General features: G+C 39.8%; 2 protein-coding genes and 1 long non-coding RNA gene across 3 annotated transcripts; 2 read left to right on the top strand and 1 right to left on the bottom strand.

Annotated features, from left to right (window-relative positions):
* Positions 1–11,358: 11,358 nt before the first annotated feature.
* Positions 11,359–12,116, bottom strand: LOC131241540 (uncharacterized). The gene is made up of 3 exons (XR_009169101.1): positions 11,984–12,116; positions 11,824–11,880; positions 11,359–11,740 (listed from the first exon to the last, which is right to left on the bottom strand). It is a non-coding gene; the product is annotated as an uncharacterized LOC131241540 (long non-coding RNA).
* An 11,556-nt stretch (positions 12,117–23,672) lies between these two features.
* Positions 23,673–110,334, top strand: LOC131239891 (uncharacterized). Its single transcript, XM_058237800.1, has 13 exons — positions 23,673–24,041; positions 24,172–24,300; positions 27,368–27,562; positions 46,389–46,436; positions 46,516–46,644; positions 59,267–59,391; positions 74,190–74,300; positions 74,532–74,640; positions 84,579–84,697; positions 86,204–86,357; positions 107,711–107,855; positions 107,937–108,078; positions 109,929–110,334. The coding sequence occupies exons 1-12, from the start codon at positions 23,892–23,894 to the stop codon at positions 107,993–107,995; spliced, it is 1,473 nt and encodes a 490-aa protein (XP_058093783.1). The 5' UTR covers positions 23,673–23,891; the 3' UTR covers positions 107,996–108,078; positions 109,929–110,334.
* A 477-nt stretch (positions 110,335–110,811) lies between these two features.
* LOC131239890 (uncharacterized) lies at positions 110,812–119,093 on the top strand. Its single transcript, XM_058237799.1, has 2 exons — positions 110,812–112,082; positions 116,798–119,093. Exons 1-2 carry the CDS (start codon positions 111,526–111,528, stop codon positions 116,874–116,876), a joined length of 636 nt encoding a protein of 211 aa, XP_058093782.1. The 5' UTR covers positions 110,812–111,525; the 3' UTR covers positions 116,877–119,093.
* Positions 119,094–144,179: the final 25,086 nt, after the last annotated feature.

Here is a 144,179-nt window from a genome sequence, read left to right as displayed (position 1 = left end):
TGTTCACACTCTGCAGACTTACAACAGTTTATACATTTTATATATCTATCACAGTCTTCCACTTGCATAATTTAAATGTCTCTGGAGTATGATATGCTGATTTAGTATAATCTCATTCATGTTTAATGCACTAATATGGATAACATTCAATCATCATTACCTATGTTGCATAAGTGATGCGTTGGAACTCGAGAGCAAAGCTTCTGCTTGACCCCTGATTTTCAAGGCGTTACATACACCGACGCCTCTCGTGTTGGTTTGGGTTGTGTTCTGATGCAAAGGACAGAGTGATTGCTTATGCCTCGCGACAGTTGAGGAAGCACGAGAAAAACTACCCTACGCATAACCTGAAGTTGGCAGCTGTCATCTTTGCATTAAAACTCTCGAGACATTACCTTTATGTGGAGGAGTTCGAGCTCTTTTATGACCACAAGAGCCTTAGGTACATATTCACGCAGAAAGACTTGAATATGAGGCAGCGACGATGGATGGAAACCTTGAAGGACTTCAAGTTTGAGGTTTCTTACCATCCAGGCAAGGCCAACTTTGTGGCAGACGCTTTGAACTGTAAGAAGACGATAGCATTTGCAGCTCCGCTGATGATTGATGAATGGAACATGGTAAAGTTTATGCGAGACTTTGAGTAGAAACTTATGGTAGCGGAACCGTTCGAGAGCATTGCACATGTTCGTGTGCAACCACTTATTGATTATCGGATCATTGTGGCTCAGAAGGAAGATGAAGGGTTAGCAGAGTTGAGGAAGCGAGCTAGTGACGATGAAGACTCGAAATAGAGAATTGGTTCGGATGGGGGTGTACATTATCATGGCCGCCTATGCATCCCAAATCTTCATGACTTGAGAAGGGAAGTTCTCGAAGCTGCTCACAATTCGAAGATGGCAATACATCCTGGTAGTATGAAGATGTATCGAGATATGAAGTGTTTGTACTGGTGGGACAACATGAAGGCCCACATAGCAGACTTTGTGTCCTGCTGTCTCACGTGCCAGCAGGTCAAGGCCGAACATCGCCGACCTCCTGGTTTACTTCAGCCCATGCCTATAGCTGAATGGAAATGGGATTTCATCTCTATGGATTTCATTTCGGGGTTACCGAAGACGAGGAAGGGACATGACTCCATTTGGGTGATTGTGGACCGATTGATGAAATCGGCTCATTTCCTCCCGATTAGAGTCTCAAACTCAGCAGACGATTTAGCCAGGTTGTACATCAAGGAGATAGTACATCTGCATGGAGTGCCTATGGAGATCATGTCGGATCGAGACACGCAATTCACATTTATCTTCTAGACCCGTATCCAGGAAGTAATGGGTGTGAAATTGAAGTTCAGCACCGCGTTCCACCCACAGACTGACGGGCAGACGGAACAGGTAAATCAGGTGTTAGAAGACATGTTGCGAGCATGTGTGCTTGATTTCAATGATAGTTGAGACGACTGCCTTCCCTCTTCTGAGTTCGCTTATAACAACAGCTTTCAAGTGAGCATTGGCATTGGCATAGCTCCCTACGAAGCACTGTATGGGCGTCCATGTTGGGCACCTCATTGTTAGGCAGAAGTTGGTGAGAAGAGTCTGATTGGCCCAGATTTAGTACAGGCAGCCACGGAGAAGCTCGACATGATCAGGCGTCGACTTCTTTCAGCACAGAGCAGACAGAAGAGTTACGCCGATACGAGGTGGTGACCGCTAGAGTTTGAGATTAGGGACCATGTATTCCTGAAGGTTTCCCCAACGAAGGGAGTCCTCCAGTTTAGAAAGAAAGGGAAACTCACGCCGAGATTCATCGGCCCATTCCAGATACTAGATCGAGTGAGTGTGGTTGCGTACCGCTTTGTTTTACCCACACCACTCGCCGGCATGCACAGCGTATTTCACGGATCGATGCTGAAAATATACGTTCCTGATCCTTCCCACATTATCAGATGGGAGTAGGTACAGTTGAGTGAAGATGTTACTTATATACTGCAACCCACATGTATCCTAGACAGGAAGGAATAGGTGTTGCACAGTAAGGTTATCCCCCTAGTGAAAGTACTGTGGACACACCACGCTGAGGAAGATGCTACGTGGGAAACAGAAGCAGAGGTCTGTAAGAACTACCCTTAGATTTCGTTAAGGGAGGTAAATTGTAACGTCTTGGAAAAATCCGTACAAAGACCCGAGTACCACCTCAGGCATGAATCTTTAATGAGCGAATCCTTTAGTAATCAGACAAAGATTAATTAAGTACTAAACTCAATAACCAGTGGAATTAGCTTAAACCACTTTCTATACGAACTACAAGACCCAAAACCATTAGGATCGCTAACCCAACATTACCTAGAAACCTAGGATCAGTCTCAAAACCCAGTTGCTCTCGAGAGCACCTTGAAACTTTGTATCAGACCTAGACCACGCATCGAAAGTCTGATTAATGCGAAACTATAAGGTTATGACCGTCATATTGGGCTTGACAACCATCGCGAAAATCGAGTCCAAATAATATCCAAAAATGCACAACGTGAGCCTGGAGCGAAGTGTGTGAGAAACACGAATATCTTTAGCAAATGAACTCAAACCTAAGTGAATTGGGTTGTTCTCTTGCAGACCAAATTTAAGGTTTCAGACCGTCAGATCCTGACCCAACTATACCCTTGGATCAGGGAAATTTCCCTGCACCCATTGGCATACCTGTGGCCTTGATTAAATAACGATGACCGTTGAACTAAAACGGGTCTTCCACGATCGATTCACTAATCTAATCAGGCCAAAACCCTAACTTAGCATAGATCCATTGTCGGGGAACTTTCTTCGGACTGTATGCAGTAATGGACCTCTAGATGGGCTCCGTTGGCCCGAAACAAATGACTTTTGGCTATAACCTAAGTATTCCATGGCCCTAGGGCCATTGACATCACTTCTAGGCCTATATAAGACCCTCAACTCACCCCTCTCTCATTCCACACGAATTTCCTCCAAACCCTAGGAGAGAGAAGAGAGAAAAGAAGAGAAAAGTGTGAGGAGAAGAGTGAAGGTTAAGGAGATCGAGGCGGTGGTTCTCTCATACAACTACACGCCCTAGATCGCCTCTTTGTTACACTACTCAACTCGTTTCGACTGTGATTTGGGTAAGGACTCTTAACCCTAATCTCATTTTAGGAATCTAAATAGAAGAATCTATGAAATAGCTAACCTATCTCAATGTATAGGTACCCGTTATTCCGTATTTGGGAACATAGGATTCAAACTGAGTTCGATACGAGTATACCAACGAAAGGTGCAGACTATTAACATTTATGTTATGGTTTTCAAGGCTTTCAATGTCAGTTAATGATTTATGACTAACTTGATTGCTGTCACATATGCTTAGATGCAATGTTTTCCGTGTATTACACATATATACGAACTATGTTGAATATAATGCATTCCATATGTTTGTTGAAATGTCTGAATGAATATGGAATTATGATTTGTGCTTGCCATGATTATTGATTGAGAATACATGATTGTTGTATGTGTGGCAACTCCCTTATGAAAGGATTTGCTATAATATAGGTTATGACTAATTTATTACATGTATGTTGATATGTGTAGTCTAGGTGTTTAATAAAATGCCTGATTTAGAAATTACAGGTTGAAATGTATTTAATAAGGGCATTGAGATAGGATTCTCAATTACCATATCCATAGTTATAGTTTCCTACATGTAATCTATCTTACTACTACATAATTCATGAATGAAGTACATATGTATGATAATATGCTTTATATTTTGTTAAAATGCCCAAATGAGATTTATGTTGGTATTGTTTGTTAAATGCTGTTATGAATATCACATGTATCCACATGCAGTATTTGAGTTGGTTTAGGACTACTACATAGTCCAGGCAATCGGTAATGGTTTTGATCAGTGGCCGAACTAGTTTTGCCACAACGGATATGTTCGATGAATCCGAGTCATACGGTGATTATCGACAGTAGTTAGGTCATGAGGAGTGCGTATGCGCTCCATGTCGATTAATTCAACGTGCGCTCATACCAGTCAAACTTGTCAAGTAACCCGATTGGCCTAATGTATGTTCACCATGTATGGACGCTACTACTTGAATCTAAGGTACCACTTAATAGTGAAAAGCCGTTTAACCTTGGTACCATGATCCGCTAAGACTCATGAGCCGGGCATGGTGGTATGAGACACCGTGGTCGAGCTGTCGACCTACGCTGGGGTGACGAGCCTCCCCGTAGTATCCATTGAGCAACCCAAACTTGTGAGCCGAATACGGTAGTATGAGACACTGTATTCAAGCTATCGGCTTACGCTAAGGTGACGAGTCTTTCCCATAGTGACCTCGAGTATAAACTAGGCTTACGCCGAGGTGACGAGCCTCCCGTAGCGACCTGAACTTGCATGTCCAATGTTTTTAAATCAGGGGTGACGTTGCCCTATAACTTGCCTATCGTATGTGATTAACTAGGATTGATGACCCTATATGGATCATCGTTTAGGTAAATGATATAAAGGGAGGTACCTTAGCTTCCCAAACCTGCTGTATGAATAAACCTAATTAAGTATTGGCTAAAACGATCATGCACCGCATTGCATGTGCTTTGGCGAGGAAGTGCACGTGTCCAGAGTGGTGTATGCTGCGATCGTGAGATGATGTCACTAAGGGAGTGCAAGCGAGGGCATGCATCATTATCGCATACCATCCTTGCATTAATAAGAGTACTTAGGATATGATTGCTGTATTGCCTTATCATTATTGCTTGACTGAATTGATAACATATTAACCTTTGCCTTATAGCTCCACTAAGTTGATCACTCACTCCCACTCTGGGACGGTGTTTTAAAACACCAATCAGACTTTGTTTTAGCTGTAGATGATGGCGATGCTTACTAAGGGAAGCCTGAATTCTTCGACGATGAGGAGGATTTCTCCTACATGCAACTATCTGACGGGTCTATGTAGACCTGGAGTTGCGTCGACGGGGCCACAAGGATACGAATTAGTTGGACATCACACTTGTCATTTGTATATTTTGGAACAAGCATGTATATATTCAGCCTGGTGACATGATCATACTCTGGGGATTTATACCCACCCATATACTTTATATATCTACCACAGTCTTCCGCTTGCTTAATTTAGTAATCTCTGGAGTATGATATGGTGATTTAGTGTAATCCTATTCATGTTTCTTGTGCTAATATGGACAACATTTAATCATCAATATTTATGTTACATAAGTGATATGTTGAAACTCGGGAGTTGAGCTTCTACTTGACCTGCGATTTTCGGGGCGCTACAAGGACATAGTCAAATATATCTTTCAGACAGGCATTGGCCTGACTGTGGAAAGAAGAAGAGGGTTGGTTAAGAGCTATATCTACAAATTAGAGGAATTTTAGATAGTATGTGGGTTTCAGTGAGTTACAAAATGGGCTCTATTGCTATTTATATAGGCGATTATGCCCCCCAGTTTGGTGCATTACGAGTAGTTATGGCATGCAATGACACTTTGTGTTTCTGAAAAGTAGGAACGTATAGCCATCATGGCAGTTATTTCAGCTAAGGCAGCGCACGACTCCTCATTTTTTGTGTGCCACATCATAAAGTTGGTTATAAATCACAAAAGTAAGAAAAACGCAAGTAAAAGATAAGAGAGGAAATAAAAGCAAAAGTGGCGCAGTGGCCAATTTCATTAATTGATAAGTGTACAGAAGGAAAGTTAAAATTCAAAAGACAGAAATCTAGTAATCGCGCCCCAAACTTCTCTCGCCTCTTCTTCTTCTTCTTAGCCAAGATAACTTGATGTCTTGAGGCTGCCTGTCTAACCCGTCGATTGCCTTTATTTAATTTTTGGCAAATATTGTCAGGTCCCTGATTACCTTCTTCCTTTGACAGTTATAAAGTTGGTTATAAATCACAAAAGTAAGAAAAACACAAGTAAAAGATGAGAGGAAATAAAAGCAAAAGTGGCGTAGTGGCCAATTTCATTAATTGATAAGTGTATAGAAGGAAAGTTAAAATTCAAAAGACAAAAATCTACTAATCGTGCCCCAAACTTCTCTCGCCTCTTCTTCTTCTTCTTGGCCAAAACAACTTGATGTCTTAAGGTCGCTTGTCTAACCTGGTCGATTGCCTTTATTTAATTTTTGGCAAATATTGTCAAGTCCGTGATTACCTTCTTCCTTTGATCATGCTCAGCTTTCTTCTCCTCAAAATTTATCTTCTACACCATCAATTGTGCTTCTAGACTAACGATTTGTATGCTCATATCCTCCAAGTCTGCCTCATATTTCTTCAGCTCTTCATGTTCGGTCAAGAGCCACTTAACAACGTTACTAACTATAGCTACTCGAAAAGTTTCATTCACTCACTCAGATTTAAGGTGTTCAATCATTTTGTGGAGCTCGTAATTCTCTTTTATCAAATCTAGAAAATCTTTGAGTGTTGGCAGTTTGACTGCAAGGCTCTTATCTGAACGAGAGAATACTTGGTACCGGTTGATCAAGTTGGTAAGCTTCTCAATTGACTCGATCGATGTAGCCTCTGGCACCCCCCGAGTGCACAAGCGCCTAGATTTCTTCTTTGATGTGTTATAGCTTAGTGGAGGGTGCGAGAGACTCGACCATGGGTATGTCACTACTAAAAGCTTGCTGGAGGGAGGAGAGAATGTCTTCAATCAAAAACACATCTTCAGTCATCATGGTAAATAATGAAGAATCATCAACTATCGACGTTAGATCATGAATCAATTTTGAATGAGGAACAGAAATGTCAATCACCTGAACTTCTATCATCGCTTGATTAGAGATGATGACTTCATGTGTGGTGCACGATTGAAGTGGTTCTTCATCATGGGAGGATCCCAAGATTGGAGATAGCTGCCGAGTAGATGTCGGAGTAGATCATGAGGAGAAAGCTCTCCAAGAGCTCTGTGGAGTGGCAGCTAGGGGATGAGTTTTTACTTCATCTTCATCTTCTCTATCTCCTTGGTTGATGATAATTGTAGGTGATTGAGGTTAATCGACTGTATAAACATTCTGTCTCATCGGTCGTTATTTCTTAAATAGGAGGAAGATGGAGACGTTGGTTGCTCACTATCCCTTTAGAGCCAGTGACATGCGCTGCTCTGTTGCTTTGATGACCTTGGCAGCTGGATCAATTTGTTAAAGTGTTGATTTTGGAACAGCTTGCCTTTCCACGACCGATAACTCTTGAGTTACTACGATTAAAGAAATTAAAATTAGAAATAAGCTAACAAAAAGAAAAAGAAATGTGAAAAAAATAGGAATAGATGTAACATCCACTTAATTCCAAATGAACTGCGACGATGGTGAATCGATCGCTTATTAACCGAGAATTTTTAATGATCATTGCCATCGGTCGAGTGGAAGTTGGAAATGGTGGTGGATTGGATTTATAAGGGGCAAGATATTCATTATTAAAAAGAAGATTCAGATCATTCAATTTCTCCCTAGCTTGCCACCATCTGATCTAACATTGATTATAATGTGTGTCTCTGTGATGTTTGAGGCCTTCCTCAAGTTCTATGGCGTAATCTTTAATGGCGAGCCCATACCAGCACTTGGTTTGGAAATATTTTTCAAAGAAAGTTATAGCATCGGCCAAAGAAGTACCTGATATTTGTAATGTCAGTGGGTTGCGCATCTTAGCTGATGATGGCTAACTTGTCGATGTAAGTCATGTGGTTGGATCATCTCAGACAAGAACCAAAATTAGTGCTTCAGGAGCTAGACCGAGAGAATATCCTAGGTCGGAAATCCTTGCGGGAGTAGGAGGGGATTGGAGGACTAAAGTTTGTTGATTAACATGCCCCTTTATCAAAACTTGTATGCGTTTCGGTTTAAGAGTTGTCTCGATTGTTAGAGTTGTTGTTGTTGTTGTTATTTGAGCTGATATATCTCTCGACTTAATTAACCGTTGGCCAGAAGTTGTAGCCGATTGGGGTGCAATTCTTCTCTTTCATTGTAAGTCCATTGAGGAATGAAGGTGATAATCACAACAGAGGTGGCAACTAACTATTTATAATGTCCCTCCCACCATTCAAAAAACGATTTGGAAACTTGGGCAGCTCCAAAGACATGCTTGTCAAATGGAAAGTAGAATGAAAGGAATGGTAGAGTTTGATTTGATCAATGATCGGCCGGGAATAAGGGGGTTGGTTATAAGTCTTTTGAGTGAAGGGGCAAGGAATACATTTGACTAAGATGAATTGCTAAGCAAGCGAATTCAGACAATATGGTTTGATTCCAGCCTTGGCGTTCTTGCTAGTCTCCATTGTGCTGTCATAGGGGAGGTCCCTACCGATGAGGTAACTCTCCCAAGCTTGAAGCATCAGAGAAGTCAACTGCTCATCAGTTTCTTCAAAATCGCCTGTGAACTAAGCTAGGCCGAACTCTTTTAGTAAAAAGGGGGGGAGGGGCGTGAATGTGAGGTAATGCTCGTTAGCATTAAGAGGGAAGAAAAGAGAGTTCATATACATGAAAAAAGTATGGACTTCTTAAGAAAAATGAATATTGTGGTGACCAGAAGAAGTATAAATGATGTGATCAGGGGGAGGATAAGGAACAAGAAATGAATAAAAATACTCATACAACCACATTTGGAGAAGCCATAACAGTCCTCCGTTGTGAAAAAAAACCTTTGGTGGTTAACCCATATATGCCTTTGTATATGTGGTTGAGCACAAATGGTGCACATGATAGTTTTATGCCTTATGCAAGCGCCTCGGTCAATTGAACACATTCGTTGGTGATCTATAGAGCACGTTTACACAGAGTAAATGTTGGCAAATTCATAGTAACAAGAAGGCCTTGTGTGTCTTCATACTTGATCAGGCCTTCATGTTTTCGATAGGCAAGCATGAAATGAGAGTAGGCCTTGTTGGCCTTATTACTAAAATGTCTCTATTCATTGTGGACAAAAAACTACTCCGCCAAAGGGAAGAAGTTGTGTAAGGGCACAGATGTCCAAGATTGTTGAACTCATATGGCCATAGCTGAAGAAGAAGGTGTTGATGGATGAATTCCAGAAGGTCGATGTTCTAGTGAGGAGAGGAAGATATGGTACATAATCATATAACAGTAGCTTGATACATCCGTAGATGCCAGTTTCTCTTTAAGAAACCTCATGCTATGCAGCAACATTGTCAAACCAATTGTGTCATCCTAATAAAGGTTTCACCCAATATCGTGAGGTCTTTAGGGCATTAGAAGGATAGGGGATCGATTGGAATTGAATTAACATATTTTTGTTGGGCAAATTGGGAAGAAGAGGTCCATGAAATGGATTTCATTAACCTCGATTTCAAAAAAGAAGGTTGGGCCAAGACAGTAATAATCACCAAGTGGCGATTTGAAGATTATCTTGTTGGTGAGTTTTTTAGAAAGACCTTCGAATGTATATATCAGATCATCTTGTCAGAAGGTTGGAGAGACAAAGGATGATGAAGTAGCCTTCGCAGGCATGAAAGAGAGTTAGGATTTTGAGAGTAAGGAAATAGGGAAGAAAGCTTGAGAAACGGGGAAATGTGTTGAAATGGGATGTATATCGGTTGAAATTGGGTGCATTAGCGTTATCACAGGAATGACTCTCTGTCCAACAAAGTAAAGCACAACTGTCATTCGGAATTGTCTCAGTCATGCGTGTTAAATGAGGCACGCTCTTACACGCATTGCCATGAGAATAACTCTATCCAAAAAAGGAAAGCACAACTGTCATTCTGAATTGTCTCGATCATTCGTGTTAAATAAGGCATCGCCTCGTGTCCTATAAAACAACCACATTTTTAAGGGGTCACATGTTGCTTTTACCTTTTACCAAAGGTGAAGCAGAGTGGGAGATAATGTTGTACCTTATTGTTTACCATTCCTTCGAGAGCCAATTAAAGATAGACATGTAATTTTATATGAGTTGCGTAGGGAATTTAAAATCTGTAGAGATACCTGAAGAAGATTTTATGGGTATGCAGTTGGCATCCATCGAGTGATGCCACATCATTCATAAGGTAATAATGGCCAAGTAGAACGTCGTTGAGTCAGCAAGGAAGCTTAAAGTGGTTATTTGTACAGGTAACAAGCTAAGAAGGAAAAGACTCTTGGGAGTTTAGTAGTGTTGAAGCGATTATAACAATGATCAAAATATGAGAAGTATCTATATAGTCAGGTTAAGGCTGTGAATAGTAAAGGAGATCAGCACAATAAGGGGTCTTATACCAACCAAGCCAAATTAAATATATCTTTTAATTATTTGTCATTTACATTCTTTAGGGTAATATTTAGAGGTGGGCAAAATGGACCCAATCCGGCGGATCCAACCCAATCCGGCCCGTTCCGGACAGAACCGACGGCCAAGATCAAACCTGATCGGGTCATGATTTTCCAGATCCGATTCTTTTCGGATCAGGTATGGATAGACCTATATCTGGACCGACTCGACCCGGATACCCGAACCGAATGGACCCGACCCGACCCGAACAGACCCGGACCGACGGCGGGCTGGTACTATAAAAAATCTTTTTTACTTTTTACCCTAACATTCCTTACCCTGTTTTTTCTTACTCGACTTTCCCTTTCCCCTCTTTTCTTACCCTAACCCTACCCGAACAACGAACGAGCGCTGCCCGACGTTCTGCTGCCGGTCCGACGGTGATGAACGATCTTCTTCCTCTCCAGTCTCCTCTTCTAGTCTTCTTCTTCAACACCCGTCCGGCCATTCTGTTGCCTGCCCGTCGCCCGACGCTAGTCTCCTCTCCTTCTTCGTGATTGAATCCGGTTTTGGTGAGGATTCTATTTTGAATCTTTGATAGTTTTTGCTTATAAATCCTCTTCTTATTTCTTCTTATTCTAATGAATCCCTGACTATGGAGTGAATCTGATGCATGTGATCTGCCTTATATCCATGTTGTTCATCTGTTTTGACAGATATCCACGTCGTTCATCTGTTTTGACAGCTCCCCTAAAATGAGGCATGTCCAAATCTCGGGTGGACCACACCACAGCAAACAATGGTGGTTCATTCATTTTTCCCTAACATGTTAGGGCTTGATATAAAAAATGAGGCGGATCTAAATCTCAAGTGGACCACACCATAAGGCCCACTGTAATGTTTATTTGAAATCCAACCTATTGATTAGGTCATACAAACATGGATGAAGGGGAAAAAAACAAATATCATCTCCATCCAAAACTTTTGCAGCCCTCACCCTCAGGAAGTTCCTAATGGTGGGTGTTCAATCAACATCGTTTTTTTGTTTTTTTTTTTTTGAAGAATTAAATGATGAATCCACACTCTCAGTAACTTCCTAAACAGTACATTGATACCAACTGAAGGGAAACTATACCTATACCTCTGGGTATAAAGCAAGACAGAGAGCATGCTAGGGGAAAGAAAAACCAATAAAGAAACTTCACTAACACAGAGTCTAGTTCCAGTTAACACTGAAATACTCCACTCTAAGTCACCCTTATATAAGGAAACACACTAAGGAGTGAAACTCCTAGAGAAAGGTTCTAACTTCAAATACTACTATTATAGATGTACTACATTAGTGGCTAAAATACATAGAGCACTCCTTCCTGCATATACAGATAGTTGTCTCTATCAACTCCACCTTAAAATAATCTTCTAGTAGCACTTACCTCACATAAGATCATGTATTCCTCCAGCGTCCACCCTCCTTTCTTGCAGTCTGAATTCAAATACGTGTACCATCTGTTATAATATCATGTTATTTACATTAGCACAAATAGAAAAAAATGGCAATGATATTCAAAACATCCATGTAGTATAGCTACCTTCTCCTGCACTGCCTGCCTGTTTTATCCTTGAATTGTGCTGCAATAGCTGTCCAGCTGCATGTGACAATATAACAGAACATATCAGTTCTTAATTTCTGATTTTCTTGAAAAGGAAAAGGAAATTCTTCTTCTATCTACCAAACAGGTATTATTCTACCTTTCAGTTCCATGGATGGTGATCTACTCTCTAAGCATATCATCCTCCTGCATTTTCAAAACCTCATTAGAAAGGCTTGAAGCAATTAACATCAAAACATTGAAAGAAGAAGAAGACGCTTTCTAGTCAGAGGAATTCTCTTTTGATTGTTGTACTTTTTCTTTCTTTTGTTTTTGTTTTTTTGGTACTATCTCAGCCATGGTAGCAACAGATCAATGGTATGGTTTACTAAACCATGGGCTCACTTGTGAGAACTGAAAAACCCAAGTGTTCAAAGCCTCCAATCAAGGGTCCTATAATGTAATTGAGATGAGATATGTATATCAAACAAGCTTCTCCCTTAAAAGTGTCTATCATAAACTAAACAAGTCATATGTGTTAGACCATATGGTGTTTGGAGGTTTGCTAGCCCTTGCATCCAAAAATGATGCTCAAGTTTGTAAGTTAAAAATTTAACTTTATATGGACTAATGTGTTTATATTTGTTTTGAGATCCAAAAAAATGATAGGGTGTTTGAAAAACTCAATTCTGAGTACTAATTCTTGATGGGTCATGTACAAAGTGAACCATACATGAAGCTTAATTTACTCTTATGTTACACATATATGCCTTGTGTTTTCATATAGAGTTGCATAACTTGCATGTCTAAAGGTGCTTGTAGGGCTAACAATTGTATAATTAACTAATTGTATTACATTGCTTCTTCGCTTTTCTCATTATATAGTTAGCTAAATATGTATTACATTTTTTTCTTCTTAAATTATTATTATGACTTGTTAGCTTATAGTTGTGACTTGTGATTGTTAGTTGTAAGTTAGATAATTAGTTACTCGTTTGAGGATTTCTATGTGGCCATACATATATATAGTGTGTTTTTTATGGCATAGAAATCGCTCAAATTGTCCCTTTTTGGACAGGTCAAGGTTAGATGAATAGTATGCTTTCATATAACCTATTTAAATGTTCATGCCTGATTCGCGGTCCATCTCCTCATTTCTCTCTGGATATATTTCTTTCGTTTCGTATCCAATGCCAAATATCTTTACATTGCTTTAGATATTAGGCATCGAAATGTAACATAAGATGAACTTATCTGGAGAGGCATGAGGAGATGCTGTCGGATTTTTGGCGTGAACGTTTAAATAGGAATATGAAAGTATTACAATCTATCCAACCTTGGATGAGTAACTAATTTAGGATTTAGTATAACTCTGTTAGTATTAGATTGCTAATGCTAATATGATTTAGTATATTTCAACTATCAGATGGAAAGCGAGGGTCTTTCCAATACCTTGTCCCCGACCCCTAGTGGTTGATTAATTACATCACCAATGATCTTTGAAGATGAAGGATTAAGTGTTGAACATGGAGAGGTGCCCGTCGACGTAATTAATACTAGTACCACATAGTCACATGTTGCGGAAAATACGAAAAAGAGGTCGGCAGTGTGGGAAGATTTTAAGGAAGTAACCCTGAAGAACAACCAAGTGAAGATACAATGCAAGCACTGCAAGAGTCAGTACACTAAGCAAGCAGATGGTTCGACCACAACATTAAAGAAACATCTAGCAAAGTGTCTTAAAAAAGTGAGAAGTGGGCTAAGGCAACAAACACTTTCATATTCGCAATCTGCAGGGGGTCCGTCAGTGTCCATCTATAAGTATGACAAAGAGTCGGTGAATGAGTGGACGGCCAGGTTAATTATTTCAAATGAAAGGTCATTTTAGATGGTAGAGAGTCCTGTTTTTGTTGGACTAGTCAAATGCCTTAACCCCATATACGAGAAGGTCTCTCGTACAATAATCAGGAGGGTGTGTATGAAGATGTATGAAGGCGAGAAGGTCAAGTTAAAAGGAGAGTTGGACATGATTTCCCGAATTAGCCTGACATCAGATTTGTGGATGGCATCCAATCAATGAAAGGGGTATATGTCCCTAACTGCTTACTACGTTGATGCTGAATGAAGGCTTTGCAAGAAAATAATAAACTTCCGTTATCTTATGTCGCCTCCTAGTGGTTTGATGATTTCAGACTGCACACACAGATGTCTAATGGAGTGGGGAATTGAGAAGAAGATCTTGACAATTACACTAGACAATGTCTCTGCAAATGATATCGTGATAATAAATTTGTGCAACCAGTTTAAGGCCACCGGTGACTTGTATTTTGGTGGAAAGATATTTCATGTTAGGTGTTGTGCCCACATCCTAAACTTGATTGTACAAGAAGGCCTTAAAACAATCAATCCCACGATCAAAAATATAAGAGAGAGTGTGAAGTACATACAAGGGTCACCTTCACGATTACATGTATGGAATGAGATCATGAAACGGTTGAATTTGTCAACTCAGAAAACGATGAAATTGGATGTCACGACACGTTGGAATTCAACTTTTGAAATGTTGGATTCAGCGATAGATTTGAGACCTGCCTTCTCTTACTATGTGGAGCGTGATAGTGCTTATATTTGGCTGCCTTCTGAAGATGATTGGTCAAGAGTTGAATCAGTTCGTAAGTTCCTTTCTATTTTTTACAACAGCACGAAGAAATTTTCAAGCTGCAAGTATCCAACAACAAATATATTTCTACCTGAACTTTGGAAGGTAAAAGATGCCTTATGCAAAAGCAGTATTGGTTTGAGTGTAGTCTGGTAATGGGTGTTGCGGTCGTTCTTGATCCCCGGTACAAGATGTTTATGGTTGGCTTCATATGTGATAAGTTATATGGTGTGATAGGTGTTGCGGAGGCCAAAAAGATTTCTGGTGCAGCCAGTGAATTGTACAATTTGTATGCGTGTGCCGCAAAAGAACAATCTCCTCATGTGGGTTCTAGTTCTGCTATTGATGAATTGCAAGATGACACCACAGATGATTTCATGTCTTACTATACATAGCTGAAAGAGACTCAAGTATAGATGCATAGATCAGAACTTGAAGAGTATCTCAAGGAGGATATTCTAGTTCTAAACAAAGGCGATGATTTTGACGTTTTGGAGTGGTGGAGGACGAGATCTGGTAAGTTGCAGTACCTTGTACTCTCGTTAATGGCACGCAACATATTATCAATTCCTATTTCAACTGTGGCTTTAGAATCCACTTTCAGTACAAGGAGTAGGGTTGTAAGCAAGTATAGAAGCTCATTTACATCAGAATCAGTTGAAGCACTCATTTGTATTCAGGATTGACTGCGTCCGATGTGGGGGAAAGAGACCTCTATTGATGAGGAGATCAATGAAGAAGAGAGTGACAAGATTGAAGAGACAATGCCTGCAACTACAATATGATTTTGATGCCTTCTAATTTTGTTATATCATGTTATTTGTAATTTTGTTAAAACAGTTACATTAAAGTTTTATGGTTATGTTTTATGGGTGGATGAATATTTCTCTTTTTTCATTACTACTATTCAATTAGTTAATTGCGTTCATTCATAACTTTTTTTTTATCCTAAGCTAACCAGATATACAGTAGATATGTCATCGGAAGATGATGCATCGGCGGATATTTGGGATTATGGAGTCCAAACCTACTCCCAGGATGGAAAGATAAAGTTAAAATATAAGTTGTGTGAAAAATAGTTTGTCAACAAAACAAATTGATTCAAATTACATTTGGCTTGTCGGGGAGGAGACGCCGCACCTTGTAGCAAAGCTTCTCAGGAGGTCCGATATTTATTTTGAGTCATTCTTGATTCTAATACAAAGACTTCCCACACTCCTCACCCTGCAACTACAACCAATACAATAACCAAAGAATATATAGAAGTAGGCCTATTATAAATGAAGAAGGGTTTAACAGAGGAACTGCAACTGCCTCTAGCTCTAGTTCCAGGCCTTCCCACAATTAGTAGAGAAGAAGAACAAGAGAGAATTTTAAGGGAGCAAGAAGAACGGGATTATAAAGAGGCCGTTAAAGAAAGTATGCAAATGACATACAAATCAAAAGTACCAGACAACAACATTCACCTCCAAGACAACATAATGTTGAAGCAGGCACAAGTAAACCATCAAAGTTTATTAAAAGTCTTGCAGCATTTTATTGGCTATGGGGAATCCCGTACAAATCGGGTCATAAAAAGCGTCTGAAAAAACTTCTTACATCTGGGAATGAGGACGATAGGAAGGGATCCCCACCATCCGATTCAGCAAAGGTGAACGACCATTTTTTTGACACATCTAGCTCGGAGTCGTCTAAGAGTTCTCATGTAATTGAATCAGTAAAAAGAGAACCGAAGGATGAATCTGGCGACGAAGGTGGAGGTGGAGGAGGGGGTTACTATTACGGACAAGGTTCATTTAGTTACATGCCACAAAGGCATTCATCAAAGAAAGAGTATTGAATGTATGAAAGTTTTACCTAATCTATATGTCAGTATGTTCATGTTAAGTTTTTTTACTTTTTATTTTGGACATGATGTTGAACATGGTTTATGTCAGTATGTGCATGTTACCTAATCTTTTTCTTTTTCTTTCTTTGGTTCTAGTTCTTTATTATTTTTTAAATTTTAGCTTAAAGTGTGTTTGATACCAAATTTCATGAAATTCTGTACCAAATTAGACTGATTAGTCATGAAATTTCATGGTATTTGCCGCAACCATAACAATTTTTTATCCATACTTCTTAACATCTTGGTTGCATTAAATATCATGTCTAATGTGGCACAAAATATCATGATATTTTCATGAAATAATGGTGCAATCTAACACATTATCTCAATAACTTTTGTTTTGTGGGCTATTGATGGTGATTTTCAAGGTAGCCACCATCAGCTTTCACCAATTTGGTAGATCTTACTGTTCATGACCTATAGATCTTACTGTCTCTGGTATAAAAACAATCAAAGCTTAAAATCATTTGATGGTTATGATTTGAATAAAGAGAGTTGCTTCCAATATTCCACATTACTAGATGGTTATGATCATTTGATGAGAGTCATCTTTAGGCTTTGTGCAATCTAGGATAGACCTTCCTATCAAAGGTTTCGTTTGTGAAGGTGGCCCACATTGGCACCATTAGGAATTCACACAGGAATGCCGTGAGAAGAATTCTTAATGGATTCTCTCCTTAACAAGAGATATCATGTCTTCTCTATCTTCCCCAGTGATATGAATAATCTCTCCTTAACAAGAGATATCATGTTATATCTATCTTCCTCGATGATTTGAGAAGTTAGTGGTATGGCTAGCTGACACGGATGAGGCAATTCTAACCATCCAATTGGTGGGCTACAAATGCACGAGTAAATAGAACAGGCCCTTTTTTTTTTAGCTGCCGTGAGAAGTTTTCATGGAAAGATTCATTTCTTTGAAATATGGTCTGTTTGCAAACACGGAAAAGGAAAGAAGAAAATGTAATAATTATCTAGTTGTCATTTCCAAGAGCATTATTGTGCTATTTTGATAGCAAAGAAAAAAGTGATTTCACCGAACAATCATTGTGCCTTTCTATAGATTATCTGGCATGAGGAGATGACCAACGTTGGGAAGAGGATTAGCCCATCAACCGTCATAACTCCTAGTCACATCAAAGCTTGCTAAGATTGGACCTATGAAGCTGTTTTCTTTCTATCTTTCCAAAAGCTCTTAATAGCTATTTGCCGAGTGCTATGTGTGGATGGAACTCCCAATAGCTATTTGCCCAGTGCTATGTATTTCTCTGCGTGGATCTAATAGTCTTTGCAATTTATGAATGTCTCTCTACTATACCATGCTGTTTCAATGCTCATTGCCTGATAATCTGTTGATAAAAAATGTTTATATATCTAATTGTGCAAAACAGGACCATACATCTCACAATGTGAAGCACCCGAGTTGGTTGGGATTCGGATCCTCAAATCCTTTTCACCAAACATCCTAATCAAAACACACTTTCTTTTGGGTAGATCTTACTGTTCATGATTCAAATCCTCCAATTCCCTCAGAAAATAATGATCATGGTTTTGGGCTAAACCACGACCTATAAATTTGGTTTTGTATTGTTTAATTTTTCAGACTTGCTAGAGTTAATTTGGGGGGCTTGAGATCCAAATGATATCTCACTTCAACTAAGCACTTGTGAGAAGTATTTTGTTTTGGGATTTTTTCCAAAACCCTCAAACCTACAAGAATCTCAGGATCTCCTTTATCAGTTGATGAGTTTCCTTTCCTCCTCCTGCTACATGTCTATAGGTAAATGGAGAGTTGTTTCAGCATACCATTTATACTTGAGTACATTATGAAACAAATGCTTCCCCACACCTGAATCTATTGTCGCTCGACCTCACACTTCATGCAACTATAATTGGACCCTGTGCATGGCTCATTGCATTGATTCAAGTTGAAAGAAGAGCTGCAATGTCCCTCTCTCTTCCTCAGATTCAACAAGAAAAAGCGATGACATATCAAGGTACAAAATCTCTCTCTCTCTCTCTCTCTCTCTCTCTCTCTCTCTCTCTCCCCGCTTTTTTATTTTCTTGTTATGGATCCGAACCTGGGCCAATCCGATCCGACTCGGTTTTCCTAACCGAGTCGGACTCGAATTGGTCCAGGGCAACATGGGTTAGGGTCGGATTGGGTCAGAGGGCTAGGACTCGGTCCCGGATCTGATTGAGTTCGGGTCAGGCCATGCAGGACTCGGACCTGGTCGAGTTGGGCCCAATCCGATTCGACTCGGTCCGATGCCCAGCTCTAGTAATATTTATCTTTATTTGTCATTTTACATTCTATAGTGTAATCCGTAATAATAATCAAATAATTGTTAACTTTAGTTGTAATTCGAGTTTACGCTCATACACTGGATTTAGTTCGAGTATTAAGACAAATTCTCTATCCAGAGAGACGTTTTGCAATTGTTCTCTATGACCAAGTATAAGAATTTCATTTTTGTTTTATCTGTATTGTAGAAAAAAAGTCATTTCATATGGAAGGCAGATGTGTAACTCATTTTCAAAAGATGAACCCTACTCTCTGACAATTGCTTGATTATCTTAAATAACGATGTGCAAGTGGTTGAATAGGCGACCATGATCTTATTAGATCTCGGTTATATACGGTTGATTTCCGACATATCTGCCTATGATAGTGCTTGGGGTCGTAGTTATTCAGTTTGAATTGAGCATCATACTCGCACTAATCACATGTCCGAAATTGAAATAATAATGGCAACAATTTAACGGTGAATAAACGTTGAAAATAACATCAACATTTTGATGGTGAATAAAGATTAAATTCCGCACAGGTAAGATTTTAATGGTAGGGTGGTCGCTATTTCCTGTTGTGTAATTCACTTGAGATGATCATTTTCTTGCAGTGTAATCCACTTGAGATTTGAATCTGCCTGATTTTTCGGAAAAATAGATGCACGGCGTGGATGAAACACATACATCACGGTGGTCCCACCCATCGAGTAGCCACCTTCCTTCTGGCAGTGACAGTACGCAATCCGCGTCCCCGCCCCGCCAGGAAACCTCTCTTCGGTTTTGTTTGCATGCCGCATGTTCAAGCCATCATGCGTGCGAGCTGTTCGGGGCCAACCGGCAATCTTTACATGGATTTTAAACCGTGGATTTGGTAATTCACGTCATGTTCACTGTACATCTTAATAATTATCCCGATTCAAAATCGAGGTGAGATACATCACAAGGAGTAATGCATAATCATGTCTAAAACCTATATAAAACCTGTATAGTCACATTTCTGTGGCCCACCTTAGCTTTATAATGGCCATGTTTTGAAGTGTCGTGTCATCCATTGGTTCTCACTTAATGAATTGGTTGAATAATAGATACAAAACAGGTGAACGTCATATTCCATTCTAAGTCCTCCACAGTTCAGCTTAGGGCCTGTTTGGCCAGGCGAATCCCATGGGATTAGGAGGGATGGGATGAATTTTAAGGTAATGATTGTGGTGTCAGTGGATTGGTTTGAGATCCATGGGATTGCTATATTCCGGGATAAGTTCACTGGGTCTGTTTGGCACGCCCCGGCATATCCCGGGATTTTACCTTCCAATCCGTCCAACCAAGGGATGGGATCAATTTTAAGGTAATGATGGTGGTGTCAGTGGATTGTTTTAAGATCCATGGGATTGCTTGTATACCAGGACAAGTTCACCGGGTCTGTTTGGCTTGTCATGTATATCCTGGGATATTGCAATCCTATCCCTCGTGATACCGTGGGATCGGTCCGGCCAAACAGGCCCTTAGTGTGGTCCTCCTGAGTGATCAATCAGCATGGATTCTGGTATCTTATCCTAACATCTCTGACTCACCAAAATCACGGGATTAATGTGTTCATCAAGGTGGGCCCCACACAGCTGGAATTCTAGGTAGCTTAAAGTGCCTTAAACACGTGTACAAAACCTCGTCCTCACGTCACGTATCTTCTGACGTGGATTAGAATACAATTGAGTTTTAAGTTTTTGCACTTGGGCCATGGTTCACTCATTCCAACTACTGTTGATGTGATGAGAAGAGGGAAAGATCTGGCCTTAGAATATTTAACCTTTTTTTTCTTCTTTTTTTTTTTTTCTTTTTTCTTTTTCCATTTGAATGTGAACGATGTTACAAACCATTTATTAGTTGGCTTGCCTATTGAAGGGATTAAGAGTTCTCATCCAGAAGATTTTGGTGGATGGGCTATCCAGTGTGAGGCCCATCCATAAATGGTTGGGATAACTGAAATACGGTTCTACTTGTATGAAAGGTAAAGCTCGATACTAATCAGTATCTTTGAAAACATTCAATATCACCACTATATAATTCCTTTCTTCACTGGACCACGTGGTGTTGCCTGGATCACCCTTGGAGGTCACGCGGTGATGTGTTAGGCGCTGTGAGGCTCACTGTGATATATGGGCTTTATATGGATGCCAGGCCGCACATTCATTTTGCCACCTTACTTTGGATTAGGAATCCAAAATTGAAACATATCCGAAGCTCAAGTGGACCACACTGCAGGAAACAGGGAGATAATAACACCCATTCTTGAAAGCTCCGAAGGCCACATTAATATTTATTTGCCATCTAACCTGTTGATAGGGGAACACGGACCTAGATGAAGGAAAAACCACAAATATCAGCATTATCCAAAATTTTTATGGTGTGTGTTCAATCACCGATATTTTTCAGTGGTGTGGTCCACTTGAGCTTCAAATCTGCTTATTTTTGGGTTCATGTCTTAAAGTGATATAGAAAAACGGCCCGCATATAAAACAAATATATCACAGTCAGCCCCATGTGGTAACACCAACGCTGGGGTGGTGTGGCAACACCCACACCACCTGATCCGCGTCTATGTACCTACCAGGTATGTATTGGAAAAAAAAAGAGGCATCATAAGTGCCTTACAACGGACCGAAAAATGTGTCATAACTGGCATGCTACGGGATGCGGACAGTGCGTTCGCAAGGACGCTCCTGATGGTACTCTTTAGGCCCACCTTGATATATATGTTTCATTAAACTCATTCATCCATTTTGGATCATTATTTCAGCACACGAACCCATGGAGGAAGCAGATCGAAATTTCATGTGAACCCACCACAGAAAAACAAGGATGATTAATTGCCCACCATTGAAATTTTCATAGGGCCCACTGTAATATTTATTTTCCATCCAACCTATTGATTAGTCCTTACGAAACTTCCATGAAGGCAATCATAAAGATCGGTTTGAGCTAAAACTTTTGTGGCTGTTTTTAATTGTAGGCCTTTAATCACCATTGTTTTATATGGTGTAATTCACTTAAGATATTTATATATCTTATTTTTGCGCTCCTTAGAATGAGCTGTAAAATTGGACGAAGGGCATGGATAAAATACATACATACATCATGGTGGGCCCACATAGCATAGTCAGCAGCGAGTAGCTAGTATGCAATCGCACCATATGCACGTACGCATCCGCAGCAAAGACGTGGCAGACATACCCATCGATATTAACACTGATAGGGTGATGTTAACCTTTGGATCTAAGTAACTTTGATTGGACGCTTCCAACTGCCAGACTATTGGGTCCTATTCATGGCTTATCGGTAGTCTTACAAGAGTCTTACATTTAAAGGGCTGTTTATTTTTCTAAATATACCATAAATAAGCTATAAATGAGTACTTGACTTTTAAGGCTCAGCCTTCAAAATCCTAGCCTAAATTGTTGTAATTGGATGGAAATTGGGTGGTAGAATTTAAGGATCCCATTATCATGCATGTGTCTGATCCACACCATCTATTTGCTGACTCATTTTATAGAATGAGTCAAAAAAAAAAAAAAAAAAAAAAAGGAAGGAAGGAAGAAATAAAAAAAAGGTAGATAAAAGGCTTAAGTAGACCACATCACTAGAAACATGTGGAATAAAATGCTTACAGTTAATAGTTGAAATGAGCCTAGGGCTCACATGAGTATATATCTGTCATCCAAACCATTCATAATGTCATACAAATAGAAATGAAGGGAAAACACAAAAAAAAAAAAAATAGTTTAATAAGAAACTTCTAATAACCCCATGGAAAAAATGAATTCCCTTGCTTCGGGTGGTGACAGATAATATGAGGGGGGAAAATAAATAGATGGAACAAATAATTACATACATGATAATGGGCCCACTGAAATACTCTCCTATCCTTTATTTCAATCCACTGTCAACATAAGTCACTCGTTAAGTGGTGGCTGTGCAACCTATGTTAAATAATAATTGCCTATTTATATTTCATTTATGATTAAAGATAGATGGTCTTGGTTAGGGCTATATTGGGATACATCATGTGTTTCATCCAAGCTGTCCATCCATTTTAAAAGATTAATTTAAGACTTGGGCTCAAAGACGAGGCAGATTGAAGGCCCAAGTAAACCGCACCACAGGAATCAGTGGAGAGATTGACCTCCATCATTGGAACCTGGCTAGGCCCACAGTGAAGTTTATTTTCCATCCAAACTGTTCATAAGGTCACGTAGAGCTGGATGGGAAAGCATAAATATCTGATTGATCGAAAACTTTTGTGGCCCCAAGAGGTCTTGGGCGGTCGGCATTCAATCTTCACTATTTCCTGTGGTGTGGTCTACTCCAGCTTTTTATCTGCTTCCTTCATGGGCTGTGGTGTGGTCCACTCCAGCCTTTTATCTGCTTCCTTCATGGGCTCATTCTCTAAAATGATATTTTCAAAATATATGGACGACTTAGATGAAACAAATATATCACGGTGGGCTCCCCAGAGCCCCTGACAGGACCATCCCCGTACAGCTGGCAATCAAATGCAAAAGGAAGAAAAATCATAAATGGCCCAGAATTCGAAGGCATGTGTGCATTGATTGGTCCGTCAAGATCATCCCGTCCATTTAAAATTAAAACCATTCAACATCAATAATTGGGTCCACAACTTTAAACGGTTAGGATGAATGCATGACTACAGATGAGTTCAAGCGGAGGATCCCACAAGTCTGGTGGATGAGTTAGTACATCATGCATAACTCTGCATGTTCCCCGTCGTCAATTGCAGAATGGGACCTACGAATAGATGATCAGAACCGTCCATCTTTTGCCTGATATGGTCAGTGGGCTATGGTTAGGAAGATACTCTGGTCGGAGACCCGAACATCAATTCGCGTCACTCAAATGGACGGTTTGAAACACAAGGATTAAACAGACAACACTCGAAGGAATATAAGGATATAATCCCATTAAAAAAGTCGAGTTCATCTCTTCGGGGAGATCATTTAACTGTTGGCCATTCGACGATAGTTCCAACAGCTTGACGGATCCGATCATGTGGGTACCACCCAGCGATTGCAGAAAAGGAATCAAACTGCGCGACTGGCTCTGGTAGTTCCTCCCCCTCTCCCTCTATTCCACATATTATACAATCCTCAAAACAGCGGAAGATGTGAATATCCATTGCAAAAGTAAAAAGAAAACAAAAAAAAAACAGAAGAGATTTGAATGCCATTCGACATTCAAACATCGGAGAAAATGCCATTCTTTCAATTCCAATTCCAAGACTTGAATGAGAAGCTCTCGACCACCTTCAGGCCTTGGCAACGGTCTTGCCAGTTTTGGCTTAGAGCAACTGATATATACGCTGGCTACAAGGTAGCTACCTCCTCTCTCTCTCTCTCTCTCTCTCTCTCTCTCTCTCCCTCTCTCTCTCTCTCTCTCTCTCTCTATATATATATATATATATAAATTGGGGAAAGCTGTGAATTTTTTTGGGTTGTGTTAGATATGTCAGGTTCGAGTTAAATTCGTGAAAGGAGGTGAAAAGCAGGAAGAAATGTGGGAGAAACAGCATGAATTAGCGGCTGAGAAGATATATTCCATGTGTTCTGAACTTGGTGGGTTCTTTCTCAAGGTATTGTAATAGCTTTTTCTTTTGGATGCTGGCTTTTGTTTCTCTATGTTCTTTGCTTTGAAGGTTTGGGGGAAAGAATGCAGTTTAGGGTGCTGGTTTTGTTTGCGTTGCTATTTGAATGGTCTTTTTCTCTGTGATTTGTGTTTTGGAATGAAAGCACCCACTTCTTCTATTCAGGGTGTCATTATTATTATTTTTAAAATTTTGTGTGGGTATTGAATTTCTTTAACTTGTTTTTTTAGGGTTTTTTTTTTTTAAAAAAAAAATGAGATTTTGATGTTTAGGAAGATGAATTCCAATTTTTTATTTTTTATTTTTCCTTTTTTCACGGCACTGCAGTGGCTTCCATTCAACAGTCGGTTATTATGTGATCCAAAATCATTATGACAATAAAATGGATTTCCTGCTGTGTTTAAAACATGGGTTCTTTTGTCTAGTAAACCAAAATGCTTTTCTTCCCTTGGTTTTCATCTTTCCGGTCTTATTTATTTATTTATTTTTTAAGGCAACTGAATTTTATTAAGAGAAAGTGCCGAGATGGCACACCAGCTACGAACAAGGGAAAAAATTTACATACTGAGGAGAAAAGAAAAATTACAAGCCTCTGTCGCCTGGAGACGCCCATTTCATTACAATAAAGCTTTGCATTGGTGAAAACCTCAATCGCTGAGCTAGTCGCATTCCGAAGACTTCTAGAATTTTTACATACTGAGGAGAAAAGAAAAATTACAAGCCTCTGTCGCCTAAAGACGCCCTAATGCAAACCCGAAAGGAAAAGAAAATAAATCAATAAGAAAATAAAGAGATTGTGGGAAAAGACCCAACAATCCTCTAGCCGAATGCTAAAGATCACAAATGCAAGACTGTGAGCAAGCTCAACAGTCCTCTAGTCTAGAACTAGAGACCACTCTCCCTTCCTTTAACAGCCACCGTGGAGAAAATAAGAAAATTTCATAAAGAGAATTTTAATCAGGTTGTCTTATTCCATGGGCCATAGGCTCCATTTATAATCAAACCTTATAATTTGTAATAAAAGCTATAAAATCTAAAAATCTACGAAAATAAGAAAGCACCTAAATAACAAAGCATTCTAATTAAGAAAATGCCAAAAATAAGAAAATACTTGATAAGAAATATCTAAAATTATTTCCCTGCCTAATATAAAGATATGAAAAAAAAGGAGAGAATTTCCTACTATAGAGATTTGAAAGAAAAGGAAAGTAGAGATGAGCTAAAAAAGGAAAGCGGGTATTTTCTTGTGCACACGTGTGGAGCGTGCTCGCGTGAGATGCGGGCATTTTCTTCAAATCTTGATCAATTGGCATGTGTGGCCATTTGGTTGCATCATGCCCATTTCAGTACAATAAAGCTTTGCATTGGTAAAAACCTCAATTGCTGAGCTAGTCGCATTCCGAAAGCTTTGCGTTGGTAGAAACCTCAAATCTAGCATTTCTTCCTCCCTCTCTCCAAAGCCCAAAAGGCTTGCTAGTAAGGCCAATCTCTAACACACTCTTCTTTCCTTCTCCAGCCCGACACCATGCCATGCTAAAAAGAGGTCCCCAATTGATCCTGACAACACCCAGGGAACGCTAAATAGGCTAAGGAAGCTCCTCCACACTTCCTGAGCAAAAGGGTAGTGTAGGAAGAGGTGGTTAACTGATTCTGCATCATCCATACACATCACACAAACGTTGGGAATCACCACAGGGCCAAACATAGGATGTATGGCTGCACTTCTCTCCCACCATCGAAGGCCGAAGCATCTTGTATAAGGATCAAACTGAGAAGCACCCCAACTTATCTACCTTCGACCCCATTATTTCTTGTTCCTCCAACATCAGAAGACGACTATGGAGAAGCCCCAGTAGCTTTGTGAAGTCCCTACTCCCTCATCGAGCATCTTCCTATGGCATAGAGGGGACCGGGTGACAACTCCACTAGTGAAAAAAACATTGGGAGAACGGAATATTTCTTTCAAACGACAATTTCGCCAAATGCAGAAACACTACCTAGAGTGACTTATTCCTTATCCACACATCCTCTCAAAACCAAGGTGTTCCATAATGGTAACGGTGGCTGTAACGGCCACCACCGCTACCTTTACGATACGGGGCATAACGGCCGTTACAGTCTCTCTTTTTTATTTTTTTATTTATTGAAAAAACCCTTGAAAAACCTATATCTGCTCTGTAATGTTGATTAAAAAATATGAAAAACCTATATATGTCCCGTAATAGACCATTATGTGACTATTATGGCCTTTATAGGGGATGTAACGTGCTGTTAACGGTTATTACAAGTAATTTTTTCCCATAACGGTTGTTACGGCCGTTACAACCCCGTAACGTGTAACGGTTGCCACCGTTACCTTTACGTAACGGCCTTTACGGCCCCGTAACGGCTTGTGCGGCACACCATGCTCAAAACCGAATCTTCTCCCCATTTCCAATGGCAAAACAAATCCCCTCGCTAAACTTGTTCTTCAAGTGGGAAACTAACTTCTAGATGCATGTTGCCCTACATCGTGAAGAACTCTTAACCGACTACCCTCCATCCTGGCATCCACGCTTGCATTGACTTTTCTCCACAGAGATTCTTCTTCTAACGCAAATCTCCAGTCATTTTCCCTCAAGATGTAGTTCATCATCTCCAAACCCCTAATGCTTGTTCCCCCGTCCCCATCATCATATGGTTTGCACACCTCTTCCCACCTCAGTCGGTGAAGTTTCTTGTTATCTTCCATACCCCTCCATGAAAAGTCATGCCTCGGTCTTTCCAACTTGTGTGAGATGACTTTGGGGCACTTGAATCGGGACACGAAGTACAATGGCATATCTGACATGGTTGTTTTGATTAGTGTCAACTAACCACCGAAAGACAGACCGTAATCATGAAAAAGAAATATATTTTTTTTCCCCCTTTCTTTCTAAGATAATGGTTTCTTGTTTTTTTCCCAAGATTTGATGGTTTAGGATGAGATTGGTTTTGATTTTATCAGAATGAGGGATTTCTTTCTTTTATTGTTCTTCCTTCTATTTATTTGGAATGATTTTGGCATTTGAATCAGGCTGCTCAGATACTAGGGAAGCCTGATTTGGCTCCAGCTGCATGGGTGAGAAGGCTTGTTACATTGTGTGATAGAGCCCCTGCAACTCCTTTTGAAGTGATACAGCTTGAACTAGAGAAGGATCTGGGTCGAAATATTGGTGAAATTTTTGAAAGATTTGACATTATTCCTGTTGGTTCTGCTTCAATTGCACAGGTACCTCTCCAAAATGCATCTTCCTACAACTTTACACTGCTTTTGCTGGCCAAAATTTGCTTCTTAAGGGTAGTGCCATACGAATTTTGTTATGATCATGTTGCTAATTTACAATGAAGGGCATAAGGTTTGCAATTTTGACTATTTATGCTAAAGCTTTAGTTTCAGACTCTTGGTTCTGAGTGTTAGAATGTATTATGTTGAAGCCATGTCAATTTTGTTTCTGTGGAGAAGGAACTGAGTCACCTCTGAAACATGTATGTTTAAGGATGGGTTGTTGTGTGATTGTTTTTGGTTGAAATGGGATGCAATAATCACAGTATTTCCCCGCTCTCTCCAACTACAGGTAACACATGCCACAAGGGAAGCAATACATGCTTTGACCAAAGAAAATAACTTCTTTTATTCGAGTGACTAGCGTGATTATTCATTAAAGAGTTTTCTTAATTATCAGAATTTCATAATTATTCATAATATAATCCTAACAATCCACTGCTCCTAATCATCTATTTCCATTGAGAACATAAAAAAACCAAAATATCCCTCAATCATGCATGCCTACCATAAAATAAGTGATAATTCGTTCAAATGATATTGAATCGTGTATCTTGCGCTTGTTTGAAAGCTATCTTAGTAGGGCTTTTAGATGATTTCATGTCATTCAAAAGTCGTTTGATACTTGGAAAGTGGCCCACCAATCAAGTAATGCACTAGACCAGTCAAGTAATACTTCGATTTCATGTCATTCAACTCATCTTGTTTCTTCTCTGAACCAGTTGGTTTCAATCCGTTGATTGGATGGTTTGAGCTCCAGTTGGGATCTCTCTGTTTTGGATCAGTGGGGTCCATTTGTGGCTGGCTGTGACCAGCGTCTGTGATCAGAGTGTGGACCAACATTGTTCGTGCGACGCATGTTGCAGTGTCTGTGATTTCCAGCAGCATCTGCAATCTAACAGCTGTGTGATCTGCAGCATGATCTCCAACAAAATTGACCTCTAACGTCACCTACGTCATGCGTGGGGTACGTGAAGAGATCGAGTTGTGATCCTGATCTGTGTTGGGCCCACGTCAGTTCAAATCCCTGCCCACCGTTGGATCTGTTTGATCGACTGCCCAAGAGTTGCTGATCACAGACATGCTGCTCATCTTCATGTGCTGCTTGAGAAGTGTGTTGCTGGCCAGTGAGCCCTGCTATTTGTCGCTGGGTTGGCCCATCATGACTATCATGAATGTGGTGCTGGACTGTCTTTCCAGGCCCTCCAATGGTGGACAAATGATCTGTGGCTTGGATCGTTGTTATGACGTTTTCTGCTGTGTTTTTCTTGCAAATCGTTGCGTGGTCAGCATATTTCTGATCACCCCTCTGTGGACCTTTGCCTCCATATTTTTTTGCCGTTTAAATCTGCTGCCGTTTTTGCTGTGTTGTGTGCTGAGGCCCACTTAGATTGGCATTGGCACTGTGCGTACTTTTAGATCCAGAGTGGGGCCACTTTAATCAGCATGAGGCCACCATATTGCTGGCTGTGATTGATGAAGGTGTGATTGTTGGAATTTTTCACCATTGGCTGGGGCTGTTGACGACACAAGGTTTGGTGTTCATGTGGTAGTTGTGTCACCATTGCTGTTTTTGATATGCTACTATTTAGATCTGCTAATTGTAGCCATTTGGATACCACTCGTGGCATCACGCCGTGTGCTGTAGTTCTCTTCAATCAGCGTCGTGCCTTGTTGTTGCTCATCGATTTACGCTATGTGTTGTGGCTTATTTTGATGAATGTTAGTGTATCATTGTTGGCTGATCTGTTAACATATTGGTCAGAGATAGGATGCTGAACCTATGCTGGACAGTTTCATTTGCTGATTGCATAATTGCTACTTTGTTCTTCTTACTTCAACGTGCTCATTGATTCAAGGTTGAGAACACAACCATATTCTGTGGTGATCTCTCGGTTCAATCTCATGTGACTTCTGAGTAGGAACACATAACAGACTCTTTTCTTTCCTCCTCAACCCTTCTAGCCAACTCAAGTAATGTGCTAGATGCATCCTCTGGTTTATCAGCTTAGGTGATGGACTTTGGGGCCACCAACCAAATGACAGGTAATAAGTCTCTGCTTTCTTCTGTTAACACCTCAATTACCTTCCCACCTGTCTCTCTTGTTGATGGATCTTTATCTCCTGTTCTTGCCTCTTGGTGAAGGAACTGTTTCACTTAGTATGGATATAGTGCTGCCCTCTGTGCTTTATGTACTAAAAATTTCCTCTTAGTCTCCTGTTTGCTGGCCAGTTAACCAAAACATTGAACTGCTCAATCACCTTTTATCTCTCACATTGTTTTTCAGGACCTCAAGACAGGGGCAATGATTAGTGGGGGGCATGAACTACTTGGTCTCTGTTACTTTGAACCAATGTTTTTCATATCGTTATCGTGTTGTGTATCGCACCCTTGGGGTACTGATACGTATCGGTTATCACATGGGATATATTGCTTGTGTCACATAATTTATCGATGTTTTTGGGAAACATTGGGAAATTGGTCAAATTTATCAATGAAACTTCAAGGATTGTTAAAAAAGACATTAATACGCACTTTTAAATCATAACATCATAAAAAACGAGTGCACATTATAGGTTTCCTTTGTATAGGGTCCTATGCTAGCGTTGTTTGACTAAGCTGATGCAACCATATTCAAAGTCAATTCATTTAATTCAAAATGTAAGAAGTCATTTATGGAAACACTAGCAATACATTCAAAAGTAAAAAAAGAAGTATACCTGTGAATGATGTGTGTGGCTATGGCTCAGACCCACATAGAGCTGCGCGGTGGCTTAAAATATCATCTCTATCTCAATGGGGTTGGGAATAGGACTCCTGCTTCACAAATCGATATTATTGTGCCTAGGTCATAGCTAGTAGGATGGTACCAGTGAAGATACTCTCTGACATAATGCTAGTACTTATCTTCTTCGAACCGAACTAGTCTGCCCATCCGTGGGTACTGCATAATTGTCACAGTTTGTTGTTGATATGGATTTAGGGTGAGCACATATGTAGCTCCTAAATATCTATACTACTGCCCATTTCTAGATTGCGGATATTGTTAAAGTCCCTTGATATACATTGATATGCCATCCTCTAATGGCTCGAGCTTTCAGAGAAAGTGGTGATTTGACATGGTATCAGAGTAGAAGGTCTTGTGTTCAAATCCTCGGAACATCAAATATGCCTCCCTAATATATTCTCCCACGGGGAGCTGTTTATGGTGTGAGTTGTGAGTGTCCCTCCACCCTTGCCTAGTATGCTCCCGTGCGGAGTTCCACCCTGCACGTGCGGGGGAGTGTTAAAGTCCCTTGATATACATTGATACACCATACTCTAATGGCTCGAGCTTTTAGAGAAAGTGGTGATTTGACAAATATCACCGGCCATATGCGGAAGTGAACTCCTAACCCTAGTAGAACAACGATGTGCAGTAACTACTAGAGTTGCTCGTCGCATATCCAACAGGTTTGTATCCATATTCATACTGTGGCATAGAACTCAAGCTACCTTATTGTGTCTGTGATCTATACCATACTGTGGCATAGAACTCGAGCTACCCCCTCTCGTATATGATCGAGAACTAGGGCCACCCCACTTCTCATTGATGCCTCAATAACTCCTTGAAATCTATTAGCTTCTGGGTCTGCTTCTTCAATAACTTCTTATGCTTGTATGCTTTATTAATGATAAGGTAGGGCTGATGTTCTTCTAGGCGAGAGCCATGGTCAGTGTCCTAGTTGGCATGATCAAATTCCCTCTCCCCAGTGAACGGGCTAAGAGGCCTTTGAGATTGACTCCTAGAATGAGTTTTGTTGTTGTCGCCACCATTTTTGTTGTCACATCACCATCTTCACTATCGTTGCCATTGTCATCATCACCATCACCATCACCATATCATTGTCATTATCATCACTAGATCCATCACCTGCATTGCTCTCCATCTCACTCTTGAGTGTCGGATCAGGTCTTGTCATCACGTGGCACGTGATAGTGATTGCCGCGGGCTGCCCTTTGGAGTTCTTATCAATGGGTCAAAAGCTTTTGGAGGAGATTTGACATGCTATACATGATCATCAACATCAATCCCATGTGATGCTGCCTGCTTCGCGACATGCAGCTCCGGCTGTCCATCTAAAGTGTGCGAGTCATTTGACTTAATCCACTCGTAAAGTGGGTCCTCTGTATCCTCTCAGCATATGTATGCTGACCGATCGTTATCAAGTCTAACATGTCCTGTTCTTATCTTCTTCCTTTCGCGCATAACAACCTCTCTTGTAGCTTCATGTTGTAGTGGCAATACACTAGCTTTAGAAGCCTCTTATAATCCAATTTGTTGCTCTTGTTCGTGTGAATGAGAAAGAAGGTGTTCCAATTTCTTTCATAGGGTGAGGAGGACATTGTCCATGCGAGCATACAGACAACCAGTTGCTACAAAGTTTTGCAATCACTCTTATACATGGCCAACCATTCGTCTGTGAAATAGATTGTTTTTTCCTTTGTTTCACATTTACTACTAAGATATGATGACTATTAAGTTCTAAGAGGTAACTAATGCAACAACTCACATGCCATCATCTAGTTCCTCGTCTTTCGCATGGCTTCACACACAAACATTCCAACAACATCGCGGAATTGAACAATTTGTTGATGTCATTTAGCAGTAAGTGCGAGTTTGGAGGTTTTGATGAAGTTAGAGAAAAGGTAAGTGCGGAACATGTTTACCTCATTACCAAAGTGGCCTTTCCTTGGACTGTAGGGAGATAGTTTCTCATATACCTCATGCACAACCCTCTTCAAGCTATTGTCTTCATACAGTCTACGACTGTAGGTACTTGGGATTTAAGAAGTATATTGAAACTCAACACGGTGTAAATATTCACATATCAGTACAATAAAAGATCCATACATGTTATTCAAAGAAATAATAAAGTATTGAAGCATATAAAAAACTAAAAATAATTGGGATAAGTACTTACCGGACAGATGAAGTTGCGAAAGGGTCATTTCCCAATGGTCATCGATTATTACATGCATCCATTTATATGCTTTGGGGGCTTTAGCTTGGATGAGTTCTTTTGTTAACTATATGGATGCATATAAGGATTCCATCGACGAATATGTCTCATTATCCAACATCCTCAACACTTATGTGGGCTCTAAAATACCCACTACACCGCACATGCATTCCTAGAATGTGATGCTCACTATAAGCTCCTCAATTCTCCAACCTACTCCCTTTTTACTCTTATTTCAATTTGCGTACTCCCTAGAGTTGAAAAGCTCTTGCAACCCCTTCTCGTGTTTTAGGAGGCTATTTACGGCGATGTAATTTGTGGCTAATTGCGACTCCTTGGGCTGCACTATATCCTTACCACACCTCTCACGCATCTCAGATAATAACTAGGTGTAGTTGTAGATTAAATTTATGATCAAGCATGCATCAATAATAACAGTCTTCACTGAAGGCCTATCCCCTTTCGCCTCAAACATTAGATCTATGCAATGGGCTGTGCAGGGGGTCCAATACGAACTGTACGATCTTCTTCCTCACGACGTCTTTTATGACATCACGCATCAGCCCATAGATGTAATGTGAGTTTTTTTTTTTTTTTTTGTTTGTTTGTTTGTTTTGTTTTGTTTTATTACTGGCATCTATAGAATTTAAAATTTAAGAACACCATCCTTTGTCAATAGTAGATCATAAAATTTATGACCGACATCCTCGTCGGTTCGGTCCGGCTGTCACACATCACAATGCAGGTGTACATCTCCCATGATTGACGAAATCCATCTACATAATGACGTGTGTTGGCTCACTCTTCATCAAATATTTGCCACTTATCTCACGTGGCATGGGTGGCAACACACCCTCATTCCCGCACAGCACTTCGCCGATTATATTCTTGAAGTGTGGGCTCACTACTGCATTCGCAAGAATGTGATCATAAATAAAAAACTTTGCAATGAACTTCCCCACCTTCCTCAAATCCCCTTCACTAAACATTTGCTTCAATTTCTTCCGCATTTCCCCCACTTATACATCCTCGGATTTGTAGGTAGATTCGGTACCCGCATGCTTGCTACTGTTGTGGCCCAAATCTCCTATCCCTCCCTTCCTACTCCTATAGTTGAGTTGGATGATTTTAGGGGAGAGAGAGAGAGAGAGAGAGAGAGAGAGAGAGAGAGAGAGAGAGTTTTGAAGAAAAATGTTTTAACACTCACTTTTTTTATAATGTTAGAGCATAAATGCATACTCCTCACTAGAACATAACATTGTGGACAAGCACACGCCAAAAAAAAAAATACATAAATACAAAATACTCACTCTCTATACTCCCCCTTAAGTTGGAGCATAGATGTTGATCATGCCTAACTTGCTAGTGATATGATGAAGAGCATCTCGACTGAGAGATTTTAGTGAGAACATCGGCTAACTGCTTGCCAGAGTGAACAAAAAAGGTTACAATCTCCTTGTTAGCAACTTTTCCTGAATTAAATAATAATCAATCTCAATGTGCTTCGTGCGCTCATGAAACACCGGATTGCTAGTAATGTGAATGACAACTTGGTTATCACAATGCAAGGGAATGGGACCTAAAGAATTATAGCCAAGTTCCTTAGAAGGGTGCGAAGCCAAACTAGTTCATGTGTTGCATGGGCCATTGCCCTATATTCAGCTTCAACAGAAGATCGTGCCATGACAAACTGCTTCTTACTCTTCCAGGTGACAACATTGCCACCCAGAAATGTACAATACCCTGATGTAGACTGTCTATCAAGTAAACTACCAACACAATTGGCATCAGAGTAACAAGAAAGACGAAGGTAACCATGTGGTTGAAACGGTAAACATTTACCTAGAGCTAAATCTGGGCATCGAGTTGAGTCGGACTGAGTTAGGGCTGAGTCGACCCGACCCGGACTCGACCCGACTTGTTATCGAGTCCAGCATGCCTGACCTGATCTGAGTCCAGGTCTGGCCTGGATTCACCTAGACTGAGTCCGACCTGGTCACAAGGACCGAGTCAGGTTGAGTTGAGCTTTTTTTCCCTGTCATTTTTTTCCTACTTGAGTTGAGTTGTTTAGAATAAATATTTTCAAAGACTCAAGAGTAATTTGTAAAAGAAAAAACGAACAAAATAAATAAACATTGTCAAAAATCAAAAGTATGTTCAGAATCTCAGATGGAGTTTCACATACAAACCACTAAACCATTTATTCATTTAATATCCTTTGTATGATGAATGCCTTTGTGGTGTATAAACTGAGTAACCTTGTTCATAATAGTAACCCCTTCCACCTTCGTCACCAAAATCATCATTTGGTTCTCTTTTTAAGGCTTGAACTGTAGGAGACCTTTGGGCTGAGTCCGAGCTGGAGGTGTCTAAAAGCTAGTTGTTTAATTCTTCTAAATCGGATGGTGGAGATGCATTTCCATCGTCCTCATTTATAGATTTAACAAGTTTTTTCAGCCTCTTTTTATGATCTAGTTTGTACAGGATTCCCAACCACCTATATAATGCCGCGAGACTTTTAAGAAACTTTGATGATTTATCGCCTGACTTATGTCCCGTACTCGTGCCTGCTTCGGCATCATGTTGTCTTGGAGGGGGTTGATGTTGTCTAGTCTTGGATGCTAATTCCAAGGTTTGTTTTACGGCTTCTTTATAATATCGTTCTTCTTGTTCCCTTAATAACCTGTCTTATTCTTCTTTACTAAGTGTGGGGGCTCTTCCTTTGCTTGACCCTTCTTCTGTGGCTGGTTGTAGTGTTTGAAATATCGGTCTTGCGTTACGTGTCGCACCCTTGGGATACGGATTCGTATTGGTTATCACATGGGAAATAACGGTTGTATCGCATAATGTATTGCTACTGTTGGAAACATTGGGAAATTGGTCCAATTTTTTAATGAAACTTCAATGATGGTTAAAAAAGACATCAATACACACTTATAAATCAAAAATTACAAAAAACAAGTGCACATAATAGGTTTTCTTTGTATGGGGTCCTAATTTATGCGTTGTATAACTGAATTGATGCAAATATATTCAAAGTTTATTCATATAATTTATAAATGTAAGAAGACATGTGGAAACACAAGCAATACATTCAAAAGCAAAAGAAGAATCACTAGATCAGGTTATATACGTGTTTGATTTTATATTTGGACACATATTGCAACCGATTTGCGAGAAATTGGGAAATTTTGATTGTTTTCAAATTTTCGCGACTCGGTCCATCTCCTCCAAATCTCGAAATTGAAGCTCCCAATCTATGATTTTTCATACAAAATATGAAAGAACATGGATTTGTAACAATTTGACAATGACTTAACATGATTTACAGAAAAAAAGGATCGAAAATAGAAAATGCTCACTAGATCAAAAATGTGGGATATATCCCACTACTTGTGCGTTTCGTATCACATAGGTAGGATACAAGATATATCGTGAGAGATATCGGCCGATATTGTCGATATTTAAAACACTGGCTGGTTGTATTGGCTGTAGGGTAAGGGGTGGTGGAAGCCTTTGTATTTGAGTCGAGAATAATGTCTCGAAATGAATCCCAGACTTCTGGAAGAGCTTTGCTACATGGGGCAACGTATCCTCCCCGTCAAGCCAAATGTAATTTGAAGCGATATATTTTGGTTACAAATTGTTTTCCACACAACTTGCATTGCAACTTTATTTTTCCATCCTGGGAGCAGACGTGGGCTTCATAACCCAAAATATCTGTAGATGGATCATCTTCGATGACATATCTATAAGTGTGAATTTTGAAAGAAAGAATGGTTAGACTGAGGCAACATAAATAATTAAGAAGTGAAGATAAACAAACGTAACCAACCAACCATATGAGATTTAAGCAACATCAAGTCATTTAAAAGCATAAACGTAAGGAAGAAAAATATAAAAAAGAAACATTAAAATACATAAGTTGATAAGTGATAAGCATAGAAAATATCTATTAATACATTAAATGTTACAATTCAAGTCCACAAATAATAACTATCAAATTGTCGTAAGCAAATGCAAGAGATATAGAAGTCGCTGTCTCATCCTACTTCATGCAATTGTTGCAAGTAATGTTTGAAATATCGATATCACGTAATGTATCGCAACCTTGGGATACAGATATGTATCGGTTATCGCATAGGATATATCGTTTGTATTGCGTAATTTATCGCACTTTTTGGGAAACATGGGGAAACATTGGCAAAATGGTTGAATATTTCTATGAAACTTTAGGGATTATTAAAAAAGACGTTAATACACACATTTTAAATCATAAAATCTCAAAAAGAAGTGCACATAATAAATTTCCTTTGTATAGGGTCCTAAGTTATGCACTATCTGATTGAACTAAGGTAACTATATTCAAATATGATGCATAACATATATAAATGTATAAAGATATGTATGAAAACATAACTAATGCATTCAAAAGCAAAAGATATAGTAGAAATTAGAAAACATACCTGTCAATGATATGATTGGCTATGGCCTAGACCCACAGAGTTATGCAGTGGCTCATAATCATGCTATAAAATGATATGAAAAAACGGATGTGCGGAGTGGATATAGAATACACACATCAAGTTGGGCCCCATGGTAGGGGTTGCACGGTCTTGGTGAGGCCGAGTTCTCACCTAATCCGCTCCCTACACCACACAACAAGTAACGGAATTTCTTGACATGTCAAATATTTGTGGGCCCCACTATGATGCATTTCTTAGATCTCAAAAGTCCATTAATTTTTTCATATCATCCTAGGATATGAGCTCAAAAGCAATGCAGATCCAAATCTGAAGTGGACCACACAAGTGAAAACAATAGGATTTGATGCTACTGTCAAGAACTTCTTGGGGCCGCAAATGGCTTTGATCAATTGATGCTACCATTGAAGACAGCAGGGCCCACCTCGATGCATGCACCGTGTATCTGCATCGTCCATCTGTATTGCAACCTGATTTTAGGGGTTGGCCTAAAAAAATGTGGCAGATACAAATTTCAGATAGATGTGGACCCCTCCACAGGAAATAGTGGTTATTGACCATTAAAAATTGTGGGCCACAAATTTTTGGATCAAGCTAATATTTGTTTTTCCTTTCATCCAAGTTTGTGTGAACTTATCAACAGGTTGGATGGTCTTAGTGGACCCTAGGAAGTTTTCAATGGTGCAGGATCAATGACCATTGTTTCTTGTAGTGTGGTCCACTTGAAACTCATATCTTTTTCATTTTTGGGACCATGCCATAAAATAAGCAGTCCAAACAGATGGATGGCATGGATATGCAATACATACATCAAGGTGGGCCCTAAAAGTTTACTCATGTACGTAATTTGTTTGGTCGAATCTAAGCATCCAATGACTTGGGTGGGACCCTGATTATGGGGCTACCTCGACATAAGATGGTGTATCAACGCTGTCAATTCATTTTAACAAATCATTTTAGGGCATGGACCGAAAAATAAGGTAGATCCAAATCTGAGGTGGACAACACACAAAACAGTGGTCATTAAATGACCACCATTAAACTTTTCTGGGGGCTACAAAAGTTTTAGATCAAGCTAATATTTATGTTTTACCATCCAGGTCTGTCAAACCTTATGAACGGATTGGATGGCAAATAAACATCATGGTGGGCCCTAAGAAGCTTCAATGGTGGACATCATTGCCACCACAGTTTCCTGTGGTTTGGTACACTTAAGCCTTCCATCTGCCTCCTTTTTGGGCTCATGCCCTAAAATGACCTATCGAAATGGATGCACTTTGTGGATTGGTTGGTGTACCACACACCGGTGACCTAGCTGGTGTGAGTACGTGTTGTGCAAAGATGAGCACTGACGCTCCTCGAGCTTGAGTTGTATGAACAGTTCAAAGGAGATTAAAGTTACATGGGCCCCACAATAATGTATTTATTATATCCACACCGTTCATCCATTTGGAGAGATCATATTAGATTATGAGCCCAAAAATGAGTCATATCCATAGCTCAAGTGGACCACGCCACAAATAGCAGTGGGGACAATGATTCTCACTCTTAAAACCTTCGTAGGGCCCACCATAACGTTTATTTTCCATGCAATCTGTTCATGATGTCACATAGGCTTGGATGAAGAGGAAAAACAAATATTACATTGATCCAAAACTTTTGTGACCCCCAAAAGGGTTTCAATGGTAGACGTTCAATATCCCATTGCTTTTTGCAGTGTGGTCCACTTGATGTTTGGATCTGTCTTATTTTTCGGCTCAAGCCTTACGACGAGCTCGCCAAATGGACGAATGGTTTGGATATAACACATCTCATGATGGGACCCACAAAACTTAGTGACGTTAACACAATAGCCAGGTCGGTGGTGTGCAGTACACCAGCCGAAAGCGGATTGCGTATTGAGTAACTCAGTACGCTAAGCGTATTGAGTAAACTTTGTGGGGCCCACCATGATTTATGTATTTTATCCACTCCCTACATCCATTTTAACAGATAATTTTAGGGCTTAAGCCCAAAAATGAAGCATATCCAAAGCTCAAGTGGGCCACACCATAGGAAACGATGTGAATTGAATGTCTACCATTGAAAAATTCTTGGGGTCCACAGAAGTTTTGGATCAATATGATATTTGTGTTTTCCCATCATCCATGTCTGTGTGATCTTATGAACAGGTTGGATGACAAATAAACATCATTGTGGGCCCTAACTAGGTTTTGTTGTAGGGGAAACATGCCGACCTACTATCGACAGGCCAGGTCTAGCGCTCCCACAAACGTTCAAGACCAACCTAGTGACCGAGCCCGATCTCTCAAGATAACCCAGCCCGATCTCTCAAGATAACCGAGCCCAACCTCTGAGGGTGATCGAGCCCGACCTCCAGAGGTGCGAAATCACGCCTTGCATGATCGAAGCTTAGCTAATCAACCGAAGAACCAGCCAGCGGCCATGGCCGAGCTCATGGCAATCGACACCAGTCTGAACAACAGGCCACAGCGAGAATCCCGTTGTCCACTTCTATTATGGGACTTCGCGGCATCAAAGATCTCGGAGGCGCCAAAGATCTCGCAATCCATCACCAGCACGACCTTGTTCGTAGCCAATCTAGAAGGTTCGGCCTTGCACACATCCGGAATCCTAAATAGGATTCCCTCCGCCAAATCAGGAACCCCGAGACCGCCTATCCCCACCTATAAAAGGACGAGCTCTGCAAAGAAAGAGGCATGCACAATCTCTAACTCCAACCTCTTGTAAGCTCACCAAAGCCCTCGTCCCTGAATCCCTCACCAAAGGGCCCCTGATACTAGAGCCAGGGGGGAGCCCAAGTCTTCCTGTCAAGAGCGTCCGGTTGAGTTCACGAGCCAAGGAGGAGAGCAACCAAATTTCTGCATCAATGGGTTTCAATGGTGAAAATTATTATTCCCACAGTTTCCTGTGGTATGGCCCATTTGAGCTTTGGATATGATTCAGTTTTGGTCTCAACCATTAAAATGAACTAGGTGTTCTACAGCCAAATTTCTCGAAAAAACAAATAAAATCCCGATAAAAGTGATAGTATCGTTGATATCGCACGATATTTAGTAATACTGAATGATATTTAGCGACATCAAATGATATTTGTCGATATTATGTGATGTTTATCAATAGAGAACTAAGAGATAAGAGATTAAGAGGAAAGTTGGGAATGTGTATAACTGCATGGTGGCAGAGAGATTGTTGCAACTGGCTCCAGATATTGGAGTTTGGTTTCCATATGCAAAGTGACAAAGTGAAACTGACTTGAAGGAAGATAAGAGCTGAACAAATGAGGCTTGTCAATCATATGCAAGGTAGCTTTAGAGTAAATGTCCCAGGAAGAAGAAGAGGACACATGGAGGACAATATCTGACTGGGCTGCAGTGACTTTGGAAGTATTATGAGCATTATGAACATGAAGTCGCATCAAGGCCTCATAGGCCTCACGCGAAAAGAGAACAAAGTCACCTGAAGAAGGCTTCTCAGGAGCAGTCATCTGTGAAGACTTCTCAAAATCACCTGAGGCACTACTAGCCCAGGACACAGCTGCCCAAGATGGACGTCCAATAAGGTCCTAGCATCGATGAACAGTTGATTTGTGCCCCCACAGTGTGCATAGGTGCGGGATCCGTCATGATCACGTCCTCTTCCAATTCGTCCACGACCTCCACTTCCACCATGCTCACTATCACGGCCCATGCCTTGATTATTGAGCCCAAAATCGTGACTATGTCCTTGTGCACCCCATATTAGAGCTCTAAATCCATGCAGGGGTGGTCCCCAACTGCATATGTAGATTGATTAGGAGGTACAAAAGTAGAAGTGGATGAGATAGTGACCCTTTGACACATCATAGATAACACCTAGAGAAGGGGATTCATAACTATAATATGTTCTCGAATACTATAATACTTAAGAGTTTTCAGTGTCTTCATGTTGCTTCTATTGCATTATCATAATCCCTTATACAAAAGGAGGGAAGGGGCTGATCGAAAACTAGTTCGTCCCACATACCCCGAAGAGCCGAAAAACACTCCTTCATGGATCTCGAATCTTGTTGAAACTTGCTAATATTAGAGATCAACTTAAAAACTGTGGATATATTCTGTGCTTCTGAATACATGTCATGAAAGGTGTCCCAGATCCTTTTGGAGAGTTTAGGAACATGACAGAGTTACTCACAGTAGAGTTCGATTTTTGTTGCAACTAACAAGTCATGCCCCTATACCAGTTGGATCTCAAGAACGCGTTCTTGAATGGAGACTTAACCAAAGGGTATAAGCAGTGTTCGAGTTGTCGGTGTCGCTACAAGTTTCGCTGGCCGGAGATAACGTTATAATATCGTTATCGCCGATAACCGGAAATGCAGGGAAAAAGGGGGAAACATGGAGAAATGGTGGAATTTTTCAGTGAAACTTCAGGACATGCCTAAATACACATATTTACATATTCAGGAATGAAAAAATTGTAAAAAAAATGCATTAAATAATAAATTTCTATTTAATGGGGGCCAAAAGGCATGCATTGTCGTAAGAAATCACTTAAATAGTAATCAAAATGAGTTTATATAATACAAATGCAAGCTTACAACAATTAAGACATGCAAAAGTAAATGAATTGAAAAAAATACACATTTCTGGCCATGTTTCATCCCCACATAGATTAACAGACTATAGGATTTTGGTGGACATTTATTGAACGGTTGAGAATAAAAAATATCAGGTACCCTATTCCAACCAACTAGTATATACAAATCAAAGGTTAGGATTCTTCGACCTATCTGATTTTGGCACTGAGAGGGTTCCAGAGTTTAGTTTATTTAATCTGGATTAATGTATGCGACGTTAACAATTTCTGAATGCCAGTGTATCAAATGTCACTACTGCAAGGCAGTAGCCAAATCACTACTGAAGTGACGTCACTATGCTCTGTGGACCCCGCCATGATGCGTGTGTTGTATCCATACCGTCCAACCATTTGTAAAGACGGCTTTATGGCATGATAAAAGGAATGAGATAGATCTAAAGTTCAAGTGGACCCACTGCAGAAAAAACTGTGGGATCAGTCACATCCACCGTTGTAACATTTATAAGGCCCACCATTATGTATTTTTTAGATCCAACCTCATCATAAGTTAACATAGAGATAGATGACGTGAAAACAAAAATATAAGCTTGATCGGAAACTTCTGTGGCCCCTAAGAAGTTTTGAACGGTGGATCACTGTCCCCACTTCTGGGGCCCACTGTGATGAACCGTATCTAAAGCTCAAGTGAACCCAGGAAGGTTTCAACGGTATGGATGGCATCTAAACGTCACTGTTGAACCCAGGAAGGTTTCAACGGTAGGAATTTCCCAAACCACATTTTCCTTTAGTACGGCTCACTTGAGCTTTGGATACCGTTCATTTTTTAAAACGAGTACTAAAATGAAATCACAAAACGGATGGACGGAGAGGATTTCTCACAACCATCACAGTGGGCCCCACCTGAGCTTGCAGCGCAGGAACAGTGGGAAAGGCTTCCGCAGTAAATCCGCGTCCCTGGTCCACGCGCTGTGGAAAGGGATTTGGCTACTCCCCTGCCGTGCTCTGTGGGCCCCACCATGAGGTATGTGTTTCATCCATGCCATCCATATATTTTTATAGATAATTTTATGATATGAGAAAAAAAAGAGGTATATCCCAATCTCAATTGGACCACATTACAAGAAACAGTGTTGAATGAATGTAGACCATTAAAAGCTTTTTGGGGACGATAAAAGTTTTGGATCAAGCTGATCTTTGTTTTTTCCCTTCATCTGAGTCTTTATAAGCTAATTAACAGGTTGGATGTCAAATAAACAGTACAGTGGGCCTTAGGAGGATTTAAATGGTGGATATCCAATCACTATTGTTTTCCCGTGGTGTGGTCCACCTGAGTTTTAGATCTAACTCATTTTTTGGATAAACATCTAAAATAATATTTCAAAATTAATGAATAGCATGGATACAACAAATGCATCATGGTGGGGCCCACGGAGCACTGACCTGCACCCGCCGTGGTGGGGTCTTTTGAACACTGTCAGAGTGAAAGTGAGCTGCACCGTCAAAGCTCACTTGTGGGGTCCACCGTGATTTATGTATTTTATCCACTCCGTCCATCTATTTTAACAGATAATTTGAGGTCTTGAGCCTAAAAACGAAGTATATCCAAACCTCAAGTAGACCACACCATAGGAAACAATATGAATTGGATATTTACCGTTGAAAATATCTTGGGGGCCACAGAAGTTTTGGATTAAACTTCTATTTGTTTTTTCCCTTCATCCATGTCTGTGTGATCTCATGAACAGGTTGGATGAGAAATAAACATCACTTTGGGCCCTAGAAAAGTTTTAACGGTGTAAGTCATTATTCAAACTGTTTCCAATGGTGTGGTCCACTTGATCGTTTGGTACGCTTAAATTTTGGTCTCAACCCCTAAAATAATATGGAAAAATGAATGGACCGCATGGATAGACCAGATACATTCTCTGTGGTCCCAACAGAGTGTACTCGTACGATAAGAGTGTACTGAGTAACCACGTACGCAATGCCATTCACGCCGCCTGATCCCCAAATTGCGATAAAACCCCAAAATCCCTCCCCCCTTTCAAAATTTTCAAAATTTTATCTCCTTTCCCACTGATTTCTCCGGATTTTCAACCCGAAAATCCCTCTCCCTTATCCCAAATAATAAAAAACCTCTAATTTCGACCAAGATCTCGGCCCGCTAGCGGAATCGAGACGTTGCAGAGGATTTTTGGACGAAAAAAAAAGGAAAATTTGGGGTCGAATCTTACTGGAAATGCTGATCTGCACTCAACAGCAGCTGAATTCGTGTCTTCCTCCAAATCCGGGATAAAAAACGAGTATTTCTTATGTTGTTTGTGATTCTCTTGCCGACAACCACCCCTTTTATCGATAAAAGGGGGTTGTTAGCTACAGTTCCCACTGGTGGTTGGTGGGAATAGCGAAATATCGGCGCCCTTTTGAAAATACCGATAATATCGGCGAGATTTGGAAGCGAAACGAAATAATGGGGTTTCGGTGTCGCTGCACTGGCGACACTGATATTATCGGCGATATTTCGATAATATCGCCGATAATTTGAACACTGGGTATACCTCCTGGGTTTGTTGCTCAGGGGGAGAAAGGGAAAGTGTGTAAGGTGCAGAAGGTTATTTATGGATTGAAGCAATCTCCTTGGGCGTGGTTCATGAAATTCAGTCGGGCTTTGGTGGAATTTGGCTTTCGCAGGTGCCAGGTGGATCAGATGGTTTTTCTAAAGAAAAACCCTAGAGGGATGGTGGTGTTGATCATCTACATTGATGACATAATCATCATCAAAAGCAATAAATTTGGCATTTTGGAAACTAAAAATCACGTCAAGAGTTGGTTCCAAACTAAGGATCTTGGTCATCTACGGTATTTATTAGGGTTTGAAGTGACTCAATCATATACTGGGATTAACCTATCCCAAACAAAATATGCTCTGGAATTGTTGGAAGAAATTGGACTAATGTGGTGTAAGCCATTTGATACTCCACTGGACCCAAATAGCAAATTGTTAGATGATAACGGAGAGCTTTTTGATAATCCAGAGAGATAAATGTCTTGTTGGTAAGTAGATTTATTTAACTGTTATGCGGCCCGATATATCATTTGCTGTTGGCATGATGAGTAGATTTATGCATCAATCGATGCTCCAACATTGGGATGCATTCTTACGCATTTTATGGTAGTTGAAAAATGCTCTAGGACAAGGTCTTGTCTACAAGTCTAATAGGCATCTCCGAATTGAATTAAATGTAGATGCGGATTGGGCTGGTTCAGAGACAAACATGTAAGTCCACTTTTGTTTATTATACGTTTGTTGGAGGCAACACGGCTACGTGGAAAAGTAACAAACAAACTGCCGCTTCTAGATCCGGTGTAGAAGCAGAATATAGGGTCATGAGCCATGCAGTCTCTGAACTCTTGTGGGTCCAGTCCCCCCATAAGAACTTTGATTATTTGATGGTGGACCAATGACTCTCTTCTGTGACCACCAAGTGGCATCAGCAAGCAATCCAGTTTCCATGAACACACAAAACACCTAGAGGTGGATTGCCACTTCATCAGGGAGAAGATTACCTCCAGAGAAGTAGTGATGGAGCATGTACCTTCCAAGTCCCAGTTAGCGGATATCTTCACCAAACTGTGTGTAAAAAGTTCCTTCATTAGCAGCAAGCTGGGCATGGTTGCTGTATATGCTCCAGCTTGAGATGCAGTGTTGAATGTAACGGTCAAATGTTGTAAGTAAGTTACTGGCCTTGGGTTTGGGTCTTATAGCCCACATGTTTTGTACATGCATTTTATATAATATGAAAGGAGAGGTTAGGGTTTTGGATATGCAAAACACTCTCTTCTCCAAGTTTCTCTCTCTCCCTCCTCTCTCTCATATATCTTTTCCCTCCTTTCCTTCTCCTCCCATCTCTTCTCCTCACTTTTCTTCTGCTGAACCTTCCCCACATCCAGCTTGTGTGTGCACTGCATGCTGCCCATGTGAAGCGCATACCGTTGATCAGCAAGGTGGGGCACTGATCTGGTTGGTGCTGCCATTTTCTAGACCCCTGTTATGTAGGTTGATGAAGTTAATGGAGTTGCATCTCATAATGGCCAAAAGCTATGCTTGTCTGAGCATCCATTGACAAACCAGGATGGTCTGCAATTGCCTAGACTACCTGACCTGATCCCTGGGTTAGCTAGTGGATGCCAACAAGGTAAAGATGAGTAAGCGGTGAGTTTTTTTGAATGACTGCTTCATTTATTCAGAGATAAAAGGTTAATAAAGGGCAGGTATTGCTCATCTAAAGGCAATAGTTTTGTGACGAGCATTCTCGTTTAGAGAATGCTTATCCCATGATTCCTTTTTGTTAGCTTTGATCTTTCGCATGCATTCATGTGAAAGTAATCTTTTTTCATGAGTAATGTGTAGAAATGAGAGTTCTCTTTAAACTAAGAACAATGGCAACAAATTTCCACCAGTGGTCTTCCATAATCTCCATCTTATTGTTGTTATCACTCTGCCACGTATCTTAACAGTTTCTTAATTAATGTTCGAGCACTCCTTATGAATATCTTGGTAGACCTCTTTTGTGAACAATTCCATGGATCTCTTCTTGAGATGGTCAGACTAGATTTTAAACTTCATGGAATGGTACTTTTATGATCTATATAGAAAATGATTCTTTACATTAATGCTGATGCAGGTACACCGAGCTAGAATGAGAGGTTCTAAGACTGATGTTGCTATCAAGGTAAGGAAAATTGTAAATGTTGATTAGTTTGATCTTGGCTGCATTTATGGCTTATTTACTTATACATGATGCTCTCTAGGTTCAACATCCTGGAGTTCAAGACTTGATGATGACAGATATCCGCAACTTGAAAGCCTTTGCTTTATATTTGCAAAACACTGATATCAAATTCGATCTTTTTTCTGTCACTAAAGAGATCGAGAAACAGGTATATATTATTTCTGTGTGTTTTGCTCCTTGATCTCATGGCCATCATCATTTTATATGTTTTGGCTTCTATATTGGATGTTCGTTAGCATTTGCCACTTCAATCTGACTATAATTTGACAAAGCTGGTGCCTGGTGGTTAGGTCTTTGATACTTTTGGTATGTCTGGAAATACTGCTATTTATGTTTGAGGAAATCGAGGTAGGATTGACATCTGAATTATGAAGAAGATAGAACCCACATTAATTGGGCTCATGTTTTTTGAATTCTTCTTTCCCAAATAACTAGTGAGATATGTGCAGGAAGGTTCTGGGCATATCTAATGCAACCAAATACCACACATGCTGGTAGATCAAAGATTTGACCAAGCCATCTGTTCAGATTGTCTTGATTGATGATCTGGACATGATTAATGGTCTGATGATAAATTTGACGAGATTGATGGTCAGCTTGCACTGTGAGGCCCATGGGATCAATCAAAGGGCCATCAAATTTATCGGTTTAATTATTTTAAGTCGTTTTTAGTGTTAGATTTAGTTATGAATAATTTAATACTTTTCCTTTGTATTTTCTTCAATTTTCTAGTGGGCCACTTTTTGGGCACCAACGATGGCGGAATGACAAGAAATTGGTTTTGTTCGATAGACTATTAGGTTAGCTTTAAGACGAGCCCCAGATATGTGATTCTGACCTGTTTGAGTGACTCATAGGCCTTTTACATAATGCCCATAGAGTTGTGACAAATTTTGGATTTATGTTGGTCTTTACTAATTTAAGGTTTCTTTTTATTATTTAGGCCTATATAAGGTTATATTATGGACATGTAAAGCATTACTATTGTTATTATTATTATGAGGAGAGAATTATTAGGAGAGGAAAGACATCGTTCAAAAAAAAATAAAAATAGAGGAAAGAGAAAAAGAGGGTATGGGCTGGATGTCCCCACCTCACTTGCTTTTATTCCTTAATTTGAAAGCCAAAAATAACCAAAATGCCCCTCACTTATTACAAATTGTATACGTGCCCCTCAGGACTTCCAAATATGATGAGGGACCACAATGCTTGAGAAAAGAGAAAAGATGGACCGTACAAGTGTATGGTCCAGACTACAGTCATCTAGGTGGGCTGTATTGTCATAAGGCTCACATGTTCGTAACCTCAAAACTATCCCTTAAGCTGGAGCATATATATAATTTATGCCCATCTTGGAAAGATATGTTACCTTATTCTCTACTCTTCTCATTCTCTTCTCTACAACACTTTTTCTTCTGTTTTTTCTTTTATATTAATTTACATGGTATCAAACCGTATTTACTTATGATCTAATCCTCATTCGTTCTTTTGTCTCACAAAGTCCTCTTTCTTTTCTTCTGATGGAGGTGAAGAATGATCTAAAATCTAGATTTTTAAATCTGATTCAGATTTAGGGGTCCATATAACCTTTATAACATTAAATGGAGCAAATTATCTCCAATGGTCTAAATCTATTCAAGTGTTTTTTATGGCCAAATACAATTGAAATATTTGACCATGGAGAAGCCAAATGAGAGTGATAGCATTGTATGATTAGTGGATCTAGGAGAATGCTTAAATTATGACATGGCATGAAAACATCTATTAGTGCTAATGTAATGTTTTTGGATACTGCAAAGGAGGATTGGGATGCATTACATGAGTTGTATTCGTTTGATAAAAATATATCTCATACGTATAAGTTGTTTGAAGATATTTTCTCATTCCAACAAAGATACAAGTCTCTTGGTGAATATTATTCAGAACTTGATGGGGGGAACTGAATGTGTATATCCAATGTTTTAAATATCAACGATACTGGTTGATAGATCCCATGATATATCTTGTATCCCACCCGTGCGATACGAAATGCACAGGTAGTATCACACAGGTAGTGCTGATATATCCCACATGTTTGATTCGGTGAGCATTTTCAATTTCTGATCCTTTTTTTGTTGAAATTATGTTAAATTAGTGCCAAATGGTTATAAATCCATTGGTTCTTCGTGTTTTGCGTGAAAATCATGGAGTTGGAGCTTTGATTTCAATATCCATCAGCGCTTCATGTTCTCCATTTTTTTTTTCTGCAAATCTCCTTCAACTAGTTGTCAATTGAGACTAATTTCAAAGTATTTAGGAGTACTTGATGAAATGATCATCACATACATTCTATTTTTGAAATTTGAGTGTAGGTGGCCTGTCCGATTTGGGGAAATTTGGGGAAATTTCGAAATTTCTCCAATTTCTCTTAAATTGTTTGCAATGTTGCACTCCAAATATGAAATCAGGCATGTATGAGGGTTGATCTATTGATTTGTTAAGTCCTTGTCAGTTTTTAAAAAATAAAAATAATATTTAATTAAAAATTAATAAAAATTTATTAAAAATTTATTTATTTATTTTTCGAAATTTACCCTCAACCAACTGCCAATTAGGACTAATTTTGAAGTATTTAGGAGTATTTGATGAAATGGTCGTCACATACACTGTAAATGTTATGCGTTCAATTTTAATATAGTTACAGTAGTTCAGTCAAACAACACAACTTAGGACCCTATACAAAAGAAACCTATTATGTGCACTTCTTTTTTGATATGTTATGTTTTAAAAGTGTCTATTAGGGTATTTTCTAACAATCTCTGAAGTTTCATTGAAAAATTCAACCATTTTCCCAATGTTTCCCCATGTATCCCAAAAATTGCGATATACCCGATACAAACGATATATCCCATGCGATAACCGATATGTATCTGTATCCCAAGGATGCGATAACACGATACTGATATTTTGAACACTGTGTGTATCAACCTCTCATTAGTGATATGGAAATGCAATGTCAACAATGTGAGGAGTTCTATGTGGCTAAAGTCCTATTTGGTTTAAAACTTTATATGGGCTAGTATGGGAACAAATCTTGTGTGGTAAGGATGTGTCATTTTTGAATGAAGTGTATGCTTGCCTCCAGCTTGTATCCCTTGGCTCTACGAGTAGAGTCAATGATAGCTCTGGTTTGGCATGTTTATTGGATGAAGAAGAGGTAATGGTTGCAGTGGCAGAGGTAATTAAGGTGGTTGTGTTGAGGTGCGAGGAGGTTGTAGACCTAGGAAGTGCATGCGTTGTGGGCTTACAAATCACTCCGTTGATAAGTGTTCAGATCTCCATGCGAAGCTAGCTTAGGCTAATCGAACATCTTATATTGAAGAGAGTAGTGGGTCTCATTCCGCGAGTTCTACCTTTATTGCTAAAAAAACACGTATGTTTGGAGAGGCAATTACGCTTACCAAAGATGAATATTCTAGTGGTTCGGACCCTTTCCTTAAAAGGCCAAATTTCCTTCATTTTGGTAGCCCTAGCATGTCAAGCTTCAAGGGTTGTAGTTGATTGGGCTGATCTAGTCTGGTTCAAGGGCAATATTCCTAGGCACTTTATCATTTCTTGGATGGTATTTTTGGGAGGCTTAAGACGGAAGACATGCTAATTAACCATAATATCATTAGCGATGGTAGTTGCCTTTTATGCACTTGTTAATTGGAAACCATTGATCACATCTTCTTAAATTGCCCCATGTCTGTTGGAAATCATTGATCACATCTTCTTTAATTGACCCTATGTCCGTTGGATTTGGGAAAGTATACATCAGAGGTTCTCTTGGCCTTCTATTCCCTCCTCCTCCATTGTTCATTCAGTTACTAGTCTTGTGGAAAATTGCATTGACCCTGTTTCCATCATGCTAGTGAGCTTTGCTTCCGGGCCCTCCCCTAGTATGCTTGGGGGGAATGAAACAATCATCAATTTAACTCCCCTTCCAAAAGACAGTTCTTAGGCGTATTCTTGAGGTTAGGTTCCATACCATTTTTTGTTATGGGGCCTTCCATTCCAATGATTGCTCCGGGTAATATCTCCATGGCTGTGAACTTGCCTTATGCTATTCACCATTCCCTCACTTTGTCCGCTTTTAGTAGATCTAATCCTTTGGTGACCTGGGCCTCGTTGGCCCATCGTCTGTGCTGAGATTAGCACCACTAAAGTTGGGCTTCTTTGCTTCACCCCCTCCTTCAAAATCGTCTGGGGAGTAATCTTTGAGGTTGATGGTCAGGAGCTTAGGGATAAGAGCCTTCCTGTTTTATTATTTATATTTCTCAGGCTGACTTTTGCTTTTGTTTCAGGTATTTTGATTGAAGTTCACAATGGGGGTTGTCATGTAGCTATAAAAAATCCTATGGACTCTTTTTGGAGTATGTGTCTTTATGCCCGTTCTTTACACTCGCAGCTTACCTCCTTTGGAGGAATGGTGGAGATTGTTGGTAGACATAAGAGAACTCTCATTTCTAGCATTGTGAGTACCCCTGCCAACAGTTTCCCTTGGATCATAGCTTCTTCTAAGATGACTTCTTTAATCCCTTTCGCCTTAATAGTCCTAGTCCCTTTAATCTAGAGGGATAGTTTGTTTTCTTCTCTTTTCCCTATTGCTACAGGTTTCACTGGCTGGGGATACGGAAACTGTTAAGGTCCCTTGATATACAATAATACACCATCCTCTAATGGCTCAAGCTTTTAGAGCCAAGTGGTTGTTTGAAATGGTATCAGAGTGCAAGGTTAAGTGTTCGAATCCCGGGAGTAGCAAATATGCCTTCGTAATATATCCTCCCGGGGGGGGGGGGGGGTTGTGAGTGCCCCTCCACCCTTGCCCAGTATGTGCTCGTGCGGAGTTCCACCTCGCACGTGTGGGGGAGTGTTCAAGTCCCTTGATATACATTGATAGACCATACTTTAATGGCTTGAGCTTTTAGAGAAAGTAGTTGTTTGACATGGTATCATAGTGGAAGGTCAAGTGTTCGAATCCTAAGAGTAGTAAATATCCTCCCTAATATATTCTCCCACGCGGGGGGCATTGTTTATGGTGTGAGTGATTGTCCCTCCATCCTTGCCCAATATGTTCCCGTGCGGAGTTCCACCCTGCATGTTTAGGGGAGTGTTAAAGTCCCTTGATATACATTGATACACCATCCTCTAATGGCTCGAGCTTTTAGAGAATGTGGTTGTTTGACATGGTTTTAGAGAGGAAGGTCTTGTGTTCATATCCTGTGAGCATTACATATGCCTCCTTGATATATTCTTGCAAGGGGGAGAGGGGGGTTGTTATGGTGTGAGTTGTGAGTGTCTGCCCTTGCCTAGTGTGTTCCTGTGCAAAGTTCCACTTCGCATGTGCGGGGGAGTGTTAAAGTCTTTTAATATACATTGATACACTATCCTCTAATGGCTCGAGCTTTTAGAGCAAGTGGTTGTTTGACATGGTATTAGAGCAGAAGGTCAAGTATGTGAATATCGAGACCAACAAATATGCGTCCATAATATATTCTCCCATGGGGGCCATTGTTTATGGTGTGAGTCAGTGTCCCTCCACCCTTGCCTAGTATGTTCTCATGCAGAGTTCCACCCCGCACGTGCGGGGAGTGTTAAGGTCCCTTGATATACATTGATATTGAGTTCAATGCTTTTTCCTCTATTAATATTTGCCACTTTGGTAGATGGTACTCAGTCCGAAGTGTGTGGAATGTTTATTGTTAATCTAAGTTCTTCTTCTTCATTATCATATGTTCTTTATGTCCCTTAATTTCCTTTTAGCCTTATGTCTGTTAGTGAACTCACCAAATATCTTAACCACTCTGTGATCTTCTATCCTTCACATTGTGTTTTCTAGGATCTAAAGACGAAGAAGAAAATTGGTGGAGAACATGAACATGATAGGTTGTACTATCTTGATTGTGAAGTAGTTGGCGCAGTGCACAAAAGAACATCTCTCCATTTCGGTCATCCATCCTTAAAGACTTTCAAAAGCATTATTTCTTCCTTCTTGTTGGTGTCAATTTTAGAGTGTGAAGTGTGTGACTTGAGTCAACATCATTGAATCACTTTACCATCATGTGTGGAAAAGCTCAGCTTAATTCCTTTTTCTTTGGTCCAATCTGATGTTTGGGGAGTTATTAGAGTATCCAGTAGGTCAGGGTATAACTATTTTATTACATTTGTTGATGATTGTTCAAGAATGACTTGGTTTTATTTAATGAAAGACATCTGAATTGTTCTATGTTTTTAAGACCTTTCATATGGAAGTACAAAATCGGTTTAATTCCAAAGCGTTTGTGTTTTGTTTAGATATGTTAAAGGAGTAGATATCCAAGTCTTTCAGCTTGTATTTGTTTGAGAACGTTATCTGATATCAAACATTGTTTGCGCACATTCCACAATAAAATGGTGTTGCAGAACTGAAAAATCATCACTTGCTTGTGACCTTTTTTGAGTCCACCCAGTTCTTCTCAAAAGCATGTAAATCTCTTGACTTGGAAGCTTCACCATTGGTGCTTGTGCTTGTTCCCGTTGAAGTAGACACTATCCAATAACCTCCTTCCACTTGGTTGTCAATTCTTGCTATGCCTCGTAAAGTCCACTTATGATGAAAATGCGAAGACAATATGGCCAATCATAATGTGCCATCTACCGTATCTTCTTTCGAGCATATTGATCCAGCGGATTCTACTTTATTTCTTGATTCATTTAATGTTACTATTGCTTTGAGATAAGGTAAGTGTGCATTTACTAACCATTCTATCTTCAAATATGTTTCCTTTTAGTGTCTGTCATCCACTTTTCGTAGATTAGTCCTCTTTTTTGTTATCTCATTCTGTTCCCAAGTCATATGAGGAAGCCTTATTACGTAAGGGGTGGAAATAGACGATGGAAGATGAAATGATTGCGCTTTATCGGAATAACACCTAGAAGCTAAATAGTCTTCCCATTGGTAAATGTATTGTTGGTTGCTAGTGCGCTTGTACCATTAAATTTCAGCCTGATGGTACAATTGAATGATTGAAGACTCGCTTGGTTTCAAAGGGATATACTCAGACAACTGTGTTGATTATACCAATACTCTCTCCAGTTGGCAAGCTAAATTCAATTTGTGTTATTCTTTTAGTGGTTGTCAATTATGTTGGCTCCTTTTCTAGCTCGACGTAAAAAAATGCCTTTCTTCATGGTAATCTTAAAGAGGAGGTTTATATGGAGCAACCACTCAAGTTCGTTGCTCAGGGGTAGTCATATACGATGTGTATACTGAGAAGGGCAAGTTATGGGCTGAAACAGTCACTGTGATGCATGGTTTGGTGAGTTCATTAAGGTTGTATTGAACTATGGTTTCGTTTGAAGTCATGTTGATCATTCCATCCTCTTGTGAAGAGGCGCCTAAGTTTGTTTGTGTTAGTTGATATGTTGTTGATATTGTGGTTATAGGGAGTGATAGTAGGGGGATTGGGGAACTTAAGAAGTATCTTTAAAGTTACTTTCTAATGAAAGATTTGGTCATCTTTGATACTTTCTTGTCATAGAAGTTGTTAGATCAAAGGAAATAACTAGTCTATCTCAACAAAAATATGTTTTAGATTTGCTCACAGAGACAAGCCTTCTTGGTACTAAGTCAGTTGATACCCCAATGGATTCAAATCATAAACTAGTTGGTGATCAAGGAACTGTGGTTGAAGACCAAGTATGTATAGAAGATTGGTCAAAAAGCTTATCTATCTATTAGACTATCACTAGGCTAGATATCATATGCTGTGAGCTTAGTGAGTCATTGATGAACTCTCCAAGAGTGCCTCACATGGATGCAGTTTTTAAGATTTTGCTGTATCTCAAGGGTGCTCTAGGCTAGGAAATTTTGTACACAAGGAACAATCATCTTCAAGTCATAGGGTATTCTGATGTAGATTAGGTAGGCTCTCTAACTGATAGGCGGTCTACTATCAGGTATTGCATGTTGTTTGGAGGAAATTTGGTTATTTGGAAGAGTAGAAAGTAGAGTATTGTAGCTCTATCAAGTGCTGAAGCAGAATATAGGGTGGTGGCTTATACCATGTGTGAGCTCATGTGGATCAAGAAGCTGTTGCAGGAAATGGGTTTTGTAGTGAACTCATTAATGCAATTATTTTACAATAATCAAGTGGCCTCCCATATTGCAAACAATCCAATCTTATCATGCGCAGTGTTCGTAGTATTGATATGTTACATTTATCCTTGGCCGGGGATATAGAAACATGTATCGATATCGCCAATGTTATCACTAATACTTAGAAATGTATCATTGACTATAAGGGAAATATTGGGGAAACATAAGGAAATGGACTTTCTTAATGAAAATTTAGGAGATGCTAAAATATACATATTTGCATATTTAGGAATCAAATAATTGCAAGAAACATGCATACATAATAAGTTTCTTATTAATGGGTGTCTAAAAGCATGTAACACTGACTTAGGGAAATGTTAGGGCTTGTTTGGCCGGACGGATCCCATGGGATTAGGAGGGATGGGATGGATTTTAAGGTAATGATGGTGGTGTCAGTGGATTGGTTTAAGATCCATGGGATTGCTATATCCCGGGACAAGTTCACCGAGTCTGTTTGGCACGCCCGGCATATCCCGGAATTTTACCTTCCAATCCCTTCCAATCCGTCCAACCAAACACGCCCCAAGCACGATTGAACGGGATTAGGAGGGATGGGATGGATTTTTAGGTAATGACAGTGATGTCAGTGGATTGTTTTAAGATCCATGGGTTTGCTATATCCCGGGACAAGTTCAGTGGGTCTATTTGACTCGTTTGGCATATCCCGGGATTTAACCATCCCATCCCTCCTAATCCCTCTTAATCCGCCCGGCCAAACAGGCCCCTAGAGAAACATGGGGAAATTGGTGGAATTTTTGAATGATACTTCAAGAGATGCTAAAATACACATTTTTGCATATTTAAGAATCAAATAGCGAAAAGATGCATATTTGCAGATTTAGGAATTAAATAATAAGTTTCCTGTTAATGGGGCCATAAAGCATGTATTGTTGACTCAAGAAACATGGGGAAAATGGTGGATCCATCCATCCATGTACATAGATCATTCAAACACGCATGCATGATCCATCCATCCACCCATCCACATGCACAAAAAAAAAAAAATCCCCAATATTATCCGTGTCTCTAGCTCAATGATATCGATAACAATAGTGTCAATGTTGCTATTCATCGCCCATGTATCGATATCTCCAATGTATCGCCAATATTTTCGATTGTGAAAATTCCAGGTGTCACTTGTATCGCCAATATTTTCGATTGTGAAAATTCCAGGTGTCACTTGTATCGCCAACGTATCGTTTTTGCCAAAATTTTCGACTGTGTAAATTCTAGTTGTTGCTTGTATCGCCCATGTATTTGCAATATTTCATTTCGATAATATCACCAATGTATCAATATTGCCAAAAAATTGTTTATTAAAAAAAATTCCATTTCAAAATTTTATGAGTACATTGTTACATGTAGTGTTCAAATTGTTGACAATAATATCGATCATATCGCGATATTATTGTTATCGCAACATCGGCGATATCGAGACCATAGTCTTTCCTTTCCTTTCCTGTTGGTGATTTCTCAGCGAAATATCACGTGTTGTTGATATTCGGAAATACAAATGGATGTTTGGATGGATAGATGGGATGGTTGGACTGGTTTCCTACAACAACACATGCTTCTAGCCCCCCATTAAATGGAAACTTATTATTTTGCAATTTTCTTTATTCCTAAATATGCAACTATGTGTATTTTAGCATCTCTTGAAGTTTCACTGAAATATTCCACCTTTTCCCTCATGTTTCCCCAAATTTCCCCCACATTTCTGGTTATCGGCGATTACTGTATTGTTTCCGTCTCCCTAGCCAACGAATCTTGTAGTAATATCAATACTTCAAACATTGCATACAACCATGTCCCCATTAAAAAAAATTGAAATGGATTTTTTTTTTTTTTCTAATAAACGGATTTTTGGCAATATTATCAAAATATTGCCAATACACTGGTGATACAAGCAACACTTGGAATTTTCATAGTCGAAAATATTGGTGATACAAGCGACACCTGGAATTTACATAGTCGAAAATATTGGTGATATCCAATATCCATACACCGGTGATACTCAGTCATCAATACTTTGAATTTCTGATACTACCAGTGTTTAACGGTATTATTGAGCTGGAGATGTGGATAATGTCAATGATATTATCGATATATTGGGGATACTCCGAACGATGATCATGAGCATGGTATGCCATTATGTAACGGTAACAGTGGCAACTGTTACTCATTTTGGGGTTGTAACCCGCCCACCCCGTTATGGCCATAACGGTCTGTTATGGGGGCCGATACCTTTTTTTTTTTTACCTAAATAATTTTATAGAAGGCTGCAAAGAAACATTACGGAAGCCATAATGGCCGTTACAATCTATATCGTAACAGTAATGGTGGTAGGTGTTCTGGCCACCGTTACCATTACGAAATACTGAACAATGACCGGGTCTTATAATATGTTGGCGTATTGGCTGTGGCCGATAAGGCATATGAAAACACCCTCTCTCTTTCTCTCTCAAAAATTTCCTCCTTTTCTCCATTCTTCTTTTGAAGCATGGAGGAACCTTTTGAAGCAATTGTCAATTAGATTTAGGTGAAAAGATATGGTGGAATGGAGGAACAAGATTCGTGTAGCTGACCCCAGGTGGTTGGGATAAGGCTTAGATGATAACAATGTTGATGATTTAGATGAAAAGATGGGATCAAAGCATGATGAGTGGGATTCTACAAATCGAAGCAAACTTGGCCATTTAGGAGAAAATTGAAAAAAGGGTAAACCATACCAAATTTCTTGGTTTTTTTGTTCTTTCTGTTACTTTTTTTTTTTTTTTTTTTGAATGGAAATGAAGATTTATTAAAACCAAAAAAAAAAAAGTACAAAAAAGCTGAAGGTGTGATGAGAAGTCAGCCCAACGACAGCCTAAGGAGTAAGGAGCAAGTGTGTTAACAATTCCCAATGAAAACCCATAATTTCTTACCAGCTACATCCATTGAAATGGTGAATCCGGGAAAGCCCATAAACATTTTCTTCCCTTTTTCTCTTAGAAAGACTCCATCAGCTTCCTCCTGTTTTGTTGTTGAACACCCTGTTGTTTCCTTCCTTCAAAATAGACCAAAGTACTGCTAAAGCATTGGGACACCAATTCCCTTTTGTTGATCGCTGATCTATACAGTCTTATATGGTCAAGACAGAGGTCTGTCATGCATCCAGGCGTCCTCCCAAAACCATGTCCTGGTTCCATCCCAACAGAAAACGCTACTACCATTTTAGAATCAGCTGCGCCACACATTCTTCCTTTCCAGATGCCTGAAGCCCCCATCTTGCGAGGAATTAGCCATGAACCACGTTCTTTTTCTTACATTTCAGCACAATAGGCCCTCATCTACCAAATCATGCTTGATTTGTGTATGATCAGGGCCTATTTTATTTATTATTATTATTATTATTTTTTCATTTTCAAGATGAATAGTAACCCAGAAATTCATCCGATTTTTCTTGTAGTTTCTTTGGGAAATGGATATTTCAGTGAAGATGGTAATTGCTAGATGATTAATCATATCATGAATCATGATGGTTCTTGCCTACTTGGAGGATACTCTATTGTCTCTAGTTCATACATGGAACCAATGAAGATGAATTTGTAAGAATCATTAACTATTTATTTAGAGGACAGAGACTTAGCAACTCAGCTTTCAATAGGTCAGCCTAACATACAGCACTCTTACCCAAGAATGGTCCAATAAACCATTGGATACATGAAACAAAATCATACATTCTGCTGTTTTAAACTTACACACAAAATTCCTGTCATTTTTAAACATTTTTTTGGGGGCAAAAGTAAAATATAGGCCCTTGTCGGCTGTATTAGAGTGCATACCCCTGGGAAACTGTTATTTAGAACCTTGGTATCAACAATAATTAAGAAAACCACGTCATTCACTGTCACAGGGTTTTGTTTAGGAAACCGTTATGGGAATGGTTTACCAAGATATCAATACAAATTGCAAAATGCGTATTGATAATCTCTGTCCCTTGACTAGTGTTTGTTTCTCCTCCTCTTAGAAGCAATTCGTCCTTCCAAAAAGATTTCAGGCTCTGAGAAATATGTTTTGTTTCTGACATTAACAGTCTCGATGGGTCGGGAAGATTTTAATACAATGGCTAGGATATACATCTCTGCTGAATCGTCACATCCCCCAACCTTCTTCCTTGGGCGTGTAAGATGTAACAAGCCCTTGACATCATGGCCCTTATATCAATCTCGCCATTGCCCTCCCTGCTACTGATGTTGTTACTTGTACCTTAATTGAAGCTGCTATAATGATAATCTTTCTACCTGGGTGATTGCAAGCGATTGGGACACTTGGAGGATACTGAATATAGAAAATGAAACCAAAATATTTTTGAACTCATTTAAACCCTCAGCTGCGATCGTGCTGATTTCCTGCAATGTTGCCTTCACTGATCAGCATTACTTTCTGAATTGATGGAAGATTCCTTTGGTGTGAGACCTGCTAGGTTGAAAGTGTGAAACTATCCATTTTCAGTTGTTTGTATGGATATTTTGTATGCAAGTCTTTTTGGGATGATTTACAACTTTCTTTTTTTTATTTTTTTAAAAAGAAATTTCATTGCTCTTTTATTTTTGTGTGTATGGATTTCTAGGTTGGATACGAATTTGACTTTTTGCGAGAGGCTGATGCTATGGAAAGGATTCGGCATTTCTTGCATGCTAACAACAAAAAGGTTCCTGTTTTGGTGCCACGTGTGATTCGTGACATGGTGACTAGGTAAGGTATGCAGGTAGCACAATTTATACAGTTGTAAGTTTTGTCAGACATTTTATATGTCATTGTATGCTAGTTTTACAAAGAATATGGTTTGGAGTTGTACAATAAGCTGTTGTAATGTTTAAACATTAAGCGGTCGACACTTCACCTTTCTGATTACTTTTGAGATGCCAATACCATATGGTTACATAAAAAATTGACTTTTGCCTGAAGAGCCACACGTATTTGGATTTATCAAATGCCTTTCTAATCATCTACACCAATGGATTACCCAGATATAGTAGATTAACAAGATTCTTTAAGTTTTAAGATTTCTTTTGTTCCAACATTTTGTCCATGTTACCTAGACGCTTCACGATGGGCCCCAATTAACTCTTTCAATTGGAAACTACTATTTTAAGCGCAATGCTGTACTTTTGAAATGCTTGTCTGGGCTACATATGCTAGGCATGCATGGGTACTATAGTTTACAAATTATGTTTTGGAATTTTTTCTTGCACAATGCACTTCGGAATGAAATGTAGAGGCCATGGTAGTACAAGGAGGGTGGCCAACGAATGTAACTAGGGATCCAGGACTCAGACATGTTGTTATATATTGTTACTTTGAGAAATAGCCAAAAATCATAAACAACTTCCTACTTTTCAGTTGCAGCAACATTATCAGCATCTTAGCCTTTCCCCCAGCAGTTCACGGTTGGCTTTTAATTGATAGATAAGCAGAACTTTTATAATGGACTTCGTGCCAGACATCAATCTTCCTCTTTTAGCTGGGCTCTTGGAATTGGTGATGGCAGATTCTCAAATTGACATGGTTCAAATTCCGTCACTATCCCACCCAATATCAACTCCCAGCCAAAATTTTACGTGCAATATTAAAGGGTGAGCATGCAAAGGAGGGTCATGGGGGCACAACTACCGTCATGGGGGCACAACTACCAGGAAAAGAGCTAAGCATGGAGAACGCAAACACATGAATGGTCATGCTTGAGTAGTTGGCTGTTCTAAGTTACCGCAAACATAATTACGAATAAGTCCCATGCCAACATGGTCAGGGCCCTGATTGTAAACTCACTGCAAATATTCTAGAGGCAACAAACGATAAAAATAATAGTTTCAAGTGCATGGGTATCATTTAGTGAAAGAAATAAAATATTCTCCATAATTTTCACTTGAAGATATTTTGATGGGGACATCAGAGGACCTACTCGGGTGTACTAGAGATGGATGCGACCACCTACATCAACGCATCTTTCTGTGGATGGGAGACGAGTTCTAAATGGGGCCCGCCGAGCCATTTTGAAGACCCCACATGAATTTAGACGTGCATCAGGAAGACACCACTTTGGGATGATGCATGTGGGCTTCTTAGAAGGCCATTTTAGTCATAGGTTTTTTTTTTTAATTTCGTGTCGATCTGACCGTTGGATCTTCTCGATCAGAGATGGGCCACCAGATCTTCCAAATCCGGGCCCCTTGGACTCTGATCTTGCTTCCTTTATGTTTTTTTTTTTTTTTTTTGTTGTTGTTGTTGTTATTTTTAGGATTTATTTGATGGATGAGATCGGTAATAAGTGTTTTAGTTTTCTTATTTTGGATGATGGGCCATTTCACTTAAGTGAGTGACATAGTTGTAATTATTTCGAATTTTTAATTATAAAATCACATGGGGGGTAGACGTCCAACATTAGTGGAGTTATTGAGAAGAAAAAAATAAAAAAGGGAGAAGTACACTTGTGTGAAGAAATTTTTCACCTTGTGTTTTAGGGTTTGTGAGAAACCTTTATTCCAATTGAATTGTGGAAGGGTAGAGGCTTGTTTGGTGGTGGATTCCTCAAGGTGCATTCTTCCCCTCTCTTCTTCAAAAGGTGTTATTATTTCTCTCTTATCTTCCTTATTCCATTACAACTTTCTAAACCCATCAAAACCCCACTCAATCCTCCCTCTGTTTCTTCCCCTTTACCTAGCCACGTGTGGACTCGCATGGGCACACGCATGTACGCACATGTGTCCGTATGGGCAGCCACGTTTGGGCACCCATTTGGGGTTTTCTCTCATTGGTTTCCCCACAAAACTCCCTAATCCCTAGATCCTTTGGATTCTCAAAAACCCCATTCCTAAATCTCCATCAATGAATACAAAACCCTAATGAAAATCTAAATTTTTTGTTAAACTTTCCTTAAACCAGAATTTTGCTTGCATCATTGTCTATTCACGTGGTTGTTGCACTACCCACACTAGATTGGAAGTCCCTACTTCCAAGTGGTCTACTCTTGAATTATTTTATATTTTCGTGCATCGCATATGTGATAACCTAGGATCTTTGTGTTATAAATTTGAATTTCCGAATCAATTATGTGGATATGCTTGATTTTACATGTTGATTGTTGAAATAATGTGTAATTGATCTTTTATCTTGCATCCTAGGATATTTTCCATCATACTACATCAAATTTGGTATCAGAGCCTAGGTTTAGCCTATGGTAGGTGTTTGACAAAATTCCTATACCCCATATTAGGGCATATAGGTTGCAAATAGCTTGTTGAATTTTTTGATTCGGCTTGGTGAATTTTTTGCTTGGGTATTTTCAAAGTCACATATTACTGGAATTTTCAGATTTAGTGACTTTAAGACACCTAGTTGCTGAATTTTCAGTTTTAGCCTTATTAGAATCATTCTAAGGTTGTTTATAGGGATTAAGGTACTAAGGGTCATCATATATAAAATACATGTGCATCATATATCATCACATTGAGCATCATCAAATTTGATTTTTGCACCACATTCATTATATAGTGTACATTCAAATATGTTGTCTCTCATTAGGGTCGTTTAGTGTACGCAAATGCGAACATGTCGTGATTTTGGTCTATTCCCTACCACGAACCCGAATCAGATTGCCAAGGCTCTCGAAAAGATTAACCACCATTTGACGTGAGACGCACAATAAGATCATTGCCGCGCAATTGACTGCCAGCAACCAGCGTATCATGTAGCTAGAGGCTACCCCTAACGGTACCCTCATCACCGGGGTAGACTACTAGTCTCAGGCAGGAGAGCCAGCGGGTGAGGACCCAGTTGAGCAGGGTCCAGTACAAGTAGAGCCCATTATGATTCGTAATAGGAACTTTGCTCAGGGAGTAGGTCATGTAGGACCGTGCGCATACAGGCCTCGTAGAGAGTCATTGGATCGTTACGACCCTGAGGAAAGGGTTATGAAGAGCGTCAAAGTCGATGCTCCAGTTTTGATGGTTGCTTGAACTCGAAGCATTTCCTTGACTGGCTAGCTGACATGGACCACTTCTTCGAGTGGCATGATATGTTAGATCGTCGTCGCGCGAGGTTCGTTAAGATGAAGTTGACGGGTGAAGCCAAGTTGTTGTGGACCAATATGGATCGGAAGGAAGAGCGATGTGGAGATGAACCCATTACATCATGGGTTGAGATGAAAGACCTTCTTAAAGAAAAATACGTCTTGCTCTCCTATCGTGATCGCCTTTTGGACCAGTGGCAGTCCTTGAGGCAAGGGTCAATGTATGTATCGGATTACATCGAGAGATTCGAGGAGTACATGATGCGATGTGATGTTGATGAGTCCCTTGCTGTGACCCTGTCTCATTTTAGGATGGGCCTGCGCCTTGTGAGTAGGCGTGAGCTCATCCCTCATGATGTTGGTACACTAGAGGACGCCTACCTTAGGGTAGAGGAACTTGAACGATACCTAGTGCAATCGACCAGGAAGCGGTTTGCGTCTCGTGATTCCATTGGCAGGGTTACTCCTCAGGGAGCCAAACCTAACCTTGGGAGCCAGACTCTCTTATCTATAACAGAGATGTTAAAGGTAAGGGTCTAGTCAACACTAGTTCGAAGGGAAGTGAGCACATGCAGTGTTTACGTTGCAATGATTATGGTCACCTTGCAAAGGAATGCCCAAACAAAGAAAGAGGTAAAGCTCTTATGATCAGTGTTTTTAGTAGCGTTGTAGCGTATGCATGTAGCGTAATTCCTTGGTAGCGTAAGCTACAAGGTCTGTAGCATAAGTTACACTGCATGTAGCGTAGTGTAGTGTGTAGCGTGGATAGCGTAAGCTACCTGAAATCTCAATTTTTTCAAGTGTTTTTTCTCTGTTAGTTAAACACCTATTTTAAAATGGTGATGACTTATACCTATGACATATGACACTACATTAAACTAATCTGGACCATCCAAATTGTGGTCCATATCGTAGATAGAGCACTTAGATCAATTCGGACCATCCAAATTGTGGTCTATATCATGAATTTGTGATGTTTCAATAAATAAAAAAGAAGTCATACTTAGAGATGTCTAAAGGCAAAAAGAGGGATTTTGCATGGAAATAAGTGGTTGATGATATGGATTCGTAATCAAGAACTCATAGAAATTATGCATTTTGTAAATTTTATCATATGTTCTATTATCTTAATTAAAAATATTAAGGATTGTGTAGCTTACACTACACGCTATAGAGGGCCAAACGCCACGTTATACGCTACACGCTATTTAAAAAATGTAATGCAGGGGCCCACTCGGGGTAGGCGGGGCCCACGGGGGAGGTCTCGTGTTCGAGACTCCTCACCAGGGGTGATTAATGCGCATTTCACACTGGGCTCGAGTGGGGTAGCTTGTGTGATGCAGGGACACACTTGGGGTGGGCGGCCCGTGTGAGGCAGCACCCATGTGATTTGGGGCCCATGAATGGGGTTCGGCCGAGGTCCTAACCGATGAGATGTGGGGCTTGGGCTATGAATTAATTCGCCATACTCTAACAGTTCGAGCTTTTAGAGCGAGTGGTTAATTGTCCTGCATCAAATTGGTATCAGAGCGGGAGGTCTCGTGTTCGAGACTCCTCACCAGGGGTGATTAATGTAGGGGCATTTTCACACCGGGCTCGAGTGGGGTCGCCTGTGGGATGCAGGGGCACACTCGGGGTGGGTGACCCATGTGATTTGGGGCCCATGACAGGGGTTCGGCCGAGGTCCTAACCCATGCAATGTGGGGTCTGGGCTATGAGATAAATGGATTAATTCGCCATACTCTAATAGTTCGAGCTTTTAGAGCAAGTGGTTAATTGTCCTGCATCACACTGCTTATGATAGATGAGGCAGGTGAGGATGACGAGGACATTTGTGACATAGAGGAACATGAGCCTAATATTGGTGCTACTGATGAGGAGTTTGATGTTTAGAAGACCCACACTCTTGCGGTAGTCAGATGCGCCTTTGCCTAAGCTAAAGAAAATGATGATTGACGTAGGAACACGATCTTTTGCACTTATACCAAGTGTGGAGAAAAGAATTGTAGAGCGATTGTGGACAGTTGTAGCCGTACCAATGTGGTCTCTACTAGCACCATGAGTCGACTGGGCTTGAAAGCCTCACCCTCAGCCCTACAGAGTGTTGTGGGTTGATGAGTCCTCCATTCTGGTGTCACAACGATGTTGTATCCCTATCTAGTTTGGGTCGTATAAGGATTCGCTGTGGTGCGATGTGCTTAATTGTCCTGCATCAAATTGGTATCAGAGCCGGAGGTCTCGTGTTTGAGACTCCTCACCAGGGGTGATTAATGCAGGGGCATTTTCACACCGGGCTCGAGTGGGGTCGCCTGTGGGATGCAGGGACACATGCGGGGTGGGTGACCCATGTGATTTGGGGCCCACGGGAGAGGTCTCATGTTCGAGACTCCTCACCGGGGGTGATTAATGTGCGTTTCACACCGGGCTCGAGTGGGGTAGCCTGTGGGATGCGGGGACAAACTCGGGGTGGGCGGTCCATGTGATTTGGGGCCCATGACAGGGGTTCGGCCGAGGTCCTAACCCATGCAATGTGGGGTCTGGGCTATGAGATAAATGGATTAATTCGCCCTACTCTAATAGTTCGAGCTTTTAGAGCAAGTGGTTAATTGTCCCGAGTCACACTGCTTATGATAGATGAGGCAGGTGAGGATGACGAGGATATTTGTGATGTAGAGGAACATGAGCCTAATATTGGTGCTACTGATGAGGAGTTTGATGTTCAGGAGACCCACACTCTCGCGGTAGTCAGATGCGCCTTTGCCTAAGCTAAAGAAAATGATGATTGACACAGGAACACGATCTTTTGCACTTATACCAAGTGTGGAGAAAAGAATTGTAGAGTGATCGTGGACAGTGGTAGCTGTACCAATGTGGTCTCTACCAGCACCATGAGTCGACTGGGCTTGAAAGCCTCACCCTCAGCCCTACAGAGTGTTGTGGGTTGATGAGTCCTCCATTCTGGTGTCACAACGATGTTGTATCCCTATCTAGTTTGGGTCGTATAAGGATTCGCTGTGGTGCGATGTGCTTAATTGTCCTGCATCAAATTGGTATCAGAGCCGGAGGTCTCGTGTTTGAGACTCCTCACCAGGGGTGATTAATGCAGGGGCATTTTCACACCGGGCTCGAGTGGGGTCGCCTGTGGGATGCAAGGACACATGCGGGGTGGGTGACCCATGTGATTTGGGGCCCACGGGAGAGGTCTCATGTTCGAGACTCCTCACCGGGGGTGATTAATGTGCGTTTCACACCGGGCTCGAGTGGGGTAGCCTGTGGGATGCGGGGACAAACTCGGGGTGGGCGGTCCATGTGATTTGGGGCCCATGACAGGGGTTCGGCCGAGGTCCTAACCCATGCAATGTGGGGTCTGGGCTATGAGATAAATGGATTAATTCGCCCTACTCTAATAGTTCGAGCTTTTAGAGCAAGTGGTTAATTGTCCCGAGTCACACTGCTTATGATAGATGAGGCAGGTGAGGATGACGAGGATATTTGTGATGTAGAGGAACATGAGCCTAATATTGGTGCTACTGATGAGGAGTTTGATGTTCAGGAGACCCACACTCTCGCGGTAGTCAGATGCGCCTTTGCCTAAGCTAAAGAAAATGATGATTGACACAGGAACACGATCTTTTGCACTTATACCAAGTGTGGAGAAAAGAATTGTAGAGTGATCGTGGACAGTGGTAGCTGTACCAATGTGGTCTCTACCAGCACCATGAGTCGACTGGGCTTGAAAGCCTCACCCTCAGCCCTACAGAGTGTTGTGGGTTGATGAGTCCTCCATTCTGGTGTCACAACGATGTTGTATCCCTATCTAGTTTGGGTCGTATAAGGATTCGCTGTGGTGCGATGTGGTTCCCATGGATGTCAGCCACATTATCTTGGGTAGGCTCTGCTTATTTGACTTGGACGTTACAATATTTAGTTGCTCAAATATTTGTACATTCATGTTTGAGGGCAAGAAAATTAGATTGAGTCCTCTTCCACCCAAGAGCATACCGGAAAAGAAAGAGACCACCAAGAAGGGTGATCTTGGAACTTCGAGGAAATCCAAACCTAACTCCCTTCATATCATTCATGCAAACGAATTTGAAAGAGAGACTCAGGATTTGGAGGTGTATGCCCTCGTGACAAGAGTGGCTACCCCCCAGATTGGTGTAGAGTTGCCTAGTGAGGTGATTTCGATGATGGATGAGTTCAGTGATGTCTTTACTGACGACCTCCCGGATGAGCTTCCACCTATGAGGGATATCCAACATGTCATTGATCTTGTCCCTGGGTTGACTCTCCCAAACCTTCCTCATTATAGAATGAACTCCACAGGGCATGTGAAACTCAAGAAGCAAGTTGATGAGCTAGGAAAGGGTTCATTTAAGAGAGCATGAGTCCATGTGCCGTGCCCGCCCTTCTAACGCCCAAGAAGGATGGCACGTGGCGTATGTGTGTGGATAGCAGGGCCATCAACAAGATTACTGTTAAGTACCGCTTTCCTATACTGCGTCTTGATGATATGTTGGACATGATGGCTAATGCCATAATTTTTTCTAAAATAGACCTCAAGAGTGGGTATCAGCTGATCCGTATTCGCCCAGGTGATGAGTGGAAAATGGCCTTGGCCAATGCCCCAAGCAATGTTCAAAATATTGGTATCGCGCTATGTATCGCACCCTTGGGATATAGATATGTATCGGTTATCGCACGAGATATGTTGTTTGTATTGGATAATTTATCGCACTTTTTGGGAAACATGGGGAAACATTAGGAAAATGGTTGAAATTTTCAATGAAACTTCAGGTGTTGTTAAAAAGACATTAATATACACTTTTAAATCATAATATCTCAAAAAAGAAATGCCCATATTAGGTTTCATTTGTATAGGGTCCTAAGCCATGCATTGTTTGACTGAACAATGCAACTATATTCAAATTGAATGCATAACATTTATAACTGTACCAAAACATGTATGATCTACACTAATGCACACTAATGCATGAGATCTGCATCGTTCGTAACAATAGGGTGAGCTCGGGAAGGTTTTCAATGGTAAGTATTCATTCCCACTGTCTTGCTGTAGTTGGGGCCACTTGAACTCTAGATCCACCTCACAAGTGGGCCCTGGCCCATGTCCACATCTAGCGGGCCTGATCAATGGTTGGATGTCAAACAGACACTATGGTGGGCCCCAAGAAGTTTTCAATGATAGGGTGTTTAGACACCACTTTTTTGGACCATGTTTCTTATAGTGTGGTCCACCTGAAGCCTCATTGGTGCACCATTGTTTGGGACTGTGCATATAAGGCTGCGTTTGGGACTATATAAAGCAACGTGCAAATAAACCTCATTGGTGGACCACTATTTCTTATAGTGTGGTCCGCTTGAAACTTGTATTTGCTTCATTTTTTTGGACCATGCCCTAAACTAATATATAAAAATAGATGGATGGCGTGGATATGCAATACATGGGGAAAACATAAATATCACCTTGATCCAAAACATTGATGGCCTGTAAAAATTTTTCAACACTAGTTGTTCGATTCACACTGTTTGTTGTGGTGTGGTCCACTTGAGCTTTGGATATGCTTCATCTTTGGGGCCATCGTCCAACTATTTTCAAATCACATTTTAGGGCATGATCCAAAAAATGAAGCATGCCCAAATCTTAAGTAGACGACACAAATATGATTCAAAGCTTTTGTGGTCCACAATAAGTTTTTAATGGTCAATTACTACTCTTTCCTGTGATATGGTCCGTTTGAGATTTGGATCTGCTTTATTTTTTAGATCATGCCCTAAAATATGTTTTCAATACAGATGAACGGTGCGGATGTAGTCACATACATCAAGGTGGACCCCACGGGTCTCACACACCTTAGATTCGGGGTCTCCCCAAATTAGCTCCCACTTGGTTAGTACCCAATCCATGCATGCACATGAAAGATCAGCAATGTGGGTGGGACCCTAACTATGGGCCCCAACATGATGTATGTGTTGTATCCACACCGTCCATCCATTTGGAGACATCTTTTTAGGGCATGAGCCAAAGAATGAGGCTGATCGAAAGCTTAAGCGGATCCACCACAGAAAATAGTAGGGACAATGACACCCACCGTTGAAACCTTCCTAAGGCCCACCATGACGTTTATTTGAGATCCAACATGTTCATAAGTTCACACAGATATGGACGAAGGGAAAAACCAAATATCAGCTTGATCAAAAACTTTCGTTGCCCCCTAGAATTTTTTAATGTTAGGCGTTCAGTCCCCACAGTTTTCTGTGGTGGGGTCCACTTGAACTTTGGATCGGCCTCAATTCTTTGGCTCATGCCCTAAAATGATCTCTCAAAATGGATGGACGACGTGGATGTAACACATACACCATGGTGGGGCCCACTAAAACATAGTTTGATTACTAGTTAGGGAGAGAATTAGGTGCGGCCCTGGTCTGACCCAAGACGGTGCGTCACTTGTGGTGGGCCCACCTTGGTATATTTATTGTATATCCAAGCCGTCCATATGTGTTTACCAATCATTTTAGGGCATGAGCCCAAAAATAAAGCATATTTAAATCTCAAGTGGACCATTTCGTAGGAAATAGTGGTGATGGCTCATTAAAACTTATGAATGGGTCACAAAGTTTTTGATCAACCTAATATTTGTTATTTTCCCTTCATCCACGTTTCTGTGACCTTTTTAACAGGTTGGATGACAAATAAACATTACAGTGGGCCTTAGCAAGTTTCTAATGGAGGTTCAAATATCATTCTTTCTTAGAGTATGGTCCATCTGAGAGTTGGATCTAATTCATTTTTTAGATCATGACATAGAATGATCCGACAAAATGTATGGACGACATGGATATATAATACATACATCGATGTGGGCCCCACCGTAAGGGCCGCATTGTATTTGGTGTAGTCGAGTCGCACCAAATACACTCCCTTAATAAAGGCAGAGAGCGAGAGAGTTCTTTGAAACTCTCCTCTTCTTCTCCGTTAAAGCAGCGAATGCGCAAGCCCTCTTGCCTCATCACGAGACGAATTTGTTAAAATCTCAAAAATCCCTCCCTAATTTCTTTTTTTTTTTTTTCCAAAATCCAACCCAAATCCCCATAAACCTTGGCGGAAATCTGGTTTCCTTTCGAAGCAATTCTCTTCGAAGAAAAAAAAGGGGTTTTAGCTTTTCTTACATGATCTGGCGCTGTCGATCGTTATTAGCACACCAAATCCACACAAATCTTGAGTAACAAGGTTAGAGATTTTTTCCCACATATATATTTTTATTTTCTTTGAATTTCGACAGATATCGACCGATCTCTGGATCATAGACAAAGAAAAATCCCTGATATCATGCGATATATCGCCGATATCACCGATAAAATGTGATATCTTCGATATATTGCGCAATATCAGGGATTTTCTTTTTTATGATCAGCCGATAGTATCGATACTATCGGCCGGTTGTATCGATATTGCGAACATTGCTCCTAGGTAGTTTCATATCGCTGGACCGCGATACCGATAATATCGGCCGATAGTATCGATATTGCGAACATTGGCCCGAAGTACATTTATATGAGTGATGATCCAGGTGTTGAGACCCTTCATGGGGAAGTTCCTAGTCATTTACTTTGATGACATCCTTATTTATAACATGACTAAAGAACAACACCTCCACCATCTGAGGCAAGTGTGTGGGATCCATAGGGTAGAGAAGTTATATGTCAACATCAAGAAGTGTTCGTTTTTGTCTAGTAGTGTCATCTTCTTAGATTTTATTGTGTCATCTGATGGCATGTTTGCGGATCTCAAGAAAGTCAAGGCTATAGTCAGTTAGCCTGAGCTACGTAATATTCATGAGGTGCGTAGCTTCCATGGCTTGGCCACCTTTTATGAATGGTTCATTAGAGGGTTTAGTTCCATCATGGCTCTCATTACCGATTGCATTAAAAAGGAGAGTTCTAATGGACTAAAACAACCTCTATGGCGTTCAAGGAGATTAAGGTCAAGATGACTAAAGCTCTTGTCATGCAACTTCTAGATTTTTCCAAGGCTTTTGAGGTCACTTGTGATGCGTTTGGTGTAGGTATAGGTGGAGTGCTTAGTTACGAAGGGAACCCTGTCGTTTTCTTTAGCAAAAAATTGAATGAAGCAAAACAAAAGTATTCTACCTATGACAAAGAATTCTACGCGGTAGTGTAGTCCTTGTGCCATTGGCAATATTATCTATTTTCGAAATAGTTCATCTTATTCTCTGACCAAGAGGTTTTGCGCTATCTCAACTCGCAAAAGTAGTTGAACCCGAGGCATGTAGGTGCGTCCAATTTCTCCAAGAGTACACTTTTGTGTTGAAGCACAAAGTTGTGGTTAAGAATAAACCTGCCAATGCATTGAGTCGTAGGGTTGTGTTACTCCGCTTCAGAGCATCGAAGTTACTAGGTTTGAGTGTTTGAAGGAAGATTATCCTAGTTGCCCAGATTTTGGAGAGGTGTACGTATCATTGTTAGATGGTCAGTCTAGGGGTAGTAGTGGGTTTGTCCTAGTTAGTGAGTTTTTGTTTAGAGGTGATAGATTGTATATACCTTGTACATCCCTCCGTGACTTTCTTGTCTGTGAGCTTCATGCTGGATGGATAGATGGTCATTTTGGGCATGACAAGACTATTGCCCTTGTAGAGGAGCGCTTTTATTGGCCAAGTCTCAAACGAGACGTTGTTAACATTAGGGCAATGCAAGACTTGTCAGCTGGCAAAGTAGAGGAAGAAGAATACCGGTTTATATACACCTTTGCTAGTCCCCCACGCCCCATGAGTTGATATTAGCATGGATTTCGTGCTTGGGCCCCCCAAGACTATTACAAAGCACGATTTCATTTTTGTAGTTGTGGACCATTTTTAAAAAATGGCTCACTTTCTCCCATATTCTAAAATGTTTAATGCCACTAACATTGCTAAGATATTCTTTGGGGAGGTAGTTCGTTTGTATGGTTTGCTGAAGACCATTATGTTAGGTTGAGATGTGTGGTTAATGAGTTATTTTTAGAAAACTCTATGGCACATGATGGGAACTAAGTTGTAGTTCTCTTCGGCATACCATCCTCAAACTGATGGTTACATAGAGGTTGTCAATTGAAGCTTAGAAAATCTGCTACGATGTCTGGTGGGATGCCATATTAGGATTAAGGATGCGGTTTTGCCCATATCCAAGTTTGCATACAACAATTCCATCAATAGGTTAACTGGAATGATTCCATTTGAGATAGTATTTGGGTACAAGCCTAGAACGCTTATAGATCTTATACCCATGTCTGTTTCACATAGGCCATTTGAGTCTGCAAATGCATTTGCACGACATATTCATGATTTGCATAGTGAGATCAAGAAGCGCATTAATGCTAGTAATTGCCATTATAAAATCTCTGCAAATTCATATCGTAGGTTTAAGGAGTTTTAGGTGGGTGACTACATTGTGGTCTGCATTAGGCCCGAACGATTCCCACAGGGAAACGTGGGGAAATTGAATGCTCACAGTGCAAGTCCATATAAAATTTTTACAAGAGTGGGCCCTAATGTGTATGTGGTGGATCTTCCATCTGACATGGGCATTAGTGCAACATTCAACGTGGAGGACCTTGTGCCTTGTGACGGACCCACACATTCTAACCCTCCTGCAAGCCTTTTTCATACCCCAAATGATGGTGTTCCTGACCCCGTCCCCAACCCATGCCCTTTACTAGACTTTACTTCCCACCCATTTCCTTCTCTTCCATCACTACCGGGTCGGAAAAAAAAGAACGAGGATGTTCTGGACCACCAAGTGGTCTCTACCCGCCATGGAGGATATCAGAAATATCTCGTGAAGTGGAAGAGCAGGTCGGAGTTAGACAATACTAGGATTACAGTAGCAAGTTCCAGTGCATTGACCCTGACTTCTTTGAGCGTTATCACAGCTTTATTTCGCCAGTGGCGAATTCTTCTCAGTTGGGGAGAATTGATGGGGACATCAGAGGATGTACTCGGGTGTACCAAAGACGGAGGCGACCTAGTGCAACTTTCTTTGTGGATAGGAGACGAGTTCCAGATGGGGCCTGCCAGACCATTTTAAAGACCCACATGCATTAGACGTGCATCAAGACGACCCCACTTTGGAATGATGTATGTGGGCTGCTTAGAAGACCATTTTAGTTATAGGTTTTTTTATTTAGTGTTAATCTGACCGTTGGTTCTTGTTAATCAGAGATGGGCCACCAGATTTTCTAGATCTGTGCCCCTTGGACTTTGATCTTGCTTTCTTTAATTTTAATTTTATTTTATTTTGTTATTTTTAGGATTTATTTGATGAATGAGATTGGTAATAAGTATTTTAGCTTTCTTATTTTGGATGATGGGCTATTTCACTTAAGTGAGTGGCATAGTTGTAATTATTCCAAAATTTTAATTATTAAAGCACATGGGGGGCGGGCGTCCAACATTAGTGGAGTTATTGAGAAGAAAAAATTAAAAGAGAGAAGTTCTCTTGTGTGAAGGAATTTTTCTCATTGTGTTTTAGGGTTTGTGAGAAACCCTTCATTCCGATTGAATTATGGAATGGTAGAGGCTTGTTTGGTGGTGGATTCCCCATGGTGCATCATTCCTCTTTCTCTTCATCAGAAAATATTATTCTTCTTCTCTTGTCTTCTTCCTTCTCCTTCCATTACAACCTTCTAAACTCATCAAAACCCCACTCAATCCTCCTCTTTCTTCCCCTTTACCTAGCCACATGTGGACTCGCACGGGCACATGCACGTACGCACGTGCGTCCGTACGGTAGCCACATGTGGGCCCCCATTTGGGGTTTTTCCTCTTTGATTTTCCTCCGAAACTCCATAATTCCTAGATCTTTTGAATCCCTAAAAACCCCATTCCTAAATCTCCATCCATGAATACAAAATCCTAATGAAAATCCGAATTTTTTGTGAAACTTTTTCCAAACCGGAATTTTGCTTGCATCATTGTTTGTTCACGTGGTTGTCGCACTACCCACGCTAGATTGCAAGTCCCAACTTCCAAGTAGGCCACTCTTAAATTATTTTATATTTTCGTGCACCGCGTATGTGATAACCTAGGATTTTCGTGTTATAAATCTGAATTTCCGAATCAATAATGTGGATATGCCTGATTTTACATGTTTATTGCTGAAATTAATGTGTAATTGATCTCTCATCTTGCATCCTAGGATAGTTTCCATCATGCTACATCATATTTCATTTAAATGTATTTCATTTAAATGTATACTGTATGAAGATTATATGAATTGTTTATAGTCATTTTTTGAAGGTACCTGTAACATCAACATATTATTCTAGTCCATTTGTAACATTTCCAAATCGGTTTCACATTTGGGGTTAACAGTTGAGTCAAGCATTATTGTTTATTCTATTCCAGAGTTTGAATTTGTATCTATGACCCAAGAACACACTTAATCACCAAGTGTTTCTCTGCCTGTTTAGGAAGGTTTTAGTAATGGAGTTTATAGAAGGGATCCCAATCCTAAATCTTGGCAACGAAATGGCTAAAAGAGGCATAAATCCCGGTGGTAAGATTGCAGCTGCAGCAAAGCAGTAAGCACCTACATTGTCCTAGAGAGTATGAAAATTTCCTTTCCCTTATTGTTTAGACTTTTGATAATTATAAGTTATTTCTTCCCTCAATGAATTCTTCTATATATGAAATAAGCTTAGTGAATTCCACTTTCTATATGATTTAGTTTGATGGTGAGTCCTTATGCTTCACTATAGGTTTCGTTAAAAGAAGATAGTAACCTTGTGCTTGGAAATTTTGTGCTGATGTAGGAATATTTTGAGAAGTTTGACACTGGCTTATGGTCAAATGATCTTGAAGAGTGGATTTTTCCATGCAGACCCACATCCTGGAAATATCTTGATTTGTAAGGACTCGGAGGCAAGTGAGCTACTAATGCTTAGTTTTAAAAAAAGCTTTTTCATTTCTTGTTCTTTTGATTTGTCTCATACATATTATATTATGTGCCTTGATTAGTTGGTTTTATTGCAGGAATAAGCTATATTTAATGTGAATTGGGATGTACTGAGCTGATTCTTTGAATCAAAACTGGTTTTGTTGTATGAAATAATAAAGGAGAGTCGAGATTCTAATATCTTGGTGCAAAGAATCTTTGAGCTAGTTGTTCCCAGGCTACCTGGCCCTGTGGAGAATATTGAGCTTTGTGCATATTAGAGGACTGAAGGGGTGCAACAGATTTGAGTGTAGAATTCAAACAGAAAATATGGATCCAAGAGAAACACTATTGCTCAACTGAGTAGGTGACTGTACAAGTGGGCTACGATAATTTTTCCATAGTGCGTAAATCCTTGGAGGGTGTACAAGATGCGACTCGTTGTAGGTCGATGAGAATACGAAGCAGAAGAGGATGCTGGAGGATGCAGGCTCAATCACAAAACTTTTAAGTAGAGAAAAAGAGTAGAAAATGTGTACATGGTGTATGATTGAGTAGAGAAAAAGAGGAGAAACAGGTAAATGAGTTTGTAGGCTCAATGGATTTTCAAAGTACTAAAGCTAAAGAAAATTGGTCAGTTGCTAGGAGGCTAGACTGCCTGAGGTTTGGAGTATGGATGCTAAGGGCCTGTTTGGTTCGTGGAATTGAATGGTATTAAATGGTATTAGATGGGATTAACATCATTATTGCTCAATGATTGCGTGTCTGGAAATACCATGGGATTGTAGCCATCCAATCCCATGTTTGGGATAAAATTTTTGCTATGGGAAAACACTGGATTAAGCAAAAGCATATTTGGTGGACCATGGAATCGTAATCAAAGGACCAAATTCACAACAAATGTCGCTCACTATTACACATATATTACCAAAATGTCACGTGTAAATGGTGTATATGAATGGACGGCATGTATAAACACATGCATCAATGTGGGGCCCACATGTGTAGTGGATTTCAAAATCCACGGAAATCCTGCATGGAACCAAATGCAATTCCACGGGACTAAACGTAATTCCATCCCACCTAATCCCATCCTCTCCAAATGTTGGATGGAATTGCACGGGACCAAATGCAATTCTATCCCTCCTAATCCCATCTAATACCATGCTCCAAACGCCCAGTAAATAAAAGTGGTTGGCTGCTGGGAGGCCATATTGTTCAAAGTTGATAAAGAAAAAAAAATGGTAGGCAGGGAGTTGGGAGATGCAAGGTAATAGAGCTTCGACTGAATGCAACAACTAAGACCCCTTTTTTCTTGGTTTTATATTGTTTACTGGTGACCAGTCTGTTCTTGATGCATGTTCCCTAGATGATTCACTAGAAGCCATGCTTGAGCTTCCTCTTGGATGTGAGTATTCTGGATGCCCCCTAGCGTTAATGATTGAAAACTGCCATAGGGGAGCTAGATCATAAGAGGTGAGATTCCCTGAGGAGTTTGCATTGATTGTTAGAGTTGGCCAAGGTTGGGGGTACCATCATAATGAACAATGCTTCTAGAAGTCGACATGCTCCTCCCTAGGCTGCAGACCTTAACAAGTCACAAAGTCCATGCTAGCTTCCTCAAATGACTGCCAATGCTTGGTGTCATGATTGGTTTGGAAAAGTGTCAAATATTGCTGCTGACAAAGGAAGTGAGATATGGTCCTTGACATGACATTAAGTTAGGGAGGTCATCATGTCAGGAGAGTAATGACCCACTTCCCTAGGGTTCCGGAGAAAATTGATATACCTGAGGTGGATAAATGGCCCAATGCAACTCTAGAGGTGACCACTTCCTTGTGAATGATGCATGGTATGAGAGAGAGAGATGCATGGTATGAGAGAGAGAGAGAGAGAGAGAGAGAGAGAGAGAGAGAGAGAGAGAGAGAGAGAGAGAGCATTAGCATGGTATTCATAGACTTATCAAATCTATGTGGGAAGATTCTCAAACATAGAGAGATACCAGAGATATGCTAAAGATGATCTAAAGGATTTACTAGAAATCTTTTTGAATTACCAATCACAAATATACCCTCATAGCACATCAAAATAATGTGATGGTCAACTTGCTCTTAAGCCACCAAAACTACTCCCTTAACAAAGCTTTGGTGATGATTCCAATAAGCTTTTGAGATGTCACAAAGAGGAACCAAACTTGGGGACAAAAATTTTCCACTCTACGAAGTTTTAGTTAATCTTTGTATTTGGTGCGTTAGATTATAGAATTCTATGATCATGCAGAGCACCATACTACTAGAGTACACAATTCTTTGTGTACATCTAGAGCACCATACTAAATGAACCTTATTGTGTATCTTTGATTTGATTGGATTTTATAGGAGTTAATTTGGGTTTATCACCTTGTATGTTGAGATTATTATAAATAATGGATCATTAGGTGGAGCATATATCAATTCTCTCCCCTTTGCTTCCAACTCTCAATATCACCCATGTTGCGATAACGATAACATCGCGATATTTATCAATATTATCGTCGACAAATTGAACACTACATACAACCATGCGCCCATAAAAAAAATTTAAAATGGATTATTTATTTATTTTTTAATAAAAAGATTTTTGGCGATATCAATACATTGGCAATATTATCGAAATATCACCAATACATTGGTGACACCTAGAATTTACACAATCGAAAATATTGGTCATACATTGGCGATACCGATGCATTGGCAATACAAGTGACACTTGGAATTTACATGGTCGAAAATATTAACGATACCGATACATTGACAATACATCGTCGATACCTGGAATTTCAGATACTACCAATGTTATTAGTATCGCTACCAGTGTTATCGGTATCGTTGAGCTAGAGATACAAATAATATTGGAGATATTTCGATAATCTTGGGGATTCTTTGGACAATGCCTGGGTTAACTGACGCAAGTCCTAATTTTTGTTCAACAATCTTTTGACGAAATGTGGTGACAGTATTGATGAGAGTAAGTCTTTGAAGGTGAATTGATAGCATCTCAGATAAGGTTAATACAACCCCTCTCAACCTCTTGGTGAATGAAGCAGGGGTGTGTTTAACAACACCTGGGTTCATCATTTCGAATTTCAACGGCCGCACGACCTTCATTGTTGTAGGAGTCTTGGTCGTCGTGTGTGTTCCGACCTTTATCAAAACATCCATCATTGATTAGGTCTTAGGTGTACAACAAACTTTAGCCTCTACACAAAGAAATCAACTTCTTTGTTGAATTGACTTCCTCATGGAATGTGCTTGCAGTCATTGTATCTAGTAGGTATGCTACTCCAAAGCTACTAGATGGGAGAAAGAAGGTGAAGGCTATAGATGATGCCATGTATTCTTGAGAATTTCACTATGACGAAGAACTGAGAATTCCTATTAAAAAAGATATTATTCTTAGTAGACAGAGAGACATGTACATGTCATTTCAAGTTGTTCTTTATAGATGAAAGGAGGGATTTTCCCATCGAAAGTCGCCTCTTTGGTGTCACATATGACACTGTAGGGCCTTTTAACTTGGAACGCTTTGAATACATCAACAATGCTTTAGAATGCCTTACAAGGGCGGCTTAGAAAGAAGCCCTATCACTACTTGGAGCATAATTAGAGATTCTGGGTTCGATCCCTAGTTGAGTCGCCTCTTTGTTTACATGTGTTTGTGAGTACTGTTGATATTATCAAAGACATTTATAAGCATTCCTCGATATATTTGAAAGAGAGAAGCATGCCAAATCGAAAGGCTTACATTATTTTTTTAAGTTCTATTTACATTCCTGGCTATGGTCTGGCACAAGTCATTAATTACAATCCTCGGGGAAATACCTTTGATTATAAAGTAACAACTTATAAATCTCATCTCATAGAATAGTAAAGAATTGACTAGCAATGAACATGACTTTAGCTATCATCTATCTAACAGTTGGTCAATATATCTTGTCTAGCATATGATTGTATGACTGAATGAAGGTCCAAATTTTAATTATTCGGAGTGGAACTAAGATGGGGAGCACATGGCTTTGTCTAGATACCGATCAACACAGAGCTATTGAGAATATTTCTCACGAATGAATTAGTTGCATGGGTAGTATCTGTATGGAGATGGGTATTGTTTTAGCCCTTTGATTCAGTCATTGATAGACCTAGATATACTGTTCAGGGCTAGGGAGACTAAAGCTCTTAACCATGCCATTTTGACCATAGAGGATGTCAATAATATAGTAATAATCCAACTCCTGATGGCCAGAGTAAGTTCAAAAGGTCATCAGTCTAGGCTAAGCTCCAAAGGATCGCCAATTGCTACAATTCTTGAAGGAGTGCTAGTGTCCCGGATTCCCAAAGGAGTGCAAGTCCTCAAAAGGAGTGTTGATTTCTTGTATTCTCAAACGAGTGCCAACCTTTGGTATTCTCAAAGGAGTATTGACCTACTGAACTCCCTTAAAGATCACCGACCTCTGGGCTTTGTAGAAGGAACATTTCTTCACAGACTCAAAGGGGCGCTAACAAAGTGCCAACCCACTATAAACTTTTTAAAATGCAGATCTCTACACTCCTTTAAGTGAGTGAGATCATTCTTAAGCTCTAAATGTTGTCAGTCAATGTTCTCAAAAGCAATCGCATAAGCGAGTATGCGATCGCATAAGCGAGTATGTGATCACATAATTGCATAATGCCATCCATATAGCATATGCCATATGGATGGTATGCAATTGCATATCTCATAAAGCGATCACATTATGGCGTATGCGATTGCATACTCTCCAATGGTTAGAAATCTGACCGTTGGAGCATTAATTTATTATTATTATTATTTTTTTAATTTTCGGAACTTTTGCCTATAAAAAGGCACTTCCTCCTCCATTTGCAACATAAACATCCTAAAACACTCTCTTGCTCTCATACATCATTCTAAAGCCCTCATTCTCTCTCTTAGTCTTAATCTTGTAGTCTTTTTCTCTACTATTCAAGATCAAGTCAAGGACTCAAGAACTAAGAAGTTAAAAGAATCAATGATTAAATCACTCTATGCTATTCACTCTATCTCTCTCTCTTATCTCTTCTATAATTCTATTATCTTATTATTCTATTTTTTAATCTCCATTCTAAGAATCTAATCTCATATTCTAAGTTTCTAACTTTTTTAATTTCTAATCTCTATTGTAAGTTTCTAACCTGTGTTTGTGTGATCCATTGTTCTTGATTTCTTTTTAGAATTATCATTTATTAAGATTCAGTAGTCAAGACTCAAGAGTAAGACTCAACTCAAGAAGAGACTCTCCAGTCTCAACAACTCAAGAGTCAACTCAATAGTCAGGTCTCAACTCTCAAGTGGCAATCACACACTCAAGTCTCCGAACAAAGTCTTCTAGTTTGTTTCATACTTTCATCGTAATTTGTTAACTTGTAGTTTCTTCTATCTACTTTGTTGTTTACAGTTTCTAGATTCTACACTTCTAGTTTTTTTCAACTTTCAACTTTCAAGTTTCTAGTTTATTTTAGGTTTGAAGTTTCTAGTTTAATTATTTCTAGTTTCTTGTTTTGTTTGTAGTTTGTAGTTTGTACTTTTTAGTTTATAGGATTCAAGACTCAAGAGTTTGATCATTTTCAACTTTGAAGAATCAAGAGTCAAGATTCACTTTCAAGACTTATCAAGATTCAACAACTTTCAACGTCCAATTTCCAAGGATTCAAGAGTCACAAGACTCTCTCTCTCTCTCTCTCTCTCTCTCTCTCTCTCTCTCTCTCTCTCTCTCTCTCTTACAATCGTATTTGTAACTCCACAACCATACAAGTGACACTCTCCCTCCCTCCTTGCCTCCCTTCCTCTCTCTCTCTCTCTCTCTCTCTCTCTCTCTCTCAGTATTTTAAACTATTTACTTTATTTAGTACTCAGTAGTATTTACTTACTACTTAGCAGTTAGCACTTGCCTATTACTACTTGCTAGTTACTACTAATTATTTAGTTTAGTACTTAGACTAATGGACTCTAGTCTAAATTCTAAATTTCTAATACACACTCATAGTCTCATACAGATACTATAGTCAACTACTTTTACCCTGCTAGGCTCTTCTACTTTGAAGTCGAAGTCAAATGACCCGGGTTGCAAGTACGGGTACTATCGAAGTGTCGGTGAAAAGTCCAAAGTAGTGTGTGACCTATGCAGATTCATATGTTCCGGTGGCATTGGCTGGCATAAACAACACCATGTGCATGCATCAAGAGCAAATGCAAGAGCATGTCCCAATGTTACTCTGGAGATCCATAGGAAAATCATGGAGTTCATGGATAAGCATGCTTGGAAAAGACATGACACAATGACTATGCAAGAGGAATTTATGGAGAGAGAAGCTTATGAGGATATCAGTGTAGTAGTTTTGTATGAATCTACACCACTTATATCCATGGGCGATCTAGACCGGCCGCAAAAGAGCCCATGGGCATGGGCCTATGGATAGGTGGTGGTCTGTAGACCACATCCAGAAGATGTGGTTGACCAAAGGAGTAAGAGACCTGCACAAACTACTTTAGAAAACTGGTATAAGAAGAAGGATAGAAAAACCACGATTCAGTACATTGCAAAATAGTTGTACCAAGCTAGTTTTGCTTTTAACACCGTGCAAATGAAGAGTTTTAAAGTTATGGTGGAAACTATAGGTCAATTTGGACCTGACTTGAAATCCCCTTCCTATCATGCAGTGAGGGAGAGTTTCCTAAAAAAGAGGTGGGGTTTACTAAAAGCTTTATTTCTGAATACAAAGAAAGTTAGAAAATATATGGTTGTTCGTTAATGACCGATGGATGTACCGATAGATCCAGTCGGACACTGATAAACTTGTAAATTGTTCAATTGGGACTGTTTTTAAAGTCTGTGGATGCATCAGCCCATTCCTACATAGTCAATTATTTATTTAAATTATTAGATAGTGTAGTTGAATATGTGGGAGAGGAATATGTTGTCCAAGTTATCACGGATAACACAATTGGTTATGTAGCTGCCGGTCGCCAACTTATGGAGAAGAGGCGACATTTATTTTGACACCATGCGCGACACATTGTGTCGATTTAATGCTAGAAGATATAGGTAGGTTATATCTTAAAGTAATTGCTAAGGTTAGGAGAATCACGATTTTTATATACAGATATGCCCTTATTCTCAATCACATGAGAAACCACCTTGGGTGCAACTTGCTTCATCCAGTCGTGACCCGATTCGCAACAACTTAATTAACACTACAAAGATTACATTTAAAGAAAGCTGAACTTAGGTCCTTTGTAGTGTCGGCCGATTGGAATAATTGACTATGATCAAAGGAGGCCGAAGGGAATTTAATCCAACAAACCATTCTTTCTGATCACTTTTAGACTCAAGTGGTAAAGGCCTTAAAATCATTTGAACCTTTTGTTTGTTGTGATTGATGGATGGTGATGAAAAGCCACCCATGGGTTATATCTATGATGTGATGGAGAGGGTTAGAAACAAAATAATGAAACACTTCAACTATAAAGAACGCGATTACCAACCTATCCTAAACATTATAGATGCTAGATGGGGCAACCAAATGACATCCCCTTTCTATTCGGCTGCCTACATCCTTAATTCGGCCGTATTCTGTGTCTGCCGATAGGGCTGCAATAGCCACATTTCATATGGTCGGATTTCTAGACACTTTAGAAAGAATGGTTCCAGACAAAGAAGAACATGATAAAATATCTCGAGAGTTGGACTTCTACTTGAAGAGTACAGGGTTTGGTCAAGAGAGATTTTTATCAGGTGTAGAAGTATGAAATTGCCAAGTAATTATGCAATTTATTCTATGAAATTCTACAACTTACAATGTAAGAAGTCTAAGTGAGAAAGTATCTAACTTAAAACGTATTTGCATAGCTAATTGGTGATCTATGAATGGAGTTGACCCGACTAGGAGGGATTCAGTACTACAGAAGCTAGCCATGAGAATTCTCGGCTTACATATTCTTCGAGCGGTTGTGAGCACAACTAGAGTGCATTTGAGTCAGTGAGTTTTAGAAATTACAACTTAAAGTTCTATAATTTACTTATAGTGTCAAATTTCAATGCTAAATTGCTAATATTACATATTCTAAGTGTTAATGGCATACAAATTTACAAAAAAAAAAAAAAAAAAGAAAGAAAAAAAAAAGAAAAAAGAAATCGGCTTGAACAAAAGAAACTCAATGACCTAATCTTCGTCTAGTATAACTAGAAGCTGCGAGAAAGATTCCAGACTAGGTGAGAAAAGCCTGGATTCTATGATCCTATCAGCCTAGATGATTTGAAGGCAGATAGTGAGTGGCTTGTGGAGATAGATGATCCAGTCTTTGCCGGAGAGTTCCTTACATGGGCCCAAGTCGAAGACGCTGCTTATGGATTGGCACTTGATGAAGGTTCTCAATCTCAACGGCGGAGAAGAGTAGCTAGAGGGGTGAGCAGTAGCACGAGGCCTAAGCCTAGCAGTCAAGGAGAAGACAATGATGATATTGAGATTGAAGAAGTACAAGAAGATGCTCGACCATTAGATGTGGATGGGCAACTTGTGCGGATAGATAACGAAGAAAGAGAAGAAGATGAAGTGTACGTTGAAGAAACAGATGACTCTGATGATGACGACCATGATGGTGATGGTGGTGATGTGCCATAATGGGAGAGGGAACAATATATATAGTTATTAGATTAGTAGTTTCTACCATGTAGATTTTGTTTATTAATAAAGGTATTAAGTTTTTACTTTTTATTAATAAGTAGTTGTTAATTTTTAGTTATTAATAGCTTGGATAGTATAGGTAATATACTTAATAATATTCATAAATTGGTTTGAAAATTGATTGGAGTAGTGAAATCTTTATGATAAAAAAAATAGATTTTCCCAAAATTTTCATTTTTTATGATTTTATTTTTTTTAAAAAAACTATGCGGTCACATAAGCGATCACACCGTGTTGATCGCATACAATCGCTTAAGCGATTTGACAACATTGGTGCCATCTAATATAGTTCCAAGGTTGGTCTAAAGCCGTGTTGGGCTCGTCAGGCAGAGCAGGTTGCCCGACCCATTGCCACCCTTTCAGATATGGTTGTGATAGGATTAAGAGATATTTTTATCATTTTCAATATTTTGTTGAAATATCTGGTTAGGACTAGAAGTTAAGATGTGGAAGGTGTAGATGGATTCGGTTTAAGGGTTAGTGTGATGCTTGCTTTGCATTGACAATAACTAACCATCATATGCTAGTTATTTGTATCAAGAGTATAATATGGATATTATGCTTCTCTTTTGAATTCAATTTATGATGTATTTGACGATATAGAATTGAAGAAAATGATGAGATAGGCCAACAAACTACCAATCATAAACTAGTTGTGGTACGAAGATACTAGTATGTACATCTTGGTGCTCTTTGGATGCATTTTTTTTTAATGTGTTATGTGATATTGAATTGAGAAGTGATTTTTTTATTTTTATTTTTTTGGTTGAAAACGTATAAGTGGGGTCCATCTTTTGGTACTCCAAGCCATACATTTGGTCGGCTCCATCATGGGATGGGCCATGCCCCAATATCTACTGATCAGATTATCCTAGCCATCAAATTTGTAGCTTGCAAATGGATTGCCATAACATTTTAATTGGATGGTGTTGGATGATTATGATCATGTGGTGGAAAGATTTTTTGAGGCATCTCTGATCCACGATGGGGCCACCAAGTAAATGGTTTGAATCAACAAAAGATTGTGCCCCTTGCACAATCTGTTGGGTTGAGATTATTTGATTGAACACTACATATTCCTTTTTTATATTCATTTTCTATTTTCAGAATTATGAACTTATTCATCTCCATAACTAGTGTCCAATTTATTTGTAACTGCTTTTTTCCAGGTTGCTTTGCTAGACTATGGACAAGTTAAGCATCTCCCAGATGACCTAAGGCTCGGATATGCCAACCTCATTATGGCAATTGCTGATAACGACCCCATGAGGACAGTACAGAGCTACAAGTACTAAATTTATCCTAGTCACTTGGGTGATTAGCTTTATAAAATGCTTAGTGGCCATTGAGACCATTGTTTTAAATAGCGTATGCTACGTAGCGCGTAACTTATATGCTACGTAGCATAGCTTAGCTTTCACGTTATGTAGCTCATGAAAATAGCTTAAATCACGCATAGCCTGTGTTACATGTTAATTAGCATACACTACACGATATGTAGCGTTTGTTAAACGCTATGTAGCCTACACTACAAATTATTTTTACCATTTGTTATCTGTTGATTTTGATGTTGTCTTGATCGATGAGTGGATCGGATTGATTTTTCGTAGGAGGAGATCATTATGGTGTGGCCCACCTTTTTGACTGATGTGATATTCTAGAAATCTGACATGTTGGGCGAAAAAACAATGGCTGTTATTTATGATGCAACTGCTGTATCTGATCTTTTCTACTTACGAGTTACGAATAAAGAGTTCAGAGTAGCAAAGTTACTTGATACTCTGTATAGCATGGCACTTGATATGCAGGCACTACAAAGTTGTATACGTGATTGGCATACATCAACTCAAATTAAACCGACTAGATTATGAAATCCGCTTTCACCAAGTCACATTTCCAAAATCAGATTGGTGGAACAATCCTAACCCTTGATTTGTAGACACTTTTTTTTTTTGGTTGAAATAGACCATTGGATATATTTCATTTTTAACTATCAAATAAAATTTTGCCAATCTTATGGTCAAATAATCAAGTATGCGTGAATTTTGGTTCATGATGGTTGAATTCGATTACATGTATGCCACTCAATTCTGCGGTGCCTATGTATCATCCATCACATGAGTGAAGTATTGAAGTTTTTCTCGTTCGAGCATTTAGAAGTTACCAAAGAAACTACTTGAAATTTTCTGTAAAATAAATTTTAAGTAAATTAGAAATTGAAAATTGTTTTAAGTAATTAGGAACCAGAATTCTAATCCAGATTACCGTACTCAAGTTCTAACTGGTAATTATAAAATTTCAATTATGTTTTTCAATTCTTTCTACTGAAATTAGATATTTTATTAAGTTAAAAAAAATGATAACCAATTATTCACAAACCAACAAGATCTCCCAAACCCACCCTGGTTGGACGGTTCAGCATTTGGATTGGAAAACTCGTACAATTTGGGCAGGGTGTACTCAAATACTAGGTTTTGCTTGGACCACCCCATTTTTTTGGGTGGTCTTCGTCCAAGCCAGTCCAACTGATCAGGTTGGTCTGGGTTTTAAGAAATTGACCCATGCAATAGTTTTATGTCATGCACAGGTCAAGATGTGCTACCAGGTTGGCACGTGAAACTGATTGATTAGGTGTTTGTCAAGCAGTTCTTTTTATTAACTTTTTAACCTTAGAACACATTGTATGGCTAGTTCCTCTCATAATATTTGAACTGTCCTTTGAATTCATCATAGAATGTGATGGCTGTGTGTTTTGAACTGTCATTAGACCTAACTGAATTAACTCCATTTGTAGGGACCTCGGCATACAAACCTCGAGCACATGTGCAGATGAGCAAAACGAAATGATGAAATTGGCCCAAACGATGTTTGATACAAAGCTTCCTCCAGGGGTAACGATGATGACACCATTTGCAGAAGAATCTTCGATTAAAAAAGTTGCTGTTCAGGTATGCAGTGATTTACCATAATCCATATCATTGTTCTCTCAGATTACGAAGTTCATTATGTTATTGTTCAAGGTGTGTTGATTTTATATGAGCTACTCATGTTTTGTGCTAATCATAGCCCCTTGTTTATGGTTGGTAAGCACTTCATTAGTTATGGTTAAAAGACTTGGCATCTCGGGTGGATTCATTTGGTCCTGAGTTGAGTTGGGATTCGCCCGAGTTGGAGCGGAATCAGTTCAACTCGCTCAAGTCAGGTGTGACTTGGGTGGTGGGAGGGGGGTGATTCGTGGAATTGAAGCAGCTCGGGTCGTAATACGTCCAAGTCAACTTGGACAAGTCACATCAGACTTGTCCTAGTCGTAAAACCACGACGTTAGGATATCAGTTTGTTCATGATATCTCGTAGAAGTGTTTGATTGTGGAAAGTAACCACTACAACGGCAACATATAACATTGCAGTGTATGAGTTAACTCACACAATTTATGAATGGGAGTGTGGCTTTATAACCATGGTTCAAAATATCGTCGGACTTGGTATCATCTGCTTTGTATTGGTTTGGTGGGAATTGATCTGAAATGGAACGCTGGTACAACATAAATGGGTGACTTGCACTTTGTTGTGTCATACTCGTTCTAACTCGGATGATGCACCGGCTCAACAAGAGTCAACTAGGTACAACCTAAATGGGATGAGTCACACAGTGCAACTCGTCTGACACTTACAAAAGCAAGGGTGGGGTTTTCAAAACCCAATTTCACCCATCTTTCCTTCGTTTCAAAGGTTGGTGGAGCAAAATTGTGATTTAGGAGATTTGTGATGGCCTTCGTTTCAAAGGAAACACATCCCAATCTCTAAAATCATGAACTTTAAGTTACGTAGTAAGAGCCCGTTTTGGTTTTCTCTGAAGAAAGGTGTATTTTGATGTTTTCATAGTCTTTAGTGGTTGTTTTAAGATCAAATCCTTCTTCAAATCATTGCCATGGGTTTGGAAATAGACCTGTGGATTGATGATATATATATTAAATTCAAAAAGTTCGGAAAAAACATTTTTATTCCTTTTCATTTGCTGTTTTTTAATCCTTTTATCCTACTATGTTATGATCATAATTTTCACATAGATTTTACCTAACACGTGTTTTTTTAGTAGTATTACATTATGAGCTTAAATGTGTTTTTGTTTTTTTAAATTTCTTTTTCTTTTATCTTGCAATGAAGCATGTCATTTACATACATTATTCTTACAATATGGTAGTGCTAGATCTCATTATATCATCATCTAAGCCTTATCCCAATTAATTAGGGTTGGGCACATGAATCTTGTTCCGCCATTCCACTCTATCAAGGGCCATACCTTCAGTTAGACCATCGGGCCATACCTTCAGTTAGACCATAGTGTTAGATCTATGTTCTTTTTTAAAAGTTGGTTTCCATCTTAAAAAAAATATATTCTGAAAGACACATTTATTATCATTTTTAATAATTGATTCTCTATTATGTTTTGAATTGATAAATTTGTTATTAGTTTCATTTTTATGACAGTGTAACTTGCCACGTGAGAACTCGAGGAGTTTTAGATGTTTGAAAAATGTAGCCACGTGCTGCAAAATGGAAGTTCATCCAATTCATCCAATATTTATAGTTTCAGTAGTGGGGCTAATGTAGGGGCATTTTCACACTAGGCTCGAGTAGGGTGGCTTGTGGGATGCAGGGGCACATTGGGGTGGGCGGCCCATGTGAGGCGGGCCCCACCCGTGTGAGGCGAGTGACTCATGTTAAGCAGAACTCATGTGAAGTGGGGCCTACGAGGGGGGTTTGGCCGAGGTCCTAACCCATGGGATGTGGGGCTTGGGCTAATGAGATGAAGGGATTGATTCACCATGCTCTATTAGTTTGAGCTTTTAGAGCAAGTGGTTAATTATCCTGCATTAAAGGCTTATTTGATATTGAGGCTTATCTAATACCTTGTTCATTTTTGTTTCTCAATGTCAAAATTTTTCATGCAATTAGCCTCTATGGTATCATGTGACACCATCTTAAATAATGGTTGGAGGCTGCTGGAATGTCCTGAAGTTATAGTGGTTAACAATAGTAAATGGGTACTCATGCAAAATTATCATACAGAGAAGGATGGGGTGTAATGAGATGTCTTTTCCATGCTATTCAAAATAATTACATTATGGTCATAACGGCCGTTACGTAATGAAAATGGCGGTGCCTGTTACGTGATATGGGACCGAAACACCCACAGACCATAATGGGCTGGTAATGGCCTTTATGAGCCCGTAACGGGCTGATACAGGGTTGTGATTGGCACAAGCCCTTAATGGGCTAGTATTAGAGCTATACACGAGTCGAACCGAGTTGAGCATGACACAGCTTGACTCGGCACATCCACTAGCTAACCCTAGCTCAAACTCGGCTCGGCTCGGCTCGGTACGGTCAGTAGCTTAGGCTAGTTCGAGCCGGGTTCGTGCCTGTGCTCCATTTTCTCAAACACATGACATGCACCTTCAATCTCTCACAGTTTGCAAAACAACAGCAACAGTTTACAGGTATTTCATCAAACACTTGGTAAACTGCATCAAAATCAAGATTCAAGGGTAGTTTTATCATGTAATGTTTGTTCTTTTGGTAGTGATTTTTTTCATATTAATACCTTCCTCGCCACCGGCCGATCCCACGGAGAATGTATCCACCCGAAACAACACTTCGTTGAGTTATTTCATTAAACACTTGGTGAGCAAAATCAATATCAAAATAACCGAGTCACCGAACTAGTTCGATCTGAGTTCGATTCAAGCTCAGCCAAGCTTGAACTCGGCTTGGCTTGAACTCAGTTTCGAACCGAGTCGAATTGAGCTTTTTCGAGTCGAGTCGAGTGAGTTAACCGAGCTAACTCGGTTCGTGTACAACTCTAGCTAGTATAGGACCAATATATTGTTTCTTTTCAAAAAATTTCCAATTATAGGCTCGTAATGGTCGTTATGGCAGTCGTTACGGTCATTAAGGCTTGTATCGTAATGCCCATAAGGTTGACCTTTACGACTGTTGTTACCTTATTGAATACCTTGGTCTTTTTCCTAATGAACCCCAATTGTTGTAGTATATTGAAATTGAGAGGTTCTCTCATTCAATATTTTGAATGTCTGACTCTATCTAGAAAATCATAGCAGCGTTTCCTCAAATATAGCCTAGCCTGATGATCCCATATTCTTTAGCAATGGACCTTGTAAACTCAAGAATCCGGAGAATGTTTTTCTATATTTCTTCAACCCAAAGGTGGGTTTAAATAACCACTCTACAAGACTATACAAGGAAGCTTATTTAGAGCTTCTCTATACATAGTATATTACAACTAATAACCCATACACAATCCCATATACACAATATTCTCACACCCCCTCTCAAATTGATGTGGGATAATGAATCAACATCACTTTGCCACAAAGAATCCTTTGATGGGATGAGGTCATAGTTTTGGTGAATAAATCAGCAAGTTGTAGTTCTGATGTCACATGAGGAAGAGAAATGATTCCAGCTGTGTATTTTTCTCTCACAAAGTGGCGGTCAACTTCAATGTGTTTAGTGCGCTCATGAAATACTGGATTGGAAGCTAACTGAATCGCACTGAGATTGTCAGCATATAATGGAGTCGGCAAAGACAAATGAATCCTAAGATCTGTCAACAATCCCCGGAACCAAGTAATTTCACTACATGCCTCTACCATTGCACGATATTCAACTTCTGTGCTGAATCTAGATGCCGTGGTTTGCTTCTTACACTTCCAACTAACCAATGATTGTCCCAAGAAAACACAATAGCTAGTGGTGGACCGTCGTGAAATGGGACAACTTGCCTAGTTTGCATCAGAGTAAGCAGATAATTGTAGATCATGCGATGATGAAAAGAGAAGTGCCTGATTGAGGGTAACTCAAAGGTATTGAATAATGCGATGAACTGCTGTCATATGCAATGTGCAAGGTGCCTTGACAAATTGGCTAACAACATGAACTGCATATGAGATATTAGGATGAGACATAGTGAGATAGACTAATCTCCCCACCAGTTGTCTATAGGATGTAACATCTGAGAGAAGGTCTCCATCATCTTTCCCATGCTTGACATTTAATTCTAGAGGAGTCTCACGGGTCTTGTTATCTGTAAGGTTTGCTTGCTTAATCAAATCACAAGTATACTTCAGTTGACTCATGAGATAACCTTTTGTATTACGAGAGATTTCAAGATCCAAAAAATATGTTAACGGCCCCATATCCTTCATATGAAACGAGTAGTGAAGTAAAGATTTGAGATTGGCAATTCCTTAAGCATCACTTCCTGTGATGAGAATATCATCAACATAGACCAATAAAGCAACAAGACCTGAATAAGACTTGAGAATAAACAATGATGAGTCATATTGGCTTTGAGAATAGCCCGCTGTGGTTAACACTCCATGGAAATTTTCAAACCATGCTCTTGGTGCTTGTTTGAGTCCATATAAAGATTTAGATAGCTTGCAAACTAAGTGTGGATCCTTGGACTTATAACCGGAAGGTTGCTTCAAGTAAACTTCTTCTTTGAGATTCCCATGGAGGAAAGCATTCTTGACATTGAGTTGACTGAGTTGCCAACCTTTAGAAGAACTTATAACGATCAAGGAACGGACCGTTTTCATTTTTCCCATTGGAGCAAATGTCTCATCATAATCAACTCCATACTCTTGTTTATAGCCCCTGGCCACTAGTCGAGCTTTGTATCAATCTAAGCTCCCATCAGATTTTAATTTTACAGTATATACCCATTTGTTGCCGATCACTTGCTTCCCCTTAGGTAACGGAACTAGCGTCTAAGTAGCATTCTCCTTGAGTGCCTGAATCTCATCATCCATGGCCTTTACCCAACACGGTTGTGTATATACCTAAGAATAAGAAGTAGGTACAACCAAAGAATCTAATCTAGAAAACAAAGCATGATGAGAGGCAAAAAGATTTAATCGACAGGGAGGAACAGATGACGGCTGGAACGACGTAATTGGATCGTAGTGGAAAGTGGGACAGTTACCTGCGTTGTAGGAGAAGAGGACACCTGATCGGAAGCAGGAGCAGATGAGGGAGAGGATCCAAGAGAGATAGGCTTCACATGGCGTTGGTAGACCTGCAAAGGAGGAGTGGGAGGAGGTAGAGAATGATTTTCTTCAAATGATGACATGATAAATGGAAGATGGAACAACGGTAATTGAAGGAGATGTATGGACAACTTTATAGTATAGTAAATTTTCAAAAAATGTGACGTGTCTAGACACACGAACACAATGAGCACATGGATCATAACAACGATACCCTTTCTGATGCTCCCCATATCCAAGAAATACACATTTAGCTGCCCTGGGACCGAGTTTATCCTGTTCCCGTTTTGGAAGATGAATAAAAGCAATGCATCCAAACACTCTTAACCGACTATAATCTGGATCTTTATCATGAAGGAAGAACGTGGGAGTTTTCCGGTTGGCCAATACACTGGAAGGTAATCGATTGATCAGATACACGACTGTTGATTTTGCTTCAGCCCAAAGAAATTTTGGAACACGTGCATATTTCATGATGGTAGTTGATACCTCAGTAATGTGCCGATTCTTTCGTTCTGCTAATCCATTCTACTTCGGTGTGTGAGGACACGTTCGCTAATGTATAGTACCATTTGAACTTAGAAAAGTCTCAAATTCGGAAGACATTCTCCCCCAGAGTCAGACCATAGAATTTTAATTTTCTTTGCAAATTGGGTCTCCACATATGAGGAAAATTGTCTGTAACATGAGAATGCTTCAGACTTGTGCTTCATGAAATAAATCCAAGTATGCCTAGAAAAGTCATCCACAAAAATAATGTAATACAATGAACCACCAGGAGCCATGATGGGAGATGGACCCCAAACATCAGTATGAATGAGATCAAACAGATTCTGAGTACAAGAGTTGCTCAATGAAAATGACAATGCAGTAGATTTACACACTTTGCAACTAACACAGTTCATATCAATGGAAATGGAACTAATATTGATTTCATCATTTAAAAGACCAGATCTAAATAAGAAAAGCATATTTTTAGAATTTGGATGTCTTAAACGACTATGCCAAAGTTTCCAACATTTATTAGCAAAAGAAATATCATGAGAAGATGGAAGAAAGAAACAACACGATGAGACAACTCTGGGATCGAACTCCAAAGTTAATAACCTTCCGCTCTTATGGCCCTTCCCAACCAGTTTGTTTCCAAATCCTGTATGAAATAACCAGACCGAGAAAACAAAACCAAACAGTTATTTTCTACTAGTTGAGCAACCGAAATCAAGTTAGCGGATAATTTAGGAAGATAAAACACTTTACGAAGGAGGAAATTACGAGATGATGAAGGTGAGACTTTCAAGGACCCGATATGAGAGATAGGTAAATGGTTCCCATCCGCAGTGTAGATGGAACCCATTCCTTTATAGGGGACACAATCAGTTAGACAAGAAGGGTTACCAGTCTATGGTTAGATGCCCCTGAGTCAATATTCCAAAGATTTAGAGGATCAATATTACCTATCGAACCTAAAGAACCCATCGCTTGAAGGATTTGCTGAATTTGTTCTGGGGAAAGTAGAGTAGGTTGCACTGATGAGGCCATAGATGAAGAGTCAGACTTCTCAGCAGAGGGAGCCAGAAATGCACGTCCACGTCGCTAGTAGTGAGGAGATAGGGGAGGGCGAGTCGGCCAATTGGCTATATCATGTCCTTCTTGTTTGCAGTAGTGACAAAACCGAGTACTTGGTCCAGAGGGTTTCAGATTTGCTTTCTTGTTGGGACAACGAATAGCCACATGACCAAATCCATTACATTCAAAACATTTAACTTTCGACATGTCTCGTGACTTTCCTAAATAATTGTGAGTAATGAAGGCAACATCAGGAACAACCTCGCTCATGGAAGCAAGGGTTTTCAAACGTCTCTTTTGCCATGAAATCAGATAGAGCTGCCTCAAGAGATGGAAGTTGAGGCCGGTTCATCAGAGCGGCTTGGGTTGGTTCAAACTTTAGACGGAGTTTATACAAAAATTGCATCAATTTACTTGTGTCGCGAAGTATCTTTACTGTTTCTACCACCGCAGCGGGGATAACTGGATCCATAAGTTAAATCTCATGCCAAGGGAGGTAAGTTTAGAATAGAAATCTTGTATACTCAGAGCTCCTTGTTCTAATTTTGACAGCTCATACTCTACTTGATAGCGACAGGCATGATTTGATTGTTGATAACACAAGTAAGCCCATATTTCGGATGCAGTCTCGAATGACGTGAGGTTAATTGCAATGTTGCTCTCAACACTATTAAGGATCCAAGTGACCACCTTCGAATTATTTGTGGTCCACAATAGGAGTTCCTTTTCATCTTTTGGTTTGCCCATAGAACCATCTACATAGCCGTAGAGCTCTTTCTTGCTAAAAAAATGCTTGAATTGAAATTGCCACAAGGAAAAATTTTTCCCATCCAACCGAACATGGATAGTTTTGATCTTATCGGAGGGATTCATAGATGCCATAAGAAAGAAAAACCACGAAGAAGAAATGTACCACTGATTTCTGGGTGAGCAGGACCGGATCTGACGAGCAGAGGTAGGGCCGTTGTCGTCGATGGAGAATAATTGACTTGATGGGTTCAACAGATCTCACATCAATGGATCTAGATGTGAAGACAGAGGCACTGTTTGAAATATCGGTATTGCACAATGTATCACACCCTTGGGATACAGATATGTATCAGTTATCGCACGGGATATATCGTTTGTATCGCATAGTTTATCACACTTTTTGGGAAACATGGGGAAGCATTGGGAAAATGGTTGAATTTTTTAACGAAACTTTGGGGATTGTTAAAAAGGTCTAATACACACTTTTAAATCATAACATCTTAAAAAAAAGATGCACATAATAAATTTCCTTTGTATAGGGTCCTAAGCTATGCGATGTTTAACTGAACTAATGCAACTATATTTAAATTGAATGCATGATATTTATAAATATATTAGTCATGTATGAAAACACAACCAATTCATTGAAAAGGAACAAAAGAACTAAATAAGTAAAATTTGAGAAATATACATATCAATGATGGGGACTAGTTGTGGTCTAAACCCACATAAAGTTGTGCGGTGGCTCGTAATCATCATCTCCATCTCGACGGGGCTGGGCATAGTACTGCTACTCCACAAATTGACAATATTGTGCCCAGGTCATAGTAGAGTGGTACCAGCCAAGATACTCCCTGACATAACGCTGGTACTCATCCTCTCCGAACTGAATCAATATGCCCATCCGTGGGTACTGCGTAATCGTCACAGTCTGTAACTGATATGGATCTGGGAATGACACATATGAAGCTCCTTCGTATCCATATTGTTGGCCGTATCCATATTGTTGGCAATATCCATACTGCTGCTCATATCCCTGCCCATATGCAGAAGTCAACTCCTGACCGTGGTTGAAAAATGATGTGCCGTAACTGTTGGAGTCACTCGTCACATCCACTAGGTCCATATCCATGTCCATACTGCGGCACAGAACTCGAGCTACTTTCCTGTGTTTGTGATCCAGATTCATGTTGTGGCTTGTAACTCGAGCTCTCCCCCCTCGTTCGTGATCCAAATCTAGAACCACCTCGCCTACCACGAACGCTTGTGTCCCTCATGCATTTTGCCAACAGCTCCTCAAAATCTGAAAGTTCATGGTCTGTTTTTTCTGCAGTAGCTTTTGACGCGTGTATGTCTTATTGTAAACAAGACGGGGTTGTGGTTCTCCTGGATGAGAACCATGGTCAGGGTCCTGTGTGGAATAATCGAAATTCGCTTCCCCGGTAAAAGGGCTAAGAGGCCTCTTATCTTGACTCCCACCCGCGTCACCACCATCATCATGATGGTGATCATCATCATCATCCTTACTGTCATTAGAGTCATCGTCACCCTTATCGCCGCCATCATCATCACCGGACTCATTTCCCGCATCACTCTTTAACTCAGTCTCGGTGTCAGACAATGTTTCCTCGCCACGTGTCCCGCGTGATAGTGACTGCTGCGGGCTGCCCTCCGGACTCCTCATCAATAGGTCGAATGCCTTATCAGGAGACCTCTGCTGCTCCACATGTTTGTCAACATCAATCCCTTGTGTCTTTGCTTTTGCAGCAATATGTGGCTCTGGTCGCCCATCCGAGGTATCGAAGTCATCCGACCTAACCCACTGGTAAACTGGGTCATCCTCCGCATCCTCAGCATATGCATGTTGTCCGACCGTCATCAAGTCCAGTGGGTCTTCCTGTGCTTTTCTTCTTCCTTCCGAGCGGAGCAACCTTTCTCGTAACTTCATATTGTAGTGACAATACACTAGCTTTTGAAGCCTCTAATACCCTATTTTATTACGTTTATTTGTATTTATGAGGGAGAATGTACTCCAATTCCTTTCACAGGGTGACGAGGACACTGTCTGTGCAAGCACACGGATAACCAATCGCTGTAAAACCTCACAGTCAGTCCCATACATGGACCACCATTCGCCTGCATATCATAAGATTCTTTCATTATCCTAGATTTTTCAAAATAATAAAAAATTTAAGTTTACTACAGTGACTCACATGCCATCATGGCATTCCTTGACTTCACCGCAGGGTGACACCCAAACATTCCAACCGCGTCGCGGAATTTAATAATTTGTTGATGGCGTATAGCAACCAGAATAAGTATTTAATGATTGAGATGAAGATAAGGAGAATGTAAGTGTGGAACATATTTACCTCACTACCAAAGGTGCCTTTCCCTGGACAGTCGGGGAATAAGTGATCGTACACCTCATGTACAACCCTCTTTAATGAATTATCTTCAAAGAGGTTCCGACTGTAGTGGTATTTGGGATTCAGGAAATACGTTGAAAACCAATATATACACATTAGTACAACCCTCGTTTATTATTGCGTATGGAAAAAAAATCTATATAGGTACTTACCAGCCTGATGTAGTGGGTGAGAAAGCGTCCTTTCCCAACGGTCGTCTATTATTGCATGAACTCACTTATATGCATTGGGAGCTTTAACCATGATCGCCTCTTTCATCAGCTGTATAGACGGATACAGCGACCCCATCGACGGATTTGTCTCATTGTCCAGCATCTTCAACACCACATAAATGGGCTCTAGAATACCCCACCACGCACTTTATCCCAAAATGAATTTCTCAGCACCAGCTCCTCAATTCTATAGGTTACTTTCGTCAACCTCTTTTTCCATTCTACGTAATCATGAGGCGAAAAGCTCTCGTAACCCCTGTTTGTGTTTGAGAAGGCTACTTAAGGCAATATAATTTGTGGTGAACCGCGTCGCTCCGGGGCGCACTTCGCGCATTGCGGCTAATAACCATGCGTGTTTGTATACAAAGTTTGTGATGAGCCGTGCATCAGTAATTACAGTCTTCACCGACGGCCTGTCGCCGATCCCCTCCAACATGAGAGTGATGCAATGGGCTGCGCAGGGGGTCCAATGCATATGATACTTGCTCTGAATATCCTTCCCCACCTTAATAAATGCACTCCCATTATCCGTAACAAACTGTACAATATTTTTCCTCCCAACATCTTTCATGACGTTGTGCATTAATTTGTAAATGTAGTTAGAATCCTTGATCTTACTACTCGCATCTATACTCTTTAGGAACACTGCCCATCCCCTGGAATAGACCATAAAATTTATAATCGACATCTTCGTCGGTCCGGTCCAACCGTCACACATGACGGTGCAGCCGTACATCTCTCATGACTGCCGATATGAATCAACTGTCTTCATTTTTGCATGTTCATCATCCAAGTATTTCCCCATGATCTGTGCGGGTGTGGGCGGCTGCACACCCTCACCCCCACGCTGCACTTCACTTATCATATTTTTGAAGTGCGGGCTTGCTGCGGTATTTGCAGAAATTTGATCGTATACAAAAAATTTTGCTATAAATTTTTTAACTTTCTTCCTTACATCCTCTCCACTAAACATCTCCTTTATTTTCTTTTGTGTCCCTCCTACCTCTTTATACATCCTCGGATTTGAAGGTAGATCCAGCACCCGCATGCTATTACTCTTGCCCATGCCCCATATTCCTCCCCGCCTACTACCCTCCTCTGATCCACCCCTAACACTCTCCCCTGCTCCACTCCCCCCCACCACGCTCATGGATAGACCCCTCAAATCCTAGGCCTACTTGTGTCCCACCTCCTATCTTGATCCCTCTCCCACTGATCCCGTATGGACTCTTGAATTGCGCGTCTGTATTCGGGATCATCATCATTATCGAGATCCACTACATCATCCTCACCTGCATATGGTGGCCGCCCCAACTCCTCCCTAATCTCCTTCTCCCACGCATGTCGTTCATCTTTTGTCTTCACATTTTTTTTCAATATGGTCCTCATCTGTTCTCGCATATCCTGTGGGCACTTCGGGCAATCCACAACATTGCGTTACTCTCCTGCTAAATGCTCCTTTAAGCGGGTTACCCCACCACTTTTCGATACATGGCCACATAAACTACAAATACTCCCAAATCGATTATCAAGAATGGGCCGACCGTATCTCCACCTTATATCAGGTTGCCTACCTCCTCTTCCTCCTGACATATTTTATCTGTAAAATAATATTATATTAGTACTTGTTAGGGCCCACCTTGGGGCATGTGCTGTATATCCATGACACTCATCCATTTTATCAAATTATTTCAAGGAATGGTCCATAGAGCACCATCCACACATACAATTATTCATGCATGCAATGGTACCACATGTAAAGATGCTAGATACCCTAAGTGTACTAAATAAATTCTGTGGGATCACCTTCATTCATGCATTTTATCCAACCCGTTCATCCATTTCACCATATAATTTTAAGTCTTTAGCCAAAAAATGAAGCTTATTAAAAAATCAAGTGGACCACTCCAAGGCAAACGGTGTGAATTGAATGTCTACCATGAAACCCTTGTTGGGGTCACAAAATCCCCAATGCCATCCGTGGTGGGTCCAACTGATCTTTAATGGTGGCCTAACGAATTGTTTAATGGTGAAAATCATATTCTTCACTGCCATCTGTGGTGTGGTCTAGCTGATGTTTGGATATGATTCATTTGTTGGATAATGCTCTAATATGATCTCTAAAAATAGATGAACGGTGTAGATATAATAAATACATCACTTGGGGCCCATGTAACTTTGATCTCCTTTGAACCGTTCGTACAACTGGAGCTCGAGGAGCGGATTGTGTCATACCCCTGCCTGTCTCTAGCCCCGAATGGGCAGTTCTGTGGGTGGGCCCACCGTGCAGTATCTGTACATCCAAGCCGTCAATCCCTTTTGCTCATATCATTTTAAGGCTTGCACACAAAAATTAGATAGATCCAACGATTAAGTGGACCACACCAAATACCAAATAATAAGCTTGGTTGCATTTAATAACCATGTGTGTGATCCATTTTAGAGTTGAATCTACCTCATTTTTGTTTTCATGCTTAAAATAATTTGAGGAAAAGGAATGGACGGCTTAGATGAAGGGAACAAACAAAAATCAGCTTGATCCAAAACTTTAATGGCCCCCAAAATGTTTTTAATGGTCGACGCTCATTCAACATTGTTTCATGTAATGTGGTCCACTTGAGATTTGGATATCCCTCATGTTTAGTTTCACACTGTAAAATGATCTATAAAAATTAGATGGAAGGCATGGATGAAACACACATTATGGTGAGGCCCACAGAGCACTGACCACCAGCGAAAGGCTGGTGTTGCGTGGACTAGCCAATCCGTCTTTGCTGTAAATCCTCGTGCCGACTCAAAATTGGAAGAGCATTGCGTACTGAGTAAACTATGTGGGGTCCACCGTGATTTATGTATTTTATCCACTTCATCCATCCATTTTACCAGATAATTTTAGGACTTGAGCCTATAAACGAAACATATCTAAACCTCAACTGGACCACACCATGGGAAACAGTGTCAATTGAACATTTACCGTTGAAAATTTCATGGGGGCTACAGAAGTTTTGGATCAAGCTTGTATTTGTGTTTTCCCTTCATCCATGTCTGTGTGATCTTATGAACAGGTTGGATAAGAAATAAACATCACTGTGGGCCCTAGAAAGGTTTCAACGGTGGAAGTCATTATTCCAACTGTTTCCTATGGTATGGTCTACTTGATCTTTGGGTATGCTTAAATTTTGGTCTCAACCCCTAAAATAATATGGAAAAACGGATGGACAGCGTGGATAGACCATATACATTCACGGTGGGCCCAACAGAGTTTACTTAGTACGATAAGAGCGTACTGAGTAACTCGCAATCCGATTTCATCTAAATCGCTACTGAAGTGACGTCAACAAGTTACATGGGTCCCACCATGATGGATTTTTTCTATCCACATTGTCCATCCATTTGAATAGATCATTTTAGGGTGTGAGCCAAAAAATGAGTCAGATCCAGAGCTCGAGTGGACCCTACCACAGAAAACAGTGGAGAGTGACGTTCACCATTAAAAATTTCTTGAGGGCCACAAGAGATGGATGGTCAAGATGATATTTGTGTTTTCCATTATTCCATATTTTTCTAGACTGATAAATAGATTAGATCACAAATAAACATTATGATGGGCCCTCAAGAATGCTATGAGTTTCAATGGTGGGCGTCACTCTCTCCGCTTTTTTCTGTGGCGGGGTCCACTAAAGATTTAGATCGACATCGTTGTTTGTGTCATGCCTGAAAAAATTATTTCCAAATTAATGGACGGTGTGGATATGACACACACATTACCGTGGGACCCATAGAACACGGACACCACTTTATGTGATTGTACAGTGAGTAACTCACTACGCTTAGCGTACTGTGTAAACTCACGTGAGGTCCACCACGATTTATGTATTTTATCTACTCCGTCCATCCATTTTACCAGATAATTTCAGGGCTTTAGCCCAAAAATAAACCATATACAATGTTTAAATGGGCCACACCTTACAAAATAGTTGAATTGAACATCCACCGTTAAAACACCCTTTTTGGCCACAAAAGTCTTGGATGATTGGGTCAATCTTACATTGGTATTTTCCCTTCATCCACGTCTATATGATGTTATTAACGGTTTGGATGACTGATAAACATCACTGCAGGGCCAGAAAGGTTTCAACGGTGGAAATCAGTATCACCACTGTTTCCTGTGGTATGATCCATTGCCTGTCTCTAAGTTTTGGGATCAACCTCTTAATTTAGATGGGAAAACAGATGGACGGCGTGGATAGACCACATACATTAAAGATGGGCCACTGAGTTTACTGAGTACGATAAAAGTGTGCTCAGTGAACCAGCTCGTGCGCCGATCCCTATTTCACCCCTCCCGCGCCTAACTCCTTCATTTCCCCTCTCCGGCACGAGCGCTCTCCCTCTCCCTCATGCAGCGAGGGTTCCGGAGGAGGATTTCTCCTTCCGTTTCCTTAAATCCGGCCTATTTTCTCGCCGAATCTTCGAGAAATCCGCACAGGCACGCTCCAATCAGCGAAGAAAGAGAAAAATTGAAGAAAATAGCGAGAAAAATTCAAAGAAAGAGGGATACATAAACTTACCTGTCGAATGGCCCACCTCCGATCACCGCTACAGCCTACGGCTACACGTAGTCTCCGATTTCTCTTTCTCTCTCTCTTTTTTTTTCCTCATTCAAAATTTTTTTATTCTCCACAACCTACAGCATCGGCTTTTTATCGTTGAGGGTTGTTGGCTACAGTGGGACTCGTGAGTTCCCTGCAAATGCACCCATGAGTGTCTGTGACTCTCTTCGTCGATTTCCGACAATAATGGAGGCGGAAATACCGCGATATCGCATTGTTTGGGTTGTATCGACGATATATCGTGTGATATCGACGATAATATCGGCCGATATCTGAAGTTTTGGATTTTCAGTATCTTCCGGGGGTTATCGGAGGAGTTTTGTCTTGCTAGGGCACAATACCGATAATATCGGCCGATAGTATCGATATTTGAAACACTGGACAGAGGTAGTGAGCTAGAGATGGGTTTCAATGGATCTGAGAAATTGGGAGCTATTGCTGAATCTGCTGCAATGGATCTGGAGGGCCGCCGAAATTGATGTGGGCCGCTGGAATCTCGATGGGGGCCGCCGGAATCGATGGGGGCCACTGGAATCTCGATGGGGGCCGTTGGAATTGATGAGGGCTAATGGAATCTCGATTGGGGCCGCTGGAATCGATGGGGGCTGCCGTTCGTGCAGCAGATTCAGAAACCTCGCTCTGATACCATGTAAACTCAAGAATCTGGAGAATGTTTTTCTGTATTTCTTCAACCCAAAGGTGGGTTTAATTAAATAACCACTCTACAAGACTATGCAAGGAAGCTTATATAGAGCTTCTCTATACATAGTATATTACAACTAATAACCCATACACAATCCCATATACACAATATTCTCACAGACCTCATGCACTTACTAGTGATTGATGGCTCAATTGAATTTAACAGCCACACAATCACTAATTGATTCCTACTTTCCAGTCTACGTCAACTAATTTTGGTTCTTTACTAGGTGGAGAAAAAGTGTCCTCCATGGTCCCACAGCCTTTTCCCCTACATGATCCAATTTAACTGCCCGAGACCAAATAAGACATCTCTATGGACTCATGAGAAACTATTACTGAGTTGGATTATCCATTTCACTTGGATAACATGACGGGAACTGATTAAGTTGTAAGTAAAATCTGGATTGGTTACTCCTCTTGTAGACACTGACAACTTACCCAAAGTGAATCCAATAATATCATCTAAGCCTCATCACAACCAAATTGAATCCCATATGAAAAAAAAAAAAGAAACTCAAGCTCAAGCCCAACCTAGTAGATGAGCCACACTCAAGGCCTATGAACAACATCCTGAGCTAAAAAATCTGCTTCAACAGTGCCTTCGCTTTTACTGTGATACAATGAGACACTTTGGCTCACCAATCCAAAGAGCTTGAGTTGTTAGTACCTGCCAGAGAAGAGAATGGTGTTCTCACCCCTCTTGTCCATCTCATATAACACTCCACAGCCACTCTCTTCCAAGTGTTTCCCCAGTGAGCATCTTCCGCAGTTCAATTTGAGGATGCCTCTTTAAGGTCTAACCAACACAAATATGGTAGTGGGCTGTCTTCTTGAACCCTTCTCCAACCCCATCCAACCATGCAAGAGATTGCTTCCTCAACCTTACAAAACCCCTTCTCACAACAACCATGTGAGCACCCTCTTATTAATGCTTTCGACCACTTTGACCTCCTCCCCCCTTTCTTTCTGAATCCATGATTGGTCCCCTCCTTCCGTAATGAATAAAGGGTAGCCACTAGGCTAAGATTCCACAATGAAAAGCTTTGTGCTAAGCTACTTCATACCTCTGTCTCCAATAACCGATTAATTGATCAAAAAAATGATCCTCAATAGAGCATCTTCCTTATCGACACGTATTAGTGCAACTAAACTAGATGAATAAATGGTCTGCAGATTTGAAATCCTTTATACACATAACAATAAGGTGCTAGCAGTTAAAAGGAACAAGGTGCTAACAGTTGATAATCTTTGTAGGAGGGGGATGGTGTTGCCGAACGTATGTTTGATGTGCATGCAGAATTATGAGATGGTGAATCATCTTTTTCTTCATTGTCCTTTTGCTAGGGAAGTATGGGATAAATTTCATGGATAATTTGGAACATGTTGGGTTATGTCAGAGACTCAGAATCTGTAGAATGCTTTTTCCAAGCTTGTTTCAGAAGAGGAATTGGTAAAGGGAAAGCATAATGAAAGTTACCGTTGCTAGCAGGAACTTGGGCCATGTGGGAGGAAAGGAACAATAGATGCATTCGGAATCAAAGAAGAAGGGCAGTCTCTGTCTTCAAAAGAGCTTTAGCAAATGTAATGGAAGGGCGAATGGTTGTAAAGGTGTAGGGTAGTTTCCGTTTTCATCTTTCTTTTTTCTTTTTTTTTTTTGTTCTTCTGTACATTGTATTCTTTTGGCTTCAGCCTGTTATAATAAATCATCGCCTATATATATGTATATACAGTGATCAAAATATCAGTATCGCATCCTTAGGATACAGATATGTATCAGTTATCGCACGGGATGTATTGTTTGTATTGGGTAATTTATCGCACTTTTTGGGAAACATGGGGAAACATTGGGAAAATTGTTGAATTTTTCATTGAAACTTGAGGGATTATTAAAAAAGACCTTAATACACACTTTTAAATCATAACATCTCAAAAAAGAAGTGCACATAATAAGTTTCCTTTGTCTAGGGTCCTAAGCTATGTGTTGTTTGAATGAACTAATGTAGACTATATTCAAATTGAATGCATAACATTTAGAGTGAATGTGATGATCATTTTATCAAATACTGCTAAATACTTCGAAATTAGTTTCAATTGACTGTTGCTTGAAGGGAAATTTCGAGAGAAAAATTAATGTTTTAATAAATAATATTTTATTAAAAATAATTTTTATTTTTCAAATATTGACAAGGACTTCACAAATCAGCAGATCAGCTCTCATACATGCTTGATCTCATGTTTTAAGTGCAACATTGTAAGCAATTTGAGAGAAATTGGGGAAATTTCAATTTTTTCCCAATTAGACCACCTACACTCAAATTTTAAAATTAGAGCATATATGATCATTGTTTCATCAAATACTCTTAAATACTTCGAAATTAGTCTAAAAAAATTTATAACTACAAGGTGTCCCTACCCCCTTTTAAGGTGAGATTATTCCCCGCGAATGTACGCAATCACCTGCCAACCATGTGCATCGGGTAATCCACGGGGAGGGGAATCGAAATTAGTCTCAATTGATAGCTTGTTGAAGGAAAGTTTCGAATGAAGGAAAGTTTCGAAAAAAAAAAAACATGAAGAACCAATGGATATCGAAATCAAAGCTCCAACTCCATGATTTTTTATGGAAAACATGAAGAACCAATGAATTTATAACCATTTGACATTGATTTAACATAATTTCAACAAAAAAAGGGATCGAAAATTAAAAATGCTCACTGGATCGAACATGTGGGATATATCAGCACTACCTGTGTGTAGTGTTTTAAATATCGACGATATCAGCCGATATATCCCACGATATATCTTGTATCCCACCCATGCGATAAGAAACGCACAGGTAGTGCCGATATATCCCACCTATTCGATCCAGTGAGCATTTTCGATTTTTGATCCATGTTTTTGTTGTAAATCACGTTAAACTAGTGTCAAATTGTTACAAATATATGATTCTTCATATTTTCCATTAAAAATCATGGATTTGGAACTTCGATTTCGAGATTTAGGGGAGATAGGTCAAGTTGTGGAAATTTGGGAAAAATAAAAAATTCTCAATTTCTTGCAAATCAGTTGCAATCTTTGTATCCAAACACAAAATTAAACATGTATGTAACCTGATCTAGTGATTCTTCTTTTGCTTTTGAATGTATTGCTTGTGTTTCCATACATGTCTTCTTACGTTTATAAATATATGAATAAACTTTGAATATACTTACATCAATTAAGTTGGAAAGTGCATATATTAGGACCCCATACAAGGAAACTCTTATTATGTGCAATTTATTATTATTATTATTATTATTTTGTAATGTTTTGATTTCTAAGTGTGTATTGATGTCTTTTTCAACAATCCCTGAAGTTTCATTGAAAAATTTGACCAATTTCCCAACATTCCCATGTTTCCCAACAATGGCGATACATTACGTGATACAACCGATATATCCCATGCAATAACCGATATGTATCTGTATCCCAAGGGTACGATACGTTACACGATAACGATATTTAAAACATTGCTTGTGCGTTTTGTATCGCATAGGTGGGATATAAGATATATTGTGAGATATTTCAGCCAATGTCGTCGATATTTTAAACATTGTGTATACATATAACAACACTTGATGATTATCATTTCTATGCTACAAAGATGATCAATCATAAGAAATTTATCACATCTCACCAGCCACCCAAGAGCCAATATATGTGGAGGTGTAGGTAAGGACCATAGGGAGGCCATAAGGGTAGTAATGTATCATTTTGGGACATGTTTGAAACTCAATACACTGGTCAAGGCGACAATCTTTCAACCTACGAGCCAATTATTCTCCCCTGTTATCAAGATGATCTCGATTATTGTACTATATTGAGTCCTCATTATCTGTAGTTCACATATGATATGATCATTATAATAAATATTGAGTCCTATATCATTAAAGACATTCTTTGGTGGTTTAAAGTTTTTTCAGCCCTTCTTATTAACTCCAAAAAGTGTTATTCAGTGTAGCTATGGAATCGAGGATTGTGGCCAACTTGGTAAGGTTTCTTGGGTGAAATCTGGCCTCTCTGTTCTTAAAATACTTGAGGTCTGTCGGGGTCATTCCCTACTCCATTTGAGTTCTGGTAATTGAAAGGTCTGAAAAGAGGCTTGTGGCTTGGAAAAGATATTTTCTTTCCTTTGCAGGTCTCATTATGCTCATCAATTCTATGCTTGCCAATCTTCCAACATATTATCTGTTTTCTCAAATTCCCAGCAAGGATTTCCAAGAAGCTTGAGAATATGTAATTTTCTATGGGAGGGAAGAGGAAATAGCTGTAAATATCCACTTTTGATTTGGGAGGACATCCAAAAACCTAAAGATGAGGAGGGTATTGCAATTGGAAGAATTAGAGATAATAATCGGACCTTTCTATCTAATGAGGGCGAGGTTTTGGCAGCAAACAAGGAGCTTTATGGAGGAACATAATTTCTAGCAACTATGAGGAAAAGGAATAGGATAGGATTCCTATTGGAGTTAGAAACAAAAGGGACTCTTTTATGTGCAAGGATATTTCAACTTTTAGTGACATACCAAGAGGCGCAAGAAAAATCTTACTTGGTGGAGTGAGATTTAGAGTTGGCAAATGATGATAGAACCAAATTCAGGGAAGTCATGGGTCGGGATTACTGCCTTTCTGGATAGATTCCTCAACCATTCTTGCTCTCATATAGGAATATCCTTATCAAGGATTGCTAGGACATATTGGGTGAGTAGTGTGGAACTAAGAAGCCTTTTGGACTTCAAAAACTGATGTGCTTTCATAGTTGCTTTGCATTCTCAGAGGTACCTTCCTCCCCTCCAACAAGAGTGATGAAAGGATCAGTCCCCTCATCTCTTGGGACCTTTTAGCAAAGGGGTTCTTTAAGTCTCATATCCCTGCAAATCTTCCTAGGCCACTATGTATTAAAGTTTGGTACTTCGGCTCCTCATGCTGAAGTGTTTTCTTGGACAAAGAAATCCTCTCCTTCGAAAATTTAAGAAGAATGACTCTCCCAAGTGTGTGCTTTCGACAAGGAGATGGCGATCTCTGTCTGCATTGCGAGTTTTGCACTGGAAATATGTGTTCCTTCTTCATGCTTTTCGAGGTTTCGTGGATGCTTCTGAATTCTGTTAATGATTGGGTTGGTCTTTTGGTCTGTTTAGGCCAAGAGGAAAAGTTACACTTACATGTGGTCATGTGGGATATTTGACGGAGTATCCTGCTTGATTACCCATGTTAAAGAAAATTAAGTCCAATATGGTGACTTGGGCCTTGTTGCCGAGGAGTTTAATGGCATCTTTGTGGAAGACCTCTATAGAAATTTGTGGATTTTTTTTTTTATTTTTTTTAAATTTTAAATGTGTTGCTGCTGTTTAAATAAGAAATTTTTTTATAAGATGTTTCTTCTACCTTTAATTGGAACTGGAGTCCCATCAACTATTCTGATGGTATCACAACTGAGAAAAAGTTGATACAGTGAAAGAAAGATCCAACACACCTGTCATGTGATCCATGGCTTCTGAATCAATACTCACAAGGAGTGCATGGATGAGAAGATGCATGATTTGCAAAAACAAATGCACCTGTCTAAACCAAGCGAGACTTTGGGAAGAAACTTCTGTCATCTTGATTAGTTGGACGGTGAGCTATATATATATAAAATCAAGTAACTCCTTGCATATGCAGCGGATAAGATTGAGGTACTGTTACTCTAATATGGTCAGCTATAATGTGATGAACAACATTTACATGCATAAGCACAAAAACATATGCATATACATGAATCTGCATCCAAACATAGATACATAACTATGTTCATGTTGCACATTTCAGGTGTTTTGGGACACCCAAATAAAGCTGGATTTAGGAGTTGGATTTGTTTGCTTCATGCTGATTTATTCCATTACATTCTATATCGTTTTCATTTCTGTTTTTAGACTTTTCCGGAGGAGCTGTTTTCAATTCTCCGAACAGTGCATCTCTTAAGAGGACTGAGTGTTGGTCTGGGCATAAACTACTCGTGTGCCGAACAATGGAAACCTATTGCAGAAGAAGCTTTATATGCAGCTGGAAGATTAAAAGGTATGTCTCTCTCCATCTCCTATTACATTTCAAACTGCCATGTGCAGATTCTGTAACTTTCGCATTCCTGTAATGTTTCAGATAAGGATTCCAATGTACGTAAACGCGGCTTCTTAAGAAGAATATTTTGGAGAAATTGATGGGCATTGTGACTGGTAGACCTAAACGATTTGAATGTTGTTGCTTCTGTAATTGATGTACGCCCTCAACAATATTTTTGGTGGTGAGTGTTACACCATTACTATGTGTTTAGCTTTCTTCACTTATCCTATCTTACATAAGTTTAGTTGTAGGACATGTTGGGTATTTTTACTTTTGTTACTAATGGCATTATTGCAACAATTGCAAAATCACTTCAAATAAAACATAAGAGATTGGGGGACATCCAAACCCTAACATCTCTCTCTCTCTCTCTCTCCCCTTCTTCCTTCGGTTCGTGAAGGTGTGTGATGCCCTCTTTCACCTATATCCGTTGTAATGGATAAAGTAGGGTATCATACGTATGTGGCCAGGTTTTTATGGTAAGATTTGAAGAAGTTTAATATGCGTTGAATGTGGGTATGACAAGTGGTGAAGAACCAGTGTGTGCGTGTGTCAAGGTGTTGAGGCAAGAAGTGGCGTTGAACCATCGTCCGTCGGTGTTCATCGGATTCTAATATACTTGTTGGTAAGTTCAAATCAAATATTATTCTCTTAGTGATTTATTTCATTCTCCTAAACTTACGAATACAAAGAATGCAGCCAAGTAAAATATTCTGTCTCCATCGACGTCAATGAACTTCTAGATTACATTAACCAAACTCAATGAATCAAATTACCTTCAATGGGCTACATCAGTAGAGGTATTTCTCACAAGAAAAAGAAAGATGAAATATTTGACTTCCCCCAAACTTAAAGAAAGTTCATCTGAATATGAAGATATGGTGGCAGAGGATGTAAAAATTAGAGCTCTACTTTGGAATAGTATAGAGCCTTAGATCAACACAAATGTTATCTTCTCAAAACCATGAAGAAAGTATGGGAAATTTTGATAGAAATGTATTTGGGTGAAAAGAACTTAACACAAATCTTTAAGTTGTTTCAAAACATATTTACCCTACAACAAGGAGACGAGTATGACTAATACTACTCAGCTTTGAGAGAAATGTGGGAAGAATTATATGTATACTGGCCATTGACCCTTGATTATGATATTATGAGATGATAGAGAGGAATTATGTGTTGCTAAATTCCTCTCTGGACTTCGTCTTGAGTTTAAACATGTTCATGCCCAATTTCTTGGAGGTAGTGAGATTCTATCTATTACGAAGACATTTGCTTGTGTTCAACGTGTAGTTAGTGTATAGGGTTCATCTCCTTCAGATCGTTCAACTCTTGTTTCTATGTCTGGTAGAGATGATGAGGGAGTCGAGGTTGTGCACATGATGGCTGAGTTGGTGGCAGAGATTCAAGGGGAGGTAGAAATAATTAGGGAGGTCGCAGTGCAAATTTCAATAGTAGTCGTGGTCGGGGGAACTGACGTTGTACTCATTGTGGTATTAGTAATTATAGAGTTGATACATGTTGGGATCTTGTGAGCAAACTTGCTTGGGAAAGTCAAGTTCATATGGTGGCACCAAAGGTTATGCTCCTAAGCCTATTCCCTCTGTTTTTTTTTAGCTGAGTACCTTAGGTGAGACAATTACTTTGATTAAGGAGGAATATGCTAGACTTCTGAAGGATTGTTCCACTCTCACATTATCCTCCTCAATAGCTTTTGCTCAATCAAGTACAATGTCTTGCATCAAGTGATATACCCCTTGGGTCATTGATTCAGGTGTTTCTGATCATATGCCTAGTAAACAAACTGAATTGTCTCAGTTAATCAAATTGTCACCTATTTCTTCTATCACTTTAATAGAGGGTACATCAACCCATGTGTCTAGGTTGGGCACTGCTCGTCCCACCCTGTCACTTTCACTTATGTCAGTACTTTATATTCCTAAATTTCCTTTAAGTTTATTATCAGTGAATAAGCTAACCAAGTCTCTAAATTGTTCTGTCACGTTCTATCCCTCTTATTGTCAATTTCAGGATCTAAAGAAATGGAGGATGATTGGTGGAGGGTAGGAAGCAAATGAACTTTACTATCTTGATCGTGGACTAACTGAAGTAAGGAAAATCTAGAGTAACTTTACTAATCTTGATCGTGAAGTTTAATATCCCTTTTATTGTCAGGTTCGATCCCTCTTTAAGTAGTTTGAAAAGTCTAGTTCCGTCATTGTTGCATGTTTCCGAGTTACAGTGTGAAGCTTGTGAGTTAAGCAAGCACCATAGAGTGCCCATTCTTCCTCATCTTAACAAAATGGGTGATAAACCTTTTTGTTTAGTACATTCGGATATTTGGGGTCCATTTCATTTTACTAGTTTATCAACCTTCGAGTACTTCGTTATATTTGTGGATGATTACTCTAGAATGACTTGGTTATATTTGATGAAAGATAGGCGAGAGGTGTTTTCTCTCTCTCTCTCTCTCTCTCTCTCTCTCTCTCTCTAGGAATTTCATATGGAAATTGAGACAATTTCATTTTAAGGCGTGTTCTACATTCTGATAATTGTAGAGAATATATATCCAATGATTTTAATTCATGTATTTCATCTCATGGCATCATTTACCAAACATCATGTGCACATACACCGCATCAAAATAAGGTAGCCGAGCGTAAGAATCGTCACTTACTTGAAGTCGCTAGGGTATTGTTATTGAATGTGAAGCTTCCTAAAATATTTTGGAGTAATGCAATTTTAACTGCATGCTATTTTATAAATAGGATTCCTTCATCCGTCTTAGATGGAAAATCCCTTTTTTGTTTTATGTCCTAACATCCCCACTTTTTTTGTCCCACCAAAAGTATTTGGTTGTGTTTTATGCATGAAAAGTTTAAACTCAAGGTCAAGATATTCTGAAAAGTTTAAACTCAAGGTCAAGATATTCCGTATCGGTAACGGTGGCCGTAACGGTCACCACCATTACCGATATGGGTATCGGACGTTGCGTAATGACCGTTACAACCATCGTAATGGTTGGAAATTTTCTTTTGCCCGAAAAATTCTGAAAAATATCTAAAAAATCCAGAATAATGTAAATATTACAAATATGTTTTTTTTTTTTTTTCCTTGAACATGTTTATGGTAGTGTAACGGTCTACTCTTTGGTGAGAATGTTGTATCGGGCTATCTAGTGAATTTGTGAATATGATTATATGTATATAATGTTTACACATTACAATCAAGCATTAAAACTAGAAATTAGAAAAAAGTCATAAATACTACTTTTTTAATTTTTTGAAAAAAAGGCCATCGGAGCTTCTATTCGCTCAAATAACTTAAATCTATGGTTTTAATCTTGAAAACTATAGTAAGAGTGGTTGAAATCTATTATAAAATAATCTAGGAAAGTTTTTAGAATAAGAAAAGTGAAGAAGAGAGGAGAAAAATGGATTTAAATAGAAAATAAAGTGGTCGTTTTTTGACCGTTATAGGGGTAACAGTCGTTATGCCCTGTAACAGCCTTTACGATCACTGTAACGACTGATACGGTCTCAAAAAACCAATTGCCTCATTTCACCCCTGTATCGTGTAACGGTCATGGCCGTTACCTATACGTATCGGCCTTTATGGGCATATCGTAATGAATATGGAACACCTTGCTCAGGGTGATCAATTGTTATCTTTCCCAGCTATTCTCGTACTCAAAGAGGATACAAGTGTTACAATCTTATTTCTCGCAAAAGATGTGTCAGCAGATGTCACATTTTTAAAACAAACTTCGTATTTCTCCAAGGGAGGAAAATCTTTACAACTTGAAGCGAATCCCATTACTACTTTACCTGTTGTACCAAATGTTTCTATGGGTATTTTTGGAGAGATACCTTTGCAACATACAAATAAACCTTTACAAGTTTACTCTAGATGTTCCAAGCATGGAGAGGGAGTATATTTAGTCATGCCTTCTTCCAATCCTCTTGATCTGTTGACAGATCTTCACCCTTCAAAGTTTCTCTCTACATCTCCTAATGAAGGTAATTTACCTATTGCACTTAGTAAGGAAACACATTCTTATACACAACATCCTATTTCCAACGTTGTTTCATTTACTGATTTATCTCCTTCATTCCGTCAGTTTGCCTTGTTGTCGTCGTCTATGTCTATCTCTCATTCTTTCCAGGATTTTCTAAAGTATGAAAGGTGATGGGGACATCACGCGCACTCATGCTGCCCCCTACGCACGTACGCCAGAAGGAGGGCCCCACCGTCGATCTGGATCGATGACGACATCCAGGGAGGGTCTCCTTCCTTGAAGACGAAGTTTTGATTCAAAAGAGTGGGCCCGTTAGTTAAGGAAAGCCTATCATGGGATCTCATGATCGTGGCCCACTAGTCAGATTGATTTCATATTTTAGGTTTTGCTTATTAATGTTATTTAGAACATCATGGACTCTTTAGATTTCTTTGATTAGTTTTTATTTTGGTTTACTTCATCGCCAAGTAATAGTTTGCGCACATGGCGCGAGTTTTGGGGTATAAGGTTTTCTTATAAATAGGCACCCCTTGTAGCTTTTTTTTTTAAATTGATTGAAGATTAATAAAAATTTCGCGTTTTCCTACTCTCTGAGTCGTGAAGCCTAATTGGGTGCGAAGCCCTCCCTTCATCGAAGGGTTAACTACCGTAGTGCGAAGCCACATCTATCTCGATTCACCCCCATCCATCGCTATCTCTACTACTCATCTTCTACCATCCTTTATTCTCATCTCACCCCATCATATAGACTTCGAATCAATCATCTATTGCAGCAATTCTCCTCCCCATTGCAGAATTTCAGAATCTAGCCCTACAGGAAGGCTGAAACTTCGGCGGAGCACCACGCACAAATCGTACATCGGATCGAGCTGAGATTTGGGGATTTTGGAGTCCATCTCTGGCCGACCAGGGCCAAGGTGGCCTTTTTCTGAATAGCGGGCCCCACACATGTGCGGCCGAAATCACACGCATGTGCGTCTGGGCTATTGTTGTTGTCCACGCGTGCGGTACTTCTCTGCTTCGTCTCTCTCCTCTCTTTCACTCTGCTTTCACCCAAAATCCCTAAGCCTAACCCTAAATTACTCAAATCTCCAATTTTATGCCCCTTTTCTTACCCTAGGGTTTCTTGATTTGAAATTGGTGAATCCCTTGGATTAAGGACTGATTACTATGCATGTGTGGATGATTATTTCTTATGTTTGAGTATCGTTTGGTTCATAATTTTTATTGATCCAGCCCTATCATGTGTAGGCCTGGACGCGCATAGATTCCCCTTAATTGAATGTTTGGACTTTCATGTGGGATATGGAATTTGTGTAATTGTTTCTGAACTAACGTGATCTTAAGCCTGAAATCCCGCATATCATATTTAATTTTCATGTCCTGCATCAAATTTGGTATTAAAGCCTGGGGTTTTTGTAGGGGAATTCATTACATGTTTAGGGTTTGGTTGTTTATGTCCATTACGCATCAATTCTCATCATATATGGCTGTTTAGAGGTCCATAAACCCTAAAATAAGCTGCTGAAATTTTTTGTTATCTCCTTATTTGAATTATTTTAGAAATTAACTTAGTTTTCTATTTCTAGGTTTAGAAACTTTCCCATTTTTTTTTTTTTAGAAACTTTCTTAATCTGTTTTTAGAAACTAATTTCCTTTCCTTTTTCTTTTTTAGAAACTAGTTTACTTTCCTTTTTCTTTTTTCGAAACTTACTTTCTATTTTTAGAAACTTTCCTTTTTTCTTTTTCTTTAGAAACTAGGTTCTTTTTTTTATTTTTTTTTTATTTTTATTTTTTTTTTAAAAAGAAACTTTTTAATTTGTTTTTTTTAAGAAGCTTTCCTAATTTGTTTCTTTAGAAACTTTCCTAATTTTTTTTTGGAAACTTTCCTTTTTCGTTTTTAGAAACTAGGTTATTTTTCTTTAGAAACTTTCCTAATTTGTTTTTTATAGAAACTTTCCTAATTTGTTTTTCTTAGAAACTTTTCTTTTTCGTTTTTAGAAACTAGGTTGCTTTTTTTTAGAAACTTTCCTAACTTGTTTTAAAAACTTTCCTTTTCGTTTTTTGAAACTAGGTTGTTTCTTTTATTATTATTTTTTTAAAAAAAGTTCTTATATTTTGACAACTATATTGCTGAATTTTGGTTGACACCCTACACTAAACATGAAACAATTGCAAGAGTCACTAAACAAGCTGTCCCAAAAGTTGGAGTTTATGATTAAGCACTTGGAAATGGACCAATACTTAGAACAACTTGTTGTTCGCATTACCTGACTAAAGACCATCGACAAGACAAACCCCACTATTAGGATAGATGTCCCATCTCAGGCAGGTGGCCTGGTGGATAGACCAATGAATGAAGTTGGTGAAGGAATCAATTATGAGAGACATCAAGACCACTATTTTGAGGGCGTACGACATGTGCGGCCTTGTGGCTGGAGAGAGTGTACTAGACGCTAGTGTAGAATTACCCACTAAGGCCATTCTAATAATGGATGAGTTACGTGATATCTTTCCTGATGATCTACCGGATGAGTCTCCCCCTAGAAGGGATATAGAGCACACCAGAACATGGGACACTGTAATACCTACAGCCGAGTTTGTGTTTAATAGTTCTGTCGATAGGTCCACAGGTCTCAGTCCTTATGAAGTCGTTACTGTTTATAAACTTGGGAAACCTATTGATCTTGTCCCTATGTCACTGTTCCATAGGGTGTCAGAGCCTACGGAGTCTTTTGCGCATCACATTCATTCATGACATCAAGAAATCAGGCAGAAGATCACTACTAGTAATGAACATTACAAATTTTTTGCAAACCAACATAAATGTTTCAAAGAATTCAATATTGGGGACTTTGTGATAGTCCGCATCTGGCCCGAATGGTACCCTCCGAGGGCCGTTCGTAAGTTACACGTACGTAGCGCTAGACCCTTCAAAATTATAAAATGAAACGGTCTCAATGTGTATGAGGTAGATCTTCCACCTTCTATGGGAATTAGTTCCACATTCAACTTGGAAGATCTAGTTACTTTTCAGGGGACCACTAATACTTTGTTCGGCCCATCGCTTACCCGTCTTCATTCCCCATATTTGTCCCTTGAACCATGACCCCTTCCCGACCCATTTTCTCAGCCTCTACCTCCCATACCGACTCTTCCTGACCTTTCTTCCCAGCCTCTACCTCCCATACCTATCCTTCCTGACCCATTTTTCCAGCCTCTACGTCTCATACCTACTCGTCTCGACCCATTTTTCCAGCCTCTACCTCCCATACTTAACCATCCCGACCCATTTTTCCAGCCTCTATGTCTCATACCTACCCTTTCCAATCCATTTTTTCAGCCTCTACCTCCCATACCTATCCATCCCGACCCATCTTCCCAGCCTCTACTTCCCATACCTATCCTTCTCGACCCATTTTTCCAGCCTCTACCTCCCATACCTAACCTTCACACATCCAAAAAGGAAATAAAAGATATCCTAGACCATCAGATAGTTTCAACGTCAGATGACGGGTTTCAGAAGTACCTGGTTAAATGGAAGTCACACCCAACTTCAGACAGCACGTGGCTCACTGAGGATGAGCTTCAGAGACTTGATCCTGACATCCTACAGCGGTTCAGGAGTTTTATTTCGCCAGTGGTGAAATCTTCGCAGCCGGGGAGAATTGATGGGGACATCACGCGAACACGCGCACTCACGCCGCCCCCCCTACGCACGTACGCCAGAGGGAGGGCCCCACCGTCGATCTGGATCGATGACGACGTCCAGGGAGAGCCTCCTACCTAGAAGATGAAGTTTTGATTCAAAAGAGTGGGCCTGTTAGTCAAGAAAAGCCCATCATGGGATCTCATGATCGTAGCCCACTAGTCAGATTGATTTCATATTTTAGGTTTTGCTTATTAATGTTATTTAGAACATCATGGATGCTTTATATTTCTTTGATTAGTTTTTATTTTGGTTTACTTCATCGACAAGTAATAGGTTGCGCACATGGCGCGAGTTTTAGGGTATAAGGTTTTCTTATAAATAGGCACCCCTTGTAGCTTTTTTTTAATTGATTGAAGATTAATAAAAATTCGCATTTTCCTACTCTCTGAGTTGTGAAGCCTAATTGGGTGCGAAGCCCTCCCTTCATCGAAGGGTTAACTACTATGGTGCGAAGCCACATCTATCCTGATTCACCCCCATCCATCGCCATCTCTACTACCCATCTTCTACCATCCCTTCTTCTTATCTCACCCCATCATATAGACTTCGAATCAATCATCTATTGCAGCAATTCTCCTCCCCACAGCAGAATTTCAGAATCTGGCCCTACAGGAGGGCTGAAACTTCGGCGGAGCACCACACATAATTCGTACATCGGATTGAGCTGAGATTTGGGAGTTTTGGAGTCCATCCCTGGCTGGCTAGGGCCAAGGTGGCCTTTTTCTGAATAGTGGGCCCCACACACGTGCGACTGAGATCACACGCATGTGCGTTTGGGCCATTGTTGTTGTCCACGCGTGCGGTACTTCTCTGGTTCGTCTCTCTCCTCTCTTTCACTCCGCTTTCACTCAAAATCCCTAAACCTAACCCTAAATTACTCAAATATCCAATTTTATGCCCCTTTTCTTACCTTAGGGTTCCTTGATTTGAAATTGGTGAATCCCTTGGATTAGGGACTGATTACTATGCATGTGTGGATGATTATTTCGTATCTTTAAGTATCGTTTGGTTACCCTATCATGTGTAGGCCTGGACCGCATAGATTCCTCTTAATTGAATGTTTGGACTTTTATGTGGGATATGGAATTTGCGTAATTGTTTCTGAACTAACGTGATCTTAAGCCTGAAATCTCGCATATCATATTTAATTTTCATGTCCTGCATCAAAAGGTGGAAAGGAGCTATGGAAGAAGAAATAGTTGAACTGCATCAAAATCAAAATTCGATATTAGTTGATCTCTTTGCTTGAAAGCATTTTGTTGGATGCAGATGGGTGTATACAGTAAAGTATTACCCTGATGGTTCAGTTGATCAATTGAAAGTGCGGTTGGTTGCAAAGGGATATTCTCTGTCTTTACGAGTTGACTACTCAGAAAATCTCCCCAGTTGCAAATTTCAATTCAATACGTGTGATTGTGTCTATTGTTGCATATTTGGACTGGTCTCTATATCAACTTGATGTAAAAAAATGTATATCTTTATGGCAATTTGGTTGAAGAAATATATATGGAGCAATTATCTGGATTTGTTACTTAGGGGGGAGTTAGACAAGGCATGTGGCCTTAAAAAAAATAAATCAATCTATAGTTTGAAACAGTCTCCAAGAGCTTCGTTTGATAAGTTTAGTGAAGTGGTGCTTGAATTTGGTATGAAGCATAGCCAAGCAGACCATTATGTGTTTGTAAGGAAGAGTGAGGCAGGCAGTATCATGTTAGTGGTGCATGTGAATGATATTTTTATCATGAGTAGTGATCGTACATGACTTGAAAAGTCGAAGATTTCTTGAGGAAACATTTTTATACAGAGGACTTAGGTTGTCTTAGATACTTCTTAGGCATTGAAGTTGCAAGGTTTGTGTTGGGAATTAATCTGTTACAATGAAAATATGTGATGGATCTATTGGAGGAGACGGGTCTTCTAGGAGCTAAGCTCATTGAAAGTCCTATGGATACAAGTCAGAAGTTGATTTTGGAAGGAGAATTGTCTAATGATCCAGCCAAATATTGCCATCTGGTGGGAAAATAATATATTTGACCATCACTTGACCCGATACCACATAAAGTGTGGTCAGCCAGTTCATGCAAGCTCCTTGAACTCTTCATATGGAGGTGGTGTTTCATATTCTTAAGTATTTAAAGGCAGTGCTTGGTCGCCGTATCCTATATAAGGGGAATGGTCATCTTTGTGTACGGGGATATTCGGATGCAGATTAGGCAAGCTCCCCACTTGATAGGCGTTGACTACTGGCTACTGTATTTTTATAGGGGGTAACCTTGTCACTTGGAATTGTAAAAAATAAAAAACACTGGTGGCTAGTTCAATGGTTGAAGCGGAATATAGGACTATGGCTCATGCAACATGTGGACTCATGTGGTTGAAGACATTAATGGGCGAACTTGGATTTGTGGTGGATGCTCCTATGAAGCTGTACTGTGATAATTGAGCAGCTTTCCACATTGCCAACAATCATGTTTGTCGTGAGAGAACCAAACATATTGAGGTCAATTGTCACTTTATCAAGGAGAAGCTTACTAGTATGCTATTTGTCAAATCACAGGATCAACTGGCAGATATGTTTACTAAAGCTTAGTCATCCTCTCCTGGGTTACATCACTGTCAAGCTGGGCATTGGTGATATATATGCTCCAACTTGAGCGAGAGTATTATGGACCATAACTCAGCCCATTCCTGTGTGTTTAGCTCTCTTTATTTGGCCTATTTTACAAAAAGTTCAGTTGTAGGACATGTTAGTATTTTTACTTTTGTTACTAATGACATTATTGTAAATATTGCACATGGCCACTTCAAATAAAACATAAGTGGGTGGGGGACGTTATCACGTTGAACGGCCAATGGTGGACAACATAATGGCCTTATTTTCTTCAGCACATTGGCATGATTGCTCATGTTTCCTCAAGAAGAATTATTTGCTCCTTCACCCAAGGATATGAATAGTTATATTTGGTGTCTTTTATCGCAGTTTGGTACAAGTAGGTCCCACTTTTCAGTGACTGTTGATTTGATGGGTCTCACAGTGGACCAACCATGTAGGCTCCTCAATCAAAGTGTAAAAAGAAGTACAGGAATGGACTACATTCAATTGAAAATAAATGTCAAGGATTGGATGTCTAGGGTCTTCCAAAGTGGGAGATTTTGGAGGTATGGTTTGTCGGGAGTCGATCTCATTAGATCAATAGGATGGATCAATCATCAATGAATCATGGCCTTGTAGAAATGAAAATCTGATGAAACTATGGATCAATCTTCTCTTGTTTGTAATACAACTATGCGAGCATTTGTGAATGCATTTGTCACAGAATCTCTCACTGGATAGTTGAAATATTTAAGCCAATAAGTTTGTATTTCTTTGACATCCTTCATCAAAGAAAAACCATGTGCCTTCTTTCGAATCTGTCCATTGCTTAGGGTCCTTGATGTTCTATCGGATGACAGTCCTATGATTATTTCTGCGGCTATCCAATTGAACAGGAAACAGCTATAGTTGAAGTTTCCTTCTCCAGGATGAATGAATCCACCCTGCTCATTGTTTTTTTCCCAATGAGAAATGCAAAGGCAAGTTGCATGAGGAAAGACTAACATGACAAGTGATTGCACATGTGTGATTCATCAGGTGGGCTGACCATGAGCATGGATGAGACCAAATAATAGGACTGTCTACTCATCACGTGGCTCACATGTTGAACTCCGTATTTTTCTAATACTGCCTACTTGATGAGTGGACTACCCTGACTTTGAGCCAGGGAATGTTCGAGGTGGGTCCCATCTAATGAATAGCCTGGATCTCATTAATGTAGCACATCGGCATGTCCCTTGAACTGTCCCCTCAATCTTCCCTTACACATCTACTCCGCTTTCTCCTCTAGTGGATCTTGGCTGAAGCACACTCAAAGAAATGAGATATCGCCTGGGATCTCTGCCACTGACCTACGTCTCTGCATCATAGTAGGTATCTCAAATTGATATAACTTCCAGATGACTTTTGAGTGATTCACTTGTTTTGACTAACCAACCATGATAATTTCCTGTAAAGCGCAACTGGATCTCCATGATTTGGCTGAGAAAGCTGGTGTTTCTTCTTCTTCTTCTTCTTCTTCTTCTTCTTCCTTTTGTTTTGTTAATGCTTCTGAAGAATCTCTTCCTGTTTCAACAGTTTCATGTCCCCAAAATGCAAGAAACCTGCAATATATTTCAATGATCTTTGGTTTGTAGATGAAATGAAGAAAAGCAAGGGGTCGTGCTAAGGAAGCTCGCCCCGAGATGCTTGCAGGACGTGATGATCCGGACTGTTTATATGGATGAGTCAGAAACTGTTTTCCTGAACTGCTGTCTTGAACTAAACTTTGTATGGATGGTGAGATCTCCGGTGGTTGATAAATGAGATACTTTCCATGTCGTCCATCTACGGTGGGACATGGAACACTATAGATGCTTTGTACGGTGCACATTTTGCACGCATCCTTAGCATCTCTCAGGGGAAAAAGGAAGAAGTGCACGAAAGAAATGACGATCCTTCCTGCCTAAAATTGAGTTCATCTAATTTTAGTTAACAAGAACTATGAATTAGAGATCCTTTAAAAATATATATATATATATATATATATATATATATATATATATATATATATATATATATTTATTTATTTATTTATTTTTATTTGACACACGTTTGTATAAGGATCCGGGGATTTCACCACCTATGGGTACTCGAACCCTTGACCAGGTGTTGAAACTCCTGAGAGTTTACCACCGGAGCAAGAGCAAGAGTATGAATTAGAGATCTTGATCTATGGTGATTATGTATTAGGGATCTTGGTCTCTAATACATAATTACTGTTAACTAAAATTGATAAACTCATTTGTAGGTGTCCAAACAGTCTTTTGGTAATTGTAAGCTCTGATGCTTTGAGGGTTGTCAATGGGTTGGGTTTGGGTGGGGTCTTATAGGCGCCCATACTTGGGCTATCTAGGTTCAGGTCTTGATGGGTCTAGGTCCCTTTGGGTCTGGATCTAGTTCTTGATACTCGAGCTCAGATCATATCGGGTTCATGTATTCGTTGGGTACCCCTCGGCGGGTCTTTGGATCTAGGTTTCTAGTTGGGTTTGGGAAAAATAATAGCATTTACATGGTTGGGGTCACCTGATGGATGGATTAGATTGCACCTGTGCAACTTTTAAATGTGTATAGCATAAATGGGCTCTCTTACATCTGTGTGGCTTAGAAAACCTAATTTTGATGCTAAAATCATCAGTGTGTGTGTGTGCGCACCCACGCTTGCACTAGACCGGTGGTGCACTTTCACTCTCGTTGGTGTTTCTTTTTCTTTTTTTTTTAATGGTCCGGGTGATTTTGACTCTGGTATGGTTTAGACTTGGAGTTGCTACTAGCCAATGATCTCAGAATCTATGGTCAGCTAGATACCATAAGCCCACAATGGCTAAGGGAATCGAAGACTTCCCTGACTTGCGCGACTCATGTGATTGTTCTATGTTCGGAAATTTGGCATACGGGCCTAGATGATGGAGAAGTGAAGGGGTTAGGCATCCTTCTTCGCCCGCACTCACCAATGGTTTCTACGTAGTTGGATTTGGGGAATTTTGGGGATTATTCAGTTTTAGAAAGATGAAATTAAAGCAACCCTACTATGATCATGACCATGGAGACGAAGCACTCGAAATTGACCATGATTGATGAGATAATTATTGTAAAGACTAAAAAGAAAAATACTAGGATATATAAAATTGAAATATTGTAACTAGAAATCAAAATGGATTGCAGCATGCCGAGAGATGAGAGAAGTGAGAAACCCGACACTTTTGGTGATAGAAATGATTAGATATCTTAAGTTCCACCTCTATTCCACTCGATCTGATCCATTGGGAAGGCTCGAGCCAATGTGATGTTGGGTTGGATGGCTTAGATCATTGGGAGACTAGGCTGGATGGCTGGGATCTCTTCTCTCTCTCTCTCTCTCTCTCTCTCTCTCTCTCTCTCTCTCATCACTTTCTAAGTCCCCTTTTATGGTAATGCTGGGGGAAATCCAATTACCATTGATAGGAAATGGATCCCAGCCAATTGTTGAGTTGGCTTGGTTTGAACCCCGAGACTCTTTTGATAGGAAACTCATGGATTCCATCTTAATAGGTGGTAGTGGGAATTTTTGCTACCATACCATGCTCGAATCTTGAGGCATTTTGGACATCCGGACACAAGGCAGCTCCTTATTGGCTTGTGGTTACCGATGGGAATTAGATTTCTATCAACCTCGTTTTCTGATTCTTGCCCTGAGTTTGAGTATAGGGGGTGTAGGGGAGTTTCCAGGCTAATTGGTATAAGATTTGGGTGCTTGTAGAGTTGACTTCAATTGCTGTTTCAGATCAAGCGAATAGGTATCCTTATATCGGGCGAGGTGTCTATAGATGTTCCTCTATGGCAGAAGTTGGATACAACCAAATGCCAAAGAGATAGGCATACCATTTTGGTCAAAGTGTAGAAGCATCTAGGCCTATTCCAACCATAGTGTCATTGTCAGTAGATCATTTGGCAAAAGAGGAACTCGGGAGTACTTAAGGGTGATGGGGATGTGGTGATCACCCTTGTGCTTTGCAGTCATATGGGAATCCCACCACAACCTTCCAATCGTGACTGGTATTTGTTTTTGGAATGTGTAAATCTGGATTTTCAGCAAAATAGTTGATCCTCCGCCTGGCAGCCTTACACTGATCTGACTATGGTACTTGGATCGAGAGAGATGATTTCCCTTACTAGGCACTTATCCTAGGAACACCTGCAAGTCTAGTTGTCGAAATGGGTAGTCTCCCTACACTCCACTGACTAACAAGGATCCAACAATTGTACTGCGATTGTTAGGTTCAACAGGTATTCCTGACTACATAAACTCGAGTTACCTTTTGCCATCTGAACTTTTAGTTTTCAACACTCGGGTTGTGATAGATCTTTCTACTGATTAAAGGCTGTTGTCTTACCAGATTACAGCCTGCTCTTAATTCAAATATGGTGTGATTCGGCTGACACTGGAAGTTCAAGCCAATTCTATTGATGTTATACGTGACTTCTGTAAAATCGAAAGATCAGAAGAACCAAAATACAAGTTTGCTGTTGTGTTCGTACCCATCTGGTAAGTATAGAAGACTTCTTAGTGCCTAGGATGCCATGCGCATTAATTTTTGAAAATTTTCATAGAAGAAATTTAATTGCTGGGAGGCTATACTTGGGAATAGCACTCCTTAATTATTATTATTATTTGGAATATTTGATTGATCACAAGAGCATATCAGAAAACTACTTTATTGGAAACCTGATCCTTGGGATTTTTGTTTGAGCTAACTTCACTAGGGATGATGTTTTGCTGATGTTTTCAAGGGCTCCTATGAGCCAGTTGTTTTTTTAATGTTTTTTTGCAGGCCTTTAATTGAAAGAAAAGGTTCACTTGGACCCTTGGTAATGCTTTTTTTTTTTTTTTTTTTTTTTTAATATTAAATTGACCCCTGAGAATGGTTTTATTGGGCATTGTTTTTTAAATGTAGCCCATTGTTTTATGATTTACTGGTGCACTGGAAGTTGAAAGACTGGTGACCGTGTGTTGACACATGAATTAGTACTTAGCCAAAATGGGCACCATATTAACTCAGCTCAAGCAACTACACCGATCAATGATGTCATCACGTCATAATGAGGAAGCATAAAACCAACAAAAGGCCTTATGACATGAGCGTAGAGTCCCATGCCCCTAGGCCCTGAGAAAATCTGGCTCACATGCCTATAAATATCCTTTGGGCACTCAGAAAAAAAAAAACATAGAGGACAAGATAGTGAAAATGAATTGGAAAACACATGCAAGAGAGAATTGGACTTTGGAACTTTAGAAGCAAATGCTCATGAGGTTAACCTTGCATGAATTTTCCGCCCCCTTCATTGGGAGAACCCTGTGCCATGCACTAGGGAACTTAGTGAAGGAGAGGCCTTGCGCCACTAGGTGTCTCATGAATTGAAGTTCCGATGCCATGTGCCCAAGTGTATTGCCATTAGTAATACCCGCATGGACCCCTCACACAACTATGCCTCAGATTGTACACGTACTCCTTTATGGTTGGTACCCGACACCAGATGATGGGAGCTAGAGGATCGTCTTCCACCCGTCTCTGGCATGTAAGACCCCAAAGCATTGTCGAAACGATTGTTCCGTGTACGCTACAACCTTCACGAGCCTCTTCATTCTAAATACTTTAAAGACAAAGAACCAAGGACCAAAATATGTTATGTGCTACGCAACCGAACACTAGGTTTTACCTTTCAATCAGGGGTTTTTCCGAGGGATGCAATGAAGGGCGGGCCTGTGCTAAACTGTAGTTTGAAATCTAATAACCCTTAGACATTGATGAAAGCCACTTGGCCTGACTTTCTTTTGGTGTACGGTGTGCAAGTATTCACATCTACTCACAGATAAAGCCCAAAATATTTAGTAACTCTCCAATGGAAGCAACGATTCTTTAATGTAACTAGAGAATCATGAACACTGTCACTACAAATCATCCATTTCTCATGCCTTGCGGATTAATGGGCTATCTGATGCCACTGCCTCTTATGGTCAAACTCATGGCACCTACTACAACTATACAAGACGCCTAACACCCCCCACGTCTAATGCAAAAGGTTAAAACATTCTCCTTATACCCCCAATTACAATAACACATTTAAAAAAGAAAAAAGAAAAAAATAATCTTAAACAAAAAAATGGGGACTCCAATGGGGAATGATAACCTTCCCCTATGATATCGCCCAAGTTTGTTATGATGATTTGGGGCTGAGGGTGTCTTATGTGGGCTGCACCACTAGAAATGGCGTTGAAAACTCCATGGGACCCACAGTGTTGTTTATCTGCCATTCCACATGTTGATAAGGTCAGGTTAGACCCGGATGAAGGGAATACACTAATACCAGTTTGATCGAAAACTTAGTGGACCGCACTATAGGACCAAACATGATGTACGTGTCCTATCCACGTTGTTTCTAGAGTGTGGGCCACTCGCCATTGGACTGGCTATGATGAACGTGTTTTGTACTCGTTGTCCATCCATTTTGGCAGCCCAAATAGGCCGCTTTGTCACATGTGGTGTGCATACACACCGTTGAAACTTTTCAGGCCCACTATATGTGCTGTATATTCAGGTTGTCCCTCTATTTTGGCAGCCCATGTGGCCCACTTTGATGTATGCATTCTAAGGCCCACGATACAGATTACTTGAGTAGCATGATGAGGCCTGTACTTGGGCTCAAAGTAGAGCCATTTCGAGGCCCAAACATGCTAGATTAGTGGGCTAGAGTGTGAGCCTCATGTGGAACCCAAAATTGAGGAGATTTTCAAGTATTTTGATGCCCAACAACTCTAAATGGGCAGGCCCATCTCTCATGTGCATAATGTATGGTTTGTTTGATGTGAATGTGGATTTTATATATGGGTAGTCTTCATGTTTGATTCGGACAATTGGCAGTAATGTAATAAGTCCATAAGGGCATTCGATGTATGCATAATGTAGATGGTTTGTGAGGTATGCATGGTGTAGATGGCATATAGTGTATGCATGTTATAGATGGCATGAGATATATGCATTATATGGATGGCATGTGATGTATCCATGATGTAGGGACTAAGGATTATTGGACCTTGGTTAAGCCTATGATGAGACCCATTTCTTATGGATATTTCGGCTATGATCCGCCCATATATGAATAAGTTAAAAGGCGTAGATGAACTTCACATGAACAATGGGTTATGAGATCAGGGTCTAAGGACCCATGGTACACTTGGTATAAATTGCATAAGTGGCAAAACATTTTAACCTGCCATCAGTACATGACATGGTTTATATGACGACTACATAATAGTTGATTACATGAGCATCCATGTCACATACGCATGAGCATATCATGATGTTTGGGCGATCTTATTGGTTCGTATGCTTGGACGAGATCCAGGGGAGTCGGGGTATCTGTTATGGGTATTATCATGGGATGTGAGACCGTGAGAGGCATGCCCTGAATCCAAGAGATTCTATTATGGATTTTGTGCCCGTTAATGGTACTAATGGGTCCCTTCTGATAGGTAGAGTAGTAGGAGCAGTGCAGTTATGGGGGCGCCAAGACCCTCTACTGCCGAGATTGGGAAGACAGATTTGTAACGATCCTACTTAATGCTTGGACCGGGTGATGGTACTAGTTGGAGATGATGGCCCCACTGCCAATGGTCAAGTAGGGAAACAAATATGATCCTCATTAACAGGCCAGGTGGTTGAGTTCACTGTTGTGTGTTGGATGAGAAGGGATGTGACGAGCCCAACATTCAACATTTGCCTCATTGGAAAAATAACATCACCCACACCATCGCTCAGGTACTTAGTCTTGATTCCGGATGTTGAGCCCTATAAACGGAGGTCAGACTCTCCAACTTTTGGAGCGCCAATCCTAGGTTGCTCAAACTACCTCACCACATACCATACTTGGTAAACGGGTTTAATAAATTCCCGAACTCCAAATTCGGCTTGCAATGGAGGTTTTTTTTTTGTTAAGCAAGTTAAGTCTACAAGAAAATGCAAAATATCAACTTCGCATAATGATCACATGGTCAAAGAAGTCCAAAATACAACATGTTCAGATGTCTAAAACTCTAAAATAGAAGGAAAGTAATGATAAGGATATCTATCAATGTCTGTAGATACCTCGAGCCTGGTAATGTCTTGAAAACACGAAAGAAATGTGGGTGTGAGCAACAAGCTCGTGGATCATACTGCGTGCCAGAAGGTGAGCACCACTTATCATGGACCTTCCTTAATCAAGAAAAGTATCAAAGACATAAGCATAATAAACTAATGTTAAGCATGTTATCACATGCATGATATCATAAGTAGGCATATTATAATGGAATGCATAATGAAGGTCGAGTCGCAGTGCGTACTATCACAGGTCAATAAGAGCCTCGTACCAAGAGCCATAACACACGTTAATCTCATACATATCGCGCAAAGTGATTCTAGGATGGTAGACTTCTGATCCCGAATAGTCCTATATCTATTAGAGACTGTGACCCACGAATAAGTGACACTTATATTATATTTATGCATCTATAATCTTGAATGCATAATGCATAAATACTGCACTTGTCTGCTTATCGCATTTGTATCATCATATCTAAAATCGTATTCGTAATCATAATCATAACTTCGATGCCATTCCCTCACAATGGCATATATATATATATGTGTGTGTGTGTGTGTGTGTGTGTGTGTGTGGGAAAAGGTACTATATATATGGGAAAAGGTACTATGTGCTGTGTGGGCCCCACCGTGATGTGTGTCGACCATCAACACCGTGCATTTGATGGGTCCCCTCTAAATTATGGGATATCCCAAAAATCAGTCGTATACGGAACTCAGGTGGGCCATACCATCTAAAATCATGTGAAGACACCGTTAAAACATATAAAAGCACTTGGTGGGGCCCACCTGAGTTTTTAATGCTGCTGAAACTTGGTCTGAACCCTCAGCCAAGTGGGACACACATAATGGATGGGATGGATTTGCAAACCACATCTCGGTGGGCCTAAAAAATGATTATGAATGTTTTAATGGTGCACGACCCCTCCTCACTTCTGTATGTGGTGTGGCCCACACAAGTCACGGATTGACTTGATTTTTGAGACCTAGGCCCACAATGGAATGGTGCATCTGACTGATGGGGTAGATGTTCGAAACGCATCACGGTGGGGCCCACACAGCTCGACCTCATCGGACGGACTCGTGAAGTCGAGCGCATAGTACCTTTTCCCATATATATATATATATATATATATATAGCGAGTTAAGTCTATAAGGAAATGTAAAATGTCAACATCTCATAACGATCACATCCTCAATTAAGAAAGGTTTCATAGACTACCTCTAAGCATGTTATCACAAGCATGATATCATAAGTATGCATATAAAATAGAACATAATGAATGGTCAAGTCACTGTGTATAGTATCGTGAGCCGGTAGGAGTCTTACACTGAAAGCCACAACCCATGTTAATCTTATACCTAACGTGCGAAGTGATTTTAGGATGATAGACTCATGATCCCAAACAATCCCATACTTATTAGGGACCGTGGCATATGAATAAGTGACACTTAAATTATATTTATGCATCTATAATCATGAATGTATAAATGTATGAATACCGTACTTGTCTGCTTAAGTTTTATGGTGAAAAATGAGCATTGTTATATTAAGAGAATTGCAACGATTTTCCCTCTATCCATGAATGGTGCATTGATACACCTCATATACTTAGAGTATAATAGTTATGTGACATTTTTTACACATCTTTAGTGCAAAAATTAACAACTTCTAATGACAACATTCATCACATTACCAACTCACCCTTTACACTTCCAAGAATACCTTGTTGTTATTGTTGAATTTGTAGGCAACAATATTGAATCTCGCTACAACAGTGGCATTCGCTTCTCAAGAGGCTTTCGTGTTCTTCCTCCCCACTGGGGGATTTACACTTGTAATACTACGTGGGTAGCCCACACCATTTGTTACCACTCCTGCTTAGGCTAAGGTTGTCACATCTGTTAAGGCTTTCTTCTAGCCAAGGCTATTCTTAGGGTTATTACCGCCACAAACGCATGACCCATTGTTAAGGTAGCATCCCTAGTTAAGACTACCTTAATGGTCAAAACTCCTTTTTAGGCTAGCATTGCATCAATGACCACACCCACCTCTTTCTATGAGTCAATAACCCGAGTAAAGACTCGCGCAACGGTTAGAGCTTCGACCCTCGTCGTCGAACCTAGAAAGGCTCCCCTTCGAGCATCTATCACTTCAATGACCATAGTTCCCATTGCTTTCACTAGACATGTGTCAACCTCTTTTGGATTGTAATATGTTATCCTAGGAGGCATACTCTTGCTGCATCCAACAGTGCATCGGGTGGAACCACTTCTAGCCGTACTCACCAATTGATGCATCTTTAACCATATGCTCTTCACACTTAGGGCCCTACAAGGGTTTTGGCCCACCCTTTCCTGACAAGGCACACTTGTCAATCTTCTGAAAACTGGCCGTTTAGACTTCAATGCCTCCACATCAGCAACTCAAGCACCCCCACCACCATTGGAAGTGACAATTATCAATGAACAAGTTCCATTCGTGAGCCCACGATCACAACACCACTTCCTCTCAACAGAACCTACGTGTCTCAATAACAGGTTCCGACCACCGGTGCCTAAGTCTTTACCTAGCCACCATTACTGATTGCAACTCAAACCAACTTTTGGCAGACAATGGTGGAAACAATTCTTCAAGAAAATAAAAGGGAGGCACATGCGAAGTTCATCTTCAAAACATTGTATTTGGTAGAACTAGACAGTTTCATCTTCCTTACTGGCTTTAAGTGCTCGGACTTTCAGAAGTTTGATGGTACCGGGTCACCACAGGAACACTTAGTGCACTTCTTGACATCAATGGACAACTAGTCTAATGTACTGCAGTACTAATGTTTGTAACTCTTTGGTACATCTCTTAAGAGAGAAGTGTTTAAGTGGTAGGTTAGCCTGCCTCGAGATCCATACATACATTGAAACAGATGCAAGAGCTCTTCTTGGCTAACTTCTCTGCCTTACAACGGAAGATCATCATTGCCAATATGGCCACCACTAGACAATGGAACAACAAGTTGGCATAAAAATTCATTGACCGGTGGAGAAGACTTCACCTGTTGTAATGTGTGAAATCCTCGACTAATGTGTTATGTGTGAAATCCTCGACTAATGTGAATTTTAACTTATTTCTTAACTAATTATTTATCTGCAATGATTTTGATATGATTTATTTGGTGAGAATTTCATAGAATTGTACCTAGAAGCTCGTATAAGTATTAAATTTTCTAGATTATAAATTTGTACATAAATGCCTTTATCCTTGATCCTTGATTTGAGATCTTATATTTCTCATGATATATTTGACCTGAAATTTTATACCATGTTTATCTATTGTAAATTAATCAAACACGTTGAATGTTAGCCCTTAGATCATATTAGAAGTGACTCAATTGACAAATCAGCCCTTAACCGTTTATTTTGGTGACCATCTAGTGAAGAAAGTTCATTGATAATTATAGTCAAATATTTCCCTTCACGTGAATGACTTGGATTGCCCATCATATGACCAAATATGAAATGTGAGAACCTCACCTTGATAAACCTTTCTTTAAGCACCAAGTTATATGTTTTAAGCTTACAAAATCATTCAAAATATTGACCTTTCAATTAACCCACTTTTCACCGTCAATCGCAATTCAAATTTAGACCACACATTGGCCTCATATGACTACAAGATCATACCAAATTTAAAAGCCAATCTATAATCTTACATCGTTGAATGATACAACCCCAAAGCTGGTTCCTTCTGTTTGATGTAATATATGAAATTTTAGATTTAGACTATTCCCACCATCAATCAACCACCAAAATTTGCCCAATTGTAATTCCTATCATAACTACTTTTTTTTCTCAATTTTGGGTTCGATCATCAAGCATGGACTATTAATTGAGATCAAGTCCATTTTGGTACCCGCCAAGTCATTTTTTTAAGATCATCCAATCTAAGTTTTGGATCTCCAAGAAAATTATGTATTCCGGCTCTACTCGATAACTTAAAACCATAAATGAGTTGGATTTTAAGAAAGACCGTCAGAAAAAAGGAGATTTTGGAAACCCAATCTTGGTAGGATGCAACCACATCCCTTCTCACACCCATAACAAGGAGGCATGTGCTCCTTTACCCAATAACACACACACACCCTCACGCCTCTTCAGCCCCTCATGTTGCTTGGAGATAGATATATATATGTATGTATATATATATATATATATAGAGAGAGAGAGAGAGAGAGAGAGAGAGAGAGAGAGAGAGAGAGAGAGAGTAGAATGCCTACCCATCTAGCCGTCCATCCCCATCCATACAAGCTATCCATCGTGCGGGAACCTTCTTCCTAGACTTGTGTGTATTCCATGGTTTATATAGACGCCATCTTTCTTGAGAATTTCAGCTTGAGTTTCAACTTAGAAAAATGTGAGGAATTCCTCAAAGCTTATACACAATTATAGCTTAGATTTTCTAATTTCTACAACTAATTTCTTCATGATTGATTTTTGTTAGTTTAAATTGCAAAACCTTTGATTTATTTTATGTTTAAATATGATATATTGATGTAAATTGTATGTTGGATGAGTGAATTCGTGTTTGGATTTGATTTGGTGAAGGTTTAAATCATGTTTATGCACAAGCCTATAGTATGTAGTGTTGGGTGCATAAACTATATGAAATTTATGTTGATAACCTAACTTAGATGGGATGTATGACCATATGGTTACTATTTTGATGTCCCATGATGTGGGAATTCATGAATTCATCTAGATCAGCGAGTTAACTCGTAGAACCGAGCTTAACCGCCAATACATGCATGGTGCGCCCACTAGGGTTGGATGTATGGACCCTATGCGCAGTAGTTTTAGTTTGGTCTATACATGGTGATGTTTGTACATATTGTGGTGATGTTTTAAACGTGAATAAACTGATGTGGTATTGCTAGACTTTTTGTGAAAATTCTATATGATTTGTGTTTGTATGTTTGGAGTTGAAATCATGTATGTGAACATCAACTTATGGGAACTATGTAGAAACCATGCTTGTTTCATGGATATTATGCTATGTGAATAGAAATACTACAGCTATGCTTTGTTGGATATAGACGTGTTTGAATGCCACATCAAAGGAAGCCCCTTACACCATTAGATGGGAACGTAACATGGAATTGTGGAAACCCATAAGGGCTATGTTGCTGAATTGGTGTAGAATATTCATATTATAGATTTTGATGATTCTTAGAGGATCCTATGGTTTGATGATTTCTTTAATTTGATGGATCCATGATTAGTTGATACGGAATGGAGGAAACCTATATGGGTTATCTTTATGCATTTATGGCAATACCCTTGTGTAGGTTATATAGATTATGGAGGATCTGATTATTAGATTGTTTACCTATGGAGGATACATGAATGGTTAATGTGGAATGTGAGCCACGTGTAACATTGTGATTAGAGGTGTACATAAGTCGAGCTCAGCTGAGCTTTGCCCAGCTCATGCTCAGCTCGATCTGCTTGAGCCCTAGCTCGTACTTGGCTCGACTCGAGCTTCGAGCTCGAAGTAGCAGCTTGTGCTCAGCTCGGCCAAGTTCGAGTAGATTTCGAGCCTAAGTAGAGGACGGAGGAATTCATAGCGGTGATTGTGACGGAGGAAGTTTGAGCAGATTTTGAGCCTAGGCAGAGAAGGACTGGTGGGAAGGGAAGGATTTGCACAACTTAATTCCAAGGAATACTTGTGTGACCTATGTGATTGTGACGACCTGGCTCTTGAAGGCGATGAACTTTGAACCGACGCAACTCCCAACGCTCTCATTGGCTGATGCTATGGTTCTGATCAAAGGGAGGCGGAAGAAGGATTACACAAATGAGGAACTGGATGTTCTAAAAAAAATTTGATGAGAGATTGAGACGATTGAGTTTCGGATTGGGGTGATTGGGTCATTGCTGTCTGAGCTAGCAATTGTTCCATCTGCTCTATTTGAAGCCATTAACAGAATCTCCGTTAATGATGATTTGTGTTCTTTGAGCAGCAGTGATGATCAGTTCTGCAAGAACAATCCGTTTCTGATGAAAGCCTTGGAGTTCTGTTTTGTTGTTTTGGAACAAACTAACTAAAGGAGAAAGCTTGCCTTACGAATGGCTATTGTAGGGGCATGGTTCGCACCGAGTTACCGATTCGAGCTTAGTTCGAGCAGCATTCGAGTTAAGTCGAGTTGAGCAGGGGCAAGCTCGAACTTAGCTCAAACTTGTTTCGAGCTCCAAAAATCAGCTCAAATTCGAGTCGAGTCGAGCTTTTTTGAGCCGAGTCGAGCGAGTTACCGAGCTTTTGCTGCTCGTGTACAACTCTAATTACGATTAGAGTATGTATGTCCATTTGCTAATGGAAGTAGTGTGAAGGGTAACAACTATTCTAGGGTATAGTGGACTGTGGAATTGGGGGAGGGGGTGAGGTAGTGACTTGTTGAGTATGGGCATCGTTAAACTGATTGGATGATAAGTTAATTTAATTAAAGATGGAACTAATCATGCATTTACTTTGGGAGTGTACAATAGAGAAGGTGTCAGAAGATCTCATTTCACTAGTTGTGTATGTTTGAGTGAAAGTGTGGAAGATCCCATTTCACTATGTTTGTGCATAAAAAATAGTAATATACTTCAAATTGTATAAAGATTAAAATGATTATGCGACGGCACAAAGAAATTGAGGAAAGGAGACTCTATTGCGTGACTGCACAACAAAGAAGAGTTGTGCGGCCGCGCAATGTGCAAAATGGCTAAGTAAAGGTGGTTTTAGGGTTCTATTGATTGGACTATGAGGAAAGTCTGATGTGTGATAGCACAACAAGAATGTATTGCGTGACTGCGCAACAATGTTCAATTGCCCGGATTCAGTTCTTCGCATGTGTGGTGGCCTATAAATACTCCCTTTTTAAGAGTTGCTTCAGGTATTCCACGATGATATATGGGAGGAGCATAGAAGAAGAAGTCTTCAAGAGTAGGGCAGAGAACTGTTGCGCGACTGCACAATAGAGATATGTTGCACGACCGCACAATAGGCAACTCTATATGAATATTAGAGATTCATTGGAATTCGGTCATGGGATCCGAAATTCCCCGTGAGTTGGTCTTTTACAATTACATCTTAATCATATCGGTGAAGAACAAGTGATTTTCTGACCTGCACAACTCCTTTGTCATTGCAATAGATATTTCGTAAGCCGGGATGTTGCTGGAATCGCCATTGGAATTTTACTTTTCTTTCTTTCATTGTATCTACTAAGCACACTTTGTTTGGAATCAAGGAAAAGCACGAGGATGTAATTGAAACTCAGTATTAATAAAATTAATCATAATGATTATCCCTCTATCTTTCCTTTATTATTATTGAACATGGATATTCCAATCGCGATACTTGTTTCTTATCAAAACAAAATGGTGACTCTACTGGGGATTAAACTTAGAATCTCTGGTTGGAATATTTATGTTTAATACAAACGTTGAAATAATTGAAAGAACATTTATCATCAACTAGCATTGTAATGGCGCTAAAATGGCGACTCTTGACGGGAACATCCTCCCCTTCATCTCTAAAACAAAGTGTATAATCGTTTAGCCTGGATCACTAATATGCTGTCACTTCTTCAGGAACTTCAACTCTTTGTAATTGTGATGAATTCTCTCCCGATCAACATAGTCTTTTATTTCACGCCCAACGGGTTTGCCTTTGATCATGTTAATAACGTGTGAATGTTGCCCAAATGTATAGTAAAGAAAGTATAGTCAACTTCAATTAAGGGTAGCAAGCCATAGGCAACAACTGGAGTAGTTTCTGCGTTATAAGTTGCACAGAAGAATGACGAGGAATAAACAGTAGTGACATCCAGAAAAAGAAAAGCCCCAATCTCCTCAGCTAGAAGTCCGATTCCACTGCAAACAGTCAGAGTGACTATTATGCGTAATGCAGCAAAATAGAACCTTGCGCTGGCTCTACCACCACTTTATCCGGGACAGGTTGAAAATGCTTCTTTTACTTGATAGGACTTTTCGACTCTTCTGGTTGTAATTCTTTGGTGGACTTAGAAGGAAAAGGGGAAGTCTCCCTTGATGAATAAGCCATCACCCCCAGAATTTATCACAACAACTCCGTTGCGCACACCGATACCGGTGGGCCTTTATTAGGATCATGTGAAAGTATTAACAAGTATAATAATGGATCCTTTTCTCTGAACTCCCTTGCGACGACGTACCCCCTCTCCTTTGACGACTAAACAATCAAGGAGCAGAGAAGCAGTTGTTTATATGACAAGAACAAGCCAGATTCAACCATTATCTATGGATGAAAGATTAGTCGAAATGGCCCGCTCATAAACCACCCTAATGGAGGAATGCAGAAACCTTAGAGAAGCATTGACCTCCTTAGCTCGTAACATAACACAAGTTACCACCCCTCCCATGATGCTACAATAAACGACAATGAACAACAAGTAGAGGGTTCGCAACCGCCAAGGTCAGGATCACATAAGTCAGCACCCGCGTCTCGCACAATAACCCAGGATGAGATAAGACAGGTGGCGGGTTGTCAGGATAGGAGCGGGAACACCCAGGAGGTTCCGTTTCAGAACACCATACTCTCTTAAGGTCGAGGATATGCCATTTCTAGCAAATTTCAAGTATTCGAACTTTCAAAAGTTTAATAGGGATGGATCGCCGGAAGAAAACCTTTATGGGCAATTTCTCTATAGTCCCATAGTATTGTTTACGACTGTTCGGGTCATCACTGACAGGAAAAGACTTCTGATAGTATTCTAGCTTGGCACCAGAATCATGTGTACCTGTGATCAAATGCAGGATACCTTTATGGAAAATTTCTTCTCATCCGATAGGGATGTTAATATCACTGAATTGGCCTCTGTACGACAACAGGAAGGTGAACCGATAGAGAAATTCATCGACCGATAGAAAACTCTTAGGGCATCATGTCGTTAACTCCCTGAGAAAAAAAAGAGAAGGTGAAAATGTGTTTGAACTCCATGGAGACGGGGGTCGCATTCGGATTAACAAGAGCCGATACACATACTTTCTATGATCTTGCCACAAAGGCTCATGCACTTGAGGCCATGACTAGAAAGATGCCTACTTTCTAGACCAAAACAGTATGACAGGGGGCCGAGTCAAGTAGCGGCGAATGTCGCCGACCAAGAAAAAGGAGGAAAGACCCCTGCAGCTGGCAAAGGATAGACATAAGAGAAGATAGGGATCATTACAGAGGGCGAATGACTGACAACCAACCTAAGAAATATGACTATCATGAAGCGTACACATTCAAAAAAGAAGACGTGCTCCCCATAATAAATCAGTTATTGGCCGCCAGAACAATCAAGTTACCCCAACCAAAGCGTTCAGAGGAAGTGAAGAAGATAAAAGAAAAGAAATACTATTACTATCATCGCATGCTAGGGCACCCGACCAAAAATTATTTTACAATAAAGAACATAATGTAGAAAGTGATGAATCAGGGCGAAATTGTGATGGAAAAGGAAAAACCGAAGTAGAAAGTCAATCGTAAAAATGGTATCCATGTGGAGCTCCATTTGTGAAAAGGCTGAATGTGAAAGGACCAAATGAAAGCCGCATGAGCCACACTTATACAATGGTCGAAAAAGTGAAAGTTGTAACATGATCGTCCTTAAATCGTCTAATGAAACAACCAGGTCACCATCAGTGAATGCGGGTAAGGCGATGGTAGTTATGCTATGCTCTAGGAAGAAAATTGCTAGCCCTTTCCAAAGACAAGAACTTGTAGCAACACAAGATAAGGCTTCAGGCATATCACAAGGAAGAGACCCCTCACATAATAAAGAGGACCAAGGGAACAGAACACCAGTCGGCGAGGCTTCGTTGAGTGGTAAAGTAACTTATGAAGTTGTAAGTTATCTGAAAGGCATCCCTACTCAGCTAAGTATATACGACACATTGCGTCTGTTGAAGAACTTCTGCCAGACATTAATCTAGGCTTTATCAAATAACAGTATAACAAAAGCATTGCTTGTTGAAATAGAAAATACAGGGGTGAAAAGGAGAGATAACATATTACAGAGTGATATACCCGAAGGAATGGAGACAAATAGCTATATGTCTGTTATCACCTTCTCCGACAATGATTTAATATTAAGTGAAAAAGAGCACAATAGACTGTAGATGATCATCGGCTGTATCAGCGAAAAGTAGGTTAAGCGAATAATGTTGGATAACGGCTCCGCAGTAAATTTATTACTGTTGAAGATGCTTAAGAAATTGAGGTATCATTGTTCGCATCAGCGCACCAACGGAATGATGATTCAAGAATTTAACCAATATGGTCAAAGTGCATTGGAAAAAATCACATTAGTGATAGAGATATGTGACTTGGTCACAAACGTTGTGTGCCACGTGATTGATGTAGTGATAACATATAATCTCTTTTTATAAAAGAAGAAGTCTTCAAGAGCAGGGCAGAGAACGGAATCCTCGTGAGATCCGAAATTCCCCACGAGTTTGTCTTTTGCAATTACATCTTAAGCATATTGGGAAGAACAAGGGGTCTTTAGACTCGCACAACTCCTCTGTCATTGCAACGAATATTTCGTAAGCTAGGATGCTGCCGGAATTGCCATTTGAATTGTTTCTTTTCTTTCTTTCATTGTATATACTAAGTACACTTTGTTTGGAATCAAGGGAAACACGAGGATGTAATCGAAAGTCAATATTAATAAAATTAATTATGATGGTTGTCCTTCTATCTTTCCTTTGTTATTATTAAATATGGATATTCTAATCTTGATACTTGTTTCTTGTCAAAACATATTAGTTGGAAAATTTTGGAGTATGTGTGAGTGTTGGAAAATCCTATCCCCACATCGGCTCGGTACCTCTGGTAACTAGTGGCTAATGAGAGTGTTGGAAGATCCTGTCTCATTTAGTCAGGAGTACCTTCACTAGCACATGCATATCATGCATTGTATTAATCAAGACTTTATATGCATGTTTTGTTTTGAAACTATATGTATTATGAATGTACTATGAATTGTGATAATCCTGAAAGGTTGCCCTCACTAAGTTGAACCTAGGCAAGTCATTCCTCTTTTTAGACAAATAACCATAGTTGACGTAGGTAACAATCCAATATAAGATAGTAGACCTCCAAATGAGGCTTATGAAGTTTTATGACAATAGATGGTAGATGATGAAGTCAAAACGGCTTTTCTAGGTTTAGTTTGATTTTGTTTTGTTAAAGATATAATGATGCCCTCAATAAGAGGACAAACATTGGACATGAATTTGTTGATTCTGGACTTTATGTTGATGCCTAGGTTAGAACCATTAATGGAATAAGATTTTAATTCTATTAATTATACTATAAATGTCGTTAGGATATAAATTGATGTAAATGAGAGAAATATGTGGGATAATATCTTTGACGTATTCAAGTTAAAACTTGGGAACACAGCCTATCGTGTTATCCACAAGAGCCAAAATCTTGGGGTGTTATATCTGTCCTTCCAGTACTTGCCAAGTCTAAACAAGTAAAAAAAATTTGTTTATTAATATGAATGACAAGTTAACATATGTTCTCTCCTCACTCTCATCCTCACCTTCAAGTAGTTAGCCATCAAGACTTACAAAGTGGAGTAGTCCCCTAGCTCGTGTTTAACCTTCGTCCATGAGAGAATGGCCTCGACATGTCCAAATTGTCAACCAAGGGCAAGAAACCCATTCAAGTCAATGTCAAGGGTGATAATAAGCGTCAAAGTTACGAGCTATTGCAAAGGGAACATACTTTCCTCGTGAAGGAACTCATCCCCATGTCCGAGCAACTATTGTCTAAAAGGACCATCATGTTGCTCGAGCCTCGTCACCCCAAGAGGCCAAAGAATAAGAGACCTGAAGTAGTTCTGTTGGTACTACTGCACCATCAACCATAAGATGAAAGATTGTTTGATTTTAAAGAACCTCATTCAACAAATGATTAACGATGACAACATTAAGATCAAGAAAAATGACAAGGGCAAGAGTTCAGTCTCTACTAATCTGGTCTCATTGGTCCCAACCTACCATGTAATAATCACACAACCTTCACTCCTTCGAGAGCATCTCCTGTCTTGCCTTTAGAAGCTTTTTAATTGGAGCATGAGGAAAGTTTTTATGACTGACACCTAGCCTTGGGAGCTTGCATTAAGCAGAAGATGTGTTCACAATCTGCAATGCCTTGTTGTTTGCTCTATCCAACAAGAGTAGGATGCTACGACAAAGGCCAATCAAGCTATTACTACCTGTAAGAGATGTCAATGTGTGGCCTATTGTAGGGCCACCAAAAAGTAGGTCTAACATGATAAACTCTTGGATGAGAGTCCATGCCAACCCTGACTCTATGAGAAAAGGTTTGCTGAACTTCAAGAAGACACCGAACATGCAAAGGGCCTCGCCCAAGCGTTGGCCTAGTTCACAAACATTGGCTCTCCATTGTAGCACTTGTTATGCTACATAAGCAAATATCTCGGTGATCAACCTGACTCGCGTTCCTTATTCATGAATTTTCGACGGTCTCTTATTGGTCCTGCTCGAGACTAGTATGACTCCATCGTCATCATAGGAATTCACAATTGGAAAGACATGTGAGACTCTTTTCTGTTGAACTTCTTTCTACCAAATTGTAATTCCTCCCTTCTTTCTATTAAAGGAATTCACAATTGGAAAGACAACTCTTGTTAGTCCTGCTCTAGAACTTGTACGTTATATAACCGGTTCCCCAATGAGTGTTGATGCTAATATGTCTTGAGATGGAGAGTAGCTGCTCTTACACCATGCCACGACAGGTAGAGCGACTCGAACATGAGTTTATAGAAGCCTGCAAGTAGAGTGTTGATTTGCATTTAGACAGGGGCAACTGACATTCCTTTTTCGGGCTTCTTAAGGAGACACTTATAGAAGACTCCTCTTCTATTGAGCCATTTGATACATGGGTCCAATATTATGTAATGGTGCATGTTGATCATATAAAGTGACTACCACCACAGACTCAGAGCTTGCCACATGTCAAGGTGTACAATGTAACCTCATGGACACTCTTGTTTAGCGAAGGTTATTAGTCCTCGCTCAACCATCTTGTCACCTACAAGAAAGTGGCTAATGACTCTAGAAATGTCATAGAAGGATACCTACTTTAATAGTTCCTCTTCTCCTTTGTTGCACCTAACAGGGCCATGACTTCTTTTTTTGTTTCCCTCCAATCATGGGCACATCTACCAAAGGCATTTGTTCCGCGTTTTCACCATTATGGTGTTTTAATGATCGAAGATCATATAAGAATGTTCACCCAATTCCCTGGCGAAGATAATATTGATTTCATCCAACGATGGTGGAATGTCTATTACCACTACCAACCTCTCTCAGCATATAAAGTGGTGATAGTTGAGGAATGTCTTTTTGCCACCATTTTAAGTAGGATATACTCTAGGCAGAGGCCATCCTACCTGACATGTTCAGGTGCCTCCTTTAAGTGCTCCTTGGGCTCTTCCAAGTTTCCCATGTTATGACCCACATTGATGGTGTCTTTAATGAGGATTCTGACAATGATAACTTAACTAAGGTTGATTTGATAGCTCTTTGATCTAGAAAGCAACTTCTTGATTGACCAAGGGAAAGAACCGATTAGACCCCTTGTTCCTGGAGGCATAATGGATCCTAGACCTCCGATCTGTTCCGCGTTACGAAGGACAAGACTCCTCTGATTAATTATGACATTCTATTGTTGTATTTGATGCCTTAAATCTAATCATATTCTAAGCAGATTTTTTGTGCAACTGCGAAAATGTTGAATTTGTTTTCGAATTCGTTTATGATTCTTTTCAATTTTGTTTGAGATTCTTTTTAAAACTATATATATGGGTGTAAACGGGATTCAGAGGTATTTTAAGGGATTTTAAGGCTTTCCGAAAGGGTTCTAGGGTTTCTAAAAGGGTGGAGCAAGGGAGATATTTGAAGATTGCTCAAGTCTGGTAAGTCCATCCTCTTTGTAATTTCTGCTTTCATAGTGAAGATCTATTGCTTTGTGCCAAGGTTTTTTCCCGAAAGGGTTTTCCACGTTAAATCTTTATGTTCTCTTATATTTTCTTGGTGCTCTTAGATTTCTATCCTAGATCCATCTTTGTGTGATTCCGCAGTCCAAAACCCAACAAGTAGTATCAAAGAAGATACCAAGAAGATACTTGCTAGAATAAGTGTCTACGATGCCCTGTGCCTCTCTTGGTCCTATCATCAGATGTTGTTGGTCCACTTGAGAAGTGTGCTCGACTAAGCTTGAAAATGAGGGACACAATCACGTTGAGTCCCTCAATGAGAGGGACACTACATAAACATCCAAGTCTGTCAAGTGCATGACCACCATTACCTTCACCTACGAGGATCTAATGCTCAGAAAGAAGGAAGACAACAAATCCCTTATAGTCACTAACTACATTTGAGGTGTTCGTATCAATCACATTCTGCAAGATAGTAGCTCCATAGTCAAACATCATGCCACTCAACTAAAGAAGCTAGTATACAAAATCCATTACTTTCAGACCAAGTCTCATGATACAATGTTTTAATCAAGACTGACAAATATGCTATAGGTGTAATTGGCCTCATCCTTGAAATTGACGAGTTAGTGACAATGGTCACTTGTGAGATCATCCACGTGGCTACTCTTGCAATTTATTGCTCGACTGTCCATGAATGCACCGTTACGACAACTTTACTTCCTTGGTTCACTAGTGCTTCATGTAAACCTTACACTATCACTGAATCCTATTTCAATCCATGGGAGAATATATTAACAGATGCATATTTGCTGCTCCCCTTCAGTCTATACCATGTCAAACAACTAGTTAGAGGACGGTGTATCAATGTATATGAAGGGATTTTAATACTCTAACAAAATGTTTGTTTGGTAGTTTTTTGCTAAGCCAAAAAGGTTACGAAGTGATTTATAAAATTAAAAAAATAAAAATAAAATAAAATCATACTTTAAAGAACGGATATAACTTTTAGATTACCCATAGGAAATAAATAAAGAGAATTACTCAGGCACTCCAAGCTCTTAAAAGTTATAGTGCTCCTGGTTGAATTTAGTTGCATTGGAGCACATGGACTGTCCAATCCATTGATCTTAGGTCCAACTTGCATTTCTGGGGCAATCATGCATGAATTAGATGACTCTGACAAATATTAACCATTCAATCAATGGCCTGTAACTGGACGGTTAATATTGCATAGGTCCAATAAAAAAATTTGATCCATCTATTTGTCAGATACTATCATGGATTGCAAATGATTCAAAAGAATCACTTCTGTTAGGCAATCATAGCAATCCCATCTGTTGCTTGGAAAAACGATGACTGTAAAATAAATAAGGCCAAATCAGAGATGAATTCGATCATCCAATCAGTCGATTTTTGTATGATAGCCTGGGAAATATCTTCTACACATAATGGACAAATCAGTTCGATTGATTGGACTATCTTACTGAACTTAGGCAACAAGTAGCACTATAACTTACAATGCTCTGAGAGCATTGGAGCATACTTGGAATTACATCATTAGAGCTAATGTGTACATTGTATGTGCCCATGGTCCAAAATTTTCCCTTTTGTCAATTTTGGCGGCTTGAAATGCGCGATATGTTAGTTGGTACGAGCCGTTTACACGTACACATGAGTATCAGCACCGATAGGTGTATTCTCTATATAAATCCCGAGGTTTGATAAGCCCACATTATATGCAACTCCAAACCTGGCCCAGCCCATGATGGGATGAAATAGTCCACCCTCACCCTGGTCCGTAATGATTATAGGAGGCCTGGCCGAAGCCTAATCCCTAAATCTGAGAGAGAGAGAGAGAGAGAGAGAGAGAGAGAGAGAGAGCAAAAACCATAGCTTGGAATATCAACATCTGCCATTAATGGAGCTTAAAACCATTGCATCAAATCTGCAAAAGAAAAAAGAAAAAGAAAAAAGAAAAGAAAAATAAAAGAAATTCTCAATACCAAAAATCCAAAGCAATATTCAAAATCATGAATCTCATTCAAGACTTAATCTTGACATTTCAACAATCACAACTACCAAAAGTTCCTTAAAGCTCCATATCTATCCATATTCTACATAAAGTACAGGACTACTAGGAGTGCCATATGTGATGTCGAGCGGATCGCGGACACTTTCATGTCTAAGATGGACCAGAGGAGGCCCAATTGGAGGCTGAAGTGATCGGTACTGTCAGAACCCTAAAGCAGGCATATCTTGCAAAGTAGAATGATTTATTCGACGTACCATGTATAGTTTTGAGGTAGGAGAAGCTACTTTAGCCAACCAAACTCCTATATCGGGTTGCCAATGCCGAATTTGCAAGATTCCATCAGATCGATGGTCGAAAATCCTTTTTGATTTCGTTTTTACTATTTATAATAAGTTTTAGTTCGATTATAACTCTTGATCCTTTGAGCTTTATGAGTAGTGCCCAACATGAAAAGGGCTTAGAAAATTTAGGAGAATAATGTGGTTACGCCAAATTGGTGCTGCAAGTGTTAGGGGGAGCAACTGCACCAAGATAAGGGGAGTTTGTAGTTAGAGAGAGCAGATACTGGGTTGTGTACATGGTTTCACTAGAAATTGTAAAATTGTGTAAAATGCATGTACACACAATTTAGGATGTGGTTGTCTAGATACTGCTCTAGGGTGTTTGGTATTTTATCACGTAATTGACAAAAGGGGAGATTGAAAGTGCCCTGGTTTGTCAATTAGCGTGAGTGTTGAGTCAGCTAGACTACAGAGCCTCATAGGAAGATCAATTCAAAGCGTCTACCTCAACCAGATGTGTGCAAGCTCACCATAGGTAAATCTAAGCCTCACATCCTATGTCCCCAAACACCAGGTATATAAAACCCTTAAAACAAGCTAGAACATCATAGGGTTTTTAAGTTAAAATAACTTTTTCAAAAATCAGAAAATTCTCTAAGTTTTCTTGCTTTGTCGATTTTATTGATAAACATCTCGATATGATCGACCCGTGCGTCGATGCTTAAACGATATTATCAAAATGAGGACAAATTACGTCCAGCAACCACATATATCTCTAGACAGATTTATCAATGTATCGATATACCTATCGATATCATCAATATTTGAATCTCGAGTCCATCGAAGGTCATATTTGAATATCGATTCTATCAAGTGACCCTCGATCATAGTTAAACTACCCTGAAATAATTGCTGGAAGACTAGGTACCCATGATCAATAACATCGCGGGCCTTCCGATATTATCGAGATTTGAATTTCGATGGTATTGAGAAGGGCTTCGATATATCGATGCACATATAATTTTCTTAAGTAAAAATAGGGGCACCGGAGATCTGTCTATCAATATTATTGAGTCACCTTCTATGGACTCGAGATTCAAATATCGATGATATCGATAGGTATATTGATACATCGATAAATTCGTCTAGAGATATATGTGGTTGCTGGACGTACTTTGTCCTCATTTTGATGATATCGTTTAAGCATCGACAGCACGGGTCGATCATATCGAGATGTGTATCGATAAAATCGACAAAGTAAGAAAACTTAGAGAATTGTCTGATTTTCGAAAAAGTTTTCTTAACTTAAAAACCCTATGATGTTCTAGTTTGTTTTAAGGGTTTTATATACTTGGTGTTTTGGGACATGGGATGTGAGACTTAGATTTACCTGTAGCGAGCTTGCACACATCCGGTCGAGGTATACACTTTGAAGTGATCTTCCTATGAGG

This window comes from Magnolia sinica, chromosome 3, assembly GCF_029962835.1.
Source record: "Magnolia sinica isolate HGM2019 chromosome 3, MsV1, whole genome shotgun sequence".
Taxonomy (NCBI): Eukaryota; Viridiplantae; Streptophyta; class Magnoliopsida; order Magnoliales; family Magnoliaceae; genus Magnolia; species Magnolia sinica.
This window is presented reverse-complemented; position numbering and strand designations above follow the sequence as displayed.

What these genes read in the sequence shown, in the direction of transcription:
- LOC131239890 (XM_058237799.1), top strand. Translation starts at nt 111,526, where the DNA reads ATGAATATGGAACACCTTGCTCAGGGTGATCAATTGTTATCTTTCCCA. An exon ending in GATTTTCTAAAGTATGAAAG is followed by an intron (nt 112,083 to 116,797) that starts GTGATGGGGACA and finishes CTGCATCAAAAG; the next exon opens with GTGGAAAGGAGCTATGGAAG.
- LOC131239891 (XM_058237800.1), top strand. Translation starts at nt 23,892, where the DNA reads ATGCCATTCGACATTCAAACATCGGAGAAAATGCCATTCTTTCAATTC. An exon ending in AGACTGATGTTGCTATCAAG is followed by an intron (nt 46,437 to 46,515) that starts GTAAGGAAAATT and finishes GATGCTCTCTAG; the next exon opens with GTTCAACATCCTGGAGTTCA. An exon ending in TGCAGCTGGAAGATTAAAAG is followed by an intron (nt 107,856 to 107,936) that starts GTATGTCTCTCT and finishes GTAATGTTTCAG; the next exon opens with ATAAGGATTCCAATGTACGT.